Source organism: Lucilia sericata, unplaced genomic scaffold (assembly GCF_015586225.1).
Source record: "Lucilia sericata isolate MDLA Ls3-8-SP2 unplaced genomic scaffold, ASM1558622v1 Contig000626F_arrow, whole genome shotgun sequence".
NCBI classification, from domain to species: domain Eukaryota; kingdom Metazoa; phylum Arthropoda; class Insecta; order Diptera; family Calliphoridae; genus Lucilia; species Lucilia sericata.
The window spans coordinates 80,956-225,134 of record NW_023994632.1 but is presented as its reverse complement, the minus strand read 5'-3'; the positions used below and the strand labels follow the sequence as shown (position 1 = coordinate 225,134).

The window sequence follows — 144,179 nt, the reverse complement described above, 5'->3', positions numbered from 1 at the left end:
ATTACTCCTCACCCTATCAGGAGACTTCAGGAGAACGACAACCCGATCAATCTTCCAAGCTTCAGGAAAGCAGCCCTCGCTGAAACACTTCCCAAAGACTGACTCCAGATATTCTGACACGGCCTTCCAGATCCTTTTACACATCTCTCCAGTCATGCCATCAATACCTGGCGATTTTCTGCTTTTGACGCGGCAGACACTGTCAGATATTTAAAATCTTTCCAAGATCGGAGGACCATCCACTTCCTCAGGGAAAAGTAGAACAGCATTCTCCTCACGAGGAAAGAAAACATTCAAAAGAAGGGTCATGCAATCCCCCCATGTTGACAATACGTATCGCCAACATGAAGGGATCCCAAGTCCTCATGTCTACTTCTTCCCCTGCAGATACGGTAAATCGCACCCCAAGGGTCATCTCTATTGTCCCGTACGAAGTCTCTCCACTCGTCCTCTTTCACTCTAACAATCATGTCCTTATACGTACCTAAGACCGAAAGATAGTCAGCTATGCGCTGAACTAAATCCTACCGAATCCAAGTAACTTAAGTACGGTTCCAATGGATAACCAAACCTACAGTATACGCTAACCAGGATCACCCTACCGAAACTGCCTTCAACGGAGATACTAATACCTAATTGGCTCCTACACAAAACGCATAGCTTGCCCAATTCGCACCCTCCGTCATCCTGCATTCTCATCACCGCACCATCACTACGACGTAGAGGCCACAACTCGTGCACACGTGCGCCCAAAGGGTCAACCTCCTTCACCACCTCCTTCGACGAAACACCCTTCTTTCCATTGACAACCACCGACCAGGTTTCTACATTCTTCGGCAAATTGGAAGCAGGCGCAACAGCAGCAGGGACTCCTGTTGTCTCTCTTGAGAGCCGACATTGATCTGGACGCCACAACAGGAGCCGCAGGAACTTTGAAGGTGGTCTGACACGCCTCCAATACCTCCAGCTTACCCTTCAATTTCTCATTTTGGGCCATGAGGTTAAACACCAGCGCCTCAAACTTTGCCGCATTTTCTAGGATCTTCCGATCCAGTATGGAATCAACACCATCTACTAGAACAGCCTCCATCATCGCCTGTGTGATCTCCTTAGCTCCTACCACCGTCTGATTCAGGATTCTGACGCTAGGTGAAGCCGAAGAGACTCGTCCAGCCCTGCTAGAAGCAGCAACGACACCACTCAGATTTGGCAGATATTCAGCAACAGGAGCAGTAACACCAGCAGTAGCACGCCTAGCAATCGGGGACCCGAGCTTAAACGTCTTGCCCGACCCCTTAGCGGAATTGTTGGCAACTTCTTCCGTCTCCGTGCTAGATAACTCACTATCAGTATGCCTTAGCCTTCTTGTTGCCACCGGCGGCTCAAAATCGAAAGCCGTCGTGTCCGACGCATCATCCTTCGGCACCGGCTTTGATGCACTCGCGTCTTCAGCCGACATATCGGACATATCCGCCTTCCCTTTTTTAGTGGGTACACCAACCGTCCGACTCAGGTACAGTAGGATGGATTGAAGGGTTTCTAAGGCACTACACAGAGGGAAAAAGAAATATACACGCCTGGTACCAAATTGACATCAAACTGTTTATAATTTTTCAATAACATCCGTTGTCGAAGTATATACATACGTACGGCAACACTATGTATGTAATGTTGACAACATTGCAACAATTCGTTGTCGAAATCTAAATTGTATACACATCCGTTGTCTAAATGTTAACAAACGTGGTAAGCTCACTATTGGCAACGGTTTGTTTGTCAATAGTGAGCTTACCACGTTTGTTAACATTTAGACAACGGATGTGTATAAAATTTAGATTTCGGCAACGAATTGTTGCAATGTTGACAACGTTGCGTTGGTAACATTACATAGTGTTGTCGTACGTATGTATGTACTTTGACAACGGATGTTATTGAAAACTTATAAACTCTTTGGCGTCAATATGGTACCAGGCGTGTATATTTGTTTTTCCCTCTGTGTATGGCTATTATGATTGGACAGCCAGAGTATAAGAAATGGATAGGAAAAAGATTCGACTATGAACTAGACTATGTGGCTAGGTGTGATTTAGTGGTTATTTAGGAAACGAACGATATCCTCTTTATGTCCATGTTATTCTTTTCCCTCATTTGGAGGTGAAATAATCTCTTCACACGGGCTGCTTACAAATTATCTCGGAACAACATCTGCACGAGTAAACTAAGGTCCACCCAGTCAAGGAACATAATGTCGTGTTGACTAAACAGTTTTTTCTGGGATTTCATCGAAGGAGTCATTACAACTTTAACAACAGTTCGATACTCCCCCCGAGATATGTCAGAAAGGACCTTCGTATATACGAGGATACGCACGATACTCACCATATATTAAACTGCTTAGCCAATCTTACTTCTCTTTGTCCAATAGATTCTTGGACACATTCATCCGATGTCGAACCATTATCAAATGTAAGTACTGAGATAGTGCGAAAGTGATTCCCTAACGTCTGACTATTGTACCCCAGTAATATCGATATGCCAAGAAAAACACAACAACGTTAACCGATTATCAATTGCAAGAGCTTAGATATCGGATAGTGTGAAAGTGATACCCCAAAGTCTGACTTTTGTATCCCAGTATTAGCGATATGCCGAGGTCCAGAGGCAGTTTCATCGAAATTTGCACATTCATCGAAAGCAGTAAAGAAATCATCTTCATAACGCGTGAGTTCGTCTCCTCGACCATAGTAATTTAAGAAAATAAAATATTATGAAAATCTCGACTATATGGAACAGTCTAAAATGAGGGAGAGTCTCTGATTTGGGGCTCTTAATCGATCCAGAGTTGATATAAATCAAGTATGCAGATCAGTTTGGGCCACATGCATATTCGTTGGGGACGGCTCGGTCTATGCGTGCCTAGTAGGCATTAAGTCTGTTTATCCATCCCGATCTTACTGGTGCCTGAACTACTTTTGTTTTCACACTGGCCAACCAATTGTTTTAGCTAAAAAGGTTTCTTTATCCATTCTGATTTGGGGCTTTTTATCGATCCATAGTTGATATGGAATCAGGAATGCAGATCAGTTTGGGCCACATGCATATTCGTTGGGGACGGCTCGGTCTATGCGTGCCTAGTAGGCATTAAGTCTGTTTCTCCATCCCGATCTTTTTCACTTTTCACACTGGCCAACCAATTGTTTTCGCTAACAAGGTTTCTTTATCCATACCACAAGGGCTACCTACTAGAGCTTTGTTTCTACACCTACTAGAGCTTTGTTTCTTCATCGTGTATGCTTTCTTCGTCGAGGTGGTAAAGACGACTTCGCTGGTCGTCGTTGCTGGTTACGCCCAGGGAAGAATTAATGTATTTCGTTGAGATTCACGACAGACTTCAACTCAGATCTATCTTTTCGTGTTGTTGGGATTGTGGATTGAAGGATATCCTCGAAGAGTTGTAGAAGGCTGATAGTGTAGAAGGCTTTCGACAGGTCAAACACCACTAGGACTCATCCTTTCACAGAGCTTCAGCTGATTTAACCCCTGAGAAAAGCGCATCAAGAGAGGTATTACAAGGCTGCTCTCTGACATGTTGAAAACCACAGTCAACTAACCAGTCGCCAGGGTGTTTTAATACAGCATGGATATTACGTAGGGCCCAATCGACTTAGATGGTTTGTCGTTGTTGACATCAGCAAATTCAGCTGGGGTGAAGGGTTGTGGTACGTCAGTGGCTGGACGTTTGCGAACAGCGCTTCGTTTCGCCTTGTCGCTCTGGGTGCCCAATAAATTGCCGACAAAGGGTGCCGCGTGTGCACCCTTCAATTTCGGAATATGTGATGTCGGCAAACTTAATCGCAACCTATCGGTTCTACGTATAGAAATTACCCGAATTATTCGGTCAAGGGATGTCAACTAAAGAAAAATGTACTGAGCATCGCTTTACTTTGTTGCTTTTGTTTCTATGACTTTTATTTTCAAATATTCTACAAAATTAATATTAAAAATTTGAAATTTAAACAAATATCGATTCAGAAATAAAAATGTAGCGAATAGATATATAATCGATTAAAAGCATGGTTAAATGAAAATATAGAATGTAATAAAAGTACATTTTTGTACTTCTGGAAAATTATTATAGTTTTTATTTATTTATGACAATCTATAAATAGAACATTTCAAACTTATTTACTCCGATCACTAATAATGATGATTTCACTTATTATTTATAGAATATTTAGATATGATTTGTATTAAGTATGCACTGTATAGTATTATTGTGTAAATCTATTGTAAAAATTATATTTAATTAAACTAATAAAAAAATTAAACCTTTTTTTCTATATAAAATAAAAACACAATTTTTTTGTATGTAGTTTTTATTAAACTCGAAACATTTCGTTTTTGTTTATTATGCAATTTATGTCTTATTTTTTAAATATGAATTTTACTTTTACGATTTTATCAATAATATGGAACAAATTATTTTCTTTTAAAAAGTAGGCATGATCATCGTTTTACGTTCATTTTTTTCTTATTCTGTTTTTATTTTTTTTTTTAGCAAATGGTAACAAAGTGTTTTAATTATAAACAAATTATGGGAATGAGTAATATAGGTAGGTAATTTAGATTTAAATATTTTTATTACAGTTTTATAAAATTAAATTTTATTTGAAAATAATTTAGTTTTGTTTGGCTTTTTTTAAGTTTGTTAATTTTTAGCATAAACTATAATTTCAAAACATTTACAGTTGGTATTTAAATAAAAGTTTTAAAGGCTATTAAGTTTAAACAAAAATAAATTGAAACATAAATAATTAAAAATAAAGTATGTATGTAGTATATCTTATAGTCAGTTTTCAAAGATAATATGTCAACGAAAAATTCTATAAATGTTTTGAATAAGATCTTATTACACTGCGAAAGTTTTAGAAATTTTAATTGGATTTTTTTTTTTGCAATAAAAAGAAAGCTGGACTATACTTAGTCCAGTTTATAGGCTAGAGTTCAGATTTAGATTACACTATAATCCAGGCTACACCATAGACAATTACTCATACTATAGTCCAAATTATAGACTAGAGTTCAGACTCGATTTCGATTCGATGCTCCATGGCTAAGATCGTAATTCATGTATTCTGAATCGTAAAGTATTGGAATGAAATTGCATCTTCTTTTTCTTACGATTTCATTTTGTGTTTGAATAACTTTTTTCGATCGTTGCGTATGTAAATGCGGAAATTTAATCGATATCTAGAACTGGTGCTGCTGTCATACTGCTTGATCCTTCAGTTTCGACAAGGATCTTATCTGCCCAAATGGGTGTTTCTTAATGTAGCAACATTCACCTATTTCCCTGAAAAAGATCTCAAACTGAAAAAGAACTCAAAACTGACAATCGAATTTATGAAATGCAGAATAGCACTGAAAAGTTTGTATGGTTGCCTTTAAGCAATTGGAAGGATTTTCAATGGAAAATTTGTGGATATATTTAGTTTATAGGGTGGATCATTAAAGTGTATTTATGAATGAATATTTAGATTATTCGGTCAAATACCTAGTGACTCTCTGCAAATGATATCTTCGGCATAGTTGCTTAACATATTACTGCACTTCAGTACTTATAATCATGGTCTTACTATATTGACTGTCTGCCGACCTCGTTCTATTTATGTTTAAGCGTATTTTTTAGTAACGACCTACTTACATTCTCATCAATATTTACTATCTAATGTCATATCCAGTTCTAGCCATTATTTTTTGTCCAGCTACTCAAAAGATTTACTGACGATTTCGTGATTGAGATGTTTAAATTCCTCTTATTGAAAAAGCTGGAATGATCACCAAGGTAAATGTTTATAAAACCGCAGAGGTTATAAATTTTTGACTTCTGGTTTCTAAACAACCACAAATGAAACTAGTCGCTAGTTGTCGGAGAGATTAGTTGACATAGAGATGTAAATGTGAAGAGTGTGACGGGTCGAGCGCCGCAAGGACCGTACGTTCGCTGGATTATGTAATACTATTATGGTTACCTTCGTCAGTAATTATAGCACCGCTCAGTAATCAGCACGGTTATGATTGTTCTGAGAGTGCAGGGTTGCAGCGCCTCTGGTGTTGAGAGTAGGCGAATTAATTAAAGTTTTTATAGAAATTTAATTATTTTCACAAATTGATTTTGAGTAGAGATGGCTGGGGATCGAACTGAGACTACAATTGTCATGGCATGTTTAGAATTTAAAGGAGCTAAAAATTTAACTACAGCACTTGATTCTATGTCGAACCCCGACAGAGACAAGGCGAATAAGCATCGTAAGAAAGGTCCAGACAGACCATATGTTTTTAAAACGAGCGAAGAAGAAGGTCATCATCATGTTGATGCTGAAAAATTAGGATGAACCGAGAGTTGAGTTCCTTACAAAAATCCTCAATTTGTCAATGTCAACCCTAATAATACCCGAGGTCTGGGAATTGAGTAGGGTTGTTCCCTTGCAGAAGCCAGGGAGAATCTTAAAGGCCTATCTCCCTCCTGTCACCAATAGCCAAGACACTTGAGGCACTAATCCTCCCGGAATTGCAACATCATCTACATCCGGCAGATCATCAACATGGATTCCGTCTAAAGCACAGCACAACGACAGCTTTAACCGCCATCACAACACAAATTTTGCCATTTACTTAATCAAGCCCGACCATGTAAACGAACGGTCAATCACGCCATACCCTTCAGATATATTTTTACATCTAATCTCTCGGACAACACTAAGAGATGGCTAGTGAACTGCATGTGCGGACGACAGTTATTCGTAGAGTTTAGGAACAAGAGATCCAATATTCGTAGAATTTAACAGAGAGTACCCCAAGGTGGAGTCTTTTCGCCGAAGTTAGAACCATTTAGAGGCATTTCAGGAAACATATTCGTCTGTATGAGAGCAACATCCAAGAACACCAGAATAACATAGATGATGAAAGCTCATACACAACAGCTTTAAATACTATCCACCAAAAAGCGTTGGAAGACTCCATCAATTCCCACCGCAATAGTATTATAGTGAGAGGTCATCAACCACCCGTTGTATACGAGCAACGAAACCGCATCGTAATATATTGGCACAACCCTACTGTTCAAGAATAAACGACACGATTCAAGATCTCTGTCCTGAGTGTGGCACAGGGCCACACAATGTTCAACATCTTTTAAACTTTCTGGAACCTGAATCCCTATGGACTCAGCCGATAGATTTGGCTAGTCTACTGGGTTTAGATCAAACTGACTTGGATAACCTGAGGGAAGAAGAAGAGTAGCGAATAATTTTAACTATATATACGTGTAATTTCAGGTGTCGATACTACAACAACAACATCGGCGTTAGACACATAGATTTCCATGTCTGTTACATTTTAAACAATATTATCACTAAATAAAATTTGTGATAAAAAGGTCATAAAACTTTTCAGTAGATTTCATTCCTTGATTTTTGCATTAAAACTTGGTAAAAAGTTTAAGAATAAAATGAAAAATAAACTAAAATTTTGTTTGTTTAAAAAGTTTTTTTTTTTAATGGAGCAATATAAATTATAAAAATTAAGATGTATACAATTTTTAAAATAAAACAAAAAAATTACAATTAAATTGTGAATTTTTTCTCGAAATTAAAAAATAAGCAACCATAGTTGGAGCAGAAGTAGAATAAAAAAAGTTAAAGTTAAAAGAAGGAAGATATTAAAAAAATATATATAATTTACAATTTAAATACACAAACACTTAAAATTTATAAAAAATAAAAAAAAAATAGGAATATGTTCTTAAGAAATAGAAAAAAAAACTAATTGAAGAAAAAAACAACATACAATATTAAAAATAAAACAAATTATTTTATAGAAAATATAAACCTAATAAGTAGTTTTATAATAAAAAAAATAATGGGCAAAATCTGATAACTATATACTAACGATACTTAAATTATGAACTGATTATTTGTGGAGTGGGTAAATAGAAATACAATAATAACTTTAGAATCGTTTTGTGTGTTTTTTTTTTGCGAGTTAAAGGGAGGATAATAACGAGTTGTATTTAAGCAGGAAGGATATTAAATTATAGTATAAAATCTTGTGGTGGTATTGTATGGAAGTAGTAAATAAATGTTCAATTTAAAATTTGTAATTAAATTAATGTTTATGGAATAATTATATTTATTCACAACTTTTATTTTAGTCTTGATGTTTAATGTTATTTTCACTTTTTAAGATGATTTTCTTTTTTTTTTGAAACAAGACTAAAAACCTTCCCTTTTATACATTTATGTTATTATTATACTATATAAAGTTATTCATTATTTAATTAGTTTAAATTTTTGTTTTGAATTTTATACTCTTGTTTTTGTTTTTAATATTCCTTCCCTGTAATTTATGTTGCTGCTATTGCTGTTCTTCTAATGATATTTGTTTTTCTCATTTGAGTGTAAGTGTTTAAAGTAAATTAAAAAGTAAACTGTAAACCTAATGTTAAATTAAAAGAAAAGTTAAAAGTAATAACCCGAGCATTCTTAATTAAGATTCTCTCTCATTATGTAGATGTATGCAATATGTATATAAATATGTAAAAAATAAACGTAGTAAGAAATTTTAGAATAAATTATACTTAAGCCATGTATATAAAAGTATTGATATCGTCATCATCACGACGCATATACTTATGTTCGATCAGCCACTCTAATTGTTCTTTAATCATTTTTTTCGACGGTAAAAACATGTTTTTCAAAATATCAATTAATTCGGCCTTTTTGGGAAGAAAGAAAACATCATAAAGTAATTTATTAATATTAAAAATAATGTTTGTGCAAAATTTTTAAAGTTATTTACCTGTAATGTTGCATTATTCATACGTTTACGCATTTTCATTATTTTTATAATGGCCTCTTGGACACGCAGTATACGCAACTGAACTATAGATTGATTGTCTTCTTGTATTGAACGTTCAGTACTTAATTGTAAGCGACCAATTAGATTAAGCTGTAAACCGAAAACGAATAAGAAAATAAGCTTTAACTAATTATTAAAAAAAAAAAAAATAGTTGCTTCTATCTACCTTTCCTCTGCGTTGTGATTTATTATTTTTAACCACTGCAAATTCTTGATTTACATAAAATAATGTATTCTCAGCAAAATCTTTTGGTGTTGGACAATTGGGCTCCATTAATAGAATTTGTTTTTTCAATTTAGGAAATTGTACCAAAGACCACAAAGTACGTCTTAATTCGGGATCTTTAAATATAAATAATTAATTTTCAAAATTAGTTTATCTATTAGAAATCTTATAGATTTTACCTGGCAATTCAGTTGCTAAACGTAAATTTTCATATGATATTTTATCTTGAGGCCTTTGATTCCAAGCGAATAGTACTGCCATTTGAAATGTTGTGACATCGAGATCATAGCGACCAAAATTATTAACAAATGTTATTGTGCCATTACTCATGTGATGATACCACTGAAGTTTACGGCCGGAATGTTTTTTCTTATAGAATTCTTCCACATCGGGTATATAGTCTTCCAGTTCCAGAGGCAAACTAACCGAAACACGTTCCGAACAGCGCGCCCATGCACCGGCATTTAGAATTTTAATATTAATGGCATCGTGACGTCCAGTCGAATTGCGAAATTGAGTATTTAAATCTTCACTGACCTAATTTTGGTGAAATTGTAATTCATTATTTAGGTGTCAAAGGAAGTAGGAGCCTTTAAACTTACTTTTATGTCTTGGAACATGCGAGCTAAACGATTGACAGAATCGGCGGGCATGCCAACTTCACGTAGCCATTCAACGATATCTTCTTCCCTTTTCGCTGTCAGCACTAGTACCCAATATTAGTCTAAATGCAAGATTAATAAAATTTAATTATCATAAATGTTTTCGAAGGTTCAGAAAGTCGTAAAGTCCAGCAAGACCCAATATGAGATCGAAACTAGCAAGCTTAAAAATATCTATATATCATCTATCAAGCTATCTATCGAGACTAGCATCATCTATCAGAAAATGCTATCCTAATCTATACTATCTAGTATCTTCTAAGCTATCTATTCTACTATATATCTATCTATCTATCATCTATCTATCTATCTATCTATCTATGTATCTATCTAGTCTATCTATCTAACATCTATCTATCTATCTATCTATCTATCTATCTATCTATCTATCTATCTATCTATCTATCTATCTATCTATCTATCTATCTATCTATTATCTATCTATCTATCTATCTATCTATCTATTATCTATCTATCTATCTATCTATCTATCTATCTATCTATCTATCTATCTATCTATCTAATCTATCTATCTATCTATCTATCTATCTATCTATCTATCTATCTAGCTATCTATCTATCTATCTATCTATCTATCTATCTATCTATCTATCTATCTATCTATCTATCTATCTATCTATCTATCTATCTATCTATCTATCTATCTATCTATCTATCTATCTATCTATCTATCTATCTATCTATCTATCTATCTATCTATCTATCTCTTGTTCCCTCTTATATGCCTTTAAATATAGGAGAGGGAATAAACTGAAGTATTGCTTAGAAAATATAACGATCGTAATTCAAAATTTCCAATGATTTCTATAGAAAATAAAGGTGGTTCTTATTGAGAAGACCATTCTTCTTTAGAAATAGAATAAATAAAATCCCACCTGTACAACTTACCTTCTCGTTAAATGAACTTTATGATAACGCATAAATACATCCTTGTTATTAACATATTTTAGCACCAACAGGACATCCCTTAAACGTGCATCGATTTGTTCGCTAGTCAAGCGTTTACTCAACGGTGTACGACGCAACAACATGTCACAATAATTGGCCAATAGTTCAGGACATTTACTCTCAGGAGCTGTATATTTAACACCACGATTCTGTATACCCGTTGGCAATTCCAATTTGAAAACACTAGTATCATTAACAACCGTTTTAAATGCCTTATCGCGAGCCGTTAGGAAACGAGGATCATCGTTGAATGCATTCTTAACCAGAGTACTAAACTTGGTAAATAGTTCGAGTAGACGTTCTACATATTTTTCCGAGTCTTGAGTGATGATTTCAGAGGCGGACAACATATCGGCTAGGCCAGCTGAAACAATATGATTTTCCAAATCACGTAACATAGTATCCACCCCATTGGGTACACGATCCAAAAGACGAAACATTAGATTCAAACGATCTGTTTCGTATTCTTTAATGAGCGGTGCACATTCGGCTATAATGGTGTTCATGTGATCGCCCACCAAAACCTTAACACAAGTTTGTGCCAATATGGCATAGCTGCTGGGTTCCAAATAACGTTTAGCCCTTGATTCTTCCTCTTTTAATTTGGAATCGGCATATTTCATAAAGGCCAAGACGCCATTCGCTTGTTGCTGTTCTGTAGCCTTAAGGCGATAAAATGAAGTAGTGGCTTTTAAATAAGCTGCCTCAAAATTTTCTCTATATATTTGTAGTTTATCTTCGGGATTCGAACAGAGATTAACATAGCTTTCCCTAACACCAATCACCAGCTGGGCATCGTAGGCATCACCGTTGCGCTCGGCGTGTACAATTTTCATAGCCGATTCTTGTAGACGATCTTTGATGTCTTTGAAAATGTGCTCATTCCAAGAATCCAACATTAGTTTCCGAACAATACTGTCTTCGGTGGGATTCTTTTTGTTATTGTTGTTGTTATTATTATTGTTATTAGCTGAAGACGACGATGAGGTGCCAGCGGCAGCCGAGGATGTCGAGGCAGCTGCTGCCGAGGAACTTGAGGCGGAAGTTGATGAACAGCTGGAGGAGGGTTGTTTCAATTGAAACCAATGCTCCAATTGGCGAAAAGGCAAAGGCAGGTAACTGGATTGTGTAAAAAACTTGCGCCATTCTATTATGTAGGTCGTAAGCAAAGCATGTTCTCCGCGTTGTGACTGCACTTTGCGCTGGGCATGGGCTATAAACTCCACCACATCATTGCGCAGACAATCGTAGATTTTGGCAGCTCCCTTTTCATCCCACAAACACACCAAATGGACGCCATAAAATAAATCCTGCCACTCAACTTGTGATACTGTTTCCTGCTTCAGCAATTTCAGAACAATAATACGCATATCCGGCCATACTTCCTCAAAGGATCGTTGTCCTTTACCCTAAACGCCAACAGGGCACACAATGTAATAAAAAGTAGGAAAATCAACAACAAAAGAGATTTCAAAAAAATGAAGATTTTTTCAAGGTTTTTAATTAAACAATAAACTGCTCGCTACTTACCTTTAGCATTTTTTCTCAAGTATAATTTTATTTTACACTTTTTATTAATTATTATTCATTTATTTACTTGTTGTGTCGAATGGTTTGTTTTTTTAATTAAATTTAAACTTTGCAAAATTTTTATGTTTTTTTCGCTAAAGATGACATTTAATTTTTAGCCTTTTTCTTGCACAAATACTTGTTTTTCTAAGTTCTTTTTGTTTAAAGTTTGTTGCTCTTTTTGTTTATATTTATTTTACAACAATAAAAATTTTGTTAAAATTCTAAAAAGTTTGCAAAAAATTATAAAGAAAAAGAATTTTTTTCTTTTTTTGCGAATATGCAAAAATTCTACTTTTCGCCGCTATTTTTTCTTCTCTTCTATTTTTCTCTTGTTTGACATCTATTGTAGACATATGATTTGACAGCTCGTGTCAATTTTACACCTTGACATTTGGATGTAAATGTTTACCAAAACATGCCAAGAATTTAAATGTAAATAAATTTATTTTATTTTTAACAAATTTATTGTTAAAATCAAACATGATTTATGTTTTTGAGTTCTATTACGTATTTAACGGGTTAGAAAAAGATTGATTTTTGGTATTAAATACTATATATGTATGTATATCGGGTTAAACATTGTGCTATAAATTTGCTATAAAAAATAGTGATTTTGTTAATAATTTGTTATTAGAAAATAATATTTTTTATATTGTCGCATAAAGGGTCAATCAAATTTGTACATGTAACATGTATATCGACGATGACGATAATATGTATGTTAACATATGGTTCAGATTTGTAGATCAGTTCAAAAGTTTTGAGGAAAATAAATTTTATACTATGAAAGCTTAAAACTGAAAACTCACTTTTTTGACTTAGAATGTTTTTGTTTGGAGGCGTCGACATACATTTCGAATAATGTATAAAACACAGTATTGATACGAATATAGTAACTAAAGTTAAAATAACTCGGAGAAGAAAGAAAATATAACAGAGGCTAAACTTTTATTTGAAAGTCGACAGATTGGACTTATGGATGACACAACAAATGTTTAAACTGTAAAACATTTCGAAATCGGATTTTCGATTTTAAGGGCTTGATATATTGATGTGATGAATAAGTTCTAAGGCCAGATTCGGATTGAGCGCAGCCCAATCCTTCAGAAAAGTAAATCTTGCTATAAATAAAAAAGATAAAAAAAAATAAAAAACATAATGGATGGTATCTCGATAAACATTATGCCGATTTTAAATATTTTAACGGATATGAGTTTAGTATGTCCAAATTAGAAACAAAACTTGTTTTGCAACAGCAAATTATCCAAAATAATAGAGTTCAAAGTAATTTTTGAGAAAGATAAAACTCTTTATCTTTTCCATTCTGAAATGTATTTTTTTATGATAAAGAAAATAAATTTATATCACGGCTTTGGACTTGTTTGCTAAATTTTGATGACAAGTCGACTATTATGTAGAAGTCGATTATTGAATGGTTTTTATTTACAAAATTTTGATTCCGAACACTATTTTGTTAGATCTTTATTACCTTTAAAATATCCGAAGTAAGCGAAAATACCGTTACCGTTTTAATACCGCAACCAAACTCTACAAATCTATCTAGATTTCTAAAATTTTTCGATTGTTATTTTATTTTACCATCTCTAATGTTTACTAAACATAGTTTTTCTCAATTGCTATTTGACATTTTCAAATGTCATTAATGTTTTTGCTTTCACCTTCTGTTTCTCTCTTCTTATTTTTTTCTTGAACTACATTCAGTGTTGCCATTTTGCTTAGTTTTAACCCAAATTGGTTATTTACCAATGTGTAGATGTGAATTTCATTTATCTTAGTTGAATTATGGACCCATCCTCAAAAAACATGATAAAAATTTTATTGTTTTTATAACACTTGTTTATTCCAATTTATATATAGGCAATAATACGGACTGACTTTGGTAGATTGTAATAAGGATTCAGCACACACATATAAACATTTGTAGCTCTAAGACCAATATTTCGATCTGTTACAAATAGAATGGTAACTTCTTTTTAGTTCTGGTAATTTTTTTAAAGAAATTTGGTTATAAAAATTTTAAAGCTGTGGCAACACTGTGCCTACATTGCATTGTTGGTATTTTTGTAAGGTTTTATTTTTGTGTGAATATTTTTTCTTTCCCATTGGTTCTTCCGTGTTGAAATTTTCTTAATTAATTATTATTTTTTATTCTATTCAAAGCATATTACGAAAAGCCAACATTATTACAGATAAAAAAACAAAAAACCAATTGTTTTATTATACTCTGTGTGGGAATTTATTAAAGAAACAATAAAAAAAATATTTTTCATTAGACAACAAGTTAAAGTAAATGTAAAATGACCATGGGTGAGATGCCAACACCGTCACTTGTCTTGCCCGTAATATTGAGACCCATATTTGCACAGGTAAAGTCACAACGTACAGAGTAAGAACATAGTATGACAATCAATTACTGATTAAGTAAAGCAATGTAAAAGTAGTGAAGTGTTAAAGAATTTCCAGAAAAAATAGGTCATGTACAAAAATGGTAATTAATTGAAAATTTGAAATGTTTTTGATTTCTCCTCACAGTTGGAGCGACGAGATGTGGGAGCTGCTCAATCGCTGCGTTCGGCTATCTTAAAAACAGAACAAAATAATCCAGGATTTTGTTATGATCTTATCATGGCCATTACACGTAGAGCTGAACTGAATGTCAATCTAAATGAATCCGTTTTAAGATTACAAGGAAATTTACCAGAATCAGATTGTAAGTTTTAATGGCTTTGTTATGTTTTGTTAGTGAATTGTTATTAATTTAATAGGTATGTTTTTTTTCCGGTTTTAGTAAATGAATATCGTCTAACCCGTACCGAAGAACCATTCCAAGAATTGAATCGCAAATCAGTGGCTCTCAAAGTTATTTTAAGTCGTATTCCTGATGAAATTCAAGATCGTAAAACATTTTTGGAAACTATCAAGTAAGTTTTACAGAAGTGATCAATCAGTCAATTAAAGTCCAGTTAATCCTGCAGAGTTAATGAGGGTTTTAAAGTCAAGGCCATTTATAGAGACAATATCAAACAAATATTCACAATATTTTATTATATTTATTACAATAACAAAATTATATATGTAATCTTTGCAAATATATCTTCCAATTATTCTTTTAGAACCGAAAATTCTCTAAAATGACCTAATAATATAGAAAAGTCTTATGCTGACGCATGAAATTGTCTAAGGAAATGTTCATGTTATACCTAGATAGATAGATAGATAGATAGATAGATAGATAGATAGATAGATAGATAGATAGATAGATAGAGGATTACATTTAAATTAAACCCAAACTTTTCTTTATTATAACATTGTACTTTACTTATAACAAATTTATTTTCTTCATTTACAGAGAAATTGCCAGCGCTATTAAAAAACTATTGGATGTTGTAAATGAAATTGGTAATTTCATACCCGGCGTCACTGGCAAACAGGCTGTGGAGCAGCGCAAAAAGGAATTTGTTAAATATTCGAAAAAGTTTAGTACAACACTAAAGGAATACTTCAAAGAAGGACAGTAAGTAAAAATTTCAAAAACATATTATCTTTATTGCTTTAAACTAAGGAGGAAAATCTAGATATTGCTATTAAAACAAAGTCTATAAAATCTATATCTGCTATAATGAAGACTAATTTGATTATTTTCTTAATAATAGAAAATACAAATACATATGGTTTATCTTTAAAACACATAGCGTGAGAATAAACTAATATGAGCCATTGTTATCATTATCTTATCTAGTTTGTTTTGGTTATTATTTTTAATGTTTTTTTTCTATATAAACATTCCTTTAAAGTGAGTCATAAGGGTAGTTTAGTTTTCTCAAAATAAATTAATGTTTATACATATCAGAAGATTGTTTACTCTTTTTGAAGTCCAAGAAGTCCAGGGAGTATAATTGATATTATTTTTGTGACTTATAAACATAAACAGGTGTCTCTAATATTGGTTGCCTGTGGACCATATGGTCAAACAATTGTCCCCTTTTTTTTGTTTATATAGGAATTGCTCTGTTCATACCTGACTTACAACAGTGTGTTCTCTACGATTATGACCTATTCTTTGGCTTATTTGATGGTTTAATATTTCTGTCTATCTCTTGATGGAGTTGCCAAATAAACAGTGGCCATTTAATTTGTGTGGCTATAAACAGAATTGGTTCCACAAGGGTAGTGGGTCGTTTCCAGGGAACTCTGTTGTTGAAAAAGCCGAAAGCCAGGTGTTCATGTAAATCACTTCGACGGCTTATATTTGCAACGAATGTGAGAAAGACTCATTCGTGATCAATACAAATGGATCCAAGTCTACAAAAGAAAGAGTTGCTGTCATTATTTTGTCACTTTAGGAAGTTGCTTTGTACACGATTCTTATTATCGAAAATTAGAAACAAATTTCGAAAAAAGCTCTTTATAAAAAGTGTTTAAATAACAGTTTTAATAGAATATTCTTTTTTAATTTTCTTCTCTCTCTTCCCAGGCCCAATGCAGTATTTATAAGTGCCCTGTATTTAATACGACAAACCAATCAAATTATGCTGACGGTAAAAAGTAAATGCGAGTAGAAAATTTAAGTGCTTAAAATTAGAGGCATTTTTTATTTTATTATAAACTTCTTTTTCTTTTAAATTAAAAATTTTAATTAAATACAATTATGATGAAATATATATAATTTTATTAAATAGAAGAAAATAATAAAATAAAATGAAAACACAAACAAAATAAAAAAATCCTTAAGAACTTTGTAAAAGAAAAAGCTAAAAAATAACATAAGCAAGAGAGAGTAGCAAAAAACATTTATTTAAACAAAAAAAACCAACACAAATACAAAGAAAAACAAACAAATACAAATTTAAATTGAAACCAATAAAAAATAAACAAAAACTACAGAAAAAAACTTATTTACAAATACAAAAATATAAAAGAAAAAACTATTTATTTTTTATTTTCTCACTATAAAAAAACAATAAATTTAAAAGAAAAGTTAAACAAAAACAAATTATTTAAAAGTTATTTAACAATTTTTTATGTAGTTTTTAGTATTATTACTAACAAAAACCAATATATATTACAATTTATTTATAAAAACGAAAAAAAAAAAAAAACAAAACAAAAAACATGAAAAATATGTAAATATTTAATTATTGTCTTAAATTTTGTTGCTCGTTCGTTCATACATTTGTTTGTTTATTTCAATTAAATAATTTTACTTGATATAATGAAGTAGAAAACTAAAGAAAACTCTTAAATTCAAAAATTAATAATTAATAAAACAAGAATTCCCAAAATTGTAACAAAACAGCATTAAAAACAAAAAAATAAACACTAATTTTATTGTATTAAATGACAAACTGAAATCAATTCAATTAATAATTATTATAAAATAGTAATGAAATACAAAATATATATTTCCATTATTTTAATTTTATGTTTCGAAAAATCTAAAAACGAGAGAAAGTAAAAAGGAAACATGTAGTATAATGATACTAATATACTTATGACAAATAAATGTATTTATAATCCATTTTAACTTAAAATATTCAAGTGTTTTAAATGCAAAAATTTAGAGGGGAGTTTTAAATTATTAGGTTAGAAATTGGCTTCGAAACCGTAACAAAATGAACGGGCAGAAGACCGATAGACGTGCTATTTCACTTTATAAAACAATTTTGTTAGAATAAATCTCTTGCAAATCCGATCAGGCGTTCCTACTTCATATGCTATTAGTTAATGCATGAATAGAACTAAATCCCCCAGAGTATGCCCGAAACGTTGCAGCAGCAAGCCCTGGTCTCCTTCGATTTCAATACTAAAGACGAATACATTCAAGGCAATGTGGTCAGATTAGAAGAAATTGAATTAGAGCTTCATAAGGTGTATATACCGCCAGCAACCAGTTGTCCAACAGGCTATCCTTAAGACATTAACAGTCCTTTAACCTGGTATATGTGTCTGAAGCTTAAGGGAATTGAAAAGCCATCATTAGACCTTTCGATCTTGTTTATGGCAATATAAAGGAGGCATTTGATTGGCAGAACAAACTCACCTTTTTGATGACGATTCTCCACAAGATATCACAGCTACCGGTTTCGATCAACAATACAATGTTTGTCTAGAACGATCAAACGATTTTATCATCTATAACGGCTTCAGATCACGCAATTAGTTACCTACCAATACCCTTTCAACGAATACCAGACAAAGGGAAAGGTCCAAGGATATCAACAGATTAGTAAATGAGATATAAATGGAAGAGAACTGCTAATGATTGGTCTCTTTCCAATCATTAGCAGTTCTTCAACCGGGTATATGAGTCTGAATCTTAAGGGAATTGAAAGGCCATCATTAGACCTGTCGCTGCTGTTTAAGGCAATATAAAGGAGGCATCTTATTGGCAGAACAAACTCACCTTCTTGATGACGATTCTCCACAAGATATCACAACTACCGGTTTCGATCAACTGGATAATGTTTGTCTAGAACGATCAAACAATTTTATCATCTATAACGGCTTCAGATCACATTTTCATTTACCTACCAATACCCTTTTAACTAACAACAGACAAGGGGAAAGGCCCTCGAAACTCCAAGTATCCAAGGATATCAACAGATTGGTAAATGAGTATAAGCGGAAGAGATTCTTACAATACTTGAAGAACTAGAATTTATATTCGATCTCTTTTGCAATCATTAGCATAACATTACCAGTTCTGAAAGGCCATCAATATTCTTGCCGCTCTTAAGGAAATACAAAGAAGGCATATTATTAGATATCACAACAACCGGTTCCGATCAACTAAGCAATGTTTGTGTAGAATGATCAAACGATTTTATCATATCTAAACGCCGTTTATACACAAAAAAAACTGACTCGGCTTCAGATCGCACTTTCAGTTACCTTCCAATAACTTCTTAACGAACACCAGATAAAGAGAAAGGTCCTCAAAATAGCAGCCTCTTACATAATTCCTATATTCATTCGAAATGCTTATACCATTCCGAGACTTTTTGGGAGTTTAAAAGTTGCGGTCTTTAGTTCGATCTCTTTCTAATCTGAGGGAGAAGGATTACAAGCTTTTCATTGAGCTTACGGAAAAAAGTTAAGACGAGACAAAAAGTTGTTCGCAAACTTCACAAAATTGCAGTCCCGCATACATCATATATTATAGCGGAAGTAGCCGAGGTCATCAAAAACGCAAAACTAGCAAATAACCGACGTCAAGATTACACAACATTTTGGACGGAGGACGGAGTCTAATACCACGCATTGTTAAACGTGTCCAAAATTACAAGAGACTAGAAAATGACTAGAGCACTTAATCCACATACTTAAAGCAGAGAACGATGACAGAGAAGGAATCCAACATGAATTCCTCAAAATTAAACCAAGATATAGCAAGACATACCTAACAGGGTGCTAAAGAATGGACGACTGTCCAAATTCTTCCAAGATTATAATGACGCATAAAGATGGGCCCTGAATTATATAATGGACTGCCAGTTATTCTTAAAGTTTTGATAAGAAATACTCAAAATTCCAAAGGGTCAAAAACAGAGTTCTTGTATCTAAACTCCCAGCAATTCCGCAAAGAGTGGGGTATATTTCCTATGAAGATAACAAGTACAATTATAGTGATAAGACAAAATGTTGATGATGTGATCGGATGAAAACATAACTCCTTTACTGTGCACAATCTGCAATTATCATCTACGAGAATAGACAATGGGCATATTGGTCTCGGAAATATACATTTTGCATAAAAATGTAGAATTTAACTGGAACTTGATAATAGCTACAATTTAGAGAAATAAAGAGTGGTTAAATTGCATATTTGAAAGAAAAAAATATTCTCTTTGTGGAACTTCATTCACGTGGGTGCCTCAGCTGGTAAGTCCAATTTTTCAAGACTTTGTTTATGGTTCCATCTTACATGGACAATATTAAACTTTAACGGTTTCTGGCTTATTAGAATGAATTGAGTCACAGTATCGAGGCGATCAAATAACATAGCAAAATCGGATAACGCGATTACCGGACTATCGATAGTTTGATAAGCTGTGTACGAGAGTGCGCATTCCTGCTGAAACCAAAAATTATCCAAGTTTATATATTCCATTTCATCTCATAGTAAGTCTGCAATCAACAGCGTTGTCAACATTAAAAATTCAAAAAGCACCAAATTGAAGAAATAAACGGATATTTATATTTATATATTATATATATATATATATATATATACTTAAAATTCTAATTTGTTCAAAATCTAGTAGATTTAAGGTGAAAAAAGTAGTAAGACGGTAAAGAGGAAAGGGAAATTAACATATCGAAAGGAAATTAACATATCGAATACAACAACGTTAAGGAAGAAAAAGTGTCAGCTATAAAAATAACAAATATGTTTAAAAAATTTGGCGATATTTTCGTATAGGGATTAAAATTCGAAAAATCATTTATGAATGTATCAATTATCTTTTGTTCGATAACGTTTTTTATACCCACCATCCAAAAATATGGGATGTCATTCCGTTTGTAACTCATCGAAATATTGGTTATAGACCCATAAAAGTATATACATTCAGAGTCCTTATTAAATTCTAAGACGATCTAGCCATGTCTGTCCGTCTGTCTGTTGAAAGCACGATAGAGTCCGAACGGAATGAGCTAGAGGATAAAATTTTTCCACAAATATTCTCTATATGTAAGGTTTGTTTGGTATTGAAAATGGGAAATATCGGTCCGTGTTTTCTGATAGTCATCATACAAGTGGACCACCGAAAAATAGTTTTAACGGGCATATCTGTTTTAAAAGTACGAGTATAGCGATGAAATTCAACACAAATAAGTTTCATATGATCCTAAATCTCGCTACCAAATTTTATGAGGATCGGTCCATAATTGACCCTACCGCCCCCCCCCCCCATATAAGGTTCAGAAAATGACTTTAACGCTCATTATTGGCTTAAAATACGAGTATAGTACCCTACCCCACATATAAGGTCCCCTTCTAAAATGTCTTTAATGATAATTACTTGCTTAAAATTACGAGTAAAGCGAAGAAATTTGACCCAAGTAAGTTCCTTGCGAACCAAAATCACTTAATCAAATTGTATGTTTTATACGAGTTAAATTTATTGAGGATCGGTCCATAAGAAAAATCGATCATTGCTGACTTAAAAATACGTGAGCAATTATGAAATTTAATAGAGGAAACATAGAAAGATAGGAATGTAAATCTTCCTACCAAATTTTTGTAGATGTATAGATGTTTTATATGAACCAAAAAAAAATATGAACAATTTTATAAAAAACGATCAATAATTAACACTATCTCTCATATAAATCCCTCTTCAGTTAATTTGATGAGTAATATCACCCAGATGTTTATAGAGCAGCACTTCTTTTATGGCATACCGTTTGATGGCGGGTATATGAGATTCGGCACAACCGAATATAACACTCTCACTTGTTTTGAAGTATGTTTTCAAATAATAATTACTTAATTCAAGAACTCTCTTAAAGAGTTCTTAATTCACTGTGCCCTATACCTGTACTGAGTTTGTGCTGATGTTTCTAAACTTTGTAATCAAACAAAAGGTCGAAATGTTCAAGATAATTTAATTAATCCTATTGAAAATGTTGGAAATCCGTAAATTTTTTAACCTATCCCCAATGCAATTGTTCCTTCTGTCCTTAATTCTCAAATTTTTATGTTAATTATCAGTCTGCTAATTATAAGACTTTACTTAAGTGATAGAAATTGGTACAGAAAAACGTTTTCATCTAACATACATACATGGTACCGATAATTGTAAAATCATGGAATTCGCAATATTTTTAACAATTTATAAAAAATGTATAGAAAAATAAATTAAAATTACCTCAAAAAATTATGATTTTTAAAATATTTCATAATTAAAAAAAAAAAAAACAAAATTTATATGTAAATGTTACTGTTTCGATACTAAATTTAGTGCCACCGAAGTTATTGAAAAAACACTAAGCACTAACTCGAAATTTTTCCGCGTCTAAATTTTTAAAACCACTAAAAACAGTGCTAAAAGCACTAAGTTGACAACGTTGGTAATCAAGAATATGTAGTGCTCGACCTGTAATCTAGTCTCACGAACAACACAAGATGTGAGTTACGATCCACTATTTGCTCCCGATAGACCAAGATCTGAAACTTATTTGCAAGAAACGCATAATTTGTGCAACACTTTGTAGACTATAGACTAGACTATAGACTAGACTATAGACTAGACTATAGACTAGACTATGGACTAGACTATAGACTAGACTATAGACTAGACTATAGACTAGACTATAGACTAGACTATAGACTAGACTAGACTATAGACTAGACTATAGACTAAGACTAGACTATAACTAGACTATAGACTATAGACTAGACTATAGACTAGACTATAGACTAGACTATAGACTAGTCTATAGACTAGACTATAGACTAGACTATAGACTGAGACTATAGACTAGACTATAGACTAGTCTATAGACTAGACTATAGACTAGACTATAGATTAGACTATAGACTAGACTATAGACTAGACTATAGACTAGACTATAGACTAGACTATAGACTAGACTATAGACTAGACTATAGACTAGACTATAGACTAGACGATAGACTAGAACTAGACTAGACTATAGACTAGACTATAGACTAGACTATAGACTAGACTATAGACTAGACTATAGACTGGACTATAGACTAGACTATAGACTAGACTATAGACTAGACTATAGACTAGGACTATAGGACTAGACTATAGACTAGACTATAGACTAGACTATAGACTAGACTATAGACTAGACTATGACTACTATAGACTAGACTATAGACTAGACTATAGACTAGACTATAGACTAGACTATAGACTAGACTATAGACTAGACTATAGACTAGACTATAGACTAGACTATATACTAGACTATAGACTAGACTATAGACTAGACTATAGACTAGACTATAGACTAGACTATAGACTAGACTATAGACTAGACTATAGACTAGACTATAGACTAGACTATAGACTAGACTATAGACTAGACTATAGACTAGACTATAGACTAGACTATAGACTAGACTATAGACTAGACTATAGACTAGACTATAGACTAGACTATAGACTAGACTATAGACTAGACTATAGACTAGACTATAGACTAGACTATAGACTAGACTATAGACTAGACTATAGACTAGACTATAGACTAGACTATAGACTAGACTATAGACTAGACTATAGACTAGACTATAGACTAGACTATAGAATAGACTATAGACTAGACTATAGACTAGACTATAGACTAGACTATAGACTAGACTATAGACTAGACTATAGACTAGACTATAGACTAGACTATAGACTAGACTATAGACTATAGACTAAGACTATAGACTAGACTATAGACTAGACTATAACTAGACTATAGACTAGACTATAGACTAGACTATAGACTAGACTATAGACTAGACTATAGACTAGACTATAGACTAGACTATAGACTAGACTATAGATAGACTATAGACTAGACTATAGACTAGACTATAGACTAGACTATAGACTAGACTATAGACTAGACTATAGACTAGACTACTAGACTATAGACTAGACTAGACTAGACTATAGACTAGACTATAGACTAGACTATAGGACTATAGACTAGACTATAGACTAGACTATAGACTAGACTATAGACTAGACTATAGACTAGACTATAGACTAGACTATAGACTAGACTATAGACTAGACTATAGACTAGACTATAGACTAGACTATAGACTAGACTATAGACTAGATATAGACTAGACTATAGACTAGACTATAGACTAGACTAGACTATAGACTATAGACTAGACTATAGACTAGACTATAGACTAGGACTATAGACTAGACTATAGACTAGACTATAGACTAGACTATAGACTAGACTATAGACTAGACTATAGACTAGACTATAGACTAGACTATAGACTAGACTATAGACTAGACTATAGACTAGACTATAGACTAGACTATAGACTAGACTATAGACTAGACTATAGACTAGACTATAGACTAGACTATAGACTAGACTATAGACTAGACTATAGACCAGACTATAGACTAGACTGTAGACTAGACTATAGACTAGACCATAAACAACTGTCTATGAAGTTATTAAGTTAGAAAAGGTTCTGCAAAAAGTACCAAAGTACTGAATTTTCCATACCTGCTTCATACTATCATACTTTAACCCTCCTTAAAGTATGCAACACTTTCGCAAATATACTGAAACAAAACGGAAAACGGAACTGTTAATTGGCACCGAAGAGTACGATAAAAACTCTCTTAAATACAAGAAAAAGTACTAACATGCTGAGCGGGTACTGTTAAGTAAAGCTGTTAAAACGAGCACAGGACACATACAGCAAAAATCGATTGCTATGTGAGCAAGCAACCAAGTTTTAGATGAAGAATACAAGTAGACCGAACCGAACGACCGAAGATGACCCACTTTTCGGGGTTTTTTCGCATTAAACCAAAAGAATTTTTTCTAAATACAATTTGAAAAAAATATATATAAATGTGTATAGCTGAGCAAAAAAAAGTGTAAAAATATTAGTTAAATTAAATTAATTAAATGAAAATATTGTAAAATTATTAAGTGCAACTAAAGTGAAGAGTTTTTTTCAACAAAAACTATAGAAATTCTATAAATAACAGAGTGATTTTTGGAAAAATAAAATTTCTATATATAAAAATTCTTTAGGTTTTTTTTTTCAACCATTTTCACCAGCATATGAGGTTTTATATACGTAGCCCCACCATAACGGGAATATTGGCACACTTGCTTTTTTTTCTATGTATAGATGAAGAAGAATATGGAAAGAAATGTATAGAACGGAAACGAGGTGGTGGTGGAGAAGGAAAATTTGTTGAAGGAAATTTTCACGCTTAGTATACTAAATTTTGAAAAAAGTTAAAAAAAATGGTTAAAAGTGGAAAAAGACAAGTGGTTTTAGGAAAAGTGTTTAATTTGTTTAAATAAAAGTGTTAAATTTCTGGTAAAATATTTGAGTTTTTCTTTTCTTGTTCTTTCTGGTTTTTAGTTAAAATGTAAATTTTTCCAAGTGCAGACAAAAATGTATTAAGTAGTTAGTAGCAAAAAAGAAAAAAATATCTATAAAAAAGGAATAAGAAAAAAATTGCATTTATAGTATTAAATGTATAACAAAATATGAAAAAAATCTAATAAATGAAATAAAATCTTCAGTAAACAAATTAATATTTAATGAAATATTGTAAAAAATATGTGTGTATAAATAAAATAATATTGCAAAAATTAATAAAAAAAAGAAAAATAAAATATTCTACAATATTATTAACAGCAGCAGCAGCAACAACAACAACAGCAACCTAAAAGCATATCGATAAAAGTGTAAAAAATATATAGAAAAAAAGAATAAAGCAGAGAAAAAATACAGCAACATTGCTACACACATATACAACAAATACACACTCATATATACACACATACAGACAGACATACAAACATACATACATATTTAAAATATATAACAACCAACAAACAGTCATACATTAATAGATATAACAGAAACTAACCCAGCAAACAATTTAACTAAAGAAACAAGTAACCCAGCCAACCTTTACGCGCACATATTCATATGTTCTTTCGTTCGTTCAAACGTTCGTATGTTTGTATGTATTGAGAAATTGTACTACTACTACCGTTACTAATACTATTGCAACTACAATTACTACTACACATACACACTCTCACTCTTCCTCTCTCTCTCACTCTCTCTCTATCACTATCTCTCTCTCGGTATCAGCATACAAAAGCTAAACTGCCTTCAAAAAATGTGTCTCAAATGTCGTTGACACTTATCATTATAAAATTATCTAAAATTACCATAAATTATAAAATTCAAAAATAGTTCAGCAACAACAACTAACGATAACAACAACAGCAGCAGCAAAAACACCAACAACAACAACATCCACAAGTAGAAAATTACCTCAAAGGATTTTTTTTGTAGTTCGAATGTAAGTAATAATTTATAGTATTTTAATTTTAAACATTAAAACCATCATTGTTTTTAAAACTTTTTTCTATATTCTCATTTCTTTTTTTAACATTTTTGTTGTATTCTTTCTGCTGTCGCTCATACGCTCCATTTACTCTTTTGCATTCACTGTGAATACGTGTGTGTCTCACACAGTTTCGCATTGAGTGTTGAGTAGTGTTGCCATTTTGCTTCATTGTGTCTGTGTCCTTAAAAGTTTTGAGGAAATATCTTTTTGTGTTGTTTTGTTTATAATAGAAAAATGTTGTAGAGTCTTTTGCCACACACGGAAATATAACAATTATATAGGGAATCTATCAAATTAACAAGGTCTTTTAAATGATTGATAAACATGAATGTAAAAACATGTAAAAATTTTCCTTGGACATTTTTTTGTTTTGTATCTTTCCCAAGGTAATTTTAGGCATATTCCCATTATCAATATAGTGACAATGATATAAAGAGTTTATTGTGATGTTTGCAACATCTAAAAATAATGGTCCTACGACCACCTAATTCTCCGCGTGGTCGCTACGATAGAAATAAGTGAAGGAGGACATCCTTGAATTAATCATCAAGTCATCAAGTTCTTACTCTCAACATAAAAGATGAGGGACAACATAAAAAGATGAGGTCCTGGTCAAGCGGAATATTAGAGCAAATACCCGTAGAAATCCTGCATGGATGGCTCTAAATTGGAGTACAAAGTGGGCCTGGAGTTCTAAATTGAAGACCCAGAAACCGAAATTTTATCATTCCGTTTATAAATTAGGTTGATAGGATGATGAATACTACACATCAAATCCAAAGAAATACCCCTAAGCCTGTTGTGTGTTCCTTTTCATGCGAAATGTTTGTTGGTAAAAACAAAAACCTATATAGAGATCAATAAAGGTATTATTGTCCGATGTTCAGAAATTCAGTTTCCTGAAAGTAATTCCTAAGAATTTACCAATCTGTGTTCGTAAGGGACGTTCTATTCCGAATAATATCACACCCAAGATACTTGGATCTAATTTCGACGAAAGCCTGACAATGACAAAGAAAGTGCTCCAGAATTTCACTGTCTTCTCCACATGCTCTACATTCCTCTAAAACCGCAGTCTAATTTTGTATAGTTGTGGCCGTAATCCTGTGTGTCCACTCAAAATGCATACCATCATTCTTATCTCAGACTTGCTCATTTTGGAGAAAACTCTCGTTAGAGTTACCGCAAAGGATCTTTTTGGTTCTACGCACCATACCATTATTCCAAGAAGCCTTAAGGGATTCTCACCCATATTTTTAATTCAGCCCTCATTGCGTCGAATGGTTTTGCGTTCGTCAGATTAACTACCTCGAGATCCCTTCCCATTAAAGCAAGTTAATTCACTCTTTTCGCTTGGTACTCACATGATGCAAAGCATACCTCGGAGAGAGTATTGAATTAAGGCTTTCTTATAATCCAATAAGTTCATAGATTTAACTATATCACCTTTATTGCCTTCTGGCTGTCGGTAAATATGTTGGCGCCATATTTATTCTAATCTAATTTACGCATTCCGTTATTGCTCGAACTTTTGTCTTGAGGCTAGTGTTATGATTAATTAAACGGTAGTATATTTCTGTTTCTGGGTCTTCAATATAGAACTCCAGGTCCACTTTGTACTTCAATCTAGAGCCATCCATGCAAGATTCCTACGGGTATTTGCTCTAATATTCCGCTTGACCATGATATTCTATCTGGGATCAGTATTTCAAAGTTCTCGACATATTCTGTGTTCGGTAAGAGATCGGGCACATCCGATGTTTTAATGTGTCCAGTATACATTGATGACGTGACCTATGGCCGCCTTTGGCTAGTTTGCCTAAAGTTAAGAGCTATTCGGCTGTATGTTCCTCTTCATATCTTATACATATATTTCAATGTATGGAATATCTTGTAACATTTCTAGGGCATCATTTCCACCCACACAGCATGGTCGCTGAACTCTCTGTAATAGTTTGATATTACACCTTTTGCCCAAAGAAGTCCGCCTGATTATTGAAGCATAACTTAGAATTAGTATTATTACACTTTTATAAAGTCATTGTGTCATAGCAGGACTAAGGCCCCATTTCGAGCCTATGGTTCTCCTACTTAGCGCCTAGTACCGATGTGCCTTGTTGATTCTATCCTCTTTGTGGTGTTTCAATTTTTAAATTCTTGTCAAGGATTACACCTAAGTAAATCTTCTTTTAAAAAGAACGATTCAGTCTTCGCTGGGTTAACATTGAGGCTTCTCGGTTAACCCTAGCTCAAGGCCGTATTCAGAGCCTATTCAGCCTTTCTAAACAAGTTATTTTCCTAGTCCTTCCTTTTCCCTTAGAATTATGTTGACATCGTCTGCGTAGCAGAGAGGTCTAAATACTTTCTCGGTTAGGGTCATTAGTGGTTACCCAGAGTAAAGGGGACAAAATGTCGCCCTGTGGTATACCGCGAACTACCTACTACAACGTTATTGAAAGCACTTTCGATGTGAATACACACTGCCAATGTATATAGTTTGCTATTGAAGGATTTACCTATATAGTCGACAACTTCGTTTACTGCGGTAACCACTGATTGTCCCTTTACATAGGCATGCTGTTTAATTTTAGGACTTTGTTAGGAAAACATACTTTTAACTTTGCTATCGACTATCAGTTTCACAGTTGTTAGTAGGAAGGACGTATGGTTTATCGGTCTATAAGTCTTTGGTGTAACTAAGTTTTCTGGGTTTGGGTATAATTATCTCTCTTGCATCCTGCCATTTAATTGGGGTATATGTAAATTTTAAGCATATCGTGAATATTTTTGACTGTTGAAACGAAATCTGTTCCGTTTCCATCTGTAAAGGTGCTGGACAAAATACCATCCGGTTTTGCAGACTCATATGGTGCAAGACTCTTAATTGCATTCCTGATTATGCCAATTGTAGCCTCCCCTTGCCCCAGTAAATGGGAAATGAAAGACCATTAGGAGTTTCTAGGTCTCCTTCTCATGTCATCAATCATAGATTCCGGTTGGACTAGAGTTTTGGATAGAAATTTGTTATCTTCGATATCTCATTTACGCTATCTACCTGTTTACGGAAAAGTTTCCAGGAGTCTCGTTTGGCCATTCGAAAGATTTTCTTATATTCACCAAGTTTATTACCATACGTGTGCGGACAACTGTACCAGGGCACTTGTGAACGTTTCAACTTTGGCGTCTACATTCTCTTTATTTCGACATTGAAAAGTGTCCTGTTCTTAACGGTTTTTTAGTAATGTCCCGTGGATTCTCTAATTAGTTTTAGATATATTAAAAAATTATAATCGGGTTTGGTGGTGGCCGTAGTATTTTGAATCTTATGTACCGATGGCCTGAAAAGCAGTGCTCTTTCGCATCTCTCCAATCCTAAATTTTGTTTATAAGCTCTTCTGAACATATAGTTATATCTAATACTTCTTTTATGATTCTATTGACGAAAGTAGCTGTATTCAATGTGATCAAGTCTTCAGTATTAAAGAAATCCATTAGGGCACGTCCCCTGCGATTGGTGTGTGTGCTACCCCAAGCTACATGATGAGAGTTGGCAATCACAACCTATTTTCTTACTTTTTCTTTGTGTTGCTTCAATCAGTTTCATTAGATCCGACGTTAGTATTAGTGTCGGACAGACAAATCAAAGTATTAAGAGATTTGTTACTAGAAACTAATCATTCTCTAGAATTCTACCGACTTTGGTCCATAACTGTTCGAAGTGTCCTTAAAAGATCATTTTCCCATACATATTTTCATATACATATATGTACATATTCTTTACATTTCTAATTTTATTAATCAAAGGGAATAAGCTCCCATTTCCTATCAAATACTTTCTTACTTCTATGGCAACCCTTTATAACGGTAGACCACTAAACAGGGGGAAGATACAACAAAAAACACACGAATCATAGAGAGTAAAAGAGAAGGAAAGAAGTAACTGTAAAATAGCAACAAAAGAGCGAGTTATACTTAAAGTGTGTACGTATGTATATGCAATAACAATTTTTCATTTGATTTCCTCCCCCTGAGATATGCAGGGATTTTTGTACTTCTAAGCACATTTCGTTATTCTAACGAATTTTTGGCGCTGTATACACTCAACCATGGCATGTCACAAAATAGATGGTCGGACGACGTTTGGTCGCATTTATTTAATTCTACTGTTTTTTTTATTATGTATTTTTATTTTTGGGGTATGCGTGCCTTACTTTTGCTGCTTTGTTTTTTTTGTGCTGTTATTTTTTCTATACATATTTTTTACGTACATATTGCAATAATGAACAAATAACAGAACTAGAAAAAAGAAAAACTATTTGCTTTTCAAATACTTATACAATGGAATTACAATGACTGCGTAACCATTAGTTAAATATTTATATAAAAAACTACAATGTACAATCTTTATAAAACGAGTTGTAGGTACATATGTATGTGTATGTATAAACGAACAAATAGGAAAATGATATACTATGCATTCATTCGTTCATTTACTATTACTGCTATGGGGTGATAACTGTTATTAAATTTATTATAGAAATAAGAAAGTTGTCTTTTTATTTATATATTTGATAAAAAATCAATTTATAAAAAAAATAATAATAATTTATAAGAAACCACTGGAAGAAAGCAAAAATTATTTTTGTGTTATATAAGGTTTTTGAACTTGTTTTTTTATAAGTTATGTGTGTATACTTTTAGGCATGCATGCAGATTGCCAAAATAATTTCGAAAGAAAAAAACAATAAAACAGTCACGCATTTATAGGCCAAAGTGTTATGCACTCAGAAAAATTATAAGCCAATCGTTTTTTGTTTGTTTTTTCCTAAATGAGTTCATTCAATGAACTCTAGTTCAATAAATTTTAGTTGAACTATAATAAAGTAGTATTGTGCTATTTGTTATAGATTTTTAGACGTTTATATCCAGACAAATTTATAGTAGTTGCAAACATTTGCACTTTGTTTTATGATACATTTCATTAATGTTATATTGGAAAATAAAGAACGAAAAAGTACCAAAAATCATTTCCTACAATTTTTCATGCACTCAGGACTCTGAATGTTTGATTTTATGTGTCTAGTTTTAATATTATAGAGAAGTACCCTTTGAAGAACGAAAAAGTTCCAAAAGTCCCGTTTAATAGGTTCTCACTTAATCCGGGCTCTAAATGCATAATTTCATATTTCTAGGTTTAATATTATAGAAAATTCAAAAAGTACCTTTTGAAGAACGTTAAAGTACCAAAAAGCCCATTTTTATGAGCTCTCACTTAGTCCAGTCTCTACATACTTAATTTCATGTTTCCATTCAAAATTATTATTCAAAAAGTGCCTTTTGCAGAATGAAAAAAGTACCAAAAAGTCCTCTTTTATAGGTTCTCACTTAATCCGTAACGTTAGAAAAGCGTAAAAGTACCTTTTGAAGAACAATAAAGTTCCAAATTGTCCCTTTTTATGAGCTCTCATTTAGTCCAGGCTCTACTTACTTAATTTCATGTTTCTAGGTTCATAACTATAGAGAATACAAAAAGTACCTTTTGAAGAATGAAAATATACCAAAAAGTCCACTTTTATAGGTTCTCGCTTTATAAAAGTGTAATTAGACCAATTCTAACTTATGCTTCAATAATCTGGTGGACTGCTTTAGACAAAAAGTTCAATATCAAACTACTACAGGGAGTTCAGCGTACATGCTGCTTGGGTATAAGTGGTGCCATGTGTACTACTTTAACTAAGGCTCTGGAAACGTTGCTAGATATTCCACTCATTGAAACATATTTAAGATATGAGGCGGCGCTTACAGCCGAACGACTCTTTACTTTAGGCGAACTGGCCAAAAGCGGTTATAGGACACGTCATCAATGTATACTGGACACATTGGAAGGTTATACACAATCATCGGACGTGCCTGATCGTATACCAGACACGGAATATGTCGGAAACTTTGAAACGCTGATCCCAGATAGAATGTCTTGGTCAAGCGGAACATTAGAGCAAATACCAGTAGGAATCCGTTGTTACACGGATGGCTCTAAATTGGGGGATAAAGTGGGGCTGGGGTTGAAGACCCAGAAACAGAAATATACCACCGTTTACAAACTTCCAGGCAGAAGTACGAGCAATAACGGAATGCGTAAATTGGATTAGAATAAATATGGCGACCACAGCGCTTTATATATTTACCGATAGCCAGAAGGCAATTAGGGCGATATCAGGCGATAGAACTAAATCTAAGAACGTATTGGATTGTAAGAAAGCTTTAACTGAATACTCTCCCAGAGGCAAGGTTCACATCATATGGGTACCAGCCCACTCGGGAGTAGTCGGTAACGAAAGGGCGAATGTAATAGCTTTAAAAGGTAGGGAGCTCGAGGCAGTTAACCTGACAAACGCGAAACCATTCGACGCAACAAAAGCTGAACTAAAAATATCGGTGAGAAAATCCCATAAGGCCTCTTGGAATAATGAAACAGTGGGTAGAACCACGAAGATCCTATGGGGTGACCCTGATGAGAGCAAGACGAAAAATCTCCTCAAAATGAGCAAGTCTGAAGTTAGTATGCTGGTACGTATTCTGAGTGGACACACAAGATTACGAGCACATCTATGCAAAATTGGACGTGCGGATTCAGAAGAATGTAGAGCATGTGGAGAGGACAGTGAAACTCTGGAGCACTTTCTTTGCCACTGCCAGGCATTCGTCGAAGTTAGATCCAAGTATCTTGGAAGTGATGTTATTCCGGAAATAACATTCCCGACTAACACTGATTGGAAGATTCTTAGAAATTACGTTCAGGAAACTGAGTTTATGAACACTGAAAAATAATTCATTCAGTTCCCTTTTTTTTCATGATAAGAAGTGCACAACAGGCCCGATAGTGGCCTAGGTGTATTTCTTCGGATTTGATGTAATATACATCCTTCTATCAACCTACCTACCTAGGTTCTCATTTAATCCGGGCGCTACTTAATTTCATGTTTTTAGCCAATGCCAGCGTAACCTGTTGTATATAATAACAAAATTTACAGTATGATTATGTATGTTGTTGTTGCTTGTTTACTATTTCTGTCTCGGATTTTTACTAATATCTCCTTTATTTATCAACCGATTTGCTGATTTCAAATAAAAAACTTCTCGAAAGCATGTCTGATAGAATTATTGAAGATTTGGATCCCGAACATATCTGGGGTATTCAGAAAATTGATTTAAACAAACGTACAGACAGACGGAAACTCAGTTTATTGAACGTAGTTCTTCCTTAGAATATTCTAAAAAGTGTTCCCGAGGGATCTGAAATAACAACGCTCCCAAGATATTTGGATCTAATTTCAACTATAGACGGCCAATGACAAACGAAAGTATTCCAGAGTTTCACAGATATAAATACATTTGTCTGAAGCTGTTGGTCCAATTTTGTATATGAAATTGTGTCTATTTAAAATTTAGAAACCTAACTATAGCAAACATTGTTTAGTAATCAACATATATATGACTTTTGAGATTATATTCTGGTGGCCACTTTGATGGAGCTACGTGGGACTGTGAACCGAACATTTCTTAATAGAATATTTTGGGAAGATTTCTTCTTCCTAGGTTTTCTGCTCAAGTCGCTTCAACTATTTAAGTTTATGTTAAGAAGTGTTATGCACCACAAAAAGGTGTAACTCCACTCGGAGGCCTTAAGGTCCATTATGATTCCCTTCCTAGGAAGTAAATATCTAAAGATATAGAACTAAATACTAGAAAAAACAAAAAAGAACATAATTAAAGAAAAGTTACATATCAATAGAAACAGGTTCTTTCCCAAGGGGTTTCAACCCAGAAGATTTTCCTAAAGAAAGAAATATGAGAGACTCTCCGTCTTCCTAAAACCCAGTAGAAGAAATTACTAATTCCCCTGATAAAACCGAGTAGATATTCGAGGACAGTCCCACTTACTGACAAAAGATCTAATTGAACAAGGTTCCGTTAGTATCCCTATCCGAATCCTTAGACTGCGTCTATTTCATCCTATATGTAGCCCTCACATCAAGTGTTGGCCATAAAGCCTTAGATATTTTACAATCTGCCTTACTATTCCCGTACTGGTTAATGATTTCACGAATTCCCATTAGCATGTACATTCATTAGAGGTGTTTCGTAAGGGGAACTACCATAATCAAGTAGACCTACTTCGTACAGAATTTTAGTATGATTGTAGCGTGAAGGTTTGACTAACCCACTACAAAATGTTCTACAGGTATAGATAGATGTCAAGGCCACTTGTGGAGTACTACTAGCATCTTGCGATAACTGTTATTTCTCAAAGCCCAGACAGTGCAAAAATGAGAATAAGTGTAAATCCATTCCTAAAGAAGTCTTGCATGTGTAGTAGACTGAGTTGAATGTGTAATAGACTGAGTTGATTAGAATTTTATATGGATATGGAATATCTATGAATGAAATTTTGAGGTGCTTTTTGCACTAGTAGCAAAGTAATGTACTTACAAGGGTAGGAATTTATTACAGAAAAGTGAAATTAACTATTTTTTCTTTTAAATAAATGTTTGTAAATATTTTTTTTATTTAAAACCTTAAATCAATAACAGTCACGACAATTTCGCATAAAATACACATACTACTTATTAATGAATTTCATTTTCTAACAGAATTATGTTTGTTGCAAACAATTCCATACTTTTAATGACTCCGACACAGACTTATTATTCTTTTTTGTATAACTGTATCCTGAGATTAAAAAACAATTTATCCATTTCCCAGTAAACTACTATTATATTTCTGCTATTATTATTAGTATTATTAATATTACTCATATTATTAGAAAGTTTTTTTTTTGTTTTTGCTAATTTCGAAATTGTTTTGTAGGAACAAACGAACGTTTGTTACTAAATAGTATATACAAAATAGTTAGTAGTTGGTGAGCTCGCTTGTATTTTCATGTGCAGATTAGTTAAAACATGACAAATACATATAAATTAATGTTAATCGTGAGCTTACAAGTTACACTGAAAGAAACAGATTGAGAGTAATATTTCTGGATATAAATTAAATCTACTAGTCATTTACAGAAAGATCCTTTAGATTGGATCAGGTACTAAAAACTGTGATCGTTATAAATTTCTCACATAGCCGGGACACCCAAATTTGGTAACCTCTAGAACCGACCCGTGTGGGTTAATGAGATCGAAATTCAAAACCAATACTCAATTGTCAAAAAGTCGATAATAATAGGTATCCTAGTAAGTATGGATATACCAAGATTACGTGATGACCGGTAGGGAACGATCACTGTATGGTTGTATATAGACTAGACTATATACTAGACTAGACTATAGACTAGATTATAGACTATTGACTATAGACTAGATTTTAGACTAGACTATAGAATAGACTATAGACTAGACTATAGACTAGACTATAGACTAGTCTATAGACTAGACTGGAGACTAGACTATAGACTAGACTATGGACTAGACTATAGACTGGACTATAGACTAGACTATAGACTAGACTGTAGACTAGACTATAGACTAGACTATGGACTAGACTATAGACTGGACTATAGACTAGACTATAGACTAGACTGTAGACTAGACTATAGACTAGACTATGGACTAGACTACAGACTGGACTATAGACTAGACTATAGACTAGACTATAGACTAGACTATAGACTAGACTATAGACTAGACTATAGCCTAGACTATAGACTAGACTATAGACTAGACTATAGACTAGACTATGGACTAGACTATGGACTAGACTGTAGACTAGACTATAGACTAGACTATAGACTAGACTATAGACTAGACTATAGACTAGACTATAGACTAGACTATAGACTAGACTATAGACTAGACTATAGACTAGACTATAGACTAGACTATAGACTAGACTATAGACTAGACTATAGACTAGACTATAGACTAGACTATAGACTAGACTATAGACTAGACTATAGACTAGACTATAGACTAGACTATAGACTAGACTATAGACTAGACTATAGACTAGACTATAGACTAGACTATAGACTAGACTATAGACTAGACTATAGACTAGACTATAGACTAGACTATAGACTAGACTATAGACTAGACTATAGACTAGACTATAGACTAGACTATAGACTAGACTATAGACTAGACTATAGACTAGACTATAGACTAGACTATAGACTAGACTATAGACTAGACTATAGACTAGACTATAGACTAGACTATAGACTAGACTATAGACTAGACTATAGACTAGACTATAGACTAGACTATAGACTAGACTATAGACTAGACTATAGACTAGACTATAGACTAGACTATAGACTAGACTATAGACTAGACTTATAGACTAGACTATAGACTAGACTATAGACTAGACTATAGACTAGCTATAGACTAGACTATAGACTAGACTATAGACTAGACTATAGACTAGACTATAGACTAGACTATAGACTAGACTATAGACTAGACTATAGACTAGACTCTATAGACTAGATATAGACTAGACTATAGGACTAGACTATAGACTAGACTATAGACTAGACTATAGACTAGACTATAGACTAGACTATAGACTCTACGACTATAGACTAGACTATAGGACTAGACTATAGACTAGACTATAGACTAGACTATAGACTAGACTATAGACTAGACTATAGACTAGACTATAGACTAGACTATAGACTAGACTATAGACTAGACTATAGACTAGACTATAGACTAGACTATAGACTAGACTATAGACTAGACTATAGACTAGACTATAGACTAGACTATAGACTAGACTATAGACTAGACTATAGACTAGACTATAGACTAGACTATAGACTAGCTTGACTATAGACTAGACTATAGACTAGACTATAGACTAGACTATAGACCAGACTATAGACTAGACTATAGACTAGACTATAGACTAGGACTATAGACTAGACTATAGACTAGACTATAGACTAGACTATAGACTAGACTATAGACTAGACTATAGACCAGACTATAGACTAGACTATAGACTAGACTATAGACTAGACTATTCCTTATAGAATTCAATTATTCTTTGCCGTTCGAGGGAACCCGAATTGACGAAAAGGACGTTATGGACGCTCTAAAGAAGGCTTTCGATGCCTCAATGCCACGAAGAAGGCAATCAGACAAGAGGAAACCAAACTATTGGTGGAACTCTAAAATAGCACAACTTAGGCGACAGTGTCTTAAAGCTAGACGAATATTTCAACGAAGAAGGTCTAGACCAGAGATACAAGCCGATGCAAAATGATCGGCGGCGGCGGCGCAACCATTTTAGGTCGGCGGCGGCGGCTTATTATAGAAAATAACGGCGGCGGCTAAATTGTCGGCTCAATTTAAGTTTTTCTTCAGAAATTGAGCTTATAAGCGTTTATTATATTGAAAAATCTCTGTATAATAGTCTGTTATATAGAAACATATCTCTATATAAGGTTTTTTTCTGAAGAAAATGGACATTTATAGTAGTTTTCACTCTTTTAATATTAGCACAATATTGTGTGGCAACTTTTTTCAATTTACCATAAGAATTTAAAATAGTGGCAACTCTATTCAAATTGGTGAAATACATGTGCGATTCCAATATTTATCAGCGGCTACGTTTAAGCCGGCTTAGCTTTTGAGCCGAAAGAAGTCGGCGGCGGCGCGGCTTGCAAAATATTACCGGCGGCCAGCCGCAGCCGATTTGAGCCGTCTCGGCTTGTATCTAGGCTCTAGACAAGACTCAAATACCCGGCGACAAGCATACCAGATGGCCAGGCGAGGCCTCCAAATGGCTATCAAAAGAAGCAAACAAGACTGCTTTAAACAACTTTGCAAAGAAGTCGATTCGAATCCCTGGGGAAGTGCATACAGAATAGTAATGTCACGCCTAAAGGGACAAAGGAGTACTCAGGTGAAATGCCCACAACTGCTTCGAAAAATAGTTGAAGTGCTATTCCCAAAAGGCCATCCGTGGCAGGAGATATCAACATATAACGAAATCCCTATTGAAGAAGTGTCAGAGGAAGAAATCCTAGAAAAAACCTCGAAAATTGGCGACAGAAAAGCTCCAGGCTTGGACGGAATACCAAACAGGGCACTGAAAATAGCCCTGAAGACTAAACCACAGGTAATTTCTCCGTTTAGAAAAATTCCCTACTACGTGCAAAAAGCAAAGGTTGGTTCTAATACCAAAGCCCAACAAAAGACAAGGAGAGCCATCATCCTATAGACCGATTTGTCTATTGGATACTATAGGTAAAGCCCTGGAAAGGATCACTTACAATAGACTACTCCCAGCAGTGGAAAAAGCAAGAGGACTCTCGGAAGATAGTTCGATTGATGCAATTAACACTGTGATAAGTATGGCGAAAACTGCTATATATGTAAAAGGTATGAACAAAAAGTATTGTGCCATTATCACCCTGGACATAAAGAATGCATTCAACAGCGCAGGATGGAACCAGATTATGCAGTCCATCAAAAATCTTGAGGTTCCGGATTACCAAATTAGGATAATCGGTGACTATTTCACAGACAGAATTATCTGCTATGAAACCGATATTAGTGTACAACACTATACAACCTCATCAGGAGTTCCACAGGGGTCGGTGTTAGGTCCCCTCCTATGGAATATAATGTATAACGGGGTGCTAGAACTGAACATTCCCGAAGAAGCTAGTATCATCGGTTTTGCTGACGATATCGCTATAGTAGTTAGGGCACGTTTCCTAGACGAAGTAGAAATGTACGCAAATGACGCCATTCAAACCATAAAAGTGTGGCTCAGGAAAGCAGGTCTTGAACTTGCGGACCATAAAACAGAGACTGTTCTTATTAGCAAGAGAAGGAAGAAGGAAACAATTACTATTAAAATAGGTGCATCTGAAATTAAGTCAGTAGCGGCGATTAAATACCTGGGAGTCTTGATTGACGAAAGGCTCAATTACAAAACACATTTAAAATACTCATGTGAAAAGGCAACAACAGTAAATAATGCATTAAGCAGGATCATGCCAAACGTGGGAGGCCCAAGGCAAAGCCGAAGGATACTACTATCCAGAGTAACGATGTGGGTCCTATTATATGGCGCATCTATATGGGCGAAATCAATAAGAAGCACATCTCGGAAAGACCAAATGTCTTTATTTCGACAATGCTGTCTTAGAGTATGTAGCGGTTACAGGACTACATCCCTCGAAGCAATAAGCGTAATTGCTGGAATCATACCAATTGATATGGCAGCCGAAGAGCTACACAGATTGTATGCGGAGAAAGAGCATAACGACACGGAGAATATACGCATGCGAAAGATATTGGAGCGTAACGAAACAATGCGAAATTGGCAATAGAGGTGGGAAAAAAGTCAAAAGGGAAGGTGGAAATACAGGCTCATACCTGTAATCAAGAAATGGGTAGAGCATAAGCATGGAGAGGTAAACTACCACCTTACTCAGTTTTTGACAGGCCATGGAGGTTATAGGTGTTATCTATATAAATTTGGGCACGATGATTCACCACATTGTCCAACTTGTGAAGAGCCGGAGGACGCAGAACATGTAGTCTTTAATTGTCGTAGATTCGATGGTCATAGACGCGAAGTAGAGGTTGGTGTAGGACATGATATTAACCCTGGAAATATAATTGATATCATGATTACTTCACCGGAAAAGTGGGAACTAATATCGAACTATATAACCGATATAAACCTGCTGTTACAACTGGAGGAAAAAAGTCGAAAAGAGCAAAGGAGAAATGCGTTAAATGTGGAGATAGCATAGATGCTTACCATACCCGCGACGTAATACCTAAATGCAGTTCCGCGGGGTTTTGCGGTTGACGATGGGAAGGCGGTTTAGTGAGTACGTGGCGCAAAACATAGCTGAATCTCACATAATGGATTATAATTCATATCTATAAAGATTCCGCACCCCATTAAAAAAAAAAAAAAGACTATAGACTAGACTATAGACAAGACAATAAACTAAAATATAGACTAGACTAAAGACTAGGCAATACACTAAGCTATAGACTAAATTATAGATTAGACTAGATTATAATATAGACTAGACAATTAACTAAACTAAAGACTACACTATAGACTAAACTATAGACTATAGTATTTTCACTAGATATTATGATATTTATGAAAATAATTCGATTTGAAATTCGCAAAACAAATTAAAAATTTCTCTGTGTGTTCGTGTATATATTTAAATGATGATAAAAAAGTAGGAGTTTATAAATATTTTCCATATAAATTATTCATAAATAATTCTTATTTTTCTTATTTATTTTGTTCTTGTTGTTGTTGTTTTTCATTTTTTATTAACGCCATAAATTCTAAAAGCACAAGGTTGTATTTTTTTTTGTTCTTTAAATACAAAATATGTATGTATATACTTTATGCATGGCTGGTAAATCGTATATCCTTGTGTGTAGTCGAGTGTTTGTATAGAAGTTTATATTTTTAACATATGTATTCGTATCATGCCATTTATTATTTTTATATTTTCTACTTATTTTCAACTTAACCATGGTACATGATTAGGTTTTGGTTTTATAAAAAAAGTCACAGAAAGAAAATATAGTGAAAATCAAATAAAAAATATAGTTTAAATATTATATTTGGTTTTTACGTGTCAAAACTGCAACATGCAAACATTTTGTTTTATTATTTCCAACCAACCACTATCAGCACCAGAAAAATTGGCTTACAATATCAAATTCTATTTAAACAGTTTCGTTTAGTAAATGTTTCCTAGTTTAGTTAAGTTTTTTTGACTCTTTTTTTAAATTTTGCCATTAAATTCCAACTAAACATCATTTTTGAATGTTGTCACGTATTGCAGTGACATATTGTCGATTCACGCCTAAAAAATAAATCCGAAAATATCAAACTAGAAACAGATGTGGCTTTTGTTACATTCGTGTGTCTCTTGAATTTTTTTCTTAGTTTTTTTTCGAGTTTTTATTGTCCTTTTATAAAATTGTTTGTAGTTGTTACATTTCTTGCCTTTTTAAAGTTTTTTTTTTTTTTTTTTTTTTAATGGAAAAAAAGAAAGAAAAAAACAGCAAAGAGATTTCCACACGTTTGTACTTGTATTGATATAAATTCATGCTAAAATATGTGTCACTACTTCTACTTTTACAGTATATAAATTTTCAATGAAACATGATTTTTATAGCCCGCGGAAAGAAAGTTGAAAAATATTATATAAATATATGTATAAAGTGAAAGCAAATATTATTATTGTATCACTGAACAGGACAGGCCAACCTTTAGTAGTTATATTATTATTTAGCATTTAGTTTTATTTTCTAAAGTGTCGACTGAACAGAAGAAAGTTTTCAGTAATTTGTGCCTGCAACTAGCAGTTTTTTGAAACACTGACATTCATATACAGAAAAATTTGTAATGAATTAAAAAAAAAACAATAATAGTGATAAAATTATGAACAATTTTCAGATATTTGATCCAAGATGTCTGTCAGCAAGTGAAACAGATTATAAACTTATAACTTTAGGCGAACTGACCAATAGCGGTTTTAGGACACGTTATCAATATAAACAGGACACATGGGAAGACTATACATAATCGGACATGACCGATCGCATACCATACACAGAATATGTCGGGAAATTTGGAATAGAATGTCATGATCAAGCGAAACATTAGAGGAGGAACCCGTAGCAATCCGTGGCTATACGAATCGCTCTTAATTGGGGTTCTATTTTGAAGACCCATAAACAAAAAAGCTACCGTTTTCTTAATTCCAAACAATATCGAATGCATAAATTTAATTAGAATAAATATGGCGACAACAAGGGTTAACTTATTTAAAGACATCCAGAAGGCAATTAAGGCGATATCAAGTGATAAAGTTAAATCTAAGACCGTATTAGAAGGGTTAAACGAATAATATTCCACAGGCAAAGTTTACATCACATGGGTCAACTCAGACAACGAAAGATCGAAAAGGAAGGAAGGTAATTTGCCTCACGAACGCAAAGAGGGTTGAATTAAAAATATGAGTGAGACGATCCCATAAGGCCTCTTCTAATCGTGAAACGGTGGGTAAAACTACAAAGAAATGGCAAAGAAAGAGCTCCAACAGTTTCATCGTCCTCTACACGAATGTAGAGCACGTGAAGAGGACGGTGAAACAGTGAAGCTCTTTCTTTGCCATTATCAGGCACACTAGACTAGACTATAGACTAGAGTATAGACTAGACTATAGCCTAGACATAGACTAGACTATAGCCTAGACATAGACTAGACTATAGACTAGACTATAGACTAGACTATAGACTAGATTAGATTAGACTATAGACTAGACTATAGACTAGACTATAGACTAGACTATAGACTAGACTATAGACTAGACTATAGACTAGACTATAGACTAGACTATAGACTAGACTATAGACTAGACTATAGACTAGACTATAGACTAGACTATAGACTAGACTATAGACTAGACTATAGACTAGACTATAGACTAGACTATAGACTAGACTATAGACTAGACTATAGACTAGACTATAGACTAGACTATAGACTAGACTATAGACTAGACTATAGACTAGACTATAGATTAGACTATAGACTAGACTATAGACTAGACTATAGACTAGACTATAGACTATAGACTAGACTATAGACTAGACTATAGACTAGACTATAGACTAGACTATAGACTAGACTATAGACTAGACTATAGACTAGACTATAGACTAGACTATAGACTAGACTATAGACTAGACTATAGACTAGACTATAGACTAGACTATAGACTAGACTATAGACTAGACTATAGACTAGACTAGACTATAGACTAGACTATAGACTAGACTATAGACTAGACTATAGACTAGACTATAGACTAGACTATAGACTAGACTATAGACTAGACTATAGACTAGACTATAGACTAGACTATAGACTAGACTATAGACTAGACTATAGACTAGACTATAGACTAGACTATAGACTAGACTATAGACTAGACTATAGACTAGACTATAGACTAGACTATAGACTAGACTATAGACTAGACTATAGACTAGACTATAGACTAGACTATAGACTAGACTATACTATAGACTAGACTATAGACTAGACTATAGACTAGACTATAGACTAGACTATAGACTAGACTATAGACTAGACTATAGACTAGACTATAGACTAGACTATAGACTAGACTATAGACTAGACTATAGACTAGACCATAGACTATAGACTAGACTATAGACTAGACTATAGACTATAGACTAGACTATAGACTAGACTATAGACTAGACTATAGACTAGACTATAGACTAGACTATAGCTACTATAGACTAGACTATAGACTAGACTATAGACTAGGCTATAGACTAGGCTATAGACTAGACTATAGACTAGACTATAGACTAGACTATAGACTAGACTAGACTAGACTATAGACTAGACTATAGACTAGACTATAGACTAGACTATAGACTAGACTATAGACTAGACTATAGAATAGACTATAGACTAGACTAGACTATAGACTAGACTAGACTATAGACTAGACTAGACTATAGACTAGACTATAGACTAGACTATAGACTAGACTATAGACTAGACAATAGACTAGACCATATACTAGACTATAGACTAGACTATAGACTAGACCATATACTAGACTATAGACTAGACTAGACTATAGACTAGACTATAGACTAGACTATAGACTAGACTATAGACTAGACTATAGACTAGACTATAGACTAGACTATAGTCTAGACTATAGACAAGACTATAGACAAGACTATAGTCTAGACTATAGACTAGACTATAGACAAGACTATAGACAAGACTATAGTCTAGACTATAGACTAGACTATAGACTAGACTATAGACTAGACTATAGACTAGACTATAGACTAGACTATGGACTAGACTATAGACTAGACTATAGACTAGACTATAGACTAGACTATAGACTAGATTATGGACTAGACTATAGACTAGACTATAGTCTAGACTATAGACTAGACTATAGTCTAGACTATAGACTAGACTAGAGACTAGACTAGACTACTAGAGACTAGACTAGAGACTAGACTATAGACTAGACTATAGACTAGACTATAGACTAGACTACAGACTAGACTGATAGACTAGACTACAGACTAGACTATAGACTAGACTATAGACTAGACTATAGACTAGACTATAGACTAGACTATAGACTAGACTATAGACTAGACTATAGACTAGACTATAGACTAGACTATAGACTAGACTATAGACTAGACTATAGACTAGACTATAGACTAGACTATAGACTAGACTATAGACTAGACTATAGACTAGACTATAGACTAGACTATAGACAGACTATAGACTAGACTATAGACTAGACTATAGACTAACTATAGACTAGACTATAGACTAGACTATAGACTAGACTATAGACTAGACTATAGACTAGACTATAGACTAGACTATAGACTAGACTATAGACTAGACTATAGACTAGACTATAGACTAGACTATAGACTAGACTATAGACTAGACTATAGACTAGACTTGACTAGACTATAGACTAGACTATAGACTAGACTATAGACTAGACTATAGACTAGACTATAGACTAGACTATAGACTAGACTATAGACTAGACTATAGACTAGACTATAGACTAGACTATAGACTAGACTATAGACTAGACTATAGACTAGACTATAGAACTAGACTATAGACTAGACTATAGACTAGACTATAGACTAGACTATAGACTAGACTATAGACTAGACTATAGACTAGACTATAGACTAGACTATAGACTAGACTACTAGACTATAGACTAGACTATAGACTAGACTATAGACTAGACTATAGACTAGACTATAGACTAGACTATAGACTAGACTATAGACTACTAGACTATAGACTAGACTGTAGACTAGACTACAGACTAGACTATAGACTAGACTATTAGACTAGAACTATAGACTAGACTATAGACTACATAGACTAATACTAGGGACTAGACTATAGACTAGACGATAGACTAAACTAGACGTAGACTATAGACTAGACTATAGACTAGACATAGACTAGACTATAGACTAGACGAGAAGACTAGACTATAGACTAGACTATAGACACTAGACAATAGACTAGACTATAGACTAGACTATAAAAACTATGACTACTATGACTAGACTATGAACGAGACTATAAGACTCGACTATAGACTAACTATAGAACTAGACTATAGACTAGACTATAGACTAGACTATAGACTAGACTATAGACTAGACTATACTAGCATAGACTAGCATAGACTACTATAGACCTAGACTATAGACTAGACTATAGACTAAGACTATAGACTAGACTATAGACTAGACTAATAGACTAGACGATACTACTATAGACTAGACTATAGACCTAGACTATAGACTAGACTATCGACTACTATAGACTAGAACTTGACTAGGACTAGACCTATAGACTAGACTATAGACTAGACTATAGACTAGACTATAGACTAGACTATAGACTAGACTATACTAGACATAGACTACTATGACTAGACTATAGACTAGACTATAGACTAGACTAGACTATAGACTAGACTATAGTCTAGACTATAGACTAGACTATAGTCTAGACTATAGACTAGACTAGAGACTAGACTATAGACTAGACTATAGACTAGACTATAGACTAGACTACAGACTAGACTGTAGACTAGACTACAGACTAGACTATAGACTAGACTATAGACTAGACTATAGACTAGACTATAGACTAGACTATAGACTAGACTATAGACTAGACTATAGACTAGACTATAGACTAGACTATAGACTAGACTATAGACTAGACTATAGACTAGACTATAGACTAGACTATAGACTAGACTATAGACTAGACTATAGACTAGACTATAGACTAGACTATAGACTAGACTATAGACTAGACTATAGACTAGACTATAGACTAGACTATAGACTAGACTATAGACTAGACTATAGACTAGACTATAGACTAGACTATAGACTAGACTATAGACTAGACTATAGACTAGACTATAGACTAGACTATAGACTAGACTATAGACTAGACTATAGACTAGACTATAGACTAGACTATAGACTAGACTATAGACTAGACTATAGACTAGACTATAGACTAGACTATAGACTAGACTATAGACTAGACTATAGACTAGACTATAGACTAGACTATAGACTAGACTATAGACTAGACTATAGACTAGACTATAGACTAGACTATAGACTAGACTATAGACTAGACTATAGACTAGACTATAGACTAGACTATAGACTAGACTATAGACTAGACTATAGACTAGACTATAGACTAGACTATAGACTAGACTATAGACTAGACTATAGACTAGACTATAGACTAGACTATAGACTAGACTATAGACTAGACTATAGACTAGACTATAGACTAGACTATAGACTAGACTATAGACTAGACTATAGACTAGACTATAGACTAGACTATAGACTAGACTATAGACTAGACTATAGACTAGACTATAGACTAGACTATAGACTAGACCATGGACTAGACTATAGACTATAGACTAGACTAGACTATAGACTAGACTATAGACTAGACTATAGACTAGACTATAGACTAGACTATAGACTAGACTATAGACTAGACTATAGACTAGACTATAGACTAGACTATAGACTAGACTATAGACTAGACTATAGACTAGACTATAGACTAGACTATAGACTAGACTATAGACTAGACTATAGACTAGACTATAGACTAGACTATAGACTAGACTATAGACTAGACTATAGACTAGACTATAGACTAGACTATAGAGACTATAGACTAGACTATAGACTAGACTATAGACTAGACTATAGACTAGACTATAGACTAGACTATAGACTAGACTATAGACTAGACTATAGACTAGACTATAGACTAGACTATAGACTAGACTATAGACTAGACTATAGACTAGACTTTAGACTAGACTATAGACTAGACTATAGACTAGACTATAGACTAGACTATAGACTAGACTATAGACTAGACTATAGACTAGATTATAGACTAGACTATAGACTAGATTATAGACTAGACTATAGACTAGATTGTAGACTAGACTGTAGACTAAACTATAGACTAGACTATAGACTAGACTATAGACTAAACTATAGACTAGACTATAGACTATAGACTAGACTATAGACTAGACTATAGACTAGACTATAGACTATAGACTAGACTATAGACTAGACTATAGACTAGACTATAGACTAGACTATAGACTAGACTATAGACTAGACTATAGACTAGACTGTAGACTAGACTAGACTATAGACTAGACTATAGACTAGACTATAGACTAGACTATAGACTAGACTATAGACTAGACTATAGACTAGACTATAGACTAGACTATAGACTAGACTATAGACTAGACTATAGACTAGACTATAGACTAGAATATAGACTAGACTATAGACTAGACTATAGACTAGACTATAGACTAGAATATAGACTAGACTATAGACTAGACTGTAGACTAGACTATAATAGACTATAGACTAGACTAGACTAGACTAGACTATAGACTAGACTATAGACTAGACTATAGACTAGACTATAGACTAGACTATAGACTAGACAATAGACTAGACTATAGACTAGACAATAGACTAGACTATAGACTAGACTACTTCAATGTGATACATCATCAGATCTTTAATACATATTAAAAATTCGTTTATTATGCCAACATTAGTATGATTCACCCTTCACCCTTCTTCTATAAAAGGGAAATAATCCCATATTTGATGACTAACTATTAAAACTAAAGACCAATAAAATCTTATTATTTAGTAATAAGAATAATCAATTTAAACAATATTAATAAAAGTTTATTATTTAATTTATATTTCCGCTATTATGACATTGACATTTAAACTAATTAAAAACCGTTAAATCCTGGCTGTCATATTTGGGTTTATTTTTGTGTGACGATGATAATCATGATGGTGTTTGACAGCTCTAAAACTATGACAAGTTTCTAATGAGTTATTTTAAAATACAAAAAGGGCATTTATTAAATTACACATATTATATAATGAGCACAATATATTATCATACATATTTATTTAATTTTCTTTTTATGATTTTATGTTGGTTAGTGTTTTTTCGGGGATAAATTCTTAATAAAAACGTCAAAATGATTTTTGGGTAATTAACACTAGAAAAAGTAATTATGGCAAAAATGTTTATTAACAATATGTTTTTATTATATATAAAACACATACATACATTCTCCCATTCATATTCTGTCACATAGTATCTGTGACAGAGTTTAAAAAGTACAAGGAAAAGGCTGAAACGGAAAAGGAAAAAGAATTAGACGAGTTTGTTTTTATTGTTTGATAAAAGTTGAAGGAAACCACAAATTAGATGACAGACCACTTTTGTGATCTTTTTATTTGTTGATGCTGTAATTTTTTTGTATTTCCTTCATAATACTTAATATTTATTGTTGTTGTTGTTGTTGGTTTTGTTATTAGATATTATGTTCTTTTTGGTGTACTTTCTGTAAAAATGAGAGTAGATTATTTAACCAATATTTACTTTCACAAATATTATCTAATTTAGATACGAGGGTCATGTCTGTAGTATGGGATGGCATTTTCTCCATGACTGGATTAACCACATTCTAAGGAATAGGTGAATAAACTGCGGGATGTAGGTTATACCTAATTATAAGTAAAGGGATACACCATAGAAAGGATATCTCCAAAGGACCGCTGAAAGATTTAGACCAGTCTGTTATGCAGACAGAACTGTTAATGGACAGAACCCTTTTAACTTAACGAAGATGTAAATCTGTTTTTTTTACAAGAAAAAAGAATTCTGGTTCTTGGACAAACCAAAACTGAAATATCACTAGAAAATAGAACCAACAAAGCATGTTGATGTTGAGCGCTATGTAGGTGAATCATAAGTCACAGATCTGGTGCTCTGATCTTAGTTAAATTGACCAAAGGCGGCCAAAGGATATATTGGACTGTTATACACAAACACCAGATCACATATTGTTGGAAACTGTGAGACATTGATCCGACATAGAAGATAGTAGTCAAGCGGAATCTAAACTGGAGAGAAAACGGATTGATATCAAGGAAATCCGAAGCCAGATTATGTCCGAAACTCTGCCTTGTGAACTATCGGTTCTCGTGGGACCGGATAAGGGAGCCTACAAGGAAAGGACGATGTTACATTTGATACCACCAGTTTATAGTCCTGGTACACTAGAGGTATTGGTAGCAGCTCTTTCCCTCGGATTGCAATAAAACCAAGATGGGGAAGATCATCGAGGCAACATACCCGGGGAGTTGGAAACCGAGATATACAAAACTGAATGAATGAATACAGACGAATATAGAACTTGAGGAAAGGAAAATAAAACCTTGAAGAATATATGGATCAAAATATCTTGGGAGTGATATTATTCCAGATATTACATCCCTCAAGCAAATGCAAAATTCTAAAGTACTACGTTTAGGGAACTGAGTTTCTGAACATTGGACCATAATTCCCTATACACATACATATGTAGATCACTATGTATACAAGGTATTTACACCAATATTTCCATAAAAATGGAAAGGAACGCTATGAGTCAAAGCACTGATGTACACTCACCCTTCCGAGTCTTAAAACAGCCAACCTTTACTGGTTAAACTTTAATTAATTAAAACAAATACCAAGTATTTTTAGTTTTTTTTCTAACAAATTATAAAAATTAGCAAATTCCAAATGTTAATTCCTTAAATCTGTTTAGATTATCCAGATTATTGTTTCCCCTCTAAAACTCCACACCCAAACCTCGCAATTTAAGTACTAAAAACCACAAAATGAAATAAAAAGTATATATAAAACGAAACGAAAAAACAACAAGAAACACACAAATAGACACAACAACAACAATAACTAAATGAAAATGAACAAAAATTTAGTAAAAATTTTCCATTTAATTTCTTTGATAACCGCATCTGCCAAAAAAAATTAGGTTAATAGAGTGTAAAAAACACAAAAAATAATATTAACAAAAAAGAAAGCAGCAACAACAACAACAAACGGTAAAAAGTACAAACATAAAATAATAAAGAAAACAACCCACTTGTAAGCCTTAAAGCAGCAGCAGTCGAAAGCACTAGGCAAAAAATAACAACAACAACAAATGTAAATAATAATAATAACGAGTATGAGTAATTGCAATGTACATGAAATGTAAATATTACACACACATAGGTACACATTTACCGGGGTTGGGAGAAAATTTATTACAATTGTACATTTTTGGTTATAATTTCAAGTTGCAAGGTATCATTTGTTGGCTTTAAGCCTTTAAATGCATTGTCTAGAGAAAATATTCGGCCTTTAATGTGAGTGATTGTCATCATGTTCGATGACCAAACAAAGGGAATCTGAATATCCTTTAGTTTCACAGTTACTTGCTTGGACGAACCGTTAAAGGCCCTGTGAATTAGTGAATTAGTAACAATGACAAATATGGTATTAGTAACGCTAACTTAAAGGCTAACACATTCGTTGCTACCTTAAAGACCTACTAGCCTTTCTATTGCAAAGATGGTGGCATTCCATCCACTAATCGGGGAAAGTAAATTGGTAGCGCTATACGTATATTTGCAAGGCACTAGACAGGTTATGCTGCACTAAACTATTTGTTTATAGTTTCAGTAATTACTTTTGTCGTTATATATCAAGCATTCTTATAGATCTTTCAGAATAATTCTGGGGTACCACAAGCTTTCGTTTACTCATTCCATATACGTCGCATATTCGTTCGTTTAATCAAGACTCAATGTTTACATATTTTGTTAGCTCAAACAGTAGGTGCTGGTCCAATGAGGAAAAATTGTGTGGGGAAAATTGTATGTAGTTTAATCTGCAAGGTTGAAGCGATCTGAAAATTAATCCAATCAAGGGATATTTACATGCCTTCTTAATCCTCGTTTATGCATATTTAATCTGGTTTGGTCCTTTGGTCCAAAATGGTTGGTTATACTGGTAAGGATGCAGTTTTGACAAGATCACACCACTCGACATATGTATTCTAGTGTATATTAATGTCCAGCCTGTAGCAGTGAGATATCTCAATAAGTCGTTGAGTCTGGACCTTATAGTTCACCAAGTGTTTCTTCCTAGGAATTTAATCTTCTTGGCAACTAGAGCAAATACTTCGCTTCCTCTTTATTTTGCCGCTATAGCTCCTACAAAATCCATCAAATGGGAGACCAAGCTGACTTAGATGTCTATCTACTATCCAGTGTCCAATTTTTATTACCAGTTACCTCGATATATCCAGCATGTTTCGGGTTATATGCTGCCTAGTGAGTTTCTCATTGAAAGAAGGCCTTTTTAATGATTGAACCTGAGAATACTACCTTTGATATACCCCAGTAGAGTTGCTACTGAAATGGAGATAGCTCATTTGCCTGTTCATTTTCATAGTATTGCCTATACACAGGCGTAATGTCAGTCAGGCGACCCAGCCTTGACAGATCCGTCTTGCATTGTCTGACTATTAGGAAAGTGGTAGTGCAAGAGTTTAATGAAATAAGTGCAGCTTGGCTATCGATAGGTTTTAGCGGATCAAAAACCCTTTTAAAGACACGCGCTGGTACCAAATTGACACCAAACTGTTTACAATTTTTCAATAACATCTGTTGTTAAAGTATATACATACGTACGACAACACTATGTAATGTTGACAACATTGCAACAATTCGTTGTTGAAATCAAAATTTTATACACATCCGTTGTCTAAATGTTAACAAACGTCGTAAGCTCACTATTGACTAACAACCCGTTGACAATGGTGAGCTACCACGTTTGTTAACATTTAGACAACGGATGTGTATAAAATTTAGATTTCGACAAAAATTTGTTGCAATAGTGTTGTCGTACGTATGTATATACTTCGACAACAGATGTTATTAAAAAATTATAAACTCTTTGGTGTCAATTTCGTACCAGGCGTGTATATTTCTTTTTCCCTCTGTGTAGAACCAGAAAAGCGTCGGATTTGAAGAACGGGTAACAAGTTAGTTGCGTACCTAAGTACTTAAACCTTAACAATTATTCAACAAATCTCATCACTAGCCATTTAAAAACAGAAGTATTAGTACAACCATATCCATAGACTTAAATAAACGTAAATTAAACTGCCGGATGGAAATAAAAATGCTCCACATTTAAATACTTTTTTCTCTACTTTAACTTAAAAAACCTAAAAACGCCACAAAAAAAGAAGGAAAGAATCATTGAAAAGAACGTGAAATTTTAGTTAAGACCAACTCAGCTAATCTACAAAGTCCTTGAGTTGTAAAAAAAAGCAAAAAAGCTTTACTAAAGAAGACGAGTAAAAATAATATTCATACATAAATAAGTAAAAACAAGAAATATTTACATACATACAGTGTCTCTCATAAGTATACGAATTTAATGTATTATGAAAACAGACGTCATTTTATAATAGATTTTGTGAAAAAAATAAATAAATAAATTTATTATGTAGTCCAGATAGTCCGTAATTTTTATATCACATTTTAAAAAATGTAAAAAAAATAATTTACTTAAACTAATTTAGCTTTTTTTAAAAAAAGTGCAAAAAATAGCTTCACAAAAGTATTCGAATGTGTTGTATACATCATATTTAGATTAGCATTATGAAGTAAAAATAAATGATTAAAATGAAATTAATATTTTGTATAGTAGCCTTTGTTTTTAAAAACAACTTCCAAGCGACGTGTGACCGTTTCTACCAATTTATGGAATAGTTCTGGCGTTATTATGTCCCATTCTTCATGCAAAGCAACCGTATGGTGGTTTTGGAGGATAATGAGTGATTTTAAAGTTGTTCTTGTAAATATAACCACAAATTTTCAATGGAGTTTAAGTCCAGACATTAACTTCATTGAAAATTTGATGAAAGAAGATACTTAGTGTTGTAAATGATCAACATTTTCACGTACCAGGTCGTGTATTTTGGAACGTTTTTCTGTTGATAATAAATTGAATGGGTTGTAGCCCCATTTTGGTGGTACTAGCATGCAAATTCTGCTCTAAAATTGACAAGTGGGCCTTCTAGTCTATAATTACAATAATAAATTTTAGCAGTCCAACACCGTGGACGGACACAGAACCCCAAAATATGACAGAGCAACTTGGGTCCTTTACAGTTGGATAATTCCAAGGCATCTCCAAGCTTTCGTCATATCATTTGACGACCATCTGAGCCAAAAATATTATATTTGTTCTCATCGTCGAAGATAACCTCCTTCCAGAATCCAATATTCTTACTTATGAGTCTATTTGCGGAGTCAAGACACTTAACATCGATTCACTTCGATATGAGCGGTTTCCACCTTAGTACTTGACCATGCATATTATTGCCCCCTAGTACTTTGCGCACAATTTCGACACTAATTTTTATTCACAGGACTGTCCTGAGTTCGTTGTTATTTTTTGGAGCTGATAGATGAAGGTTCCTTCGGTATTTCCTCAGTATTTCTATGTCGTCCTGTATTGACAGCAGTTTTGGACGACGAGTTTTGTTCCATGCGTGGAATGACAAAATATATTGTCGATGGGAATCTATCAAACATTTCCTATATGTATTTAATTGATCGGCCTTGATTATACATATATAAATTTATTTTTTTATTTGAATTGATGAACTCTTTTTCTTTTAACATTTTAAGCGCTTACACATGAAAGATTTACAACATAATTATGCAATTTTCCAAAAAATATAATGTTAAATATTCCATATAACCCCTACCTGTATAATGGGTTAATTAATGGGCAATAAAACACGTGTTCAAGGATTCTAAAAGAGTTCTTAGAAAAAATTCGAATATTTTTGCGCAGTACCTGAAATGACCCTTTTTGGGTTTTTTCCATTTTTTTGGAAACCATTAATGAGTTTTTATTACTTTTTTCTTGTATTTCGTAAAAATAATAAAATTTCATTAACAAATTTTAAGTACTATTATTATTTTTAAAGTAGCATCATAAAATAACACAGTAATTCATAAAAAATAATAAATTCGAATATTTATGTGAGACACTGTATGTACATACTTCAAGATAAAGTTGTTAAAAGACAAAAGGACAAACTTACACTCACACATGCCAAACTAAAAGGAAAAATATGAAGAAGAAGAACAAATAGTATAAAGAAAAATGATGAAGTTTTAAGACAAACAAAAGCAAAAACAACAATAGCAAAACAGAAGACAACAATTTATTGCAATGAGTGAAGAATGAGTGCACTTAGAGAAAGAATTCTTTTCTCTTATCTCTTGTGAGTGAGTGAATGCGTGCATGTTGTGTGTGTGTGTGTGGGTATTCTTTGTCAAGCCAAAAACAAGAAGGAAGTGTAAATAACGGAATTATGCACTTGTAAACATGTACATACACATGTGCATATGTAAGTATGTATGTAAACGTACTTATAAATAAGTTTGCACAAAGAAATGCACACGCATATACTACGAGAAATTAAACTCGCTGGAACATACAAACCAGGGATGGAAAATTTAGTAATATTGTATTTTTTAATGTCAGAAAATACCGCAGTACCTTACGCATTAGTAGACAGACTAGTCCATAGAATATTTAGTCAATATATGTTTTAGTTTATAGACTAATCAATAATCTTATCTATAGACTATTTCTTAAAATAGCGAACAGATTAGTCTTTATACTAATCCCTAAACAAGTCAATAGACTACTCCATAGAATAGCTAATAGACTAGTCAATACACAAGTAAATATATTGGTCCATAGAATAGTCCATAGACTAGTTAATGATAATGATTCCAGCAGATTCCAAATCTAAAATTGCGAACAGACTAGTCCTTATACTAGTTCCTAGACAAGTCAATAGACAACTCCATAGAATAGACAATAGACTAGTCAATACACTAGTAAATATACTTATCCACAGAAAAGTCCATAAAGTAGTTAATGATAATGATCTCTAAAGACTTGTCAATAAACTAATCTATAGAATACTTCTTAAAATAGCGAACAGACTAGTCCCTAGACAAGACAATAGACTACTCCATAGACAAGTCAATACGCTAGTAAATATACTGGTCCATAGAATAGTCCATCGACTAGTTAATGATGATGATCCCAGTAGATTCCAAATCCAAAATAGCGAACTGACTAGTCCTTATACCAGACCCTAGACAAGTCAATAGACTACTCCATAGAAATAGATTAAGCTGGAGGTCCACACTACGTGTCTTCGCGTCAAAGCATTTTGTGCTTTTCAAACCTTCTTTGTATCCTACGCATCAAGTTACATACTACGCTTTTTAAGCGTCAATTTTTTATTTATATTTTCACAATTTAACACATTAAAAATATAATATAAATTGTCAAAATCAGCTGACATATTCGTGCGCCGCTTATGACGCTTACAAAAGTAAAAAGTAGATCTACTTTAAGTATTCTACGCAACACACAACAACGAAGTGTTGTGTGTGTTGAAATGTGAAGAAACGTAGACCGCGTGGTGTGGACCTCCAGCTTTAGTCAATACACTAGTAAATATACTGGTCCATAGAATAGTGAATAGACTAGTTAATGATAACTGGGATCATTATCATTCCAAATCCTTGGAATGGTCCTACTTATTCTACTATATGGTTATTAGTATTAATTTCATGTCCAATTTTATCGTAATCGAACTAACCCTACACAAATGACAGATTTATTTCCTAAAAATTTACATTATACCCCACTGTGCACACCTCAAACATTTTTTACATTTATGTTTAAAGTTTAAGTTCTTTTTGTAATTCCATTACCATTTAGTTTTAACAATACTAAATGCTTTTAGTTGCACATAACCTTAAAAGTTTTTTGAAGAAAAGAAAATCTTAATAATTTAATTTTCTTAAAAGTTTTCTTGAAAGAAAACTAATAGTTAAAACCTTTTAATTCAACAAGAAACACATGTAGTGAATTAAAGAAAAAACAATACCTGAACACACTGTTAAATATCATTAGATGTAATTTTTACATCAGGTTAATTAAAATAGCTAATTATTTTTGTTAAATGACTTTAATTATTTATGTTTTTTTTTCGCATAAAATATTAATTTTCAAAATAAATTTATAAAAATAAAGAAAAAATCTATAGAATAAGTTTTCTAACATCCTTTTTTTCTAACCAAAGAATCCTTTTGTGTGCAAGTGCTTGTGCGTGTCGCCTTTCGTGATTTAACGCTGTCGTCGTTGTCGTATCTGTATGTTCGAGGAAGTAGTTGTCACTACTATGACGTCGTCGTATTTCTTCTATGTTGGAATTTTTCGTTTCTTTCGCAGCTCTGACTGACATAGTTAATGGTGCCAAGTACCACTCTTGTATGACAAATGCTAAAAATAGTTTCATTTTCAAACACGCACACACACACACACACATACACTCGGTCATATACAAAAGAATGAACAAAGATGGTGATGATGTTCACGATGACGAAGAAGAAAAAGAAACCAAAGAGGCAGAAAAATAAAACAAAAAAAAATTTTAAAAGTACAAATAAAATATTTGCTTTACTATTACAACAAGAATAAAATATAAAAGAGAATAAAATATGTAATAACTTTGTGTATATATGAATGTATGTATGTATGTAGTAATGAGTGTGTTTGTGTGTATATGTGCTGTAATACTCATATGAGTGTACAAATGTAATGTTATTAATTTACAGTTATACAACATGTGGGTTATTAGAGAAGAAATAAAAAAAATGAAAGAACAATAGCAAAAAGCATAAATAAAAAGCAAATAAAACCTATAACAATGTTACCAGATTGTATAGAAATATTTTGAAAATTTGTTGAACAGGGTAACTATGAGCATACATCTGTTTTTGTAAAATCGAACACAGTTTCTGGTGAAAATTTAACTTACGACACTTGGTTTGATATAACTATCAACACAAACTTCATATGTTCCACAAGCTATGGCGGTGCTGGTCGCTATTTAGAAGAACCATAGACATGAAATGGTGCCGAAGTCCTATTATGCCACCGTGACTATACATTAGCTCGTGTAAGTGGAGCCATGAATATTACGTCAATTACAGCTCTTGAAACGTTATTGTATCCTCTACATTGAAAATCCAGAAACCGAAATGTACTACCATCTATATATCACAACACTAGCTTCCATGTAGAAGCTCGGGAAAGAACGGAATGGAATATATTGGCATCAATAGAAGTCATCAGACAGCCAGGGCGATATCAGGTGATAAGGTTAAATCTAAGTCCATATTGGACTGTAGTACTTTACTAGTTTATTCGGGAATAACCAGCAAAGAAGGGGCGAGTGCACTTGTTATAAAGGAAATGGAACTAAAGGACGGTAACCTGATGAATACCAAACTTTCCGATGAAACAAGGGCTTAATTAAAAACGTGAACGAAATAATCCCGAGTGCAAGCCCGAGGTCAGTGTGATTTTTTGTGAGTGAACTCATAGGTACAACTATACATAACTGGGCGAACGGATTCAGATGAGCCTAGATCATGTGGAAAGGACAGTGAAACTCTGAAATATTGGGAGAGATAATTATAACAAAGATGTTTCCAGATATGATTAGTGACAATGACTGGGCCACAGAAAGTGGTATAGGGGTAAAACCCGGAAAAACAGAACTGGTATAGTTCACAATAAAGAATAAGATTCGAAACTTCCAACTATCAAAAAAAAAAAAAGAAATGCGACATCGCCGTATTGAACAATGTCAGGTGGTATCCTGAACTTCAATTACACAGGTCAAGAAAAATTTAAAAAAGTCAAAACATTTCGAAATGACTGTGCTGTGCCGAATCCTAATCTGTCTTCTAGTGAATTCATCCTATTATAACGTCTGAAATATGTTCAAAAATTTTGAGATGAGATTTTCATTCAGTGCAGCTCAATTATATGTTGGTTTCTAGGTTAAACATTTTTTGGCCTGTGTTATCAACACAGAGCGAACGGTGGTCTACAGCACCTATAGCAGAATAGTCGGCATAAAATGTGGACATACATACATAATCTTAATATAGTTAACTAGGTGTATATAGTTAATGTATCAATTGTAAAATGTTCAAAGAATAGCATGCATTTTCATGCATTGGCATGATGTTATGAATGAAGAATGAAGAATGCCCATTTCCTTAAAACGTTCTCATCATCTAAAGACTTACACCAGTGCATTCCATAACATCTTAAAGTCCCACAACCATACTACTGAGATGGCTCTGTTGTTTCGGTAATATGGGGACGTAATTGGTAGTCCGAGTACGGAAACATTTTTAATTGACAAGACACTTCAGCGGCCACAAGGACCTACTGTGATAAGTTGAGCATGTGATAAGTTAATCCAGCACACAAACTTATACCAAATCTTAGCACTTTCAGCTCAATCCCAACCCTGTGGTTTGTACTCGAAAATTATATATCACCGCGCATCAAACCCTTTCCGCAAATTTGGGTTTAAACCAAAGCCATTACCATTACAATTCCAATGAAACCTAAATTAATTGACCAGCCAGGACAGAGTCCTGCGGCACCGTATTACCAGATTATCTGGTGCTCTGGTTCGGCCTCATTTCAAATTATTCCAAGGAAAGATCGAGGATACATTTGATCATCACTAGTTTATAGTCCCGTTAGACTAGAGGTACTGGTAGCACCACTTTTCCCCAGACTTGCAATAACACCAAGATGAGAAGGATCATCAAGATAACATGGCCCCGGGTGGCATTAGCATGACAGGTGCACTAAGAACTAGTCCTTTAGAAGCACTGTAGCTTGTTCCTATTGATCTATTTATAATGCCCATTTCTGTCTGCAGACTAGCGAGGCTTAAAGTATCTGGATATAAGAGATCATGAACTTATAGATATGCAATGATTTTAAGCATTCTGCTCCTGGGATCTACTGAGATTTTTATACCCACCATCAAAAAAGATCGGGGTATACTGTTCTTGTCATTCCGTTTATAACACATCGAAATATTCGTCTTAAACCCACAAAAGTATATAAGACGATCTAGCCATGTCCGTTCGTCTGTCTGTTGAAAGCACAATAGAATCCGAACTAGAAAAACTAAGGAGCTGAAATTTTTCATAAATATTTTTTATTTATGCAGTTTGTCTAGTATTGAAAATATCGGTCATATCGGTTCATATTTTCGCATATCCCCCATACAAGTGGCCCTCCGAAAAAGTTGTGTAAATAGTCATAGCTAGTTTAAAAACATCAGTATGTCAATGAAATTCCATATTAACATAATTGGCCCTACCCCCATATAAGGTTCCTCTCCGAAAACGACTATAACGCTCATAACATTTTTCAAAATTATAGCAAAGCAACGAAAAGTTATAGGGGAACTAAAATAAGTATGCCAAATTTTATGGAGATCGGACCATTATTGACTCTACCCCCATATAAGGTCCTTTTATGAAAACTACTTTAAAGCTCACAACTTTCTTCTTCAAAATTGCAGTAGAAGTTAGAAGAACTAAAATCTTTCTGCGAAATTTTATGAGGATCGGTCCATAATTGACTCTAACCTCGATATAAGGTCCCTTTAGAAAATTACTATAACGCACATAACTTGCTGCAACCTGATACTAAAGCAACGAAATTCGACCTAAACAAGTTTTCGGGGAACTAAAATCTCTCTGCCAAATTTTATGGAGATCGGCCAATAATTGACCCTGCCTCCCATATAAGGTTCCCCTCAGAAAATTACTTTAAAGTTCATAATTTGCATCAAAATTCTAGTATGTCAACATAGAATCTCTTTGGCATATATTAAGAGGATCGGTCCATAATTGATTGGCTTTATAGGTCCACACAGCCGAATATAGCACTCTTACTTGTTCACTTCTATATTATGGATCTGGGCATGAAAAATGGACAACAACACTAACGAACAAATCGAAACGATGCCAAAGTCATATATCCACGCTGCTAAAATAATGATTTGTATTTAGTGGGACCAAGAGCGTCCTATCTGTTATAAGCTGCTAAAATCTATTATCTATCTAAAATCATCATACAGAACCGGTACCAAATGCAACTGATTCATTGGAAGCTTGCATTGACCGAAAAAAAACACCCGAACATGCGACCAGAGATCAAATGTTGCAATATCTGTTAAAAACCAATTAGAAAGAAGTGGCTGAAAAGTCTTATCTCAGCCGGATTATAGTCCAGACCTTGTCCTGTTGAACTACTATTTGTTTCGATCGATGCAGAATGCTCTCTATGGGAAACGCTTCACTTCACAGAATCCGGTATCTCAAAGATTCTTTAGACACGGATTCCATATGTTGACAGAAAATCGATATGATTTGAGGGAATCTGTATAACAGGGCAATTTTGAATTGGCAACTTTTAATAGAAGATATTTAATTTTTTTTAAAAGTAATTTTTTTTTGTAAGAAAGGAAAAAGGTGGTTAATTTAAAACCAAAGCATCCATAACGTAAAAAATTACGGCAATTTACCAGTGTTTTTTATCTACCCCCCCAAAAAACTCTTTACTAATCTGGCAACATCATACTGTTCCATTTCGAAATGTTTCCTTTGTAACGATTAGACAACATAACCTTAAAAATTATGACATTTGAACTAAATAGATAGAGTGAAAGATAACACAGACAAACAAAATACATTTACTGTTAAACTTAACATAAAGAGAGTGACAGACAACTATAAACACATGCGCATTAGAGCAACATAAATTGTCAAATAATGACAGTTATGGGAAAAAGGATTTTTTCTCTTAAACATTTGACATTAGAGACAAAAAGAAAGAAGAGTATAAAAAGGAAATAGTGATAAAAAGCATTTAAAAGCATAATTTGGGTAAAATATTTTTGGTTATCTATAAAATTTCTATATGAGAGAGTACACAAGTTGTAACATTGGCTAATAATAAAAATAATGTCACTTGTAAGATAATGACAGTGAGAGCTAGAGAAGAGAGCAAATGAGTGTAGTTAACAATAATTTATGTGACAAACTAAATAATTTTATTGAGCTCGCTCTCGCTATCTCTTTCTTTTACTAAGGGAGTAATCTAATGCGTGAGTTTTTTGACACAATTGTCATTACAGCATGTGGGGAAAAAAAGTATTTTTGTACTTTGTTCATGTACAGCAACTAGTGGTCAAAGTAAAGTGAAAATGAATTGAAAGTAGAAAATGTATTGTATTGAATAGAATAGTAGAAGAAGAAGAGATGAACAAAAAATAACGACAGTTAAGAATTTTACAGTTGTATTTTACAGTTATGCTGAATGAAAAGCACAAGAAACTGAAAAAAAAAAATTAATATTTATAGTCCACAAACGTCATTAGTGTTGGTGAATGAGAGCGGAGCAGAACAAAATATTCATCAGTGTGTATGTGTGTGAGAATGTGTAAAATTGTTTAAAGAAAAATCATAGTATATTTTAAGGCAGCAAACAATTATTTAACCAAGAACACAAAGTGTAATTTTAGAGTGATTTTTTAGGTTAAATAAATTAAAAAAAAGAAAACTGTTTGCATTTGCAGAAGAAAAAGCCTAAAAAAACAACTGTATGAATGAATTTCAATCATTAAACAAAGGCTAAAGGTAAGGGGATATTGTTAGTGGGTAGGGGAAAAAGTTACTTACTTAATATGTAATGTTTATCTAGTGATAAGTGAAATATTAAACAAAACAAAAATATTTATGATTTATGTGTTTATTTAATATTATTTTCACCAAAACTTGTATTGAAATGTTCTAATACATTATTCAAATACATACAAGTGTTTGTATGTCATCAGAATGATTAAATGTTAATGTTTATTTAACCACCTACATACAAATAAATACAAATATATTTACAAAACATTGTTTTTTTTCTATTAAATTTTTATCATGCTTTTTTGGTTTTGTTCCCTGGAACTGTTGTCTGCCTCTTTGATATTTACTTACTTACATATTTATTAATTCAAGTTGTTGTTGTTTTCTTTTGTTGAGGTTCTTTTATGGACATATTATTAAATTTATTTATTTGTATGTATTTGGTTTTTTATTTATAATGATGCGTGTAATAGAGCACAAAAAAACAAATGTTTATTTCAAGTCTTTTCTTCGGAATGTATTTCCATTTTTTTTCTTGTGTGAATGTGTATCTGACGTTATCTTCTAAATGTCATACGTTTACTAACTAGATTTTTTCTTCATTTTCTTTAACTGTTGGTGTTGCTTTATAGTATTTTTGTTGTTGTATTTGTTTGTTTGAAGTGTCAGCATCCAGTCATCCTACACAAAAGAGCGTTGATTGAAATTGTGCGTTTTTATTTACGATTAATCGATTATTTAAAAGAAAATCGTTAAGAGAATTGTTAAACGTTTCAGTGAATTAAATTCTATATTGGGTGTAAAAACTAAACTGCATTTTTTTTAATTTCAAGGAAAATATTTGTACAATGTAAATTCGTTCAAAGTATTAGCCATGGTTAATTATCACCTTTTCCCAACTTTCTGGCAACATATGAATTTCGCGGCTAAAGAACAGCTGTTCTCTTAAGGCCTTAAATGAATCAATTTCACATACCCCTACTTTGAAGTAAAATGTTTCTTAGAGAGAGGTCTTCTACTTCGATCGTAAAAAATAGTACTCGGAGTGGGTAAGGTCTGGACTATACATATATTTGTTTATAAATAGTTTTAAACTGGTATTGCAACATATGACTGAGACATGATAGAATTTCACGCTGTCATACCTTGTCGCATATTATTAAATTTGTTCGGTCATTGTTCTCTTCAAACGAATCTGTAGCATTCGGTGGAGGTTCTCTGTGATGGTCTGGCTAGATTTCAGCTATTCATTGCAAAAGAGGACCATCTTGGTCCCACCAAATACTAGTCATTACCTTAGCGCCTTGGTAATTTAATTTTGATGTGTTATTTGGTTGATATGATGGGTTCCTATCATTAGATGTTTTACACTTTGGGTTAGTTTAATGGAACCATTTTTCATCGAAAGATCAAGTAGAATTTCGGATTTAAAAAAAGTCATCCAAGGTCTCTCTGCTGGACTACAGACTAGAATATAGACTAGACTACAGACTAGATTATAGCCTAGAATATACTATAGACTAGACCATAGACTAGACTATAGACTAGACTATAGACTAGACTATAGACTAGACTATAGACTAGACTATAGACTAGACTATAGACTAGACTATAGACTAGACTATAGACTAGACTATAGACTAGACTATAGACTAGACTATAGACTACACTATAGACTAGACTATAGACTAGACTATAGACTAGACTATAGACTAGACTATAGACTAGACTATAGACTAGACTATAGACTAGACTATAGACTAGACTATAGACTAGACTATAGACTAGACTACAGACTAGACTATAGACTAGACTATAGACTAGACTATAGACTAGACTATAGACTAGACTATAGACTAGACTATAGACTAGACTATAGACTAGAATATAGACTAGACTATAGACTAGACTATAGACTAGACTATGGACTAGACTATGGACTAGACTATAGACTAGACTATAGACTAGACTATAGACTAGACTATAGACTAGACTATAGACTAGACTATAGACTAGACTATAGACTAGACTATAGACTAGACTATAGACTAGACTATAGACTAGACTATAGACTAGACTATAGACTAGACTATAGACTAGACTATAGACTAGACTATAGACTAGACTATAGACTAGACTATAGACTAGACTATAGACTAGACTATAGACTAGACTATAGACTAGACTATAGACTAGACTATAGACTAGACTATAGACTAGACTATAGTCTAGACTATAGACTAGACTATAGACTAGACTATAGACTAGACTATAGACTAGACTATAGAATAGACTATAGAATAGACTATAGATTAGACTATAGACTAGACTATAGACTAGACTATAGACTAGACTATAGACTAGACTATAGACTAGACTATAGACTAGACTATAGACTAGACTATAGACTAGACTATAGACTAGACTATAGACTAGACTATAGACTAGACTATAGACTACTATAGACTAGACTATAGACTAGACTATAGACTAGACTATAGACTAGACTATAGACTAGACTAGACTATAGACTAGACTATAGACTAGACTATAGACTAGACTATAGACTAGACTATAGACTAGACTATAGACTAGACTATAGACTAGACTATAGACTAGACTATAGACTAGGCTATAGACTAGACTATAGACTAGACTATAGACTAGACTATAGACTAGACTATAGACTAGACTATAGACTATATAGACTAGACTATAGACTAGACTATAGACTAGACTATAGACTAGACTATAGACTAGACTATAGACTAGACTATAGACTAGACTATAGACTAGACTATAGACTAGACTATAGACTAGACTAGACTATAGACTAGACTAGACTATAGACTAGACTAGACTATAGACTAGACTATAGACTAGACTATAGACTAGACTATAGACTAGACTATAGACTAGACTATAGACTAGACTATAGACTAGACTATAGACTAGACTATAACTAGACTATAGACTAGACTATAGACTAGACTATAGACTAGACTATAGACTAGACTATAGACTAGACTATAGACTAGACTATAGACTAGACTATAGACTAGACTATAGACTAGACTATAGACTAGACTATAGACTAGACTATAGACTAGACTATAGACTAGACTATAGACTAGACTATAGACTAGACTATAGACTAGACTATAGACTAGACTATAGACTAGACTATAGACTAGACTATAGACTAGACTATAGACTAGACTATAGACTAGACTATAGACTAGACTATAGACTAGACTATAGACTAGACTATAGACTAGACTATAGACTAGACTATAGACTAGACTATAGACTAGACTATAGACTAGACTATACTAGACTATAGACTAGACTATAGACTAGACTATAGACTAGACTATAGACTAGACTAGACTAGACTATAGACTATAGTATAGACTAGACTATAGTATAGACTAGACTAGACTATAGTATAGACTAGACTATAGTATAGACTAGCCTATAGTATATACTAGACTATAGTATATACTAAACTATAGTATATACTAAACTATAGTATATACTAAACTATAGTATAGACTAGACTGTAGTATAGACTAGACTATAGTATAGACTAGACTATAGACTAGACTATAGAATTATCAAAATCTAATAAGTTAGAAAATCTTGGATGTCTTTCGATATCAAACTGTTCAGGAAAAGTACTTTCATGAATAATGAATTTTCCATGCCTGGTGTGAGTGATAATTAGAAATCCTGTTTTTGCGCTTAGTACCCTTTTTAGTCGTAAGTATTAAAATTCTAAAAATATCTTCTTAGTTAATGAATTTGGCCAACAATTTCATAATACTTGGTTCAGCCATTTAAGCTGTGCGATGAAGGATCAGTCAGTCAATAGCGTAAAAGAAAATTAAATAAATTAATTATTAAACAATACAACCACCATTAACTGCTTATATTGTAAAACAATTAACCATTGTTAATAATTAATTAAGTGTGTTAAATTGAAGACAATTGTTATTCAATTTAATACAATTACATTCAATTAAGTTCTAATATAATAACCGATTAATCGTTAGTATTATAACCAAACGCTATTTCCGTTATTCTCTATTATATTCTCAAAATGTTTGCACTGTTAAAGGGCAAAGTGTAAATAGACTATTAATAAACCCACAGATATTGTGTATGTGTGTGTATAGCTCTCTTAAACATGACATTACAACAAGTACCAACTTCAAAACTCCTACTACTACTACATTTATCTTTGAATGCAATTTGAATGTTTGCACAAAGACACAATAACATGATTTAATAATATGAATAAATTGTTTTTCTTAATCAAATATTAAAGATTTTTATATTTCTTACCATAAATTTTAATTTCTAGAGATTTTATTGAATATTAAATGATATTTAATGGTTTCCTTTAATCATTAAAATCATTTAAATTTAGATATGTTTACCCCTGCGTATACTTAATATTATATATGAATTTAAATTAATATTACGTATACGCAAATAATAGCAATGATACACAGTGGCCTTTGTAGGAGAGATTTTTGAACTTTTGAATATTTAGGGGGGAAAGAGGAAACAGGTAAAACTGATTTTTTAATTATTAGAAAATGTTAGAATTCAGAAAAAGACACAAACAATGTCTGGTACTTTGTTAAGTTTTTGGGCCTTTATAACTTTTAAACAAATAAGCATAGATGTATGTATAACATGAATTTATTGTATTGAACTCTAATCCAAAAATTAGCTCACGAGTTTTTAGTACACAAATTATATGTAGAGTTATTTAAAAATTTCCCATAAATTTAACAAATATGTTTTTTTCAACTTAAGTTAAGCAATTCTACTTTGCAGATACAAAATTATTAAACTTCTCTTTTGATATTTACTTATTAAAGAATATAAAGTACATTTATTGGATATCTAACAAAATTATGACTTTTAAAATATTATTATTATTGTTATTCCTACTCAATTCAAACTCACAAACAAACACACTCACGATGTAATTAAAATTTAAAGTTTGTCAACTAAGTATGTGTAGGTACGTATGTATGCCGGAATGTAGGATGAATAGTTGTTGTTTTTTGTATTTATTTCTACATACTTTTCTACATTTATTATTACTTTGTTTTATTATTTATTATTGTTTTACACCCACAATGTACACGCTCTTGAATATTAACAGATACAAATTTAATAATAATATGTTAACATACTCGTACTATATACATACATATTTACATCTGTATGTAAGTCTGCAAGTATGTTGAACGTTTGTCCTTTACAACTTTATAAGTAGAAATTATATTTTAAAGAAAAAAAAAAAAAAAAAAAATAATAATAATAACAATCGAAATTTATGGTAAAATAACCATGTATTAAAATTTCATTTAATTCAATTATTTTCTATCAACAATTGTGGTCGAAGGGAAAAGTTAACAATTAAATTTTGTTATTTTGGGAAGGTAGTGGTATGATGGTTTATATTATTATTTATAATCTAGAAGTGACTAAATGGAGCCACACATATAATAGGCCTCTAAAACGTATCAGAGGCATATTAGCTAAATTTTAGGTAAATGATACCAATTATAACGCAAAAATTTAATCATCATTCAGTTAGTCTATTGTCTAGTGGAGTCTAGTCTATAATCTAGTCTATAGTCTAGTCTATAGTCTAGTCTATAGTCTAGTCTATAGTCTAGTCTATAGTCTAGTCTATATCTAGTCTATAGTCTAGTCTATAGTCTAGTCTATAGCTAGTCTATTCTAGTCTATAGTCTAGTCATAGTCTAGTCTATAGTCTAGTCTATAGTCTAGTCTATAGTCTAGTCTATAGTCTAGTCTATAGTCTAGTCTATAGTCTAGTCTATAGTCTAGTCTATAGTCTAGTCTAAATAGTCTAGTCTATAGTCTATCTATAGTCTAGTCTATAGTCTAGTCTATAGTCTAGTCCCTATAGTCTAGTCTATAGTCTAGTCTATAGTCTAGTCTATAGTCTAGTCTATAGTCTAGTCTATAGTCTAGTCTATAGTCTAGTCTAAGATCTAGTCTATAGTCTAGTCTATAGTCTAGTCTATAGTCTAGTCTATAGTCTAGTCTATAGTCTAGTCTAGAGTCTAGGTCTATAGTCTAGTCTATAGTCTAGTCTATAGTCTAGTTCGTCTAGTCCATAGTCTAGTTAGTCTGTCGATGTCTTGTATAAAGTCTAGTCCTATAGTCTAGTCTATAGTCTAGTCTATAGTCTAGGTCTATAGTCTAGTCTATAGTCTTAGTCTATAGTCTAGTCTATAGTCTAAGTCTATAGTCTAGTCTATAGTCTTAGTCTATAGTCTAGTGCTATAGTCCGAGTCTATAGTCCTGAGTCTATAGTCTAGTCCTAGTCAGTCTATAGTCTATAGTCTAGCTAGTCTATAGTCCTAGTCTATAGTCTAGTTCTATAGTCTAGTCTATAGTCTAGTCTATAGTCTTAGTCTATAGTCTAGTCGATAGTCTAGTCTAATAGTCTAGTCTATAGTCTTAGTCTATAGGTCTAGTCGAATAGTCTAGTCTATAGTCTAGTCCTATAGTCTAGTCTATAGTCTAGTCTATAGTCTAGTCTATAGTCTAGTCTATAGTCTAGTCTATAGTCTAGTCTATAGTCTAGTCTATAGTCTAGTCTATAGTCTAGTCTATAGTCTAGTCTATAGTCTAGTCTATAGTCTAGTCTATAGTCTAGTCTATAGTCTAGTCTATAGTCTAGTCTAGTCTATGTCTAGTCTAGTCTATCTAGTAGTCTATAGTCTAGTCTATAGTCTAGTCTATAGTCTAGTCTATTCTAGTATAGTCTAGTCTATAGTCTAGTCTATAGTCTAGTCTATAGTCTAGTCTATAGTCGTCTATAGTCTATAGTCTAGTCTATAGTCTAGTCTATAGTCTAGTCTATAGTCTAGTCTATAGTCTAGTCTATAGTCTAGTCTATAGTCTAGTCTATAGTCTAGTCTATAGTCTAGTCTATAGTCTAGTCTATAGTCTAGTCTATAGTCTAGTCTATAGTCTAGTCTATAGTCTAGTCTATAGTCTAGTCTATAGTCTAGTCTATAGTCTAGTCTATGTCTAGTCTATTAGTCTAGTCTATGTCCTAGTCTATAGTCTAGTCTATAGTCTAGTCTATAGTCTAGTCTATAGTCTAGTTATAGTCTAGTCTATAGTCTAGTCTATAGTCTAGTCTATAGGTCTAGTCTATAGTCTAGTCTATAGTCTAGTCTATAGTTAGTCTATAGTCTAGTCGTATAGTCTAGTATAGTCTAGTCTATAGTCTAGTCTATAGTCTAGTCTATAGTCTAGTCTATAGTCTATGTCTATAGTCTAGTCTATAGTCTAGTCTATAGTCTAGTCTATAGCTAGTCTATAGTCTAGTCTATAGTCTAGTCTATAGTCTAGGCTATAGTCTAGTCTATAGTCTAGTCTATAGTCTAGTCTATAGTCTAGTCTATAGGTCTAGTCTATAGTCTAGTCTATAGTCTAGTCTATAGTCTAGTCTATAGTCTAGTCTATAGTCTAGTCTATAGTCTAGTCTATAGTCTAGTCTATAGTCTAGTCATAGTCTAGTCTATAGTCTATCTATAGTCTAGTCTATAGTCTAGGTCTATAGTCTAGTCTATAGGTCTAGTCTATAGTCTAGTCTATAGTCTAGTCTATAGTCTAGTCTATAGTCTAGTCTATAGTCTAGTCTATAGTCTAGTCTATAGTCTAGTCTATAGTCTAGTCTATAGTCTAGTCTATGTCTAGTCTATAGTCAATAGTCTAGTCTATAGTCTTGTCTATAGTCTAGTCTATAGTCTAGTCTATAGTCTAGTCTATAGTCTAGTCTATAGTCTATATAGTCTATATAGTCTAGTCTAGTCTATAGTCTAGTCTATAGTCTAGTCTATAGTCTAGTCTATAGTCTAGTCTATAGTCTAGTCTATAGTCTAGTCTATAGTCTAGTCTATAGTCTAGTCTATATAGTCTATAATCTAGTCTATAGTCTAGTCTATAGTCTAGTCTATAGTCTAGTCTATAGTCTAGTCTATAGTCTAGTCTATAGTCTAGTCTATAGTCTAGTCTATAGTCTAGTCTATAGTCTAGTCTATAGTCTAGTCTATAGTCTAGTCTATAGTCTAGTCTATAGTCTAGTCTATAGTCTAGTCTATAGTCTAGTCTATAGTCTAGTCTATAGTCTAGTCTATAGTCTAGTCTATAGTCTAGTCTATAGTCTAGTCTATAGTCTAGTCTAGTCTATAGTCTAGTCTATAGTCTAGTCTATAGTCTAGTCTATAGTCTAGTCTATAGTCTAGTCTATAGTCTAGTCTATAGTCTAGTCTATAGTCTAGTCTATAGTCTAGTCTATAGTCTAGTCTATAGTCTAGTCTATAGTCTAGTCTATAGTCTAGTCTATAGTCTAGTCTATAGTCTAGTCTATAGTCTAGTCTATAGTCTAGTCTATAGTCTAGTCTAGTCTAGTCTATAGTCTAGTCTATAGTCTAGTCTATAGTCTAGTCTATAGTCTAGTCTATAGTCTAGTCTATAGTCTAGTCTAGTCTAGTCTATAGTCTAGTCTATAGTCTAGTCTATAGTCTAGTCTATAGTCTAGTCTATAGTCTAGTCTATAGTCTAGTCTAGTCTAGTCTAGTCTAGTCTATAGTCTAGTCTATAGTCTAGTCTAGTCTAGTCTATAGTCTAGTCTATAGTCTAGTCTATAGTCTAGTCAATAGTCTAGTCTATACTATTCAGTTAGTCTATGTCTAGTGTAGTATAGCTAGTCTAGTCTAAAGTCTAGTCTAGAATCTAGTCTATAGTCAAGTTTATAGTCTAGAATTTAGTCTATAGTCAAGTCTATGGTTTAGACTCTAGTCTATAGTCTAGTCTATAGTCTAGTCTATAGTCTAGTCTAGTCTAGTCTAGTCTAGTCTAGTCTAGTCTAGTCTAGTCTAGTCTAGCCTAGTCTAGTCTAGTCTAGCCTAGTCTAGTCGAGTGTAGTCTAGTCTAGTCTAGTCTAGTCTAGTCTAGTCTAGTCTAGTCTAGTCTAGTCTAGTCTAGTCTAGTCTAGTCTGGTCTGGTCTAGTCTAGTCTAGTCTAGTTAGTCTAGTCTAGTCTAGTCTAGTCTAGTCTAGTCTAGTCTAGTCTATAGTCAAGTCTAGTCTATAGTCAAGTCTAGTCTATAGTCAGGTCTAGTCTATAGTCAAGTGTAGTCTATAGTCAAGTCTAGTCTATAGTCATGCCTAGTCTATAGTCTAGTTTATAGTCTAGTCTATAGTCTAGTCTATAGCCTAGTCTATAGTCTAGTCTATAGTCTTCTCTATAGTCTAGTCTATAGCCTAGTCTATAGTCTAGTCTATAGTCTTCTCTATAGTCTAGTCTATAGTCTAGTCTATAGTCTTCTCTATAGTCTAGTCTATATTCGAGTCTATAGTCTAGTCTATAGTCTAGTCTATAGTCTAGTCTATAGTCTAGTCTATAGTCTAGTCTATAGTCTAGTCTATAGTCTAGTCTATAGTCTATAGTCTAGTCTATAGTCTAGTCTATAGTCTAGTCTATAGTCTAGTCTATAGTGTAGTCTATAGTCTGGTCTATAGTCTAGTCTATAGTCTAGTCTATGTCTAGTCTATAGTCTAGTCTATAGTCTAGTCTATAGTCTAGTCTATAGTCTAGTCTATAGTCTAGTCTATAGTCTAGTCTATAGTCTAGTCTATAGTCTAGTCTATAGTCTAGTCTATAGTCTAGTCTATAGTCTAGTCTATAGTCTAGTCTATAGTCTAGTCTATGATATGTGCCAATACATTAGTATGTATGTAAGTCTATATATTAAATGGACTGAGGCATTATATTATGCTCTTGTAACCTTCCCAATTAAGTTAAGAATTATATATTTCTTATGAGACCATTGTGCAGTATTTTGTTAAGTACTAAAGTGTGATATTTTCAATTTTAAATTTATCCAAAAAACTACAATTAAAACAATTCAACTCTCACTTTAGTGAATCGTGATGTAGTAATAATGTTATAAATTTTAAGCCTTTGCACGTTTTTGTTATTGTCGCTTTTTTTATTTCGTCACAATTTTAATATATTTCAGACTCCTTAAAAACCGCGTGGTTCCGTTGCCATTTGATTTTTGTTCTTTTTTTCCTAAATTTTTTAGTATCATTGTGCTTTTGTGACAGACTTTCAATGTGTTTGTTGCCAACAGTAAATGTGTGATTGTATGTATTTATGTATTTCCATGTGACTGTCTGTCTAAGTATTTTTGCTCTCACACAGCAGTACGTATGAGTGTTTTTTTCTGAGTATGAGATCGTATGAGTAATCAGTTGTTATTGTAATATTTTCAGTTGGTTTTATTTTTTGTGTTTGACTTGATTTTTAAACTTCTTCAAATTCGTATGTGAAAATGTTGCGTCAGTGTTTATTTCGAGTTTCATTTAACATCTTGTCTTAAATAAAATATTTATTTATTTTTGTGTTAGTTTTCTGTAGTTTTTTTCTTTTGTAACAATGTGATGTGCTTTCTGATGTTTGAGTTTGTGTATTTTGATAATAAATTAAAAGTTCAATAAACTTGTGTTGTCAAGCGGAATTTAAGGAGTTTGTTTTAGAGTTTGCCAAAAAACTAGAAATCATAAATAAGTTGTTTAAAGTGTTTAACTTTGCCATCAATTTTTAGTGTTTTTTTATAAATTGTAACAGGAAAACTGTTATAAAATCAGAGTAAAATTATGATTTGGATGTGAAAGACAAATATTAAGTAAATTAATGTATATTTTTACGGGTAAAGTTAAATAAAAATGGTGAGTGTAAAATATAAATTTAAATTTCGCAATACAAATAATAAATAAATATTATTAAACATCTTTGCTATTTCTGAGAAGTATTAAATGAATTTGTGAATAGTTTATTTATTTAGTTATAAAAGTTATTAGATATTGTTGTTTTTGTTCAAGTAAATTTAATTACTTACTACACTGTTTGCATTCAATGAAGTGTGTCTAACTAGGCGTATACTTAAGAAATGTTAATTATGAATTTAAATTAAAGCATACTTATTAGGTTATTTAATATTACTTATACGCAAAGAAGTATACATTTTGCTATTATTTAAAATTTTAACTAAAGCATACTTATTTGGTTATTAAATATTACGTATACGTAACTTAACAAAGTCATTTAAATTTTATTATTTTAGTTTAATTATTTAGAATCAGATAAATCTTTCCAAAAAACATACCATTTATTAGTTTTACAAATAATGTTTTTTATAAACGAAGGCAAATTATTCTGTGAGAAAGATTTCGATAAAAATTCTTTAGTTTTCTATGAAGCTTATAATGAGAAAACAGTTTTTCTATAGAAAATTGTTTTGAGAAGTCAACTGTCCATAGCAATTTGTATAATTTTCAATAAAAATTCAGTTCAGCTTTTTTTTATATAAAATTATTGTTCACAAACAGTAACAGACAGTTTTCTACAAAAAAATCTTCTACGAACAAAGTGTGAAGTTTTCCCTAGAAAATTGTTCTGAGCAGATGATTTTCTATAGAAAATAGTTTTATACAAACTTTAAAAAAATGGTTTGCGTAAAAAGTTTTCTATAGAAAATTGTTCTGCTAAGAACGAATAGAAAATTGTCAACTAAATAAAGTTTTCTATAGAAAATCGTTCTGACAAGATTGTTTTCTATAGAAAAATGTTTGAGTAAGCTGTTTTTTAAAAATCTACGAAAAGAAGGTTATGAAAAGAGAGTTTTAATTATTCTGCTAAAAATGTTTTTCACAAAATACTTTTGCCAAAAACAGTCTTTTATCGAAAATTGTTCTGGTTTCCATAAAAAACTTTTCTGAGGAGACAGTTTCTAATAAAAAATTCTTTCGAGAAATAATTATATAGTTTAGTCTAGTCTATAGTTTAGTCTATAGTCTAGTCTATAGTCGAGTCTATAGTCGAGTCTATAGGCTAGTCTATAGTCTAGTCTATAGTCTAGTCTATAGTCTAGTCTATAGTCTAGTCTATAGTCTAGTCTATAGTCTAGTCTATAGTCTAGTCTATAGTCTAGTCTATAGTCTAGTCTATAGTCTAGTCTATAGTCTAGTCTATAGCCTAGTCAATAGTCTAGTCAATAGTCTAGTCTATAGTCGAGTCTATAGTCTAGTCTATAGTCTAGTCTATAGCCTAGTCAATAGTCTAGTCAATAGTCTAGTCTATAGTCTAGTCTATAGTCGAGTCTATAGTCGAGTCTATAGTCGAGTCTATAGGCTAGTCTATAGTCTAGTCTATAGTCTAGTCTATAGTCTAGTCTATAGTCTATAGTCTAGTCTATAGTCTAGTCTATAGTCTAGTCTATAGTCTAGTCTATAGTCTAGTCTATAGTCTAGTCTATAGTCTAGTCTATAGTCTAGTCTATAGTCTAGTCTATAGTCTAGTCTATAGTCTAGTCTATAGTCTAGTCTATAGTCTAGTCTATAGTCTAGTCTATAGTCTAGTCTATAGTCTAGTCTATAGTCTAGTCTATAGTCTAGTCTATAGTCTAGTCTATAGTCTAGTCTATAGTCTAGTCTATAGTCTAGTCTATAGTCTAGTCTATAGTCTAGTCTATAGTCTAGTCTATAGTCTAGTCTATAGTCTAGTCTATAGTCTAGTCTATAGTCTAGTCTATAGTCTAGTCTATAGTCTAGTCTATAGTCTAGTCTATAGTCTAGTCTATAGTCTAGTCTATAGTCTAGTCTATAGTCTAGTCTATAGTATAGTCTATAGTCTAGTCTATAGTCTAGTCTATAGTCTAGTCTATAGTCTAGTCTATAGTCTAGTCTATAGTCTAGTCTATAGTCTAGTCTATAGTCTAGTCTATAGTCTAGTCTATAGTCTAGTCTAGTCTAGTCTATAGTCTAGTCTATAGTCTAGTCTATAGTCTAGTCTATAGTCTAGTCTATAGTCTAGTCTATAGTCTAGTCTATAGTCTAGTCTATAGTCTAGTCTATAGTCTAGTCTATAGTCTAGTCTATAGTCTAGTCTATAGTCTAGTCTATAGTCTAGTCTATAGTCTAGTCTATAGTCTAGTCTATAGTCTAGTCTATAGTCTAGTCTATAGTCTAGTCTATAGTCTAGTCTATAGTCTAGTCTATAGTCTAGTCTATAGTCTAGTCTATAGTCTATAGTCTATCTAGTTAGTCTTAGTCTATAGTCTAGTCTATAGTCTAGTCTATAGTCTAGTCTATAGTCTAGTCTATGTCTAGTCTAGTCTAGTCTATAGTCTAGTCTATAGTCTAGTCTATAGTCTAGTCTATAGTCTAGTCTATAGTCTAGTCTATAGTCTAGTCTATAGTCTAGTCTATCAGTATAGTCTAGTCTATAGTCTAGTCTATAGTCTAGTCTATAGTCTAGTCTATAGTCTAGTCTATAGTCTAGTCTATAGTCTAGTCTATAGTCTAGTCTATAGTCTAGTCTATAGTCTAGTCTATAGTCTAGTCTATAGTCTAGTCTATAGTCTAGTCTATGTCTAGTCTATAGTCTAGTCTATAGTCTAGTCTATAGTCTAGTCTATAGTCTAGTCTATAGTCTAGTCTATAGTCTAGTCTATAGTCTAGTCTATAGTCTAGTCTATAGTCTAGTCTATAGTCTAGTCTATAGTCTAGTCTATAGTCTAGTCTATAGTCTAGTCTATAGTCTAGTCTATAGTCTAGTCTATAGTCTAGTCTATAGTCTAGTCTATAGTCTATTCTATAGTCTAGTCCATAGTCTAGTCTATAGTCTAGTCTATAGTCTAGTCTATAGTCTAGTCTATAGTCTAGTCTATAGTCTAGTCTATAGTCTAGTCTATAGTCTAGTCTATAGTCTAGTTATAGTCTAGTCTATAGTCTAGTCTATAGTCTACTCTAGTCTATAGTCTAGTCTAGTCTATAGTCTAATCTATAGTCTAGTCTATAGTCTAGTCTAGTCTATAGTCTAGTCTATAGTCTAGTCTATAGTCTAGTCTATAGTCTAGTCTATAGTCTAGTCTATAGTCTAGTCTATAGTCTAGTCTATAGTCTAGTCTATAGTCTAGTCTATAGTCTAGTCTATAGTCTAGTCTATAGTCTAGTCTATAGTCTAGTCTATAGTCTAGTCTATAGTCTAGTCTATAGTCTAGTCTATAGTCTAGTCTATAGTCTAGTCTATAGTCTAGTCTATAGTCTAGTCTATAGTCTAGTCTATAGTCTAGTCTATAGTCTAGTCTATAGTCTAGTCTATAGTCTAGTCTATAGTCTAGTCTATAGTCTAGTCTATAGTCTAGTCTATAGTCTAGTCTATAGTCTAGTCTATAGTCTAGTCTATAGTCTAGTCTATAGTCTAGTCTATAGTCTAGTCTATAGTCTAGTCTATAGGTTAGTCTATAGTCTAGTCTATAGTCTAGTCTATAGTCTAGTCTATAGTCTAGTCTATAGTCTAGTCTATAGTCTAGTCTATAGTCTCTATAGTCTAGTCTATAGTCTAGTCTATAGTCTAGTCTATAGTCTAGTCTATAGTCTAGTCTATAGTCTAGTCTATAGTCTAGTCTATAGTCTAGTCTATAGTCTAGTCTATAGTCTAGTCTATAGTCTAGTCTATAGTCTAGTCTATAGTCTAGTCTATAGTCTAGTCTATAGTCTAGTCTATAGTCTAGTCTATAGTCTAGTCTATAGTCTAGTCTATAGTCTAGTCTATAGTCTAGTCTATAGTCTAGTCTATAGTCTAGTCTATAGTCTAGTCTATAGTCTAATAGTCTAGTCTATAGTCTAGTCTATAGTCTAGTCTATAGTCTAGTCTATAGTCTAGTCTATAGTCTAGTCTATAGTCTAGTCTATAGTCTAGTCTATAGTCTAGTCTATAGTCTAGTCTATAGTCTAGTCTATAGTCTAGTCTATAGTCTAGTCTATAGTCTAGTCTATAGTCTAGTCTATAGTCTAGTCTATAGTCTAGTCTATAGTCTAGTCTATAGTCTAGTCTATAGTCTAGTCTATAGTCTAGTCTATAGTCTAGTCTATAGTCTAGTCTATAGTCTAGTCTAGTCTAGTCTAGTCTAGTCTATATTCTAGTCTAGTCTATAGTCTAGTCTAGTCTAGTCTAGTCTAGTCTAGTCTAGTCTAGTCTAGTCTAGTCTAGTCTAGTCTAGTCTAGTCTAGTCTAGTCTAGTCTAGTCTATTCTATAGTCTAGTCTAGTCTAGTCTATAGTCTAGTCTATAGTCTAGTCTATAATCTAGTCTATAGTCTGGTCTATAGTCTGGTCTATAGTCTAGTCTATAGTCTAGTCTATAGTCTAGTCTATAGTCTAGTCTATAGTCTAGTCTATAGTCTAGTCTATAGTCTAGTCTATAGTCTAGTCTATAGTCTAGTCTATAGTCTAGTCTATAGTCTAGTCTATAGTCTAGTCTATAGTCTAGTCTACAGTCTAGTCTATAGTCTAGTCTATAGTCTATGTATGTATGTATGTATTGTAAATTACTGACACATAAATTCAATAGGACCAAAAAGAAAAGTTGGCATCACTAGCACAACTGCATCATATTAAACGGTTTATGGAAGTATAAAACATAAAATATATTTTAATCCAAGAATTCGCATGTCATATCAATAACGATTAATTGTAATTGTAATTTTTACAGGCTCAAACACTTATAAACTTTAATATCCGCACATATCGAGACATACATACATTCATACGGATATTTACAAAATACTCATCAGAAAAATACCCTTGATAAAGAAAGTGTAGAAGTACGAAAGCAAAGATAATTAAAAGAAATTTTTATAAGATTTGAATTTGGCACAATTGTCCATTGTTGAATTTCCTATTTGGCCTTAAAAATAAATATGTATGTGTGTGTGTGTATGTATACTATTGCTCTTACAAAACTGTAAAAAGTATTTACTCGTGCTGGTTTGCTTAAGCAAAAAAAAAAAAAAATGGAGAAAAATGAAAATAATTGTTCAAGTATGGATGAAGCAAACAACAACAATAACTACACAGTCACAAGTCGTAACTGGCAAATACTTGTAGTTTTTTTTTATGGGATAAAAAAGAAAATATAATGGTTAGCATAACAATTAACCCAAAAGTTCAAAGGTCAAACGCACAGAAATTTATATACAATTTAAAAACTATACTAAAACTGTAAACTGAATATTAAAATTAAATTTAGAAGAATACTTACATACATACATATTAACAAAATATACATATGTACATATATTTACAACAGTAGTTTAAGGAAATGTAGCGTCATTTGTTTCTGGAATAAAACTTAAATTGGAGTGTATTCTAGGATTGTTATCATGGTTCTAATTTCGTTAAGCTATTAAAGACTCTTTTCTATAGACATTTTTGATACAATACATTTTTAGAAAATTGTTCTGCAAAAACATTTTTCTACAAAGAACTGTTCTGTGGAGATATTTTATTTTATAGAATATTGCTATGCGAAGACAGTTTTCTATTTCGACAGTTTTCTAAAGCAAATTGTTTTATGATGACTGTTTTGTATAGGAAATTGTTCTATGAAGACAGTTTTCTATAGAAAATTCTGTCTTGTTCTGTTAAGACAGTTTTTTCTAGACCATTTTTCTATTAGGACAGTTTTATATAGAAAGTTTTTCTATGAAGACAGATTTCTAGTTCTGTGAAAACAGTTTTCTATAGAAAATAGTTTTATAGAATTCTTTGTGAAAATAATTTTCTATAGAAAATTGTTCTGTTAAGACAGTTTACAGTAGGAAATAGTTCTACGAAGACAGTTTTTTTACACAATATACTTCTTGAAGACAGTTTTCTATAAAAAATTCTTCTATGAAGTCAGTTTTTTCTAGAAAACTTTTCAGTGATGTCTGTTTTCTATAAGAAATCGTTTTTGCGAAGACAGTTTTCTTTAGAAATTTAAAGAACAAAGAAAATTCTTCTGCGAAAACAGTTTTCTATAAAAATTGTTCTGTGAATACAGTTTTCTCTAGAAAATTGTTCTGATAAAACTGTTTTATATAGAAATAAGTTCTGTGAAAACTGTTTTATATAGAAAATTGTTCTGTGAAGACAGTTTTCTATAGGAGACAGTTTTATACAGAATAAAATACTTCTATGAAAACAGTTTTCTATAGCAAATTCTGCCATGAAGTCAATTTTCTATAAAAAATTATTCTGTGATTACAGTTTTTTATAGAAAATTGTTCTTTGAAGATATTTTTCTATAGAAAATTGTTCTGTGAATGCAGTTTTCTTTAGGAAATTGTTATACAACAACAGTTTTCTACAGAAAATACTTCTACGAAGACAATTTTTTATAAAAACTATAAAGTCAGTTTTCTATAGCGAATTATTCTTATAGAAAATTCTTATTCTTATAGAAATTTCTATATGAAATAGTTTGGCGAAGACAATTTTCTATAGAAAATTGTTCTGTGATGGCAATTTTCTATAGAAAATTGTTATGCGACGAAAGTTTTCTACAGAAAATCTTCTATGCAGACAACTTTCTATGGAAAATTATTCTGTGAAAACAGTTTTCTATAGGAAATTGTTATGCAAAGACAGTTTTCTACAGAAAATCTTCTAAGAAGACAATTTTCTATGGAAAATTCTTCTGTGAAAATAGTTGTTTATAGAAAATATTTCTGTAAATATTGTTTTCTATAGGAAGTAGTTCTCTGTAAACAGTTTTTTATACAATTGTTTTGCAACGACAGCTCTCTATATAATAATCTCGAATATATGTTTTAAATAGAAAAAGTTTTCTATAAAAGAAAACTGTCTGAGAAACATAACAGCTTTTTAATGGAAATTGTTTTGCAAATATATTTTCTTTATAGAAAACTTGTCTGTAATGTCAGCTTTCTATAGAAAATTGTATTGCAGAGACGATTTTATATAGAAAGTTATTCCGAGTTAGCGGTTTTTGAAGCAAAAGAGTTTTGGGAGACAGTGTTCTATAAAAAACTTTTTTCTTTAGAAATTTATTTTAGGAAACAATATATTTTGTTTCCAAATAGTTTTTTCTGTAGAATACTATTCTAGGAAGACTCTTCTACATAATAATGAATTAAATTTTGTATTGTGTTTCTTTACACTTTTCTATGTAAGATACGATAATTTTGGGTATTTCACAAAAATATTTGATTCTTTTAGGGACTGTATAAGAACGCAACATGAATACAAATGTTTATCCTACTTCTTAGCTGAAAAACATCCGAACGAAGACATTAACTGCCGGAATCTTCTATATACGAACGTTCACAAGTAAATGTTTAGAATATGATATTAGGGTGGCTCCGGAATATAAAAAAAGCAAAAAATTAGTTTTCTGGTCCTCATGGTGAGTTAATTACAGAAATTGTCATCATAATGATCTAAATTGAACAAAAACGTTTATCTCTAGGATTATGATGACTTATTTTTTGTTCCTTTATGGCAGTTTCTTCTCTCTCTCTCTCCCCTAATCGCTTTCGATTTGCTTTGTCATATATAAAGAAAGAATACATGTTTAGGTGACAGTTTAAACTGAAGCTTCTTGGCTAATAAGTTCCTTTATAATTATGAGAAATAGGGAACAAGTCGGTTTTAGTGACATTTCTCAAAAAAAAAAAAAAAAAAAACAATATAGAGCGTTTTGAGACGTTAAAGGATATAATTTTTTTTGTCGGCCACGCCTAGTTTCGAGTGGGCGGGGCTCCAAAGTTTAATACATTTGTGTATATCTCGAAAACTGTTTTGTTTACAATAAAATTAAAGGTATCATACCTTTCCAATGATATATAACATGATACTAAAATATGGACCGACTATGGGTATTTCCCGGAAAATATATATTTTGACCCGACTTTTTTTTTCATCTAAAAGAAATCGGATAAAATGTCTATATAATTCTATTATAAATTTCTATATATTAATAGCCAATGAATTAAGCTTTTATTTAAGGTATAAACCATTTCTGTATCTAATCAAATGAAAGAGATATTTGATTTCAAAAACCATTTATTTTATAATTTAATTTACATATCATCAGAGTTGTCAGATTCCCCTGATGAAGACATTTAAAAAATATTTTTTGTTTACACGGCTTTCTTTGCTTAATAAAGATTTCCTAAATAGCCGGCCTACGGCCGGGCGCAAGAATTTTCTCCTCTATGGTATGTCCAACACCGGCTTCGCTTAATAAAGATTTCCTGAATAGCCGGCCTACGGCCGGGCGCAAGGATTTTCTCCTCTATGGTATGTCCAACACCGGCTTCGCTTAATAAAGATTTCCTAAATAGCCGGCCTACGGTCGGGCGCAAGGATTTTCTCCTCTATGGTATGTCCAACACCGGCTTCGCTTAATAAAGATTTCCTTAATAGCCGGCCTACGGTCGGGCGCAAGGATTTTCTCCTCTATGGTATGTCCAACACCGGCTTCGCTTAATAAAGATTTCCTTAATAGCAGCGCAAGGATTTTCTCCTCTATGGTATGTCTAACACCGGCTTTGCTTAATAAAGATTAGTATACATACGTTCTTTTTCTTAATAGCAAAATCAACATTAAATTATTAATATCTCAGGAACTATAATACTCATAAAAACATATTATACCTTAATAAAAAGCTCAATATCTTGGCTTTTAAACAATATAATTTATATACATACCTATAAAGGCATTTTTTCCCGATTTTTTAGATAAACGTCATTTCACTCACAAACGAACTCTCTATTAGTGGTAAATTTTCGACGTGATTTGAAAAATGTCACTAAAACCGACTTAAGCCAGAAATAGTTATTTCGAACCACCCTACTAAACATACAAAGTATCCAAAGTAAAGTGGTTACCACCGCAGGAGACAGTCTGACACGCCAGGCGACATAAAACGTGATTTTGTCAACTTGAACATAAGCGAAACAAAACGAGCGAAAAAACACATAAAATCTACAAAAAATAAAGAGGTGAAATGTAAAAGATTTTGCCCAATTAAGAACATTGAAATGGGCCTGATACATTAGACGACCATAAACCGGAAGCACAAATATACCAACCAAGTGAATTCGTTTAAAGCAAAAGTTTATTGACAATTTTCTTACGTTTTCTTGTTCCCCCTTGTTTTGGTGTTGGTAGCAAGAGTGGTTATAAATTTAGGCCATAATATCAATGGTTTCCTAGAGTTCCAAAAACGAAGAAAATAAACAGATTTAGAAATTTATGTTTATGTGCAATATTGAGATTTTTGTTTTATTTTTTTTTTCTTTCCCTGCTTCATGAGTAATAAAATTGTCAATTTTTTTCTTCTTCTTGTTATACATTGCAGCCTTTGAAACAAAAGCAGTGCAGCAGCAAACTGACAGAAAAAAACATTAACCATAAAAATATCTAAAGAAATAGTTTACGATGCCGTACGAAACAATGCACCATTCACAGCAACACCATCATCAAACATCCACAGCTAACGGTATGTTCGACTCCTTAAGTTTACAGTTACGCGATGCTGAAACGCGTCGTTCCGAAATCGAACGAGCACATCAAGTAAGTGAAAAAACACTCTTCTCGCATTCATTTAATTTCCTCTCTCCTACTTTCCCCTCTCTAACATTGTATGTTGTCTGTTAATAATTTTCTTTAATTGCATTTAATACAATTGAATTAAATTAATAAGAAATTTCTACCAGATATAACTGAAACTGTTTTGTTTTTTTTTTTGTTATTCCTCTTGTCGTTTCGCATTACAACAGGAAACCTTGGCACAAATTCGTAATCTTAGCAGTTCTGGCGGTCGTCAAGATATAGAAGCCATTGAAAATTTACAATCTCGTGCCAGAGAACTAGAGAAAAAGGTTTGTTTGTGTTTTATCTTGTTTATAATTGAATAATTATATTTATTAATACGCTCTTACTCTTATACAAATGTTTCATCAATCTTTTTTTTCTCTGTCTTTCATCTGTGTAGGCTGCATTGGAAAATGTTCACTGCGAAGAATTACAAATTGAATTATCTGCTGCCATGAAAACGAAATCATCTCGTTCGAGCGGCGTAACAAATATGGGCCAGAATGTTGTTTCGAGTGCCACCGCTACATCGGGTACCAGCACATCAGTTACCTGGGCACCTACAATAGGCCATCATGGCCATCATGATGATCAGGGTTCGGAAATTGATATCATAATGGCCAAAATAGAACAGGCACGTTTATCTCTAGCTAATGTATGTTATTTTCTTTTGTGTGTTTTATTCTCAACTCTCAACTCGTTCGACTTGCATTGTTAGTGATCATCTGTGAAAAACGCTATTTTGCATAATGCTGTTAAAGATCACATCCTTCACAATCCCCTTATTCTTTTCGAATGCAACATTTCTAGGGTTCAACGATGATTATCATTCAAATATATATAATTAATATTATTCAGCTTTAATAAATATTTTCAAGTTCTAAATAATTGATAGTTATTGGAGTCGGGAGTTCAGATAAGAATAGTTGAAACTACCCTGAAATTTCACTAGTTCAACGAAAACTATAGGTGCTATTTTATACGAACAACTCATAGTGTATAGCTAAACAAATCTTGTACGTTATTTGTAAACGAAGAAGCTAAATTTATTCTCGTCTTCAATTTTCAAAGGCTAAAGTTAGAATGACTCATACCTTTTCCTAGAGTTGTCCGAAATGTCTTCAAATGTATGAGAAATGAAAAAAGGCATAATAGCGATCAAATATTCAACTGATCGACAAACATTACTAAAGGATTTGATAATATGTATGAGGGTCCGCTAGCTTGAATAAATTCCTCAAGAACACGTTCCCCTAACATGAATCAATTGTATTGCTGCAGCGAATCAATAGAGTTGGATATCCCAGTATAACTAATAAGCATAGTTGCTTGACGATTTGGTTCGTATAGTATCCATATAGACATCAGAGCACCAATCAGTAGATGAGAGTTGTTTTCCATTTTCGATATAATATACGTACGTGCCCTTTGATGCTCTGACACTTCTTCAATAAAATCAGGGAAAAATTATTATATATAACTATGTGATCAAAAGAAGTTATAAACGATATTCAGGATTGAAGAGTTTCGGATTCCTTTTCAGACATAAGATTCAAAATACTATGGCCACCAACAAAAACGATTAAGTTTCGGAATAAGTCTATAACTAAATGTACAAAGAGGATATAGACGGCAACGTAGAAATGCTCCGACACTTTGTCAATAGAATCGGGGAAGAAGTATTAAATATAACTATATGATCAAAAAAGCTTATAAACGAAATTCAGTACTAGAGAGATTCGGACTTATTTTCAGATATAAGATTCAAAATACTACGGCCAGCACTAAAAACGATTAAGTTTCGGAATAAGTCTAAAACTAATGGGACAAAGAGGATATAGAAACGTTTGAGGACAACTGCCCCTGCTCATGAAAATCTCTGGATAACAGAGCAGATCTGGAACCTTGGGAAGACTCTTCGCAAACTATTTAACCAGGCAGGGCATTCTGTGAACAGGTATATAGCGTAAATGACGTATCAAAGGTAAAAATATTCCTACACAAAATGCAAGTTCTACCAAAATCTATAATCGATGACATGGGCTAGAGGATATGAGACAATGATTCTCCTAATTGACTCTCATTTCCTACCCGGTATATCGGCTAACGTAAATGAACCGATATTGGGGAAAGGGTAGGCTAACACAGCGATAGTTATTACATCCAGAATGGTTAAGGAGGTAATTGAAAGCTTTGTTCCCTATAAAGCTGCAGGACCGCATGGTATTTTCCTGGCACTTTTGCAGATCAAGGCGGGACAGGTTTCATACAATAGTTATCTCATCTGGCATGGTTAAAGAGGTAATCAAGAGCTTTGTTACCTATAAAGTTGCAGGACTTGATGACAAGGGTAATATTTATGCTCAAACCGGAAAACCTAGATGTGCAACACCTAAGACCTATAGGTCGATAAGCCTTACATCCTTCCTGTTTAAAACCTTGCAACGAATAGTCTATAGTATGGTTAAAAGCAGTATATTAGATAAAGACCTCAAGAATAAGCTACATGCTTATATAAAGGAACGATCGGTGGAAACAACGTTAAACTATATAGGTGAATACTTCGACATCAAACTGTATACACTGGCGGTATGCATTGACATAGAAGCCTCCTTTAATAACGTGCAGACTGTTACGGTATCATACATGCTAAGGAACTACATACATTCTAAGGAACCGATCAATAAGCTGCGAGATGTATGATATAACTATCATGAAAGGGGTATTTCGCAGTACACCACAAAGTTGAATTTTTCCCTAAGATTAATAGCTTCTTAAGGATCTTAACCGAGAAACTGCTTAGACCTGAATAGTAAATATTTGGGTATTCCAAAAATTGGAGGAAATTATTGCAGTAGAAGACATTAAGGCAGTTTTCTTATGACGATTTGCCATTTACTTTAAAAAAAAGTATTATTGTGACTACAGACTGAATGTTAAAGAGGTTAAATAGGCAGCCAGCCATTATAAATATCGAGTGGCAAATATCAATTCTGAAGTAAGCAGAACACAGTCAGGAAAAAAGTTATGCACCTTCTGCAAACGTCATTATAGAGGAGATGTAGTCTATTCGCATGGGCAGTACCCTGAAAACAAGACTGTCACTGTCCGCAGCCGTATTCTTAAAAGCCCTATCAAGTTAGATGATCTTTCGAGAGGCAGATGAACCTCGGCAATTCATTTTGTTGAAATCAATTTGATTCATATTTAACTGATCTTCTTATGATGCGATAGTAATTTGATAGTAATATAAATAGATGTGTGCCGATTAGTTTGAAATAGGTCTGCACTTACTTTGTAGCACTCTCATGCATAGATAACTTTGCAAATCTATAACAAATACGTTTACACTTTTACTAATCCCAACATCTTCGGCACCTACTTGATAACTACTTATATAACTGGAGTATAAAACTATTAAAACAAAATACTAATAGTTGAAGAACAATTACAGTTATGAAATTTTAAACAACAACATCAGTTTTTCCCCTTTTCATGGCACTCATTCTGAGCCCCGCAATACTATTCTTCAATTGTAGAAAAACATGAAATTTCATTAATGGGAACTTAACAGAAGATCACATAAAGTTTAATTTAAACATTTAATTTTTATTTCCTTACTCTTTAGGATAATCGTGTTTTGGCCGAATTAGAAAATCCTAGAACATCAGCTGGTCACTCATCCATGCCCACAAGTTCCATATTGAATACAACAAATAGCGAATTTAAAACCATATCAAAAACAGGTAAATGAAGTGCAACAATTGTTATGGATTATATAGAATATAATAATAATTAATTGTCTCTTGTAGAACTTGAAGAAGAACTGAATCGTTATAAGCGCGCCGTGCTTGGTGGCAGTAGTGGGATGTCGGGTGCAGTGGGCAGTAGTGCCTACACCGGTTACTCGTCCGCTTTAACCTCCACTCTACCCAATGGTGGCGGAGGTGTTAGTGGTACCGGTACTACCGGTGTGGTTTCAAGTCATTCGGGTACCACGTCATCCGGACATGGTCCCGGTTTAACATCCATATCGGCCTTGGTGCCAAATTCAATCGGTGGCATTTCCTCAAGTCTCAGTAGTCATGCTATAACGGCTGCCTCAGCATACGGAGCGGCCGGAAGTGGTGCTGGCACATCGGCCGTTGATAAGCTGTTGAGTGGAACAAGTGGAATCACTGGCATTCCACCATTGCCGGTAAATATTCATACGATGAAGTCTATGCCATCAGCATTAAGTCAGGTAAACTAAACAAATTCTTAAACATTCAAACAAAATACATTTTAGAACTGGTTCCAAATGGCCAGTTACTTTTACATTCCACCCGTTAAATGATCATTTAGGACATTTTATGTATAACCATAGCTAATAACATTATTAACATTTAACATACTAACAGCTAATATTCGCTACTAACATTTTATATTGTTCTCGTGCAGATTTAAATAGTTTCAACGTTCCATGAATTTCATTTGTAAATTGAAACATTTTGATTTTCAGACTTGTATTTGGAATTTGAAACAAGGTTTTTGTTAAAAATGTCTGCTTCAATTATTTTATTTTCTTAATAATATTTGTGGTTGTTTTGTCTAAATTTTATTAACTTTTTATGTTTCGGCTTTTTTGCACGTTTATGTTTTCGTTTTTTTTTTACTAATTACGTGTCAACATTTTTACAATAAAGATTTATCTCCAAAAAATATTTACTTGCACTTTTTTAACAATTTTGAAATGACTATGGTTTTGAAATAAGTAGTTGGCATCATTGCCTCACTATCTATTGTGAAATGATCAAATGATAAAAATGCCCTCAAATGCTTTGGAATATCGTTCACTTAAATGATTAAATTAAAATTTTTAATATTTGATAATATCAAAACGCTTTTGAATATTCCGCAAAATCCATCAGAAATAATGTTCTGAAAAATTTTAATAAAAAATCCCAGATATTTCCGAAGAAATACACTTTTATCGGACCTGTTGTACGAAAACGGTGTTGGGAAACAATATTATGTAGTGCTTAATAAAGGTCCAATCCAAAGTAAATTAATAAAGTAGCATCACTTGAACAGCTGACTATTTTTTTTAAACTAGATAAATGAAGCAAATTGTCAAAGTTTGTTTTGAAAATTGTTAACATTGTTTACGTCGCCATTTTTAAATTGTGTTTTGCTATTTGTTAAAATTTGTGAAAAAGTGAATTAAAAGTGGTTTTAAAGTAGTTTAAAAGTGTAATAAATTGTATAATATATAATAATATAATTAAATCGTTAATATCTTTAACTTAAAAGTAATATTTTTTATTTATGTTTTGTTCACATTGTTTTTCAAGGAAATTTTATTTTGACACAATCTTAAATTTTCCAAAAACAAAATACATGTGGTTGTTGTAGATGTTGTTGTACAACAAGAGATGTCGCTACTTTATTAATATACTTTGGTCCAATCGTTCAATGTTCAGAAACTCTGTTTTATTTACGTAGTTCCTTTGAATTTTTGATCTCAACATATCTTATATGGGTCTAATATCGAGGAAAGTCCAATAATCACAAAAGAAAATGTTCCAGCGATTCACTACCCTCTTCGCATGCTTAACATTTGTCTGAATCAGTCCCCCACTTTTATAAAGTAATGTCCCCAGACTTATTCATTCTAAAGATACTTCTCGTCCTTCTTTCTTTGGGGTCACTGCGTAAGACCATGTCTAATATCGAATCAGTCTGAATCCAATCGTTCGATGTTCAGAAACTCTGTATTTACGTAGTTCCTTTGGATTTTTGATCTCAACATATCTTATATGGGTTTAATATCGAGGAAAGCCCAATAATCGTAGAAGAAAATGTTCCAGCGATTTCATACCCTCTCCTCATGCTTAACATTTGTCTGAATCAGTCCCCCACTTTTATAATGCACTCAGACTTATTCATTCTAAAGACACTTCTCGCCCTTCTCTCTTTGGGGTCACTGCGTAAGACCATGTCTAATATCGAATCAGTGTGAATCAGTCCCTCCTCTTTTGTAAAGTTACGCTCGTAACCTCAGACTTATTCATTCTAAAGGGACTTCTCGTCCTACTCTCTTTGGGTCACCGCATATGACCATGTCTGATATCGAGGAAAGTCCGATAATGACAAATGAAAATATTTCAGTGATTCACTACCTCTCAGCATGCTATACATCTGAAGGAGTCCCTCCACTTTTGTATAATTTATGCCCGTTACCACAGACATTTATTCTTTCTACAGATGTTGAGGTCACCGCATAAGACCATATTTTTAATTCAGCTATCTATTTAGCGAACTATTTGCATTTATCGGGTTAAGTAGATTTTGATCAATGTAAAGTAAATATACAATACGCTCTTTCTTGGCTAATAATCACCGAGGGACCTGATATCCATTTGATATAGAGCATACGACAAGAGTCTTCGGCTATTTACACATTCCATGATAGCACGGACATTGGACAAAAGCTAGTATTGGGGATAGAAAAAAGCCTACAGGGGTTTGCTCTAATATTCTACTTCCAACATGAACCCGGAGCATTTTGTCACTTTCAACAACATGGTGAGCTAGATACGATAGATAGATCCACTCCAGCTTCCTTGTGATCCCTAAAAAACACGTATGGAGTTATTTTTGTACATGGCGGACAACGGTCCATGTATATATACTTTGCTTGATTACTTGAGCTGTATAATCTTTGACCAATGCCGCTTCGCGGGACGCCGTTGCCTCACTTTTGTCTACAACTACGCAGATACATAGTTAGTTCATCCGTCAACCTAGATAAGTTATCGGTAGACCGAAATAAGAGTCCATGAAATAAACCAAAGTTCTTCATTACCGGTGACACACTATGTCTGGTATTAACAAAGTAATCCCTGCAGATACCCTGAAAAAGAAGGGAGCATCCATCAGCATTCAATCTAACTCACGACTCTTTCATCTGACACATTCAAACGAGTATACAGATCTATTCATCTTAAGTCATTCGGTGTTTCATTCATCTAACATCAAGTTATTCTCAACATTTAGTACCACTTTTCTGAGGTGGCTCTGAATTGATTTCTCCGTTCATCAGTCTTTAAAGTAACATTCTCTACCCACGATTTGGACTTAACCATAACCACCACATGCACCCCGAAGAGATCTCTCCAATAAGCGGCACAAGACAAAATTCAAAACTCTGCCTTGTAGAACACATGTTGCTTGTGAACCACATGTACCTCTAGTACCAGGTAGATTGACCCTAGTTTATAGTTCTGGCTGACCAGAGGTACTAGTAGCACCTCTTTTCCCTTGGATTACGATATCATCAATCTGGCTGACCAGAGGTACTAGTAGCACCTCTTTTCCCACGGATTGCGATATCACCAAAGTGAGAGCTACTCATCAAGATAACATGCTCCTGGAGGGGTGAATTACCGACAATTTCTATTTCTGGTTTTTGTGTATAACTTTCTAATATGTCCGCCTCGTATTCGATTGGAACGATATGCTCATGAAATCTTTTTGACCAAGGAGTTCATCAGATTACAGAAGTCTAAGTTAGAAGTCGTCTAACTACGTTTCTATAAAGCTAACATGTCATATTTGGACTAATTTCCCATTTTGAGCATAAAGTTGTCCTACAAGGCGTCCAACATTCCAAATCTGTTTTTAAATATGTCTCTTTAACCGCCATTTGCACAATGTCTAGTTATTTTTTAACTGTCAACTCATACAAAAATGTCTTAACTGGAAGAATAACTACCGGCTAAACGATAACTGGAGGTGGTTAAAATGGGGGTAAGAGTTAGAAACGTCATAATAGAAGGTGAAGTCATTTAACAGCTGATTGTTTTTTTGCTCATAAAAATTTTGCTCGAAGCTGTCAAACTCCATATAAAAACAATTCTCTCTCAAAACTGAAATATTTCATGAATTTGCGTTAGAATGTAATGATTTCACCTTATAAATGATACATCTTGGTCATAACTTTTTCAGCTGATATTATAGTAAAATCTCTTAAAAATTTTCAAATTCTTTTTTCCCGAAACGATCTTTTTTTGAGTTAAACCAGTTTTGTATAAAACGAGCGATATGTTTTCATTTCGCTTAATATTTCGTTATTTGTAACTTTCCTACTTTTTTAATGTTCAAAAATTATTTTTATTATTTTTTTTACTATTGTTTTTCTTAATTAATAACATTAAAATTGTAATTTACTTAATGTTTCCTGTGTGTACTTTCGCTTTGAGTGTTTTTCCATGTGCAATTTTTTTTTTAATAAAATCTTTATCTTTAATGTTGATCTGTTTGCATGTTGACAAAATGTGGAAATTGCATTTGGTATATGTTTTGAACAATTGCTATGTTTAAGTAATTTAAAGCAAATATGAATAAATTTTTTTTAACATTTTCTCCAATTACTTTTTAAAGCAAAACCATTAATAAACATGATAAAATGTATTTTAAAATTGAACTTAATTGTGTAATTATCTGCCTAATTCATAAAAAAAATTTGTTTGGAACAGAATAAAAAAATTACATTATTTCCACATATAAATCTGGCATATTTTAGAGTTTCTACGCAGAACATTTCCAGAATGTAACTAGTTCTACTAAAGTTTCATTTATGAATGTATACACTGTATTAAAATCAGAAACGTGATTCATCACTATCAAAAATATGTTCATTTACCTGCGTCATTCCATAGTTACGCGGACTTCCACCTGGAACTAGTGTTGAGATCTGGTTGATGATAAAATAACTCGTTTCTGGGGTATTAATATTGATCCTCCGATATTCGATTGGCAAAGTCTAATATGTTCAGAACTATTTGGTTAATTAGCTCATAAATAAAATTCGCTGTGAGTGTCGTCACGTATCTTTTACGTTTTCCGATGGGGTATAATCCATCAATGTCTTCAGAATCCTTGTTGACGTAGTGCTCAAGGCCCCACTGAACTTCTTGTAGTGGTATTTATAACCTGATGACAAGAGCTATATCCGAAGTACGTGTTCATCAAATAAACCAAAGACAAGTTCTTCACCACCGGTGACACACTGTGCATGGTATTGACTGACTAATCCCTGAAGATATCCTGAGAAAGAATGGAACATCCATCATCATTCAACTCAACTCGCGACCCTTTCATCTGACAGATTTACACGAGTATAAAGATGTGGTATGGTCTGTATTCATCTTGATTCATCATGTATCTCATAAATCTAACATCAACTTATTCTCAACATTCAGTAACACTCCTCTGAGGTGCCTCTGAATTGATTTCTCCGTTCACCATAACCACACTTAAGAGACTTCTTTAATAACCCGCACAAGACAAATGGGCTATAATCCAGCAATGTTTACAGAGTCCTTGTTGACGTAGTGCTCAAGGCCATGAGCTATATCCGGATTTGGTTAATTAGTCCAGGAATAAATGTCGCTGTTAGTGTCGCATATCTAACACGCGTTTCGATGGGGTATAATCCAGCAATGTTTACAGAGTCCTTGTTGACGTAGTGCTCAAGGTCCCACTAATACACAAGAAACATGTATGCTTAAATCCCTGTAGTAGTATTAATATATATAATAAAACTTTTAAAGAAATTCATCTGCATAAATAATTTCGATTATTGCTCCTTAAAAGTTTTACCACCTCGTCGGTGTAGACTTCTCTTAATCTTTTATCGTTTTAGGTCCTTATGAGCCTATTATTCGTAGTTACCTAAGATAATATCGAACAAGTTTTGAGGGGAAAAGACGTTAGTCTAATCTGAAGATAAATCTTTGGTTTCGCATAACAAAATCAAGTTTTGTAAGCGAATTTCTTAATCTTCTATAGGTCATTTCTACGTGTTCATTAAAAAGTTTATAGGAGTCTAATCGAATGATTTTTCTAGGATACTATTTTCGTATTACATCTCTGACAGCTGTAGACTATGCGAAGAAGTTTACAAATTTTTGAATATTACCAGTAACATAGAGTTCGCAGATCTCCACTAATATAGAAGACAAACGTTGTATTCTATGTCCTTACTATTTCGACGTTGAGATGTTTCTATCACTAAACAATTCCTTAATGAAGTCATGCATTGTGTCCAGTTAGGCGTAGACTCATTCTGAAATTTTATTGGTTTCGTTGGTTCCCGGCGTTGGTTGTTTAACGTGGTAGTTCACTGCACGCGAATTGTCAATTAGAATCAAAAAGACTTCGTTTTGACTGGACCACTCTACTCGTCAGATGTAGTATTTATAGTATTAGATGCAGTCTGTAGCTGTGAGAAATCACAGGATATCATTAAGCTTAGACCCAGATATCTCACCAAAGTCGATATGAAGTAACTGCCAAGAAAGTAGTTTCTCTTTACGACCAGAGCAGGGTATATTCACAGAGAAGATGGAAAACCGTTTCTTCCTTGTCCCTGTCCTTGCAACTGCGACTGTGTTCGTAGAATGGGAGTAAGAGCTGACTTGCATGTCTGCCTACCACCCAGCGTCCTGTTATTACTCCTATCAACCTCGATATGTCCCGCCTACTTCGGTTTATAAGGTGTCTTGTGCGTTTCTCAATAACTTGGCCCCTTTATACATATGTGTCTAGGTTATTCCAACCATTTTCAGCCTTTTGAAGAAAGAATCTGAGGATACTGCTCATGATAAAACCTAACGGAGTTGCTATGGCAAGCTCATATGTCTGTTCATTACCATAGTAGTACCTATGCGCAGGGACCCAAACAAGGGTAATGTTAGACAGGCGACCCAACCTGGACAAATCCTTCTTGCATTGTCTAACTAATAGGGAAGTGGTAGTATTAGTGAGAGAAGTGTCGCTTGACTATCGAGAAAGATTCCAATGTTGCCGAAATACGGTTCCCGGCGTATGTTCATCGTTTTATTTTTGACTCAAAACGTGAACCTGCGGGGCATGTTTTCTTGATGAAAGACCCTTATGTTGGTGTATTGCAGCCCCGGGGTAAAGAGGTGCTAGCAGTACCTCTAGTCTGCCGGGACTATAAACTGGTGATGTCACTTCACTCCTCGGCTAGTCCTTGGTCTGATTTGACATGGGGTCTAACCAGAGAACCACATAATCTGGTACTACGGGTGGCCAGTTGCCCACAGGACTTGTCCTGGCTGGTCAGTTGGTTCAGGTTCCATCGGGATCCACGTAGTGGTTGTGGTCTAAACCCAAATTTTTGGAAAGAGAATGTTGGTTTAAGGGCTGATATATCCTATACAAAGTGCGTTGGTTAATTCTCTTTTCAAATGGCACAGGTCTGTTTACAAAGCAGCATATGCTGGATTCCTGAACCCGATCGTTATTTCTTACCGGTCGTTTAGTAGGGAGCCGGTATATGCTGGGGAATTGTCAGGTTAGCGTTCAGTGATTGTCTGTCATTCTGTAGAGAGATCTTTATGATCATGGGAATGGAACTGATGCAACAATTGGTGAAAGATTTGGAAAGTCTCCATATAATGAAGATTAGTACTGATTAGTATGCCTTTTTACGCTTCGGGGAAGTTTCTCGGTGCCGTTGCCATCTCAACAGGATATATTGATTCATGCTAAGCGAATATTTGTCGGGGCAATTATTGGGTTCAGTTGATTTTTATTGGGTTCAGTTGATTTTTGTCACAGATCGGTTCATGAAGATGGATCCTGATTTATTATTTTGGGTATTTCGGGCTACCAAATACGTCTTTAGGTGCTATTGCCAAACCAACAGAAGCCATCTCAGTAGTGTGGTTTGGCGACTTTAAGAGGTCCAGGAATGCACTTGGGTGAATTTTCGGATGATGCGAATGTTTGTAGGGACAGACCATACCTTATAACATCAATAGGGTGTTTTCACCTGATGTTGGGTACGCCCCTTCTATTGACTCTAACCAGTGATTGCCTTTTCCTTTGTCGGGGTTAGATTGAGCTTGCTCATGACTCCTGTCATTCCCCAACGGGGCTACTATGGCAAGAGATTAGATAGCTCGAGTACTACAGCAAAGTGCGCATATAATGGACCGGCATCCATATACATAAATTGCCACCGGCGTGTAAGGAACACAATGGGGAGGTGGTGAGTCGTTATATGTTAGCTCACCCAGTGGATGAAAAAGACCACCGTGAATACACTTAATCGATAGATATTTTTGAAGCAAGGCTTTTGTTCGATATACGTAGATATGATAAAAATGAAATGGTTTTCTTTTTTACTTTAAAAGCTTTTTGCATGTTAAAATTTTACTTTTGAATAAACTCAAAATCTAAATATTTTAATTTAGTTTCCGTTTTGAAAATGTGTGTTTGATTGATTAATATTCCTAAAAAAAGATCTCATCATCTCGTTCAAAAATCATGAGCTTTGTATTGTGTCATTAAGAAAAGCTAAACTGTCATCTGCTTCTCTAAAACTGAAATGTCAAACAAAAATAACAACAACAAAAAAACAACATAGTAATATTAACAATAAATAAAAGTAATAATAAATATTTATGTATGTTATTTACATAAGTTGTCATCAGTTTTTGTTGTTACTATATAACAAACTCTTTCGTTACTAATTCATTATTAATTTTGTAAAAAAAAAAAGATTTAACAAAAAGCAATAATGTATAAAAAACTTAAAAAAGAATTTCAATTTGATTTCTCTTTTTTCCATTTGTTTTTTATCTATATGTGCTGTCATTTTGTTCTCTCTTTTTACTCTTTATATATATATATCTCTCTCTCCCTCTACTCTCTATCTAACTGTAACTTTATTTACGAAACAACGCGTATGAATGATGATGGGGTGGAATGAATAATAAATAATTTCACTCGTTTTCTTTAAAATTGAAACTACTTATTTCAACCATGTAAAATAAACTAACTGTTTAATTTTTCTTGACAATTATTAACAAAAAAATACAACTAATTTATATTAATTAAATTAAAAACAATACAAACAAATATTAAAAATGTTTTTGTCCAACATTATGTCTCTCTTTCTCTAAATGTATATATTTTTATACTCTATATATAATAATAATAATAATAATGTATATGTGTGTGCGTGTGTATCTGTCTATATTATTAATAATAACAACAATAATAATATAAATTATAATAATAATCTCTACCGTAATACGTAATAATAATAACAACCAAAAAATAACTACCATTAACTTCTGTGTGTGTATGTGTCTGTATGCGTGTCTACTAAAAATTTAATAACAAACACAACATCAATTAATATAAACAAAAAAACAATTTGCAAAAAAACTATGAACTAAAACAATTAAAATACTATTTAAATAACAAAATAAAACAAAAACTACTACAACCCAACAACAATTTGATACAATTCTCAAAAATGTGTAAAAAATCATTATTAACTGCCTAAAAATATACTATACTTTTTTACTATATAAAATTATAATTTTTAAACCATTCACTATGATGTTGATGAATAATAATAATAATAATAGCGTGGCACAATACAACTATACAATTTACAGAGCACAACTATGCCTATACTCTCGCTGAACTCGCATAATATACCAACGGGCACCAGCAGCTATTCGGCACTCGGTTTAAGTGGCACGGGCGCCGGTACTGGCGTACCTCCATTGGGTGCTTCGCTGACCCATCCCACCTTAGGCCTGGACACCGGCACACTGTTGGGTACAACGGGCTTATCTGGTCTGGGTACCGGTTTGGCTGGTACTGCCTCACTTTACGGTTTGGGTTCCGGTGTTGGTGGCATTGGCGCTGGTTTGCCAAGCACCTTTGGTCCTCCTCCTCCCTCATATCTGGATATCGGTTCAACCTCCTCCTATCCTTTCACCTCGGCCGCCATACGTAATGCCACGAAAATGAAAATGCTGGATGAGATCGATATACCGTTGGCGCGCTATGGCAATCGCAGTTCACCTTGCTCACCGATTCCACCCAGTACTTGGGGTCTTGATGAATTTCCCGATAGCATGAGCGCCTCAATGATGCATAGTCGTGGCGGTTTAGCTTTAGGACCTATGGACATGGAATGTAAGTACTGTAAATTGTATTGAGTTTTTTAAAGAAAAGTACTAGAAAGAAATTGTGAAATTGTGTGGCTAGAAGTTAGTGGAATATAGAGAGTGCCCTCCTCGTATGAAGAATTCGCTTTTCCTATAAATACCCGCTTGTAAACTTTAATGGCTTTTTATTCTTTAGCTCGCAATCACAATTTAAATGGCGTCAGCGAACCACAGGTTGATATGTTGGACATACCAGGCAAGGGACGTTGTTGCGTATTCATAGCCCGTTTTCCTTATGATCCACCAGAGTAAGTATGTTTCAAAATTTAATGTTAATCGATGGATGGCTATTGTGTAAAGTTTTGTTTAAGGTTCTGGCTATAGGACCGATTATAATATTGACCAGGCATGGAAAATTCAGTACTTTAGTACATTTTACAGCACTTTTTGATATCGAAAAATACTATGGTACCCCCATGGCATTTTCGGTACTATTCTAGTCTATAGTCTAGTCTAGTCTAGTCTATAGTCTAGTCTATAGTCTAGTCTATAGTCTAGTCTATAGTCTAGTCTATAGTCTAGTCTATAGTCTAGTCTATAGTCTAGTCTATAGTCTAGTCTATAGTCTAGTCTATAGTCTAGTCTATAGTCTAGTCTATAGTCTAGTCTATAGTCTAGTCTATAGTCTAGTCTATAGTCTAGTCTATAGTCTAGTCTATAGTCTAGTCTATAGTCTAGTCTATAGTCTAGTCTATAGTCTAGTCTATAGTCTAGTCTATAGTCTAGTCTATAGTCTAGTCTATAGTCTAGTCTATAGTCTAGTCTATAGTCTAGTCTATAGTCTAGTCTATAGTCTAGTCTATAGTCTAGTCTATAGTCTAGTCTATAGTCTAGTCTATAGTCTAGTCTATAGTCTAGTCTATAGTCTAGTCTATAGTCTAGTCTATAGTCTAGTCTATAGTCTAGTCTATATTCTAGTCTATAGTCTAGTCTATAGTCTAGTCTATAGTCTAGTCTATAGTCTAGTCTATAGTCTAGTCTATAGTCAGTCTATTCTAGTCTATAGTCTAGTCTATAGTCTAGTCTATAGTCTAGTCAATAGTCTAGTCTATAGTCTAGTCTATAGTCTAGTCTATAGTCTAGTCTATAGTCTAGTCTATAGTCTAGTCTATAGTCTAGTCTATAGTCTAGTCTATAGTCTAGTCTATAGTCTAGTCTATAGTCTAGTCTATAGTCTAGTCTATAGTCTAGTCAATAGTCTAGTCTATAGTCTAGTCTATAGTCTAGTCTATAGTCTAGTCTATAGTCTAGTCTATAGTCTAGTCTATAGTCTAGTCTATATTCTAGTCTATAGTCTAGTCTATAGTCTAGTCTATAGTCTAGTCTATAGTCTAGTCTATAGTCTAGTCTATAGTCTAGTCTATAGTCTAGTCTATAGTCTAGTCTATAGTCTAGTCTATAGTCTAGTCTATAGTCTAGTCTATAGTCTAGTCTATAGTCTAGTCTATAGTCTAGTCTATAGTCTAGTCTATAGTCTAGTCTATAGTCTAGTCTAGTCTATAGTCTAGTCTATAGTCTAGTCTATAGTCTAGTCTATAGTCTAGTCTATAGTCTAGTCTATAGTATATAGTTAGTCTATAGTCTAGTCTATAGTCTAGTCTATAGTCTAGTCTATAGTCTAGTCTATAGTCTAGTCTATAGTCTAGTCTATAATCTAGAATTTAGTCCAGTTGTTAGTCTATAGGAAAATTTGTTTAGTACTTTAAAACCTAAAAGTTAGTACTATTTCAAAATCTCAATTTTTCCATGCCTGATATTGACTAAAGTTTTAACTATCGTCATGTCCATTGTGCTGATAGTTCTAAATATAGTCCAATCCTGACTATAATATTATTTATAGTCCAGACTAAAGTGTTATCTGTTTTCCTTACTGTTCAAGAGCACTGACTAATCTCAATCTTTTCTAAAGTTTTCACATGAATATAGTCCTGTCTACGGCTCTAACTGTAGTCTTCTCTATCTTGTTTTTAGTTTTAACTATAGTAATGTCGTCACTATAGTCTATTCCTAGTCATATTTCTGGGCTATAATCTTGTTTATAGTAGTTAATATAGTCTGGACAATAATCTTGTTTATGGTCTTGACTATAGGCTTTTCTATGGTCCTGCTTATAGTCTGGACAAGAGTCTTGTTTATATCCTGACTGTGGTCTTGTCTAAAGACCTCAGTGTTCTCTATTGTCTAGACTGTATACTTTTTGATTGTACTGATTATAGTCTTCTCTCAGACTATAGTTTTGTCTGTACTGACTTGTCTACAGTCTAGACTATAGTCTTATTAATAGTTTCATTCTAATCGTATTTGTATTCATTCCAATTTTAAGCAGAGATGCTGAAGGAGAATTATCATTGTGTGCGGGTGATTATCTATTAGTATGGACCAGTGGTGAACCACAAGGCGGTTATTTAGATGCCGAATTACTAGATGGTAGACGTGGCCTGGTGCCAGCTTCATTTGTACAGCGTTTAATAGGTACAGTTGGATTAATCTTCAATTAAATTCAAAACAATTTAAATATCATTCATTTACTTCCACAGGTGATGATCTTCTGGAATTTCATCAAGCCGTCTTATCCACTTTGCGTGATGCCGAAGATGGTTCTATGCAATGTGATTCAACATCATTGCCCTCATTGCCACCGCACAATCCATTGCTCACCCATACCCAAGAGGATTTAGCTAGATTAAGTGAAACTCATACTGATCTGGAACACGATCAAGATGATATTAGTGATAATGGTGAGTAGTTAGGGAAGATTTTCTTAAAAACCATTAATGTTTTGTTGTTTAATATTTTTAAATGTGATTTTTTTGTTTAACATTTTATAATTCTTTTTTACAAAAAAGTAAGCATGATATTTGTTTTTTGAATATGTTTTACTAACCATTTTAAGCATTTTAGGCTTGAAAGCCTTTAAGGCTAGATTTTTCATGACATTCAAGTAGTTTTGAATCAATGAAGTACAGTTTAAATGGTTATTAGTGTAATTCATTATTTTTATGTGATTTTACAAACAGTTCCAGCTCCAAAGCATTTGACATTGGAAAGACAACTGAATAAGAGTGTTTTAATCGGTTGGTCACCACCTGAACCCCTGGGCTATAATTTGATTGATAGTTATCATGTCTATGTCGACGGAGTGCTCAAAGTTACTGTTAAAGCAAATGAACGCACACGTGCTCTTATCGAGGGTGTGGACTCTAATAGAGTAAGTTTAGATTTAGAGTTATTCGTCTAAATAAATATTTACATATTTATTTATCTGTCATACAGCCTCATCGCATTAGTGTACGTAGTGTTGCACAAAATCGCCAACAATCTCGAGATGCTGCTTGTACCATGATCATTGGTCGTGACACTTCACACTTGGGTCCATCGTCTGTGCGGGCTACGCATATAACGTGTTCATCGGCTGTCATCACATGGCTGCCAGCCAATTCCAATCATCAGCATGTAGTTTGTGTAAATAATGTCGAAGTACGCACCGTTAAGCCGGGTGTCTATCGCCACACAATAACCGGTTTGGCACCCAGTACTCAATATCGAGTAACTGTACGAGCCAAACATTTGCGGGCACCCGGTGGCCATCAGCCACCGGGCCGTCCTCAAGAGGAGGCGCCCGGAGCATATGCTGATTTCCGTACCCTCACAAAAGGGTTGCCTGATCCTCCACAGGTTCTATTCCACATGAAATCTATTTGTGTGAAATATTTATTTATATTGTTATTGTTGTTTTATAACAGGATATACAACTTGAGGCTGGTCCTCAGGATGGTACCATTCTAGTGACATGGCAGCCAGTTAATAGGCCCACCTCATCGGGGCCTGTAACCGGCTATTCTGTGTACGCTGATGGTAAAAAGGTAACCGATATCAATTCACCTACGGGAGATCATGCGCTCATCGATATTGGTAAATTGGGTACATTTAATCCCAGAGCCGTAACTATACGTACTAAATCCCGTGAAGCACAATCGGCCGATAGTGCACCCATATTAATACCAAGTAATTTTTAATCTTTTTGATTCCTTAAAAGTTTTATATTAAAAATTTCTGTTTTTTTTTGTCTACAGATTCTGTTCGTAGTGCTGTAGGTAGAAGGGGACCAAATCAAATGGGTATGGGCATGGGTCAACACTTACCCCAGGGGCCTCACGGTCCCATGGGCATGCAACAGCAACAACATATGATGGGTCATCAGGATCCCAATCAATATGATCCCAATCAAATGCAACAGCAGCAACAGCCGGGCATGCAACAACAACCCGGCATGCAGCAGCAACAGCAACCCGGTCAACAACAGGGCCAACAGGTATGTGTCGTATTTCGCAGTCGTCAAACATTTCTAAATTATATAAAAATAAAAAAAACATACATTTCTATACCAGTTCAAAATATACCCGTTATTTTTTTAATTTTGGATTTTTTGTTTCAAGTGTTCATTAAATACACTGTAAAATATTCTTTCTACTAACTTTTAACAGTCTTTAACAAAAAAACAAACAACAAATGTTCTTTTTTATAACATTTTTATTATACTAAAAATCAACTTCTAAACATGTTTTACTTTCATTCTGGCAACTCTGTACATAATAAATACACTGCAAAAAAAAACCAAACTTTCTTTAACAGAAAGCTTTAACACATGTGTCTGAAAGAATGTCAAATGTATTTTTTATGTTTTATTAAATAACAACAACATTAGCCACAACAATTAAACACACACTCCCACATCTCTACTCTACTCTACTCTCTACATACAAATATTGTAATTTATTTTGCTTGCACCTTCTTATGAAATTCTTTCCGATTTAAAATATTTTTATATAAATCACACACGATTTCTTTCTATATAAACGTTTAAGTTCAAAATGATTTCATTTGCATTTATGGGTTTCTTTTTAAGTTTTGTTCACAACATTTCAAACTCTACTACTTTTTTTCTACTCTGCTCTACTACTTTACTCTTTGCAAGAATTCTTCTGAACATTTTTAATCTATTAAAATTTAAGAGAGTATCTATGAGAGAAATTTAAGAAACTTTAAGTAGTTTGACAAAACTGTGATATTTTATATATAACTATGATATCTTAATATAACTCGGAATCTAGTAGAACCATTTTCTCGTCATACTTATACAGGCCTGTCACAGAATTCCATTCCGATCGAAAGTGGAATTATCTTTACAACTACAACTTTTTCAGAATGAAACCACTTCACATTTTCAACGTGGAATTGACAATATTGACAATAGTTTAAAGTATATCAATAATTTTATGGAAATGTATATAGTTTTCAGTAGGCCATACATTTTTATGTCAGATACATAGGTCATATCTTGTACCGGATATTGACTAATTCCAATATTATCGGAAAACTTAAGCTTCTATCGTTAAGCCCTTCACTGCTTTAAAGAAGCTAGCAAGTTGAAGGACGTTGTTTTCCTTTATGATCATTGGTCCCTATATGTTAAAATGATCTTGTTGCCAATGTTACGAGAGAATATCGTTAAGAGGAATGTAAAATTCGCAGACCATGTCTTGATGTCATGCAGATTTGGATACTTCCTCGGTATATCCTATTGCGTGTCTATCATTAGACTCTTTAGTGCTTTCAAGAGAGTCTCTTGAAGAGACTGACAAATTGACGTTCATTGTTAGATCGTCTCATACTATTACAAGAACCCTGGTTCAAAAATAGCCAACTCTGCAAGTCTTATAGACCATGATTGGTCCAATTTTTGTAAACCCTTAAATTGTAAACCAGTGTTACGCAAAAATCAGTCTTGATGTCATATAGACACCAGACATAGAATCGATGGCAGATTTTAATATCAGTAAAATTCGGAATGTTTCTTCCACGTAGCCTATTGTACTTCTATCTTTAGGACCTTTACTGCTCTCAAGAGACTGAAGAATTGAATTTCCAGATTAGAACCCTGCATAAGAAGCAGTTAACTCTGACCTTTACTCTCTGGGCCATTTTCAGTCTCTTTATGTTAACTAAATCGGATTGAAAATAGTATCCGACAAGTCGATCAAAAATGGACTTTTGTAGATTTGGGCATAATCTATATATAGACCATTTTCTCTTTAAATCTCTTTATTAAAGCTTCTGTAGAAGTCAATAAAGAAGAATGTAAATCACATAAACATTGTCCCTTCAAAGCTGCAGTCACTAATCGCAGCTGCAACCGTGAAAGTCTGAAAGTGGAAGAGTCAAAACTTATATCAATCAAGTTGGCATGTGGTCAGGGCAGCGGCGAAAAAGTACAATTCCCACTCTTGTGTCAATTTCTCTTTCATGGAGGTGAGAATCAGTTTTGGTCACACACCAGATTCGAATAGTTGTACAAAGTTTACCTGATGTCACAGTTTTTAATATTTGTCAATTAAATCGCTAAACCAATAATAACGTATATTTGTTTGTTTGTACCTTATAGGACGCTAAACTACTAAAGCGATCTTATTGAAATTTTCACAGTAGGTTCCTCTATATCTGGAAGGAACAATAGGCTACTTTTTATTTTTAAATTGCAAGTGGGAGAGGTGCCACGCCCACTTCCTTAAAAGTCGAATATCTCGGAATATGGTACAACTAGAGTACTCAAAAATTGTATGAACAATTTTGACATCCATATAAATATTTGAAGGAAAAATGGGACGACTAGCATTAGGGGGCGTGGCTATGAATATGAATTAAATACAAAACTGTGAATATCTGGAAAACGCTTAGAGCACGAACAACTTTGTAATAAATTGGCGAATAGGGGGCGTGGCACCTCCCATATGATCTATATGGACTAGGATGGTGATTTACTAATTTGTCTTTCATCACAAATATCCTCTTTGTAAACGATAGTGAAGACAGCAGTCGCTTAGGACATTTAAACTAGAGCGAAAATAGTCATCACATTACTCTCCATCAGTAACCTAGAGAGTAGACTCTTTAAAAAAACTTAAGCAAAAAGGTTCATTGAAATGTATTGACTCCTTTGGTCTAGCTAGTTCGGAACTTTCCCCCCAAAACTGCTGCCTACCTGCCTTGGAGATTGCTTCTACGTAAGCAATCGCAGAATTTTTAGCCAGTCTTTCGGTATGTTTAAAGAGCGACACTGTCCACGTCTTATCCCATTGTATATGGACCACCATGTTGGTTTACTAACTATTTTACGGATTCTACCCTGAAAGAGAGTAAATTCCTCTAACGTCTAATCGCCTGGTTGGCTCGAATGCGCTTTTCGTCACGAATGTACTCTTTGTAAACGAGAGTTATGACAGCCGTCACTTAAGTGGCCCTTTTGTAAGCGAGAGAGCAGACAGTCGTCACTTTACTGTGTATATTGAATTGACTTCTTTGGACTAGCTTACTGATTCTCTCTCTCTTTGTAATCTGTGAAGTGACAATTGTAATCTGTGAAGTGACAATTGAAGTGACCGAACTGGTGGATAATGAGAAAACTCGCACTGTAACAGTTTAACTTTTTCTAGAAAAACGATTTGAGAATATTTTCTTTGCATCAAGATGAAGCAGTTAAGTTCTAGTCTCAATCCGCATTAACTTAGGATCTACAATATTCAATTCTTCTTTTGCAGATCCTTTATTAGGATTAATATCTTTATTATTATCCGTAACATTTCCAATTAACGATCTGATTTAATATATTTTGTCTCCAATTTTAAACAAAAATATCACAGTATTGCGTTAAATCTTTAAGAATTCTGAAAAGAAAGTTTCTGAAATTTTACTCTTTCCCTCTCCTAAATCTTGTGTTTAACTCTCTAACCCTCTCTCTGACTGTCTCTTTTCACAAATTTCTTAAGATAGAATAAAATAAAACCTACATACACTGAACAAAATTATTTGTTAAAACATGTTGAAAATATCGTTTTTAAAGCACCTACTATATACAAATCTAAATCAATTATACAGACCATTACGAAACAAACGATAATTCACAGTAAACTAATTACGTTATAAATTGTTATTATTGAAATCCAAAACCAAAATTAAATCCCCCTTTTTTGAAATGTATGTAAGTTTCCATAAGAAATTTAACGAAAAAAATAATAAATACAAAAAAAATATATTTAATTGCTTGCGTTTTTTTAAATATATTGAACGAAATTTTTTAAATAAATAATTTGTTGGCATGTTAATGATTGAAAAAATCTGTTAAAACGATTAAATTAGCTGAACAATTTCATTTATTTAATACAATTAATTTTTTTCATAAATATTACATTAAAATAATATAAAAAACTACAAATAAAACATCATCATTTTGTGTAAATTCTAAATAAAAACAAACAAATTCCCCCCTAAATCATCTGTAAACGCAGGCCGAGGGAAGTACCGGTGTATTAGGAGGCCTATTCGGGGGCCTCTTTTCAAAACAAACACCACAAACTCAGACTCAAACTCAAACTCAAGCGAATCAAAATATTAACGTAAGTCTATAACTCATAACATAACTCTACTTACTTAATACATTTTTTAACTTTTAACACACATACAAAAATATATATAATACTTAATTATATTAATTAATTATATTAAATTATTAATAATAATAATAAATAATAATTATTTATTAATAATTTTTAATTACTATTTAACTCATTAAATTGTTTTGAAGTAAAGTACTTAGAGAACAAATATTTTTGTTTAATTTTCTTTTAATTAATTAATTAATGCTTGCAAAATAAATTTAAAAAAACCGAAATAATAGTAATAATAATTTGTTCAAAATTTAATTTCAATTTTGAGGTTTAAACAAATTTTTTAACAAAATACAAATTTAGTTTATAGTTTTAATTATTTTCTTAGAGTTGTAGCTAAGAACGTTGAAAAGTTTTTAGGTTTATAAACTTTAGACTCCAAAGTTGCTTAGTTTTAAGTAATAAATTATTTAAGTTTAGTCTTAGTTTTGGTGTTAATTTTACTTGAAACAATCTGAAGAACCAACTCCTCAGTCTACCAAACCTATTGAAGTTCTAGTTTAGGTAGTTACATCCACACTTACACTCACAACACACATCATAACAAATCCTTAACATTCCCCAAAAAACATTTTGAAATATGTATGTAATTCATACCCTACATCAAATCGTTACCTATTATTCTCATGGTGTAAATTTAACATCAAACAAGTAAAAATAACCTAAAATACACTGTAAAAAATAAACTAAAACAAAGAAAACAACAAAATACCGTAGTACAGTAAACTAAACTATACCTTTATTTGTAACATAAACAACTAGCTTTGCCTTTTTCTCTTACATTTTCGTTTCTTTCTTGGGTTCATTCTCTTAATTTTCGCTTTAAACTTAACCTTACTTAACCTAACTTTGTTTTCATTTCGTTCTGTTTCGTTCCCTTATCGTTTTCAAAATCATAAAATTTAATTATTTTCGCTTTGTTTGATTTCGAATATAAACTGAAAACATTTTCATTTATTACGATTAAAAAAAATAAAAATAAAATTAATAACATTTGCTTCGAATAAAATATTATTTCTCAACTTACAATGAAATAAAAATTATATTCACTAACAACAACAACAAACAATCATTGAACGAAAAAAAAAACTCACCAAAAATTATATTGCTTTAATCAAAATTTTTCCAAAAACTTTATTCGGGTTTAAACCAATTAAATTGATACCACAAAAAAGGGTTACCCACCGGGCCAACAGCAGCAACGTATGATGCGGCCGCCAGGTGTTCAGGGTATGCAGCAGCAGCAACAACCGTATGGACCTCAAGGCCCCATGGGTCCACAGCAGCGTTTCCCCGGCCAAAGAGGTCCTGCCCCTCCGGGTCAAATGCAACCGGGTGGACCCATGCAACAAGGTATGATGCCCGGTCAAACGCAACCCGGCATGCAACCTGGTGGCATGCAAGGTCAAATGCAAGGTGCTATGGGCCTTAGAGGTCCAATGTCTCAACAGCAGCAAATGCAGCAGCAGCAGCAACAACAACAACAACAAATGCAACAAGGCCAAATGATGCCCGGCCAACAAGGTCTAACACCACAACAGCAGCAGCAACAACAACAACAGCAGCAGCAACAGCAACAAATGGCAGCGGCCGCCCAGAAAAAGCCCCGCTACTTTGTTGCCATGTTCGACTATGATCCCAGCACAATGAGTCCAAATCCAGATGGATGCGACGAAGAACTGCCATTCCAAGAGGGTGATACTATTAAGGTAAGTCGGCAAATTAAAAACATGACTCTAGAACATTCTTCTTCATTTTACTTTGTTTTACCAACTAATTGGCCAGTTTGGAAAACAAATTGTAGTTTTGCGTTAGGATTATTAATGAGGCTTGTTAAAAAAAATTAATTACGAAAAAAAAAACATTAATATTAATTTCTTTTAAAGTGGCCTAGGTCGTAATTATTTAAATAATCATTTTGTTAATTTAGAGTGTTTCTACAACTTGAGACACAGTATTACAAAAATAAGTACAAGTGGAAAGCCAATTTAAGACTTTGGTTTTAGAATTAGATAATACTATTCCGAAATTCGAAAAAAACGAAAATGGGTGAAAGTAACAGAGGGGATTTAAGAACAATGTTCAGACTTTTTAATAAATTGTGTGGATCTATAACACTTAATGTTGCCGAATCTTTTATAACATCCATTAATACAAGTGCATCCATGTTCGCTTGGGTTAATCATTGATCTACAAATTTTGAGAATGTGATTCATTGCCAATACATAACAAACCCGATCTATAGAGGTTTTTGTGAAAATATTAGTCCTCTAGCTTCTTTTGTTGGTCTGAGATCCACCTTAAAACATTCCAATCATAAACATAAATGCCTTCGCTAAATTTTTCAGGAATGGTCTACATTTAATCGTAGATCCCATACAAAGTCCTTTCCAGAAAATTAGATTTTCAGCGAAAAATTAATGAAATATATTGGACTTAATGTAAATAAAGCATAGCGCTTTATAATAAAAAAATACTAGTGTAGGGCATCATACTATATGTACTTTCTTAAATGCTATACCCCTGCAACAATTACTAGAGTACATGATCCATTAAGATAATCCCAACATATTTCCCTGAAACCAACTTTGGAGTTCATGATTCGCTTAGTAGACTTATCTAATGCAGTCATGCACCATATTCTTTGTTTTTGGAAACAACATGGTCCATGACCAGTATTACATAGGGCCATTTTGAGGATCATGTACTCCTATAATTAAGCAAAGGAGTGGTCCTCGCCTAGGATATATTGGAACTAATGCAAATAAACCATAGCGCTTTATAATAACAAAAATACTAGTGCAGGGCATCATATGGTCGGTCATGTCAAACTTTATGTACTTTCTCAATTGTTATACCTTTGCAACAATTACTGGAGTCCATTATCCATTAAGATAATCCCAACATATTCCCCTGAAGCCAATTTTTGAGTACATGATTCGCTTAGTAGACTTATCTAATGCACTCATGAACCATATTCATTGTTTTTGGAAACAACATGGTCCATGGTCTGAATTACATAGTGCCATGTTGAGGATCATGTACTCCTATAATTAAGCAAATGTGTGGTCCTCGCCTAGGATAACGTAACTTTAAATGGAACAAGATTTTTCATATACATATTTGAATTAGTTTTTTAACAGTCGCAGTCCCATTATACTATAGACTAGACTATAGGCTAGACTATAGACTAGACTATAGACTAGAATATAGACTAGAATATAGACTAGACGATAGACTAGACTATATACTAGACTATAGACTAGACTATAGACTAGACTATAGACTAGACTATAGACTAGACTATAGACTAGACTATAGACTAGACTATAGACTAGACTATAGACTAGACTATAGACTAGACTATAGACTAGACTATAGACTAGACTATAGACTAGACTATAGACTAGACTATAGACTAGACTATAGACTAGACTATAGACTAGACTATAGACTAGACTATAGACTAGACTATAGACTAGACTATAGACTAGACTATAGACTAGACTATAGACTAGACTATAGACTAGACTATAGACTAGACTATAGACTAGACTATAGACTAGACTATAGACTAGACTATAGACTAGACTATAGACTAGACTATAGACTAGACTATAGACTAGACTATAGACTAGACTATAGAATAGACTATAGACTAGACTATAGACTAGACTATAGACTAGACTATAGACTAGACTACAGACTAGACTATAGACTATACTATAGACTAGACTATAGACTAGACTATAGACTAGACTATAGACTAGACTATAGACTAGACTACAGACTAGACTATAGACTATACTATAGACTAGACTATAGACTTGACTATAGACTATAGACTCGACTATAGACTAGACTATAGACTAGACTATAGACTAGACTATAGACTAGACTATAGACTAGACTATAGACTAGACTATAGACTAGACTATAGACTAGACTATAGACTAGATTTTAGACTAGACTATAGACTAGACTATAGACTAGACTATAGACTAGACTATAGACTAGTCTATAGACTAGACTATAGACTAGACTATAGACTAGACTATAGACTAGACTATAGACTAGACCATAGACTAGACTATAGACTAGACTATAGACTAGACTATAGACTAGACTAGACTATAGACTAGACTATAGACTAGACTATAGACTAGACTATAGACTAGACTATAGACTAGACTATAGACTAGACTATAGACTAGACTATAGACTAGACTATAGACTAGACTATAGACTAGACTATAGACTAGACTATAGACTAGACTATAGACTAGACTATAGACTAGACTATAGACTAGACTATAGACTAGACTATAGACTAGACTATAGACTAGACTATAGACTAGACTATAGACTAGACTATAGACTAGACTATAGACTAGACTATAGACTAGACTATAGACTATGACTAGACTATAGACTAGACTATAGACTAGACTATAGACTAGACTATAGACTAGACTATAGACTAGACTATAGACTAGACTATAGACTAGACTATAGACTAGACTATAGACTAGACTATAGACTAGACTATAGACTAGACTATAGACTAGACTATAGACTAGACTATAGACTAGACTATAGACTAGACTATAGACTAGACTATAGACTAGACTATAGACTAGACTATAGACTAGACTATAGACTAGACTTTAGACTAGACTATAGACTAGACTATAGACTAGACTATAGACTAGACTATAGACTAGACTATAGACTAGACTATAGACTAGACTATAGACTAGACTATAGACTAGACTATAGACTAGACTATAGACTAGACTATAGACTAGACTATAGACTAGACTATAGACTAGACTATAGACTAGACTATAGACTAGACTATAGACTAGACTATAGACTAGACTATAGACTAGACTATAGACTAGACTATAGACTAGACTATAGACTAGACTATATACTAGATTATAGACTAGACTATAGACTAGACTATAGACTAGACTATAGACTAGACTATAGACTAGACTATAGACTAGACTATTGACTAGACTATAGACTAGACTATAGACTAGGCTATAGACTAGGCTATAGACTAGACTATAGACTAGGCTATATACTAGACTATAGACTAGGCTATAGACTAGGCTATAGACTAGGCTATAGACTAGACTATAGATTAGGCTATAGACTAGACTATAGACTAGGCTATAGACTAGACTATAGACTAGGCTATAGACTAGACTATAGACTAGGCTATAGACTAGACTATAGACTAGGCTATAGACTATAGACTAGACTAGACTATAGACTAGACTATAGACTAGACTATAGACTAGACTATAGACTAGACTATAGACTAGACTATAGACTAGACTATAGACTAGACTATAGACTAGACTATAGACTAGACTATAGACTAGACTATAGACTAGACTATAGACTAGACTATAGACTAGACTATAGACTAGACTATAGACTAGACTATAGACTAGACTATAGACTAGACTATAGACTAGACTATAGACTAGACTATAGACTAGACTATAGACTAGACTATAGACTAGACTATAGACTAGACTATAGACTAGACTATAGACTAGACTATAGACTAGACTATAGACTAGACTATAGACTAGACTATAGACTAGACTATAGACTAGACTATAGACTAGACTATAGACTAGACTATAGACTAGACTATAGACTAGACTATAGACTAGACTATAGACTAGACTATAGACTAGACTATAGACTAGACTATAGACTAGACTATAGACTAGACTATAGACTAGACTATAGACTAGACTATAGACTAGACTATAGACTAGACTATAGACTAGACTATAGACTAGACTATAGACTAGACTATAGACTAGACTATAGACTAGACTATAGACTAGACTATAGACTAGACTATAGACTAGACTATAGACTAGACTATAGACTAGACTATAGACTAGACTATAGACTAGACTATAGACTAGACTATAGACTAGACTATAGACTAGACTATAGACTAGACTATAGACTAGACTATAGACTAGACTATAGACTAGACTACAGACTAGACTATAGACTATACTATAGACTAGACTATAGACTTGACTATAGACTATAGACTCGACTATAGACTAGACTATAGACTAGACTATAGACTAGACTATAGACTAGACTATAGACTCGACTATAGACTAGACTATAGACTAGACTATAGACTAGACTATAGACTAGACTATAGACTAGACTATAGACTAGACTATAGACTAGACTATAGACTAGACTATAGACTAGACTATAGACTAGACTATAGACTAGACTATAGACTAGACTATAGACTAGACTATAGACTAGACTATAGACTAGACTATAGACTAGACTATAGACTAGACTATAGACTAGACTATAGACTAGACTATAGACTAGACTATAGACTAGACTATAGACTAGACTATAGACTAGACTATAGACTAGACTATAGACTAGACTATAGACTAGACTATAGACTAGACTATAGACTAGACTATAGACTAGACTATAGACTAGACTATAGACTAGACTATAGACTAGACTATAGACTAGACTATAGACTAGACTATAGACTAGACTACAGACTAGACTATAGACTAGACTATAGACTTGACTATAGACTATAGACTCGACTATAGACTAGACTATAGACTAGACTATAGACTAGACTATAGACTAGACTATAGACTAGACTATAGACTAGACTATAGACTAGACTATAGACTAGACTATAGACTAGACTATAGACTAGACTATAGACTAGACTATAGACTAGACTATAGACTAGACTATAGACTAGACTATAGACTAGACTATAGACTAGTCTATAGACTAGACTATAGACTAGACTATAGACTAGACTATAGACTAGACTATAGACTAGACCATAGACTAGACTATAGACTAGACTATAGACTAGACTAGACTATAGACTAGACTAGACTATAGACTAGACTATAGACTAGACCATAGACTAGACTATAGACTAGACTATAGACTAGACTATAGACTAGACTATAGACTAGACTATAGACTAGACTAGACTATAGACTAAACTATAGACTAGACTATAGACTAGACTATAGACTAGACTATAGACTAGACTATAGACTAGACTATAGACTAGACTATAGACTAGACTATAGACTAGACTATAGACTAGACTATAGACTAGACTATAGACTAGACTATAGACTAGACTATAGACTAGACTATAGACTAGACTATAGACTAGACTATAGACTAGACTATAGACCTATAGGCCTAGACTAGACTATAGACTAACTATAGACTAGACATAGACTAGACTATAGACTAGACTATAGACTAGACTATAGACTAGACTATAGACTAGACTATAGACTAGACTCTAGGACTAGACTATAGACTAGACTATAGACTAGACTATAGACTAGGACTATAGACTAGACTATAGACTAGACTATAGACTAGGACTATAGACTAGACTATAGACTAGACATAGATAGACTATAGACTAGACTATAGACTAGACTTTAGACTAGACTATAGACTAGACTATAGACTAGACTATAGACTAGACTATAGACTAGACTATAGACTCGATATAGACTAGACTATAGAATAGACTATAGACTAGACTATAGACTAGACTATAGACTAGACTATAGACTAGACTTACAGACTAGACTATAGACTAGGACTATAGACTAGACTATAGACTAGACTATAGCCTAGACTATAGACTAGACTATAGACTAGACTATAGACTAGACTATAGACTAGACTATAGATAGACTATAGACTAGACTATAGACTAGACTATCAGACTAGACTATAGACTAGACTATAGACTAGACTATAGACTAGACTATAGACTAGACTATAGACTAGACTATAGACTAGACTAGACTATAGACTAGACTATAGACTAGACTATAGACTAGACTATAGACTAGACTATAGCTAGACTATAGACTAGACTATAGACTAGATTATAGACTAGACTATAGACTAGACTATAGACTAGACTATAGACTAGACTATAGACTAGACTATAGACTAGACTATAGACTAGACTATTGACTAGGCTATAGACTAGGCTATAGACTAGACTATAGACTAGGCTATATACTAGACTATAGACTAGGCTATAGACTAGACTATAGATTAGGCTATAGACTAGACTATAGACTAGGCTATAGACTAGACTATAGACTAGTCTATAGACTAGACTATAGACTAGGCTATAGACTAGACTATAGACTAGACTATAGTCTAGACTATAGACTAGGCTATAGACTAGACTATAGTCTAGTTCCATAGTCGAATTTTGGCACGCCTTGTTTTTTCACCTAGGGATCCATTAAGTTGAAAATCGAAACAATCGATCCAAAATTGTATTATTGTGAAAACATTCGTCAAAAACATCGTTATCAGCACAAAAATTTTGCAGATATGTACACAAAAAAAACCTGAAATCATATTCCCGACGTAGATCAGTATCTGTCCATAATTGGTCATAGCTCCCATATAAAGACCCTCTTCCTAAAAGCACTTAAATGCACATAACTAATTAACAACTAGTGATGTTGGAATAATATTCGGCATAGATATGTTTTGCGAATACATCTTTTACTCTGAAAAGTATTTTTTGGATGGAATATTGGACCGAAAACATACATATTTCATCACTGAATGAATACATCGGTATATGAATGTGTTTAAAGTGCATATAAATCATCCTGTAAAATTTTTTCCGAATCGGTCCACAATTAGTCATAGCTCCCATATAACGTTCACTTCCGAAAATTAATTAAATGCCTATAAGTAATTAAAAAATAAAGATATACAGACATATGTTACTCTACCAATTTTTTTCCGGATCGGTCCATAATTGGTCTTATCTATCATATAAGATTAATTTTCGAAAATTGCATATTTCATTGATAAATAAAGATATCGGAATAAAGTTCCGCTTAATTTTTGAATATACAGATCACTCCGACTTTTTTTTCCTGGATAGGACCAAAATTGGTCCATATAAGGTCCACTTACTAAAACGCATATACATATTTCTATAAAAATTGATATGAATATATTTTTTCTATATCGAAATCATTTTAAACATTTTTTTAGGATCAGGCCATAATTGGTCATACATTTTCTATGTTTCTTTGATTATAAAATATTTGAATTTTCATAATTATCATTACAAATGATTTTCTTGATTAATAAACACCATAAACATCAACTTTGTAAATCTCCTCTAATACGGAACCAACCATGATCGGCCTATAATCGTAGTCGTAGCAGTTGTAGGGACACTCTAAAAATCTAATAATTAGCATTAACTATAATAATGGAATGATTGTTAATTACTTATTTTAAAATTAAATAAATATTCGTATGTAGTTGGTCAGCTAAAAGTAAAAAAATAATAAAAAAAGTCTGTATGTAACCAAACCGTTTATAGCAACCAAAGGTAAGATTAGAATAAAAAAAAATATCTACAACAAATAACAGAAAAAAACTAACGAAAACCTTGTGGGAAACAGTGCAAACTAAAAGTGTTTGAACCCGCTTTATTTATAACAAATAATTTATAACATAATTAAATTAATGCTCGATTGGTTAAATAAATTTTAAAGGCAACTTACTGATCGGTTAGCAGCTTAACAACATTATTTAAATCATTAAACGAATTAGATTTTGTCATCATTATTATTACAATTATTTAAACAATAATCAGAATTGTTAATTATTATTATCACCCATCATCCCTTAAATATGTTAATTTTCATAGAATAGTGTTAAACAAATAATATATTTATTTATTTTAATTAAGTATTAAAATGCTTTAATTAGTTTAGAGTTTAAATGTAATTTTTTGTTAATTATTTTAATGCAACTATATATTATTTATATATAACAAATATTTATAAATGTTTCTAATGTTTTTAATATTTAATTATTAATTGATTTATTTATATTAAATGAATAAATCTAAGGTCTGTTAACTTAAGCATCAGGGAAAACATAAATTTTGTATAAAATATTAATTTTTGGCTCAACTATAAGTTAACAGACCTAAATAATATTTTCCCCAGATTATAACACAGTTACTTTAATGCTCAATTTCTGCTCTATGTCTTTTTGTCTCTATATAATAGGTCTATGGTGATAAGGATGCCGATGGTTTTTATTGGGGTGAATTGCGTGGTCGTCGTGGCTATGTACCTCACAATATGGTTACAGAGGTTGATGATGGCACTGGTCAAATGGGCCAAATGGGTGGCCAGATGCCTCAACAACCCGGCGGTGGTACGGGCCAAGTAATGCCCGGCCAAGTGGGCACTCAACAGAGTATGCGAAATGTTAGTCGTGATCGTTGGGGTGATATTTATGCAAATATGCCAGTTAAGCGCATGATCGCCCTCTACGATTATGATCCACAAGAACTAAGCCCCAATGTTGATGCCGAAGTAAGTACAATTTTGATCTCTTAAGAATTTTTATCTTTATTTATATTTGAGCGCATAGATTTTAAATGTTTGGTGTTTAAATTAGCGTAAAGCGGCCAGTAGCGGTGGTCGTGGTGGTCTCTTTGGGGGAATATTTAGTAATTTATTGCCCACTTTTACTCAAGACACAACCACTTCACGTTGGGTGAGAAAATTATCAACATTTTTATATGATGCTAGCTTGAAAAAGTAATTCTATCTCAAGGCTAGAAAAATCTGCATTATTTTAAGGGCTTTTACTATTTGTATTTAAGAATTGCACTAATGTTTTGGAAATCTTGTAATAACTAGATCCTTTATTTGCTAAATATCCTGTGATCCAGAAAATTTATATATATTTAAACTTCTATACCATCGAGTTAGCATTCTTGTTAGGAACTAATATAGCTGTCTGTACTTCAGATCTGAGATAATTTCTTATAGTTATTTTGAAAGTTCGGAAATTTCAAAAAAATGCATTTCTTTTCCAGTTCCATATGCTTTGTATTACACTCTGCTCCTTAATACAAAGTATATAGAAATGGAAAAGGAATTTCCTTAGCTCTATTTGGTTTGAGGAAATCTGAAACGATCCTCATTTACTTTGTCAATTCTCTTAAATTTTGCGTCAAAATACCAACGCTCACGAGGAAAAAAATCAATAAAAATGAATCTGAAATTTTTAACAAGACATAAGTTAGGTTTATGTTAAAACAGATAATGCTTTAAACATCATATCAGGAAAATATATAAACATAGGCTTAGGCCGTTACCCGACCTCTTGTCAGCTCCCTTACACGAATCACCTTTAAAAATCTAAAATAGTTCAATAATCCAATAACTCCAATTCAATGTTTCAATATAATGTTTTATCCGGTATAACATTGATCACAAGGTGTTTGAGTGTAATTTCTATTTCCATCCTCACCATATACTCAACGTTTGACAGATTCCTTCCTTCAAAATTGGTGTAGTTGTGGCCGAAGTACTGTATACCCAGCCGGAATACTTTTCATTAAAATAACCTTAGACTTGCTCTCATTGAAGTAACATGTTGTTCTCTCTTCGCATGGGGTAGTTAGTTAGTTTGAAAGGAGGATGTATATACATCAAATCCGAAGAAATACACCTAGGCCTCTATCGGGCCTTTTGCATGGGGTAACCAATCGATTTTGTGGTCGTATTCACCATTCCATTTGATCTTCTACTACAGACGTAGACTTAACGATATTGGCTAATAACACCCTTAATATTTCTCGGCTATCGGAGTAGCTATATGTATATGTATCTGCCTTCGATATATTTTTAACACATTCCGTAATAGAGCAGATCTTGCTCATTTTGAGAAGGATCTTTGTGGTTCCATCGTTTTATTATTTCAAGAGGCCTTGTGGAATTATCTCGCCCATATTGTTAATATAGCCCTCCAGCTCGCTTTCCTTTAAAGTTAGTACATTTGCTCTTTCGTTGCTGATTACGTATGAGTGGCCTGGTAGGGTATTTGGTTAAAGCTTTCATACAAACCAATACGGTCTTAGATTTAACTTTGTCTCTTGATATTGCCTTAATTGCCTTTTGGTTGTCGGTAAATATGTTAATCTAATACGCATTCCGTTATTGCTAGTACTTCTAATAATATAGTGTTGTCTGGTTCTAATGTCCAAAATAATATAGTAGGACTTATGCCTCATTTCATGCCTATGGTTCACCTATATATCGCCCAGCACCGATATGCCTTGCTAATCCTATCCTCTATTTAAGTCCATTTTAATTTCCGGTCAAGTATTACATATAGATAATTAATTCCAGAAAACAGGGTTCAGTATACTGTTGTGTTTCTTGGGAAAATACACGATTTTTGTCTTCGACAAATTCAAAACCTCTTCAAGCCTTTCTACACAAGTAATTTGGATCCTTTCCCCTTAGAAGTACAACGACTTCATCTGCATAGCAGACATGTTTAAGTCCTTGCTAGGTTAAGATTTAATGGTTGCCCAAAGTAAAGAGCAAATCTCACAGCTTACCTATATGTTCCTTATGTGGTTGATCCCGTTATGGAGCATCCGGTCAACATAAGGCTGGTCTAAGAGCCAATGCGCACCATCAGTGTATACAGTTTGTTATCCTATATAGCGGACAACTTCATTTAACGCGGTTTCCAATGATCGTTCCTGTGTTTACCCATGATATTGACTATCCGTTCCAAGGTTTTATCAATTGATATGACTTCGGTTTACCGGTTTTGCTAATTTCAAGTATGCAGAGAGAATCTTTGACAGATGAACCGAAATCAATCCCGACCTTATCTGCAAAAGTGCGGGAAAATACCATAGGGTCTTGCAGCTTTATAGGTTATAAAACTCTTGTTTTCCTTCTTAATCATACCGGTTGTATTAATTAACTTTGTGTTATCTATCTATGTGGGTTTATCTATGGTATCGTATATACCAGGTGGGAAGTAAGATGAATTTCATTGTCTCCTCCAGTATCATGTATTAGAACTTTTTTTATATACATACGTCATTTATCTTATCTTCCCGCTCACAGAAAAGCTTCCATGAGTCTCCATGGAAGTCTCCACAAAGTTTATTACGATAGTCATCCCTGTATACTGTGGTATTTTTGCTTTGTGCCCGGTTAAAGAGTCTTTCCCATGCTTCGTATCTTTTTCGTTACCCAGAGAACAACTGTCCTAAGTCCTCTGCGAACAATGTCTTCCCGATGTTTCGGATCTCTTTTGTCACACTGAACAACTGTTCTTGAACGATTCAACCAGGGTGCATTTCTAGTTTGGCATCTATATCCTCTGAGTCCTCTGCGAACAGTGTCCAAGTAGTTTCAGACTTATTCCGAGACATAACGATGGTCTGAAAAGCAGTGCCCTTCCGAAACTATTTAATCCACAATTTTGTTTATAAGATCTTCTGAACATAGAGTTATATCTAGAACTTCTTTTCTGATTCTATTGACGAATGAGCTTTATTACATAAGTCCAATGTCAACGTTATTCAATAAATCCAGTTACAAGATATATATTTCCAAGCCCTTGATTCAGCACCGTCGCACCAGATGTTGACAACACTGTTATGAGGAGAAAGCGTTCTAGTGACATAAGATACATGTTCTTGGATGAGACCCTGTATTAGCGTAGACAAGTTGGAAATTTACGTGATTTAATACGACATTCGAAGTACAAATTATTTCCAACCAAACCCCCAATTCTTTCAGACAAAAAAATACTATATATTTTATAATGTATAAACGTTGAAAGCATCGGGTCACAAAATATAGATTGTTGGCAATTTCCCCCAATTTCTATAGGATCTAAAGCCTAGATATTTAGAAATCATTTAGTTTTTGAACTGATCCGATAAACCTTTTTATTAGTTTTTAATGTCTTTGAAGTGATCAGTGTTCAAAAACTAAATGATTTCTAAATATCTAGTCTTTTGAAGCATCATTTTTTTAGTACCAAATAAGCAACCTTGTTTTCTAGCTACAAATTCACATCCGCTTTAAAAACAACAACATTCTCCTATGAAATGTTGAAACCAAAAAAACACCATTTTTAGTTAATCTCTACTTGTAGGAAAATTTGCACCGATGTTTAATGCTAGATTTTATATAATAAATTTATACAAAATTGATTTAAATAATTAACACAATATAATTTATTTCTTTCCCCCCCAAAAAAAAAAAAAACAAAACCTTAGCAAGTGGAGTTGAGTTTTAAAACGGGTGAAATCATACTTGTGTATGGTGATATGGATGAAGATGGTTTCTATATGGGTGAATTGGATGGCGTGAGAGGTTTAGTACCTTCTAATTTCTTAGCCGAAGCGCCCGATACATATAGCAATCAAATGATGCCTGGTGGTGGCCCTGCAGGACGCGGTGGCTTGGCCAGTCAAAGGGGCAGAGGTCAAGGGCCGGGTGCTAGAGGACCGCCACCACCTCCTCGAGATAATATGATGCCTGGTATGGCAGGACCTCGTGGTCCCCAAGGAAAAAGTAAGTAAAATTTGTGCAGATTCTACTACTGTGATTTTTTTTATTCTTTCATTTATTTGTTTAATTTTCTTGTGTAAAAATATATATTTTATTTTATTTCTTTAATTAAATTTCTTTTAAATTTTATGATTTTATTAATTATTTCATTATTTTAACTGTAAATTGTAAAATAATTAGGTTTTATTTATTAACAAATATAACTGTAATATACAAAAAATACATTGTTCTTCTTTACAAAAAACAAAAATTGGTTTCCAAATAATGTTAACTATTAAAATTATTTTCCAAAATCTATTTCTAATTAAATAAAGTATTTAGAATCAGGTATATTTTTCTACAAATTTAGGTCTTGAAACAAAATTATATTTTGATAAAAGATAAACGACTAATATTTGGAACACTGCAAAAAGTATTTTAAACATTTCTAAACAAAATTTACAATAAAACTTTTTCAGCAAAAATTAATTTTCATTTCAATTATTTGTTTTATAATTTGTTTATGTAAAATAATTTTATTTTTCTTTTAATTTTTTTCTTTAAATTTTATTTTACTAATAAATAATTATTTCGGCACAACATTTCTGTAATATTTTTTTTTTCAAATATACATATGAATATAGTTGTTGTTCTTGTTGTTTGTAATTGTTAACTAAAATTTAGTAAATAATAAAAAGTGGTAAAAAGAATCTAAAATAGTTTTTTTAGTTAAAACATCTCATTAAATAAAAACATTAAAAAAACAAGACATCATTTCAATTTGTTATGAATTCTCAAAATTCATTTCAAATATTTTCAAATTCATTTACAACATCAACCTTTTCTATTCTTATTTCACTTCTAATTGTTTTATTAATCCATGTTTTTTTAAATTATTCAATTATATTTTTCTTCATTATTTATTCGTGTCCTGTCTGTAATATTTAAAAAACTAAAAATAATTTTACAAAAAATAAACAAAAAAATGTGTCTGTGTGTGTGTGTTTACATTTTAAGTTTGTTTATTATTAAATAACTGCATGTGATGTCTTATTATTTAACTTTTAAATTAAATATTTAAATTTTTTAAATAAAATTTGTCTTAAAAAAACTTCTATTACTATTGGAGAAAAATTCTACATAAATTACAACTCAATTTTAATTTATTTTTGAGCTACCCTGTAACATATTTTAATGTAAACAATGTTGCCAGAAGTTTTATTATTGTTCTTAAAAGGGCGTTTGTATTGAACGTTGAACATTTAATCGTTTTAAAGGTTGTATTCCGAATTCTAATCAATGTTTCAACCAGGATATTTGTGAACGTTTCTATATTGTCTTTATTTCGACATTGAGGGTCTTGTCCTAAACGGTTCCAAACGTTGTCCAATTAGTTTTAGACATATTCCGAAACGTAATCAGTGGTGGCCGTAGTATTATCAATCTTATCAATGCTTCAACCGAACGAATCAACCAGGGTACTTGTGAACGTTTCTATATTGTCTTTATTTCGCCATTGAGGATCCTGTCTTAAACGTTTTCGAACATTGTCTAATTAGTTTTTAGACTTATTCCGAAATAAAAAGTGGTGGCCTTAGCATTATCAATCTTATGTATGCTCTTCAGAGCATATCTTTGATGAAAGACCCCATATTGGTGTGATTGCAATCCTGGGGAAAAGATGTGCGACCAATACCTCTAGTCTGCCGGGACTATAAAGTGGTAATAATCAAATGTATGGAATGATATTACTGGTGGTCAGATTCAGAACTTTGCCCTGGATAGTCAGTTGGTTGAGGTTCATTCGGGATCCTCGTAGTGGCTGTAGTTTAAAAGAATATCGGTTAAGGGACTGATGCAAGGTGATATCTATAATTCGGGATAAGTTGGGTGCTGTTGCCGAAGTCAACAGATAACCCACTGTGGGACTAAGTGGAGTTATTCAATGTATATGATAGAGGATGCATATAGGGATATACGGGTCTTCTCACGTCTGTATACCTAGAGAGAGTGTGTCGGATGAATGAGAAGTGTGCTGGGTTGAATGGTGGTGGATGAAAGGATCCTTATTCAAGTGTTACCATTGATACCAGGTATGTTCAGGGAAAACTCTGTTCATAGCAGATTTACCACAGTGTGTTCTCTGAATAAGAACAAAATACTCGGCTTATTTGATGGATTCGAGATTCGGTCTACCGAATACGTCTCTAGGTGCTGTTGCCGACTCAACAGAGGCACTTCGACATTTGTGTCTGAACATATAGTTATATATCCCGATCCTATTGATGAAAGTAACTTTATTACCTAAGTTTAATGCGATCAAATCTTTAGGTTAGGTTGATAGTAGGATGTATACTACATCAAATCCGAAGAAATACATTTAGGCCACTATCTGTTGTTTGCCCCATTCGGTTAGAGGGTTATTCATTTTGTCTATATTCTGCTCTATATTTTCTACATTTTGCTCTGCATTGGTTCCTAAAATTTAGTGTCATCCCTTTATATTATTGTTTATTCAGATGTTTCAAGAAATGCAGATTTTCTCTAACAACACTGCTGAGGATAAATATGTATGTTTATCTGTTCTACTCCTCGAAATCTCCACCAAATCTTTTCTTACTGCGGTTAATTTTCCGTTGAGCCGCTATCAACTTTATATGGATTTCAGGTACTAGTAATTAAGTTTGTCAACTTGACTTTGCTTTGTATTTGGCGAACTATTTGAAACATATCACTGAATGCAGCATTGGTGTCCTGTACGTCTTCAAAACTTTGCTCGGAATCAGAAAATTGAATCCAAAGCCGCTTGATTTAGGTTTATTGGAATGTATAATTACATTGATAAGAATTCATGACCTGTCATGGTAAATTGGATTTACACATCGGTAGTAACGATTAGTCATAATGACTTCCGGACGAATGCGGTGTCTTTCAGGCAGAGATCTTAGCGATCGCAAACGCAGTTTTAATATTCTGTTGGGTACTGCTACTGTAATGTACAGGTTAATGAGACCACAGCTTGATTTGCGGATAGAGCTCAGATCTCAGCTCTGATAGTACAAATAGATCGGAAAACCCACAAATACATGTCGATTACCGTAAAATTCAAAGCAGTACGATGGATTGCGGTCATCTAAGTCCTTGTAGCTGATGTTGAACACCAATGTTATCAGAATACTATTAGAATTGGAGAGGCGGAGTATAATTATTCTACTAGAAGTGATAGCCGATCACTGAGCAATTGGAGTCTTTTAGGTTGTGTGAAGGCGAAAAGTCTCCTTTAGATACAGTACAGCATATTTTATGCAACTGTCCTAAAGTTCAGATTGGCTAGGAAATAAGAATTCACAATGAATTTGTAGTGATATAGGCAACCTTCTAGGTTTTATCAGGGGATTATAATGGCTATTCATGTGTCGGACTATAGAAAATTTCTTTCAAAGGATACTTCTATTGTCGCCATTTTGCTTGCATAGGAATTAAATTCTTTTTCACTTTTCACTCTAACTTTACTATCTTCCTTTTAACTTTTGTTTTATTATAAAGGGATTCTCAATGTACCCTTAGGTACATTAACCTTTAAAACTAAATTGGGTTAATCGGATATCCTGCCAGCATATAATAATGTGGAACTGTCAACGTAGAAATGTCTCTCTCAGTATAATTTAGTTTTAATTGCTGAACTACTTCTCGATTCGAGGAAGGTTAGTTGCTTGTAGCATACTTATGTACATTTCGACATCCAATTTGTATCCTTTTTTTAAAACCTATAGTCGTCATTGGGGAGTTTGTAATGTGACAGATATTTACAGATATCTTCAGACGATCACGCTTTACATATGACAAGTCTAATGAAAAACTGAAACGAAATTCCATCCTCATGACAAAAAAGAGAATAAAAGTCGTATGATTTATATTATTCGTGTTTACACAATTTGTATAAAACTATAACAAAGTAAGATGGAAACAGCTGTTTCACTTTTTTTGTATGTATTTACATAAATATACATCCCTGATCTAGTGCGACTTGCTTGTTTTTTGCATCATTTCAAAAGAAAAAAAATGAAGAAAGCCATACGACTGTCAAATTTCCATCTGCATTTTCTCTCAATGTGTGATGGTTTCATTACATATTGTATTTAGACGATCCCAATTGTTTTCTTCTACACAAAACTTTGACAGATCATATTACTTGTGTGCTGGTGTGAAGGAGGCTTAACATGGTTTTTATACTAAATCTGCAAGACTATCGATTCTTATACATACCCTCAGCATTCTTGATATTCGTTTAAATATTATTATTCGAGATTGCTATTTCATGTTCTACACATTAAAGATTAGTCCATTAGATCCATAATAAAGAAATTCAATCTAAAATCTGTACATACTCGATTTTATTTCTTTAGATTCTGTATACATAATTTAATCTCAGATACTAGTTTTTTTTTAATAAGGACTTGGTTCCTATTATTTTAATAATATTTAATATCTTATTTATTAATTTTCTCTCTTGTGTAAAAGTTAGATTTGTCATTCATTCTGCATGATTGATACGAGTAGTTTAGTTTGTTAACTTTGCTGTGTGTACTTTTCACTACCACCATCATACCTTAACGACACTACTACAAATTAAAATATGTTTGATCTGGCAACATCTTTGTTTCGCAATTAAGTACACTGTAAAAAATTATGTATACAAAATAATTTCTTTAAGTAAAAATTATTAAAAAATCTTTTAAAAAAAAAAAAAACAAAATACAAAATTCCTCTACATGTCTTTAAATGTTTAATGCATTTGTTATTTTACCAAACAAAAAAACAAATTCGTGATAATTTCTATTAATCATAAACATATAATTTTATATATAAAACAACAATAACAACAACAATACTTTTATTAACAGCTTCAAGCACTAATTCAAAAAACAATTTTAAATTAAATTTAAAATTTTTTAAAAAACCATATGTATTTAATAACATTTTTTTTTTAATTTTTATAACTTAAACAAATTAAATGTAAAAATCAAATAATTAAATAACTATGTAATATTGTGTAATATTTTATATATATATATTAATAATTATATTGAACAAAAAAAGAAAAAATATTAACGAAAACTTAAGTTTTTGAAAGACAAAATACAACATTTTTAAAGGTAACGTTTTATTTCTTTTTCATATTTACTCGTACACTTTCTTTCTCTAATAAAAATATATTTCAATAATTTTTTTCTTTTATATTTAATTTTATTTTTATTTAACAGCTTTTTTATGTAAAATGCAAAATAAGTTTTTCTTTTTTTTTTTTTTTTTTTGTAACATTGTGTTTTTAAAAGTTTTGAGTTAAATGTATATTTAATATGTAAAAAAAAGAAACTCTAGTAAAACTAAAACTAATTTTAAGTAATTTTTATAAAAAAACTTGCGGTGAATTATATAGAAACTATATTTAATGCACAGGCCTTTAGATGCTGGTGTGTTTTGTCTATATGAAATGAAAGTGAACTGAACTGATCTGAAATGAGTTTAAAATGAGCTTAATTGTTAAAAGATTTAAACTGAGCACAATTCATGTGTTTTGGTAATGATCGGTTTAAAATATGATTTTATTAACTTTAGGTTACAAAATATCTATAACAACAACAACAAATTGGTTTTCAATACAAGCAACAAAACAAATTTATATTAATTTTTCTATAATTTTTCTTTACAAAACAACAAATGGAAGAAATTATTTTTTTTTTGGAAATTCTGTTTTATAACTCTATATATTTTTCTTTCTTTTTTTTTCGGTTAATTTTCTTTGAGATTCTTGTTTATTTTCTTAATTTTTTTTTATCTTATATTTATTTCTTTAACAAAAACAAAAAAAAAACAAATTTAAGTTAAACAAAATTATTTTGTAATGGTCTGCTGTGGTAAATGTGAAGTCTTTATGTTATATTTGTTGCTATAGATGCTCGCCCTGCTTCCCCTACACTGTTAGACAACACGGGCCACCCTGCCCCCGATCACCAAACGCAGGTAAATACTCTTTCTTCTTTACGTTTTTTTGTTCAAAGAAAAAAAATGCATTTTTAAATTTGTTTTTAATTTTGTTTTTGAAAAAAATATACGTTACGTTATACTACTACTACTTACTACTACCATTAAAACTCTGCCTAAACTACCTTACTAGAAATAAAAAACTACCTCTACTTAACCACCCCACTACCCCACTTACCCTCCACTCACTTTTTTCTATCTAAATTTGTTCTGTTTTTTTTGTCAACAAATCAAACCAATTAAACACTTTTTTTAATTGTTTACTACTATTACTACTACTATTGTACTACAACTCTGTCTTTGTGCAAATTAAACAAAAACTCAACTTGTTAATCATGCATTAATTTTATAAAAAGGAAATTGTTCAAATTTTTTGTTTATTATTTTAGTTTGTGTTTGTTTTCTTTTCAAAACAGTAGTAAGGAACAAAATACTTTAAAAACTTTTGTACAAAAAGTATAAAATTTAAAAAAATAATAATAAATGTTATTACATTTTTTTAACACCATTCATAATATTATAGCTTTTTGCCTTCAAAAAACAAAACATTTATATTTTGTAACACTTTAAGAAAATAATCATATGTCACTCTTCAATTTACCTGTCAAATGTCAAAAATATTTATGCTTCAACAGCAAATAGAAACAAACTAAATATTAAATAATTACAAATATTTGCAATACAACTGAAAACCTAAAGTTAATACGTTTTTTATGTATAGCTAGCAACATTTTATCAAATCATTTTATATTTATTTTTTATATAAAACAATATATAACAACAACAACTACTAAACAAGAAATATTTAGCTTTAAATTTAATAGAAAATTTAAGAAATAAACATTTAAAATCCAGTAAACGTACTTAGTTAGAGCACTTTTAAACAAATTAATACTGAAAAAAAATTATACATTTAGTAGCCGTATAACTCCCAAAAAATACCGTAATAATTAAATTAAAATAAAAAAACAACAAAAACATAATCACATTTCACTATTTACCTACTCAACAACAACAATAACACCACTTTATCAGTCATTATTTTTCTCCTCTACCACCGCATTAAAAGGAGTGCATTTAAATAAGTTGAAAGATTTGGTACTATAATCGGGGTTTGTCAATCCGTTTGTTACATATAAAAATATTGGTCGTAGGTTTACACTAAAGTCTTATTCGATTCTAATACGTCTTAAACATGTTTGTTCCGAGTCCGAGACTACTCCGTAAAGAACTAGGGCTGGTCCAAAACCAAACCAAATATAAAACCAGTATACATTGTCATGTCCTAGGTAAGGATCACTTAATACACGCATTCATTATCTCAGACTAATTCCAAAACAATACTACTCCACAAAGAACTAGGGTTTGCACCAGCCCTAATCCAAATATATTATAGAACCAGTCCTAGGTGATGACCCACACATTCATTACCTCAGTCTAATCCCATAACCACTCCTTAGCTAGAACTATGGCACTACTTACATAATCCACAACATGGCCCTATGTAGTACAGGAGTTTTTAAAAATATATATGGCCCATGCCTGCATTACAAAATATAATTTAAAGAATTATGTACTCAACTTTGCAGGGCAGTAGTTTTGGATTACCTAAATGGACACACCATATCCAATCTCTGCAAAAATTAGAAGAATATATGATCCATTTAGAAAATCTAAGAACTAATCCACTGTAAATATTATTGGCATACTATAGTAGTCCTATATAATGCAGGCCTGGACCATGTACTCCCATAATTTTAGCAAAGGAGTAGTTTTTAGAATATGTTTTTTTTCATACATACATATCTTTGGATTAGTTTTGGACAATACTAGTCCTTTGAGGAATACTGTTTACACACGTGTCGGAGGGTTTGGTACTGAAAATGGGCAAAATCTACATTTAGCCCTCATAGAAGATGAAGGTAACCTTATATTAGGGTCATTTTCTGTTTTATTCAAGCACTCTGGCGCTCTATAATATCTTAAAATTATCGATATTGTGATAAATTTCGATATCAGCATGTTTTATAACAACGCTAATCATGTTTCCATGTTCTGCATCTAATCCGATCTTTATTATACTTATACCTTGTGATTGTTATCATATGGTTGAGAAATCTCTTGATTTTATATTCTGAATAAATCTATGTACTATGTTAGAACACAATCTAGCCATTTTTATAAACTACACTACTATAGTGGGGAGGGTACTATATATGTATATTGGTCCTACACCTTTAAGTATACCAGTCCTCTTAGAATCATTTTCAGAGTCGATTAAGTCATGTCCGTCCCTTATAATCAAAGTACAGGTCGCAATTTTAAAGATAATACGATAAAAATTTGGTACACTTTTTTGGTCCAGAGACGATTAAGATTTTGGTTGTAATCGGTCCATTATATGTATGTTGTATGACATCTGTCAACCTTAAAATAAAGGCTTAACATCTGACATATCTTCTTTCTTATTCGAGATATCTTCATTTGGGTACTATGATCTCTGGGTTAAAAATTGATCGGCTGCACTATCGTCCAATGTTCAGACTAGACTATAGACTAGACTGTAGACTAGACTATAGACTAGACTATATACTAAACTATAGACTAGACTATAGACTAAACTATAGACTACACTATAGACTAGACTATAGACTAGACTATAGACTAGACTATAGACTAGACTATGGACTAGACTATAGACTAGACTATAGACTAGACTATAGACTAGACTATAGACTAGACTATAGACTAGACTATAGACTAGACTATAGACTAGACTATAGAGTAGACTATAGACTAGACTATAGACTAGACTATAGACTAGACTATAGACTAAACTATAGACTAGACTATAGACTAGACTATAGACTGGACTAGACTATAGACTAGACTATAGACTAGAGTATAGACTAGAGTATAGACTAGACTATATACTAGACTATAGACTCGACTATAGACTAGAGTATAGACTAGACTATAGACTAGACTATAGACTAGACTATAGACTAGACTATAGACTAGACTATAGACTAGACTATAGACTAGACTATAGACTAGACTATAGACTAGACTATAGACTAGACTATAGACTAGACTATAGACTAGACTATCGACTAGACTATAGACTAGACTATAGACTAGACTATAGACTAGACTATAGACTAGACTATCGACTAGACTATAGACTAGACTATAGACTAGACTATAGACTAGACTATAGACTAGACTATAGACTAGACTATAGACTAGACTATAGACTAGACTATAGACCAGACTATAGACTAGACTATAGACTAGACTATAGACTAGACTACAGACCAGACTATAGACTAGACTATAGACTAGACTACAGACCAGACTATAGACTAGACTATAGACTAGATTATAGACTAGACTATAGACTAGAGTATAGACTAGAGTATAGACTAGACTATAGACTAGACTATAGACTCGACTATAGACTCGACTATAGACTAGAGTATAGACTAGACTATAGACTAGAGTATAGACTAGACTATAGACTAGACTATAGACTAGACTATAGACTAGACTATAGACTAGACTATAGACTAGACTATAGACTAGACTACAGACTAGACTATAGACTAGACTATAGACTAGACTATAGACTCGACTATAGACTAGACTATAGACTAGACTATAGACTAGACTATAGACTAGACTATAGACTACACTATAGACTACACTATAGACTAGACTATAGACTAGACTATAGACTAGACTATAGACTACACTATAGACTACACTATAGACTAGACTATAGACTAGACTATAGACTAGACTATAGACTAGACTATAGACTAGACTATAGACTAGACTATAGACTAGACTATAGACTAGACTATAGACTAGACTATAGACTAGACTATAGACTAGACTATAGACTAGACTATAGACTAGACTATAGACTAGACTATAGACTAGACTATAGACTAGACTATAGACTAGACTAGACTATAGACTAGACTATAGACTAGACAATAGACTACACTATAGACTAGACAATAGACTAGACTATAGACTAGACTATAGACTACACTATAGACTAAACTATAGACTAGACTATAGACTAGACTATAGACTAGACTATAGACTAGACTATAGACTAGACTATAGACTAGACTATAGACTAGACTATAGACTAGACTATAGACTAGACTATAGACTAGACTATAGACTAGACTATAGACTAGACTATAGACTAGACTATGGACTAGACTATAGACTAGACTATAGACTAGACTATAGACTAGACTATAGACTAGACTATAGACTAGACTATAGACTAGACTATAGACTAGACTATAGACTAGACTGTAGACTAAACTATAAACTAAACTATAGACTAGACTATAAAGAAGATTATAGTCTAAACTGTAGACTAGACTATAGACTAGTCTTGATTGGTCTAAACTTAAATATTTTTAAGTTTGAAGAAGTACGAAATGTCGTGGAAGTACTTAAAAAAGTACTAATGAACTGAATTTTCCATGCCTGGGAGAAACAATGAATATGATGATCTTATGGAATCAATTAAACTTAATAGAATTGAGCTGTTCTTAATACATACATATTTCCAAATATCTAATTTCACAACCATCTTTTAAATGCACTCCTCCTAATTTTATGTGACAACATTTCACAAAATTCATATAAAAACTAATAAAACCCTTAATCAAAACTTAACTCTAAGTTTACTAATTTTCCTTTTCACTATCGTTTTGATTTTTACAGAATTTTATTATTTCCCTTATATTTGGTTACTTTTTGCATTATTTGCTTTTTAAATATTATAATTTATTAATTTAAGTTACATTTCCAAAATTTATCATTTTTACTATGGGAAAAAAGAAACGAAAACTAGAAACCAATTTTAGTAGGCAAAGAAGACAATTAAGGAGTTATGAGTAACATTGTAGTGATTCCTTCATTGTATTCGCTGCCTGCGTCACCCAGAAAAACTTTGCCACATTGAATATAATAAAACATGCCACACAAAGCAGAGCGAACTTATGTCTTTTGTTTTTAATGTGTTTAATTTCTTTTTTTTCAATTTATTTATACTTAAAAGGTATTTTCTTAATTTTGTTAAATTTTTAAAAACCATCATGTTCATATATAAAAAAAATCACAAAATATTTGTTTAATTTTTTATAGAAAAACAACTCAAGCCAGTACTGAATAAAATCTCAAACTTTTGTAAATACATCAAACTCAATATCAATGCTAATTATCTAATCTAGTAACTAGAATTAGAGCAGCATTTGTTTTTGTTAGTGTAATTAATTAAATAAATATATATTTTTAGAAAACAAATCCAAACAATGAAATGCTTTAACTATGTATATCTATAGATGTATCATTTATATATATTTTTTGTTTGTTTACTTTTTCAACATTATTAAACAAAATAGTATTAATAATAATAATAATAAATAACAACAACAATAATTAATTAACTTAACAATTATTTTAATTAATAGTACTTTTTACTCGTACCTCTTAACAAACATAATTTATTATTAAAAAATATATTTTTTTAAAAATTTTAAATATTGGATGTAATAAATGGTGTATAAAAAATTTCTATGTGATTCACTGTATGTGTAAAAATATGTCTTTTTTTAGTTATTATTGTCTATTAGTATACAATTATTGATTAATTAATTTATTTATTATTATTTTCAAATTTGCTTTTTACTACCAAAATATCTTAAAAAATCTTTAGTTTAAATGTTTTTGTATTATAAATTTGCTAAATTATTATGATTTTTCTTTTAAGTTTAAGTTTTATTAAATTTGAATTTTGTTTAATTTTCCCTAATTTTGTTTTAATTTAACTGAAAATCCAACACAAAAAAACTCCACTTACTCCAAAACATTTAATATTTCAAACATTAAAACATTGAAAAAAAGAAATTGTTTTTTTTTCGACACTAATAATTTCTAGAGAGTTGAGTTAAAGGTGTTCTGTTTTTTTTTTTTTTTTTGCTTATTTAACAAAAATATGTTTATAATCAATCATAGTTTTTGTTAGATTTACATACATATATTTAAATTAATTTAATTGTCAAGTATAAATTTGACAATAGAAAAAAAGTTGCTAGTTCTACATACTGTCAAATACATACATACGTAATATGTAAATATTTTCAAAATAATTCTACTTATGGTTTTGGAAAAAGTCTTTTTTTCGAAATTATATTTCTTTCATAAAAATTATCGTAGCCATTGGCAACCTGTACCCCGTTTCTGTAACTTTTAGTGAGAAATTCTCACATCGAGAAGTGTGAAACAAAAAATTCCATCGTTTCTCGATTTGTGAGTAAAAAGTGTTTCTGTAACTTAAAGTGAGAAGAGGCTACACGAATTACGTTTTTATTGGAAATTTCCAATAAAACAGCTGTCAAAAAAATAAAAATTAAAAGAAGAAAACAAAAATTGCCGAACAAATTTATAAACGAAGAATAAATAAATAAAGAATATAGAAATTAAATGAAAATTGTTCGAAAAATTATTCCACTAAATTCGCCCTTGGCAAATTCTAAGTTTACACCCACGTACTTTTTTAGCATTTGGTTCTGTATGCTAAAATTCCTCCTATTTTCTAAAACAATATTTATTTCAATCTTAATTAATTATAAATATAACATTACTTTTTCATTATTTCATAGAATTCATGTTTAAATAAAATTTTTTTACTTAAAATTTTACTTTCCGCACCGTTTTAAAATGTGAGTTTTTTTGACAGTTCATGTGAGAAACTTCTCACAAAATTTTATTACAGAAACACTTTTACTCACAAATTTCCAATAACTTATGTCAAAAATCATAAATGACAGATAGTTCTCACAAAATTTTCTTACAGAAACACTTGCATGTGAGAAATGATATTTTGTTTCAACTCACATTGTTTTTTCTTCAATTTCACTGTTTCATGCGAGAAACTTCTCGATGCGGGAGTTACAGAAACGAGGCACTGATTAAATAGTTTAATCAATTTGATGTAGTTTACGTCAGAAACTTTTTAAGGTGAAGTCATTTCAATTGCTGATTGTTTTTTTGTACATGGAAATTTAGCCCGACGCTGTCAAACTGCATATAAAAAAATTCTCTCTCAAAACCGACGCTGTCAAACTCCATATATAACGAATATAATGAATTCGCCGCAAAATGAAATGACTTCACCTTATAATCTATTCGCCTTGGTCTACACAGAGAAATTTTTGTTTTAGCAACTACGTATTAATTGCATTGATTTGTCTTTGTACAAGAAATTCCGTACCGCGAGGGAGATGTTGTATTGACTCAGGGATGGCAAGTAGATTATGAAATTGTGCAAAAGTTTGTTCGAGTTTTGTTAAATTTATATCAATATGAAACAAAATTATCGCAAATCGGCTTCATTAGTCCTTGAAGCTGTCACTTAACTAATTATTTTGAATACTACCTAACTTCATTGTGGAATGTGGACTCATACCACTATCAAATGTTCATATGTATGAGTCCATAAATTAGTCAATACTCTATATAATAGATAGGTCTACAGATTAGAACATAAACTAAACTATAGACTAGTCTATAAACTTGGCTATATACTAATCTATATACTAGGCTATAGTCTATTCTAGACCACAGAGTAGTCTATAAACTAGACTATATACTATTATATAGACTAGACCATAGAGTAGATTATGGTTTTAGTCTATAGTCTATAGACTAGATAACAAACTACACTATAGACGAGACAATAGAATAGGCAATAGACGAGTCTATTGATTAGAGTAGTTTAGTGTCCAGTCCGTATAATAGTCCAAAGACTAATTCATAGAGTAATCTATAAACAAGATGGATAGTCCAAAGGCTGTATACTATAGAATAGTCCATATACTAGTAGTCTGTACACTAGACAATATATATAGACTATATAAACCATATAGACTATAGTCTACAGACAAGACAATAAACTACTCTACAGACGAGACAATAGAATAGGCATACTCTAAAGTCTAGACTATAGAGGATTCGTTATAGACTAGACTATGGACTAGTCTATAGACTAGACTATAGAGTAGTCTATAGTCTAGACAATATAGTAGTCTATAGACTCGACTATAGAGTAGTCTATAGACTCGACTATATAGTAGTCTATAGACTCGACTATAGAATAGTCTATGGACTCGACTATAGAATAGTCTATAGACTCGACTATAGAATAGTCTATAGACTCGACTATAGAATAGTCTATAGACTCGACTATAGAATAGTCTATAGACTCGACTATAGAATAGTCTATAGACTCGACTATAGAATAGTCTATAGACTAGACCATAGAGTACCACAGTCTAGTCTATAACAATAAACTCTAAAGGCAATAGAAAAGTCTATTGAATAGAGTAGTGTACTATCTAGTACTAGTCCAAAGACTATTTCATAGAGTAGTCTATAAACTAGATAATAGACCACATTTGTCCAAAGACTGTATACGTACTATCGAATAGTCCATATACTAGTCCAAGTTCTAATTTATAGACTAATCTATAGTCTAGACTATAGAGAATTCGTTAAACAATACTATAGAATAGTCTAAAGACTAGACTAGTATAGACTAAACCATAGAGTACCATAGTCTAGTCTAGACTAGACAATAAACTACTCCATAGACGAGACAATAGAAAAGCCTATTGATTAGACTAGTGTACTGTCTAGTCCGTATACTAGTTCAAAGGCAAAGAGAAAGACTAATTTATAGACAAGTCTATAGAAATGACTAGACCTTAGAATAGTCCGACTACTAGTGCAGAGAATAATACATCGACTAGTCCATACAAAAGACTTGACCTTAGAAAAGTCATTCGACTAAACCAAAGTCTAGTAAAAAATACTTGAAGAATCATTTCTGGATGGGGGTTTATGTGAAATATATTGAGATTTAATTCGAATATTATATTGCAACGCAATGCCGCAAAGTCTAAATAAAATTGTTTATTATTTTGCCTTAATCACCTTACATAATTTTCGTTAAATGGCAATTTTAAATCAATGTCTGAATCATTTTCATATGGTTTCTATAAGAGCATTTTTAAGATGGGAATTACTATGGAAATCGTTAAAGTGTTTTCCGAAATACTTAGCTTTATCAAACCTTTACATTTTCAGATTTCAGACTATTTCATTATTTCAACCTACGAACATCGTAAGCAAACCCGAACGTTTGCTCGGACGCCAGCAATTATTAAGGTTGTTATAAAACATAAGTTAATCGATAAGTTCTTAGATCCTCTTCTCTAAGCTTAATCATGCAATGTTAGAAGAACATTGTAGGTTTTACGACCGATATATCAAAATGACAGAATGATGAAATCATTATACACCAGATGAGAATATTCATGTTAAGTAGAGATTTTGAAATTTTTCAGATCAATAATGAAATTGATCAAAGAAAACTCAGTCAGAAAGTATAGTCGAACATAACCGAATATACGATTACCTATACATACTAACCTATTATATATTCTATTGGATTGAGCTACGACTTTCTACATCACATCTGTTTTTCGAGATATTCATCCCTATCACCAGTTAACATTTCACTTAAAATATGTTTCCTTTTCACCTTTTTCCCCTGTTGTGAAATATTTTGATGGAATTTTGTAAACATTGAACAACTGTTGCATATAAAATCAACTATTGTGAATGAATTGTTCACAGCAAGTTCATGGTAGCAATTTGCCCCTTGAGGGAAAGGAAAATGTCACGGGAAAAAAGTTTCACTTCTATTGGCGATTCGGGTGATTGTGTTCTAACGTCAAAAAAATGTTTTTAATTCATATTTGAGATGTTATAACAGTGTGACAGATAGCTTTATTTATAAATTTTGTTATGCTATCTGAAAGTCAAATCTGTCAACTTTGAGATGTCTCAAAGAATGGAGAATATAGTATAATAGAGGTAAAGCCTATATATCAAAATCGTATGGTTAGACATTTAGATGACATGACAAAATTTATAAACAAATACATATGTATGACTTCTCGATATAATAACGTCTCATACATATATGGGGTTGGTTTTCAAACTTAGAAATCAAAATCTCTAAACTTTTTCTGAAGTATATGTATATGAGGAACATTTATTTGAAATTCAATTGTCAATTTATTTTAAACATTAAAACTGTTATTTTAAAAATTTAAGAAATATCATTAAAAAAAATTAAACAATTTGCAAATATTTATGAAATTAGAAGATATATTCTTAATTTTTTTTATAAATAACTTAAATTATAAAATAAAAAAATATCTGACTTACCCTTATCCAAATTTAACTAACCAATACAATAATTATAATAATCTAATATGATCACAATCTTTCACGAACTAATCTAACTAATGTAAACAATAACAAACTAAGCGTAAAGTTAACACTCACAAATTAACAAATCTCATGCAACAACAGGGTGTTGTATGCAAAATATGTATAAAAAACACATTTCAACTTAATTTTCAAAACCATGAGTAGAACATATTTATGAAATACATTTTTAAAAGAATTTAATTAACATTTAATATAAAAAGTAATAAGCTTTGAAGGTAAACACAACTATTTTCTTATTTCATCCATCATAAATTTGTAGTTAAATAGTTGAAAGTAGTAACAAAAAAAAAAATAATAATAATATAAAATTGGCCCAACATTTTTGTTCCAAGTATTTTACACACATTAATTACACACTTTTAATCATAAATACTTCTTTTCATTAATGTATTGAAAATAAAAATGAAATCCAAAGGGAATTTAAAGATGATTTTCTTTTAAAAAACAGTTAAAAATTAAAATAAATAAACCCCTGAGTGGATTCCTTACTTGTGTTTTTTCTCTTGGCATTTTTTAAAATAACAAACTTTTTCTTCCTTATAAACAATTTACTTAGTTAAATATATAATAAAAAAATACAAAATATTGTTCTTTGAAGCCCCGCAACTTTGTTACTTTTTGAACAAAATACTATATGTTTTATCAAGTTCTTTTTAGCTAATTTTTCCTTTATTTTTGATTATTGAAAAACCAAAAAAAAAAAAAAAAAACTGTTCAATTGTTAAATTGAGTTACAAAAGCAAAATCTTAAAAATATTTAATGAATTGAACTGTTTTACAGGGGATGATCGGTCGCGGTGGTAATGTTGCTGGCATGCAGCAGCAACAACAACCTTATGGTCAGCAACAAACGCAAATGGGACAACAACAACAGCAGCAGCAACAGTTACAGCAACAACAGCAACAGATGGGTGGCATGGGGCCAATGGGCCAGATGGGTCAGCAGGGTATGATGGGTCAACAGCAGCCAATGGGTCAACAGGGACAACAGCAAATGGGTCAGATGGGTCAAATGGGCATGATGGGCCAGCAGCAACAGCAGCCTGGTCAACAGATGGGACAAATGGGTATGATGGGTCAGCCGCAACAACAGCCACAACAACAACAGCAACAACCTCCTCCCGTATCGCAACCCTCAGGCGGTTTATTATCCGGTGCAACTAGTTTGCTCTCGGGTGCTACTTCGGCTGCCACCGGTGGTCTATTTGGATCTAAACAACCACCAAAACAAGATCCAATGCAACCACAAGGTGGTGCGCAGCCAACGCAGCAAACATCAACCGGCCTGGGAGGATTATTTGGCGGCGGCCAACAGCAGCAGCAACAACAACAACAGCAGCAGCAGCAACAACAGCAACCCCAACAACAACAGCAGCAACAACAACAACAACCACAAGTGCCACCTCAAGGTCAACAGCCACCACCACAAAGCCAAGGGCCCGGTGCTGGTCTGCTGGGCGGTCTCAAAGGTATCGCCGCAGCAGCGCCGGGTGGTGATGTGCTGTCGAAAGGTAAGGATCTCTTTGGCAAATTCGGATTCGGTTTTGGCAAATAACCCCGGTCATATTATAGGTCGTTTTTATATATATTATATTAATAATAATTATTATATATTAATAAATTACTTAATAATTAATTAAATCAGAAAAATAATACATAATACATATTGAAAATAATTAATAATAAAAAAGTAAACAATATAATACCAAAGTCAAGAAAAGGTTTAACTTTCGATGATTTCTTTAGGAATGTTAAGCTCCATTCCAATTTTTCCCCATATATTTTATATTTTTAAATAAAATTCTATCAACTTCAACAGAAATCGTTAAATTTTCAATTTACAACTTTCTATAGATTTTCAAGAATTAGAATTCCGATATTATTAAAATCCAAAGTTTGTTATAAATATTTTAAATAGTTTATCAAAAACTCTACTCAAAAGTTATAATTTTGAATATTTTTTTAGAAATAAAAAATTTATTAAAAATTTATTGAAAATTTGCTCTAGAAGTAGAGAATTTATTGAAAAAACTTTTTATAAATTGAGAATTTTGTAGTATTTCTCAGTGAATAAAAAACATTTTATAAATGCTTCGTAAATCTGTCTTCAAATTGTAAGAACTATAGATTATAGATTAGACTAGACTATAGACTAGACTATAGACTAGACTATAGACTAGACTATAGACTAGACTATAGACTAGACTATAGACTAGACTATATACTAGACTATATACTAGACTATAGACTAGACTATAGACTAGACTATAGACTAGACTAAAGACTAGACTATAGACTAGACTATAGACTAGAATATAGACTAGACTATAGACTAGACTATAGACTAGACTATAGACTAGACTATAGACTAGACTATAGACTAGACTATAGACTAGACTATAGACTAGACTATAGACTAGACTATAGACTAGACTATAGACTACAATATAAACTCGATAGACTCGATATGTTAAAGATTTTTTTTAAAATTCCTACAAAAATTTTGGACTAGACTACGCTATAGACTATAGACTAGGCTATAGACTAGTCTATAGACTAAGCTATAGATTTCACTATGGACTAGGCTATAGACTAGACTATAGACTAGCCTATAGACTATACTATTGACTAGACTATAGATTAGACTATTGACTAGTCTATAGACTAGACTATAGACTAGATTATAGACTAGACTATAGACTAGATTATAGACTAGATTATAGACTAGATTATAGACTAGACTATAGACTAGATTACAGACTAGACTATAGTCTAGATTACAGACTAGACTATAGTCTAGAATATAGACTATACTATAGACTAGACTATAGACTAGACTATAGACTAGACTATAGACTAGACTATAGACTAGACTATAGACTAGACTACAGACTAGACTATAGACTAGACTATAGACTAGACTATAGACTAGACTATAGACTAGACTATAGACTAGACTATAGATTAGACTATAGTCTAGACTATAGATTAGACTATAGACTACACTATAGACTAGATTATAGACTAGACTATAGACTAGATTATAGACTAGACTATAGACTAGACTTAGACTAGACTATAGACTAGACTATAGACTACAATATAAACTTAAATAGACAATAGACTCGATATTTTAAAGCAGCGATCGGCAGACATATACTACCGCATTTTGCACTTGTATAAGTGTAAGAGCGAAAAAAACAAGAAATGAGAAATTGTTGTACTCTCATCTTCACAAGGCATGCTTGGAAAACTGAAATTTAGAAATAATATTAATCTAAAACAAAACTAATATTTTTTTTTGTTTAAAAGTAGCAAATATTTTTTTGGGCTTATGGTATACGCACAATTGGTACGAACGACGAATTTCGTATAGCACGACGAACTAGTCGACACAAATTCGTTGCGTAAATTCGTCGAATGGAACACAATCAAATTATTCGTACTGTGAATTCGTTTTAAAATTTTTTTGTTCGAAATTGGAAAAAGTAAGAAAAAGGAACAAAAATTATATTTTTGTGAACCTCCACGATTTTGAGATAATTTTAACAGCTTTAAAATTTATTCGAACATTATTTCGTAATTAGAAATGTAAGAAAGAACTAAAATTATATTTTTGTGAATATCCCCAATTTTGAGAATATTTTAACAGCTTCAAAATTTTTTCGAACATTACTTCGAATTTTCGAACTTAATTTTAAATATTCCAACATAGCATTGTAGTGTCATCAAGTGTACTCCAGACTGCCAAATTTCAGACAATTCGGGCCACGAGAACTGGTTTTAATGGCTTTAAAATTTTTTCGAACTTAAGTTCGAATTTTCGAAAATTTTATTTTTAGTTTTCATGACCCAGAGATTATTTTAAGAGCATAAAAAATTTTTCGAACATAACTTCTAATTTTCGAATATAATTTCGAATATTCGAACATAATATTGTATTGTCATTAGTTGTACTCACAACCGCCAAATTTCGGGCTACCGGAATTGGTTTTAAAACAATTTTCCCCAATTAATTCGTCGTTCGTCTGCGTAAGAAATAGAAATAAACCTATCGCATAGTTCGTTACGTACGACGAATATCGTCATACGCAATGATTGTGTACATTTTCATATACTCAAGTGTGTTCTATTTCTGACGACGAATATTCGTTCCGAAAAATTCGTCGTTCGTCCCAATTGTGCGTATACTATTATTTGCACATATTTATTTTAAATATTGAAATAGAAATATGAGCTTTTTAACTAAGTTTTTAATAAAATATATACCTATTAAGGGAAAAATTTTACATAATTTAACATATATATTGGTAAATTATTGTAATTTGCTACTTAAGTTGTTAGAAAAAACATTTAAAAAAGTTTATAATTCTAAAAACTACTTAATATGTAGTGTAGATGCTAAAAAAAGTACAACAATAATTATAATTATCTATCCCTGCATTAATATATTTTCGTTCATTTTCATTATAAAAGCAAGAAACGAGCGACAACACAACCTCCCTCAATAACAACTCATATGAGACTGAATTGTGTTTTCTATGCGTGTGAGTAGTCTGTGTAAATTTAGTAACGGCCAAAATACACAGTGTATAGGAGTTGCCGATCGAGGTTTTAAAGATTTTTTTAAAATTCCTACAAAAATTTTGGACTAGACGACGCTATAGACTAGACTATAGACTAGGTTATAGACTGGAGTATAGACTAAGCTATATATTTTACTATAGACTAGAATATAAACTAGTCCATAGACTTGACTACAGAATAGACTCGACTATAGTCTCGACTGTAGACTAGAATATAGACTCAACTACAGAATAGACTAGACTATAGACCAATCTATAGATTTCACTATAGACTAAATTATATGCTGAATATAGATTAAACTATAGAAAAGACTATAGACTAAACTATAAACTAGCCTATAAATTGGACTATAGGCTAAACTATAATCTGTATTAAAATATAATCTATACTAAACTACATACTAAGTAAACAATAGACAGGAATACATACTAGATTATAGACCGGACTAAACTATAAACTCGACTGGATACTAGACTATGGTCTTGTCCATATACTAAACTATACCATAGATTAGACTACATACCAGATTAGACACACAGCAACTTTTGAAATTGTGACTAGTCTATAGACTAAACTACAGACTAGACTATAAACTATACTATAGACTTGACTACAGAATAGACGGCAGACTAGACTATATAAAAAATATAAAATACAAGAAACAATATATATATATATATATATATATATATATATATATATATATATGTAGATTAGTCTGACTATACTAACTAGACTATGGACTGGAATACATACATAGACTAAACTATAGACTTGACTATGGACTAAACTATAGGCTTGTCCATAGACTAAACTATAGACTAGGCTATAGACTAAAATATAAACTAGCCCACAAATTAGACTATAGGCTAAAATAGAATATATACTACTATATACTATTGACTGGAATACAAACTTGATTATAGACTATACTATAGACTGGACTTTAAACTAAACTATATACTTAACTATAGACTTGACAATGGACTAAACTATAAATTAGATTTTAGACCAGACTATATACCAGTTAAGACACGCAGTAACTTTTGAATTTGTGCGAGAGAGAAGAAGCAATAGTAAATATCAATCGTCTTTATTCTCTCTCATGTACTCATGGTAAGGTACTGTAAAAGTTAAAGCAAATAATTAAATAACCGATTTATCTCATTAGCAGATGGCTTTGAGTGCCGACCACGGCTTTAAGAGTTTGTTTTTTTTTCTAATATAAATAAATTTCCCTAAGATTATATTTTATAACTTTATTATAAAATATTTTACTTTATTATTTTGTAAAAATTTTAAATAATTTAATTTTGAAAACCTTTTCTTGGCCTTAACCACATATAAAATAATATTAATAGTAATTAATTTTTTATTAATTTTAAATTGATAGAAAATTAAACTATATTTTTCCTCTTTATATATAAAAAATCCCCATCAAAACAAAACCTTAAAGGATTAATAAAACAATAAAATTTTCCAATAAAATACATAGTTAAAACAAAAACTTATTTATCTCCTCCGCAAACAAAACTGAAAAATATTATCTTTAATTTTGTTAAAAAAAAAATAAATAACTAATTCAACAAAAACGTTGTAAAATTTTAAATTAATTAAAGAAAAGCAAAAAAAAAAAATTATCATGATAATGAAAATTTTGAAAAAAATAAGAAAAATCCCCCAGAAAATGAAATGCAATAATATATTTGTTTAAACAAATTTAAAGTTAATTGAATATTAAAAAATTAAAAAAAATCACCATCATTTAATTGATTGTAAACATATTATACATACATAAATTATATTATATTATATATATTAAATATAAAGTTATATTAAATATTAATAATAATGATAAATTATAAAAAAAAAATTAAAATTTATAAAACATATTAAATATTTACAATTATTTGTTACGCACATTGTTAAATTTGCTACTGTTGCTGACCAGTTTATAAAAAAAAATATAAAAAAAAAACCAAATTGAGTAAAATACAAAAAAAATATATATATTATATAAAGAATAATAAAAAAATCTATACATATACATATAAATTATTAATTTAAATGAAATTAATAATATAAAACAAACCAAAAATAAAAAAATTATTTAAAGAAAAAACAAAAAAAAATATATTAAAACTAAAATTTATTAAATCAAAACCAAAAAAAAAACATTAAACACTTTAAACTAACACATAAATACAGTCAAACAAAAATAAATAAATAAAAACTCTTATAAAACTCTTATACATACATTATTTCTTATACATAATTATATAGAGTGAAAAAAACAAAAACCAAAAAAACTTAAATAATTTCTTTCTTTATAATTTTATTTAACATTTATATATTTTTTTTCAAAATATGGCTTCGATTAATTATATATTTCCTAAAAAAAGTAAAAAAAAAACATTAAAAACAACTACTAACCACTTAACATATTTACATACATACATACTTACTACTACTACTATTTACTACAACTATGACTAAAATACTACTTTAACAATTTAAAAACGTTTCTTCTTAATTTTTTATTTATTTATACGAATTTTCAATACTTTTTTAGTTTATAAACAATTTTACATTTAAATGCTTTAACTAAATAATTGAATTTATTAGTAACTAAAATCAAATATGACTAAATAATTGACAAATATATATTGAATCTACAGCTACTTAAAACCATCCAAATATAATAATAGGGCACTGCCGTATTCAAATTTATCATAATATAGTAAACTAACATACAAACAGACAGACATAGGTATTTACAGAAAAACATATTGTTTAAATTTTATATTTAATAAAATTTCTATATAAATTAGTATTTTACTATTTTCTGTTGCTAGTTTGTTAATTTTCTTTGTTAGTTTGACACTTATATACACGAAATGTATTTACACTTAGTGTTGCCATAGTTAATTTTTAAACCAAATGCTGACAATACGGTTTTTAGCATTGTTACTTAGTTTAGTTTAAATTTCTATTCAGTTTAAGAAATGTTATCCAAAATAACCTATAGAATCTCAGATGGTTAAAAATTTGAAGACAACCTCATATTTGGTGCCATAAAATCTTCGAAAGGATTAATTCTCTAATTACACAGGCTGACAAAATTTAAAAAAAGTCGATACCCTGAGACCAAGTTAGATGTTTCTAAAGTATTGTGCTGAATCCGAATATATCTTTAGATTTTCTCCAAGACATTTCACTACATTTTTTGGGGCTTTTTGAGACGTTATAACAGCGCCAATACAGCTTTATTTATAAAATGCTGATTTCCATTCTGTCAGCTTTAAAATAAAGGCTTAATATCTGGCACATCTTTATTCTTTGAGATATCTTCAGCTAAATATTGAAAATTTATGGTTTTT

General features: G+C 32.4%; 4 protein-coding genes across 29 annotated transcripts in view; 3 read left to right on the top strand and 1 right to left on the bottom strand.

The window, feature by feature from the left end:
- The window catches only part of LOC119606819 (NAD-dependent protein deacetylase Sirt7), an 8,636-nt gene extending 7,067 nt beyond the window's left edge, over positions 1-1,569 (top strand). The window contains exon 2 of the mRNA XM_037960426.1: positions 1-1,569. This exon is cut by the window's left edge and continues 5,490 nt beyond it. The gene's annotated coding sequence lies outside the window, so the exon portion shown is untranslated.
- A 3,175-nt stretch (positions 1,570-4,744) lies between these two features.
- On the bottom strand, positions 4,745-12,664 carry LOC119606818 (cullin-5). The gene is given in 8 exon segments (XM_037960425.1): positions 4,745-8,776; positions 8,860-9,009; positions 9,086-9,261; positions 9,325-9,682; positions 9,748-9,834; positions 9,836-9,869; positions 10,717-12,185; positions 12,307-12,664. Coding segments are annotated over 8 exon segments (2,421 nt in total). The 5' UTR covers positions 12,316-12,664; the 3' UTR covers positions 4,745-8,638.
- A 1,749-nt stretch (positions 12,665-14,413) lies between these two features.
- On the top strand, positions 14,414-17,900 carry LOC119606827 (programmed cell death protein 10). Of its 2 annotated transcripts, XM_037960461.1 has the most exons (6): positions 14,414-14,432; positions 14,530-14,735; positions 14,902-15,079; positions 15,158-15,290; positions 15,719-15,883; positions 16,844-17,120. In XM_037960461.1, the coding sequence occupies exons 2-6, from the start codon at positions 14,667-14,669 to the stop codon at positions 16,926-16,928; spliced, it is 630 nt and encodes a 209-aa protein (XP_037816389.1). In that variant the 5' UTR covers positions 14,414-14,432; positions 14,530-14,666; the 3' UTR covers positions 16,929-17,120. The 2 variants fall into 2 exon arrangements, with proteins under 2 accessions (XP_037816389.1, XP_037816388.1); XM_037960460.1 differs by lacking the exon at positions 14,414-14,432 and having other exon boundaries at positions 14,439-14,735; positions 16,844-17,900.
- A 7,823-nt stretch (positions 17,901-25,723) lies between these two features.
- Positions 25,724-138,415, top strand: LOC119606820 (RIMS-binding protein 2). 25 transcript variants are annotated; one of them, XM_037960428.1, is made up of 22 exons: positions 25,724-26,087; positions 26,222-26,435; positions 82,520-82,734; positions 82,941-83,042; positions 83,156-83,410; positions 86,384-86,501; positions 86,568-86,998; positions 96,210-96,768; positions 96,937-97,048; positions 99,124-99,272; positions 99,338-99,538; positions 99,818-100,008; positions 100,074-100,475; positions 100,544-100,805; positions 100,874-101,112; positions 105,143-105,250; positions 106,477-107,010; positions 115,456-115,767; positions 115,853-115,951; positions 119,499-119,796; positions 125,729-125,796; positions 136,994-138,415. In XM_037960428.1, the coding sequence occupies exons 3-22, from the start codon at positions 82,600-82,602 to the stop codon at positions 137,765-137,767; spliced, it is 5,349 nt and encodes a 1,782-aa protein (XP_037816356.1). In that variant the 5' UTR covers positions 25,724-26,087; positions 26,222-26,435; positions 82,520-82,599; the 3' UTR covers positions 137,768-138,415. The 25 variants fall into 25 exon arrangements, with proteins under 25 accessions (XP_037816356.1, XP_037816364.1, XP_037816362.1 ...); XM_037960436.1 differs by having other exon boundaries at positions 25,724-26,435; positions 83,156-83,389; positions 86,568-86,953; positions 96,240-96,768; XM_037960434.1 differs by having other exon boundaries at positions 25,724-26,435; positions 83,156-83,389; positions 96,240-96,768.
- The last annotated feature ends 5,764 nt before the right edge of the window (positions 138,416-144,179 follow it).

Bases quoted from the DNA above. Each gene is read 5' to 3' on its own strand.
- LOC119606827 (XM_037960460.1), top strand. From the start codon at position 14,667: ATGACCATGGGTGAGATGCCAACACCGTCACTTGTCTTGCCCGTAATA. The intron at 15,291-15,718 runs GTAAGTTTTACA...CTTCATTTACAG, and splicing joins ACATTTTTGGAAACTATCAA to AGAAATTGCCAGCGCTATTA. The intron at 15,884-16,843 runs GTAAGTAAAAAT...CTCTCTTCCCAG, and splicing joins GAATACTTCAAAGAAGGACA to GCCCAATGCAGTATTTATAA.
- LOC119606820 (XM_037960428.1), top strand. From the start codon at position 82,600: ATGCCGTACGAAACAATGCACCATTCACAGCAACACCATCATCAAACA. The intron at 96,769-96,936 runs GTAAGTACTGTA...TTTATTCTTTAG, and splicing joins AGGACCTATGGACATGGAAT to CTCGCAATCACAATTTAAAT. The intron at 100,476-100,543 runs GTTCTATTCCAC...GTTTTATAACAG, and splicing joins GGTTGCCTGATCCTCCACAG to GATATACAACTTGAGGCTGG.